Source organism: Zootoca vivipara, chromosome 2 (genome assembly GCF_963506605.1).
Source record: "Zootoca vivipara chromosome 2, rZooViv1.1, whole genome shotgun sequence".
NCBI lineage: Eukaryota > Metazoa > Chordata > Lepidosauria > Squamata > Lacertidae > Zootoca > Zootoca vivipara.
Genome location: NC_083277.1, coordinates 87,033,988 through 87,178,166, shown reverse-complemented (window position 1 = coordinate 87,178,166; position 144,179 = coordinate 87,033,988). Strand labels below are relative to the sequence as shown.

Here is a 144,179-nt window from a genome sequence, read left to right as displayed (position 1 = left end):
TTACTTTCAACAATATTGTTGCACCTTCCAGCCAGTGCTCCAGCAGATAAAGTGAGCTGTTAGTGTTTCAACTGCTTTTGAGTTGTTGTTGTTTTTAAAAGGTATTATTGTGTTGTTTTGTTGTTTGCCACCCTAACTTCCTTTGGGTGGGATAGAAATTGAATAAATAATCATCAACATCATCATCATTATCATTATTATAAATCTGACTATACCTAGGCTGTGGACCACATAGGTAGGAAGGCACCTGTGCATTTAGGGGTTTGGAAAGTAGTTTCAGAACAATATGAGATGAATTAATTTCAGAAGTTCCTATGCCTTCCTAAAGGATTGGAAGCTACTCCCTGCATGTCCAAAGAAGTCCACACAATTGTTTATTATAGCTCTTCTGTGTATAAGACATGTGAGTTCAGGATGTTCAGGTAGTCCCACAACACCTGGAGTTATCCAGGTTCCTTGCTCCAGATCGAAAGGGAAGTACATTACTTGTTTGCATTCTCTCACCGCCTTCCCAGGTATGAAACTTGGTGCTTCCCTCCATTCCTCTGCCAGGTCCTATTGAGCCCTCCTGCTCCTCAAAGCAGTATGAGTCAATTTCTACTTGCTCCCAGCAGAACAGAGCTGCAGCCAAGCTCCTATGACTAATGTTCTGCTCTTCACAGCATTCTTATCTATAATGAAGTATTGTACACATTTGGACAAGATTTGGACCAGCGGTGCCTTTTGATATTCTGAATGCAACACTCTTAGTCTTTCCTTTGTGTGTGCACCTGCTTGCTCAGAGGACTGTGAATCGAGCCAGTTCTTACAATGTAAAATATATTTGGTTTTTGCAGTGGTGAAAAATGGTCTGTCCAAAAAATCTTGGACATTTGTTTAGAGAAAGAAAATCCATAGATGAACCACGGACCTCAATCTTGGGGCTATATTTGATAGTCTGCTTTAAGTGCCAAACCCTACCAGTGTTTCTCTCAGTGAAGCCCAGTTCTTCATTTGCATTCTGCAGGAATACATAGCGGAGAGTATTTTCAGTAATCAAGACCTCCCTTTGGAATGGTTTGCAAATGAAACCCAGTTGTTCCCCTTTGGGGGCTTTCTATTATTTGAGCAGTATTTTGCTGTTAATCCCCTTCCCCGTGGGACATGGGTGGCGCTGTGGGTTAAACCACAGAGCCTAGGGCTTGCCGATCAGAAGGTCGGCGGTTCGAATCCCCGCAATGGGATGAGCTCCCGTTGCTCGGTCCCTGCTCCTGCCAACCGAGCAGTTCGAAAGCACATCAAAGTGCAAGTAGATAAATAGGCACCACTCCGGCGGGAAGGTAAATGGCGTTTCCGTGTGCTGCTTAGTCATGCTGGCCACATGACCTGGAAGCTGTACGCCGGCTCCCTTGGCCAATAACACGAGATGAGCGCCGCAACCCCAGAGTCTGTCATGACTGGACCTAATGGTCAGGGATCCCTTCCCCTTTACCCCTTCCCTGCTATTCGAATGACTTCAGATTAGTCCACACTCACATGTACTTGAATTGGTATATGAGGAGCAAGTTTGGTCTCCCCCCCCCCACTTTTGTACCAGAAATAGATATGAGCATGGCTGGAAACGAAATGAAAGCAATTGTGTTTTAATTGATCTCTCTATTGTAAGCTGCTTGGTTTTGGGGCTTCTCCAGATAACCTGTTTATTCTGCATTCATCCTGATTTTGCTTGCATAAAGCTTACAGGGTAGTGCATTTCCCCATCACTTTCCAAATTGCAAAAAAGTAGATTTGTTGAGGTAGGGTGACAGCACATTAACCAGAGCACTTAAAATGCACAAACCTAAATTTACAATCCACACTTGCATCCTTCCCGGAAAATATTCACAGTCTGGAAGTACCCTAAATCTGATGGTGGTTTTTGTTTTTATTTTTAAAAAATATATAAATTCTTTATTATTTTGATATTTTAAAATACAAACTTGATAGCGAAAAAGAAAAATGCATACAAAAATTACAAAAAATACAAAAAATACACAAAATATAAGAAAATGCACAAAATATTAGAACTCCCACAGAAATTGCCGAGCAAAAAAAGAAAACTCTGATGTTAGAATATTTACAGTTGGCAAAAACAACAGCAAGGATAAGAGGACAAACAAGACAAAAAGGATAGGAGGAATGGAGGATGTTCAAAGAATATTTATTAAAAAATGGAATATCTGAAACCATAATAGCAGAGTTAGGCTGAACATATTATAAATAGCAAGAAATGATACGATAAGCAGATATAGTATTCACAAATGTGCGATAAAACAAGAAAAACATAAATTACAGAGAGAATAATTGGAAGAGCTGTTTTTAAGGCTTTTTTGTTTTTGTGTTTATATATACGGTATATATCATTTTCCTTTCTTTTCTGATGGTGGTTTTTAAATGCTTGTGTTTTTGTGAACCCTGAAATGCTCATGCTCTTTGGTGATTTTTATGTTGATATTTTTGTGGACTTTCCTTCTGCTTTTAAAATGCTTCTTCGTTTAAGTTTGCGTTTGCTCTTAGCTTTGAATTGTGCACATTCCATGTGCTTGGAAATGATAGTTCATAAATGTTCTAAATAAAAGAAGTCTGTAAAATATTGTTGACTTCCACTGTTGTTTTGTTACATGCACAAATGTGGGATCAGAACAGTAAGTCAGGAGGCTGCTTTTGAAACCAGAACTTTCTGACATGTTCTTTTTCTAACACCACACAACACCTGACAGCTTGACACAGGAGAGACTACTGAAGCTGTGTCAGATTCTGGCAGGTGTTAGGAAAAGAGCTGCAGACTGAACAGGCAGAATGTTTTTGGGTAGAGTGGGTATACGTGTGTGCATGTGCTTGCCTATTGCTGCTTTCTAAAACTTGCGACTGCATTTATTTCACACAGCTGCAATTGTAATATTTGAACACTGAACACTAATCGATTTAGGAATTTATTCTTGCTGTGGTACCAGTTCTGGTCTCTAGTTGCAAGTACACAGAAAGTACCAGGGCACCTTAGAGTGCTTCCAGGCTGCCTTATCCTCCCTGCAAACTAATCAGAATGAATATTCAATAAATAGCTTGCATCGTCTAACCCCTCCCAACAAACTTTGTGCCCACAAATCAGGATGAACGTTCAATGAACACAGAGAGTTTAAATTGTGTGTGTTTTTACACATTCAAGTAACTCTTGAGCTTCTCTCGGATACCTTTTCTGTCCTGTGTTGCTTTAAAAAGTACGTAGAGAAAAATGGAAGAGAACAATTTTTTAAATAAAATATACATTCCAAGTGATGTATGTTTCACATTGTAAACTATTTTATTTTATTTTAAAAAAGTTTCACTTGTGGGGAAAAATAAGAAGCCCTTATTTAGTTATGGTTAATAACATTTATGTTCATCAATGAGTTCTAAGGAATAAAAAGGAAAATATGGAAAGCTATTGTCTTTCTTCTTCCTCATGCCTATTGGAGCATAGTGTAAGGAAAGCAGCACATCCTTCTACAACAGTACTTATCTTTTGGTGTGTGTGTTTGTGTGTGTGTGTGTGAGAGAGAGGGGGGGGGGTATTGCCTAGCTCCTTGGTCCTTCTGCTCCATCCAATGTCAGCCCCTGACTTGCATGGAAATAGGGTCTGCTTGTCTAAATTGCTGTGCAGTGTTAGCCCAATTGAAAAATGACACCAGGCACATGCAAAACCAAACTTACCGATCTGGCATTCCGCACAGCTGGTGCCTTGTTCAGACCAAATCAGCTCACCAGGGTCCTGCATCCTGGACAAGTGCCACACTGACATGCTCATGCTGCATGCATAAGCAGCTGAGAGTCTGGTTTAAAAGTCAAGCTGACCACATGATATAATACACGGGCAAATTGTTCTCACATGTTAGGCTTCTTTGTTGGCAGCCTCTTACCTGGATACACCAGCTGAACGAAGGGTTGTACCAGAATCATAAGACAGGGCAGACTCATATCTGGGTCATGCATATGGTTCTCATTGCAGTTGCGCTTCCCCTCTGTTCCTGTGCGAGGACCTGGAAGAAGCATGATGTCACATCTAGCACAAGCAGCCACAACACTACTGAAGTCGTGACCCATTGTGTCAGCATTGTATTATGTTCTAAACTCTAAAACATCACACAATCATAAAGTTGGAGTATTGTGTTTTAGAGTCCATGTTATATGTCAGGTGCTCATTTGTAAAGCCCTATACAGTGGAACCTCGGTTTATGAACACCTCGGTTTATGAATTTTCGGTTTATGAACGCCGCGGACCCATCTGGAACGGATTAATTCATTTTCCATTACTTTCAATGGGAAAGTTTGCTTCAGTTTATGAACGCTTCAGTTTATGAACAGACTTCCGGAACCAATTACACCCATGCTTCAGTTTATGAACGCTTCAGTTTAAGTACTCTGCGGACCCGTCTGGAACGGATTAATCCACTTTCCATTACTTTCAATGGGAAAGTTTGCTTCAGTTTATGAACGCTTACTCCGCGGACCGTCTGGAACGGATTAATTCACTTTCCATTACTTTCAATGGGAAAGTTCGCTTCAGTTTATGAACGCTTCAGTTTATGAACAGACTTCCGGAACCAATTGTGTTCATAAACCGAGGTACCACTGTACAGTAAAGGCAAACTGTGCAAGATTCTAGAGAGGTGGTTCAGGAGATAGACCAGAGAGGATCTGAAATGACGACAAATCCTGTTTTCAGGGGCATGGCCTGATCTAGGTCTAGACCAGGCATGGCCAAACTTGGCCCTCCAGCTGTTTTGGGACTACAACCAGGGCCGTCTCAAGCCGGTCAGGCGCCCTGGCGCCCTGGCACGGAGATCGCTCCGGCGCAGGGCAGTCTTGAGCAGGTCGGGCGCCCTGGCGCTGAGGGGCGGAGATCACTCCGGTGCCCCCGCCCTCGCAGGGCGCAGCATGGTTTCCGTGTGGCTTCGCCGCACAGTGCTCCGCCTACCGGCCCGGTGCCCTGCCGCAACACGCCACCCAGAGTCTACCTAGAGCTGGCCCTGCTCTGGCGCACCCTCCCGCTGGCCCCATGCCACCGAGACTACCCCTAGAGCCGGGCCTGACTACAACTCCCATCATCCCTAGCTAACAGGACGGGTGGTCAGGGATGATGGGAATTGTAGTCCCAAAACAGCTGGAGGGCAAGTTTGGCCACGCCTGGTCTAGTCAATCCATGAAGGGCAGAGGACCAAATGCCTGCATATCCTATGGGTTCGGCTCTATAGCTGCTCGCTACTAGACAGTACTCAAGACAAGGGTGACCCTCAACATCACTGTTTAGTTGGAACTTTTATATCACTTAGAATATTGGCAGGCAAGGATATTTTTTAAATGGCTGAAAGGATTTAAGAGGAACCTGGCTACCTCCCTATATACTCAAGGACTCTCCTCTTGAATTGAAGCAAAGTTTGGTGGTTCAGTTTTGAAACCAAGTCCACAATTTATTCACCTCTGTTCCTCAACATTAAAGAGAAAGTGAGAGCTTGTTGAGGACCCTCCCCCCCCCCCACTTTCTGGAGAAGAACATATATTGTATAGATTTGGCTTTACAATTACTTTAGTAATTTGGCTAGCTTCAAGAAGCATGCAGCAGTTAAGTGGTCATGGCTAGTGGAGTGGGTCAATACTGCAGAGCTGCTCTCTCAAGTATCAGCATCACTGCAGCTTACCTGGATGGTGTTGGGACAGCTTAGCATCTCATAAGCAGAATCATGTGAAGTTGCCTTATACCAAGAACCATGATGGATCACCATTGATGCAATTGTGCATGGCTTTTCAAGAGTAAATTGCAGGCAGGAGGGTCCCCATTCTGGTCTGGGACTGCACTGGAAGCCAAAAGTTTAAAGCTCCCACAAGCTCCTCTCCACCATGCCTGAAATTCATTTTTTTTTAAAAAAAACCATTCGTGCAATTGGGTTTGTTTTTTTTAATCATTAACGTTATACTGAGTGTTTCATATTAACAACAAAGCAACAATAGCCCACCCGCAAATAATTACTCCCAGTGCAACAACATATTAAAAGGTGAAACAAAATTATGAAAATTTCTTCCGGTAGCACCTTAGAGACCAACTAGGTTTTGTTATTTGTTTGTTATATTAAAAGGTAGAATGGCTGATATTTAAGAAAATATACTTTTACTCCAGAATTAAGGTGTTCTGCCCCAAAAGACTCTGTTACACTGCATTAGCTTTGCTACCAGCACTATGTACCACACCTTGGGCCACCATCCCTGCCATGTCAAAGGTGCCGCGATTGCTAATGGTGTGTATGGTGCTGCATTCACTTTGGCCTTGAGTCAGACCAATAGCCATTGCATCCAGGATTGTTCACTCGGATTGATAGCCCCTCTCCGCATCTCAGACAGAGTACCTCTGCTTATATGAGATCCTTTTAACTGGAAAGCGTCTAGCCCCTTGCCCATGCTTTGCAAAGCATGTGCTCTACCACAAACCATAAGCTTTCTTCACCTTTATTTATTACACCATCCTTTTGCCTCTCTCTATTTTTTCCCTATATAGTTTTGAGGCCCGTCTTCTTTTGTTAAAACAATCCTCTTATATAAACTCCCGTAGATAGGCTGATTATGAGACAAGCACAGCATTGAGGGAAAGGGAGGGCAGTACACCAAATTAATTACGGCACTGCAAATGTGAAGAATAAATCCCCAGAAAAGATACATTTTTCAGGAGATCCAGTGATCGACGTACTCTTGAGGTTGAGTTAGGGCTTCCCAGTACCTCATTTAATTAACTCAATCTGACTTTTATAGAGCTTTACGTTATGTGTTTCCTTGTTCGGTAAACAAACAGCAGAAAATTAAAACAGGGCAGCTGCCAGCAAATGGTAAATTTAATTGAAAAATAATGAATTGCCATGGGGTGCCACCAGGGGTTTTGTCAAGATAAAGTTATTTATCCTGGAAAGCTTCCACTTGCAATTGTCAGAACTTGATGTATAAAGAAAGAAAGGGAGAGAAACAAGCTGCGAGATACAAACCAGGGCTGGAAGCTGAGGGCAAGTCTTGCAGGCTCTGCTACTGTGCCTGCACAACAGGAGCGGGGAGCCTGTAGATCAGGCTTCCTCAAACTCGGCCCTCCATATGTTCTTGGCCTACAACTCCCATCATCCCTAGCTAGCAGGACCAGTGGTCAGGGATGATGGGAACTGTAGTCTCAAAACATCTGGAGGGCCGAGGTTGAGGAAGCCTGCTGTAGATTGATTCCAACTCTCATCATCCCTGACCACTGGTCAGCCTGGCTGGGGCTAATAGGAATTGGATTCCAACGACATCTGGAAGGCCAGGAAGTCCCCATCCTTGGTATGCAAACTCCATTCATTTCCATGGAAGCCTGCATGGAAACCTTGTGCAAACCAGAAATCGAAAGTTGCATGTCGCGAAGTGATGCAACAGCACCCACTGGATTGCACCTTCCTTCTTAGAAGCTCTTTGGGGCTATGAGAAGAAAAGGAAGCCACTTAGGAAGCTGCTCCATATAGCCATTGTTATGGGCTGAAGTGGCTCTGCCCTAACTTTTGTGAGTGGTATTGATTAGTCTTTTGAATGCTTTAACATTGTGGTAACGTTGAGGTTCTCTGTATTTTGGCATCCATCAAAATCTGAACTGCTGCAGGAGGTAAAGAGACACTGATCAGGGGCACACTGCATTATACGGCCTAGGACCCTCGTACCTACAGAACCGCCTCTCCTGGTATGCCCCACAGAGGACCTTACAGTCTGCAAACAACAACACTCTGATGATCCCGGGCCCCGGGGAAATTAGACTGGCCTCGACCAGAGCCAGGGCCTTTTCGGCCGTGGCCCCAGCCTGGTGGTGGAACGCTCTCGCACAAGAGACTAGGGCCCTGCGATATTTGACATCTTTCCTCAGGGCCTGCAAGACGGAGCTGTTCTGCCAGGCCTTTGGCCAGGGGGCAGTCTGACCTATTTTCCTTTGTATAAGAACAAGCATGAAGGAGGCCTCCCAGCCTGTTCACAGGTCCTTATATGATCAGTGAAAACAGTTGGTCCTGGCAAGTATTAACCTTTCTCAGTCTAAATCTGATAACTGCCATTTGTCCAGATTTTAATTTGTCTGAATTAATTTTATTTAATTGATGCCTGTTTTTTTATGTATACTGTGTTATTTATATGATGTTAGCCCGGCTCCGGGCGGGGAGGGTGGGGTACAAATAAAATTTATTATTATTTATTTATTTTTATAAGGCAAACGTGGGCTGACCAGGCTTTGCTCCTCCCCGTGTTGCTCAGCTAAGCCAATATTTTGTTTAGAGTGTCATCCAGTCCTGGATTCATTGTAAACCTCTTTCCTCACTAACAGCAAGGGGCAGCAAAGATGCAGGAAACATAGTTTGGCTTACTATGTTGTGCAAACCAGGCCAATGTGCTGCAGCATGATCAGTAAGGAGGGGTTGAAGAATTAAATCTTTGTGAATTCTCACAAAGATGCTTGATCTGCATCTCATCGACTAATGTGTGAAGAGAATTTAGCTATTACATTTTGCACTTTTTAAATGTTCCAACATAGTTCTTGACTAATCGTTATAATAACATCTCAAAATAGGTTTAAAATGTGCATTTTGGGAGAAAACGTGTGTAAGGGTGACTCCCTACAGAGAGCCAGCCCCCACCATCCTAACGTCCACCTCGCCAAGCACAGGGAGCAGCAGTGGGTCTGAAACAGCCAGGGGGGAGGGGAGAGACTTGGAGGGAGAGAGAAGCCAGCGTGCGGAACCATGGGAAAGCTCAGGGGAGGAGAGATGTAGGCAAGGGCTCAAGGATGCTGGAGAGCCCTTCCACCGCCTTGACAGGGAGGAGATTGAGAAGGCATCACTCCTTCCGGCACAAGAGTTAAGGAGAGCACCGTGACACAGGTCAAGGGGGAGGCGTTTTGGGGTGCCCCGACTACTTTGCTGGTGAAAGAACAGACGTACGCCATTGCCGGATTCTGATTCGGAATGAGAGGTCATGTTTTAAGCTGTCTCTGCACTGTAAATACATTGCACAATAAAAGTCTTTAAAGACAAACTGGACTCAAGTGGAGTTACTCTAGAGTAGCCACGATGACCCTCTGACAACGTGTTTAGAAATGTTTAAATGTATATCTAATTTATTTATTTTCTTTAAAAAAGCAATTCATGGATTAATGTGGAAACATAATGGAATGGATTTAAGGATGAGCACATGGATAAATGATGCAGGCCAAGTGAAAGTGATTCGTACATCCGTAAAGAATGGTCCCTGTGTCCCACAACTGAACTCATCCCAGCACCAAACTTTTTGTATGAATTAGACCTTAAGTTTCAGTCTAATCCAGTTTCCCTTTCACACATTGAATTCTCACCCTTCATTATTTTTGCTGCAAAGACTTTGCAGCAATATGCTAAAAGTAAGGCAGGAATTTGCTCCTTTTCAATATGCTGGAGAATCAGCCAGGCTTCCTGTACAGAAAGTTGGATGTTTCTTTCCACAGTGGCACTGGCATGAACAGTGTGTCTGTTTTCCATTCCAATTCATTTTTTTTGGTTTATTTTTAGCAGTTATAAAATGACACATATTTCTCATACAGTTGGAAACAACGGGCCTGCTACTTAATTCAATCACTTGTTAATATGATCTGCTCTATAATTGAATTCAAAAATTGGAAGAACAATCTTTATTTTTTAAAGGTTTTTTTCTCTCTCTTTTCTTAAAAAAGAAGAGCAGGAGACTTAGTGAAAAGGAGCTTTTTCCTGTTTATCATTTCTGAATGTGTGCACTAAAAGGGAATTGTAACTCACAGTGAAATCCCAGTGCTTATTTTCTCAGAAGTTCTATTGAGTTCAATGAGGCATATTTCCAAGTGAGTGCATGTAGGATTGCAACCTTGGTTCCTGTTGGTGGAGCTGAGTATCACCATAGTTGCCTACTGAAGTAATAGAAGAGTGATTTCAAATAAGCAAAGGAGCATTGTAGCTGCTCTCTGGAATGGCAAATAGGGTACAGGCATTTGTAGGTGAAAATGAAGGATGTAAGAAGAACAAATAATACTGGAGGCCATGTGCCAGGACCTGGAAACCTCATCCAGACCTAATCCAGAGTCCAGATAATTTTTTGGCAGATTTGAAAATTGACCTGTTTATTCCAAATTGTTTCCAGAGTGATATTGGATGAGGAAATCCTTCTGTCCCAGGTTGCTTTGAGGAGCTGCAGACAGAAAAAAAAAGTCAAGGAAGCACACAGAATTCAAGACGTGGGAATGAGCACTTGTAAAGGGGAGGGGTTATAGAGAACCCTTCCCCCTCATCAGAAGCAGCCTGTCTCCAAGCAGTCATGAGAGCGAGGGGTCTGAAGGGTTGAGTCAGGAAACGGAGAGGGAGTGCCAGGGCTCTGGCAACATCAAAGAGCCCCTGCTCCATAGACAGGAAGAGAGGGAGGCGGAAAGAGTGGACAGGAATAGGTCGGACAGAAGACCCGTCCCTCCGGCGCCGGAATTGAGAAGGAGGAGGAAAGGGAGGCGCTTCTCAGTTCCGAGGCTTTTATGCTGGTCCCGAACGTGGAAGGAATTAGTGCAGGAATCTGACTCGAGCAGGTAGACATAAAATGAGCAATCCGTTACACTGTAAATAATGTGCACCAATAAAAATGTCTGAAAGACAAGCATGTGGAAGGCCGTTACACAAGAGTAGTCGCATCAAACCCTGACAGCACTGTTGTTGTTTTTAAAAAAGTGAACATGTCACTATGTTAACTGTTACAAGCAACTGTCATTTTAATTCCACTTCAAACTGACTGCAGAAAAACAGTGCTCCAGCCGTGCCGAAGGACCTCAGTATAGAAGCAACCTAAGATAGAGGCCTTAATAAAATACTTCTCTTTTGCTTAAACACAGACCTTCTTCCCTTTCTTCTGGATGCGACACTTCTTTAAAACAATTCTCCAAAAGGAATGTGTGCAGCCCCCCCACCCCATCATTCTGTTGCAGAGTTTACATGTACAGCCACATTTCCACTTCCAGTGGCTGCTTTTTATTTGCTCTGAAGAGTTCCATTCAAGCTAAATTCCTGGAACAAACAATGTTTGATCTTTACGATAATTGATAATAGCATGGTTTTTTATCTCTTCCGCAGTGGGTGTAAAACTCCATTAAAGGTACACTCAGGAAGCAGTGCAGAGAAATGGGAAACAAATATGAAAAGTTCAGTCACTTGTGTAGCATTAATCTAGAGCCCTTATAAATTTGGAACCTGGAAATGTAGGACTCCCACTCAGATCACAGCTAAAAACATTATTTTTCAGGTAAGGCAAGGCGGCTCCATCAGAGCTTGTAAAGATCCTAGCCTATGAACCGAGCTTATTCAGCACTGAGCGTCCCACCAGCACACTGAACACAGCCCAGGAAAGTGTTGTATGTGACAAAACGAATGGATTATCCAATTACCAATCTGATTGTCCACTGTCAGGAAATGAATTTCTCAAGGGGATTGTTCAACAGTCACTGTTGAGCAGATCCTATTCATTATGTTAATTAAAAATGCAGGCTATCTACAGAGCTGCCAAAGAGAGTAATAACTGACCATGGTGCCTGTTTGAAGCTAAATATGACGTGTCAGCTCTCAGCTACATATGTCAGAGCTAGGAGAACATGCCGAGGCTCGGTGTGTGTAAGGGACACTGAGCTGTATAATAAGGAGTCTGATAATGAGTTGTTCACTCCCTCCCTGGTTCTGTTTGACAAATCAATTTATTCACACGTTTGCATGACTTCTTCTGTAGTAAGTCACAGCAGTGCATGGCAGCCTCTAGTGGCGCTCAATGGCATGCAGCATGCCCTGTCAGACTGGGAAAGAGCTATACAGCACTTAAAAAGGCTTGTTGGAAGAGGAAGGTTTTCAGAAGGTACCACAAAGACAACAGCGGGTGGGAATTCCAAAGGGTAGGTGCTGCAACAACATAGGCCTGGTTCTTACATTATGCAAAACCAACCTGTGGGTAAGATGGTATTTGCTCTCTCCTTGAATATATAAAAGGTGAAATGATCTTTCAGGTATTATTATACTGTATAGCAGTTTAATACTCTTTAGGCTCTTTAGACATTTTTTTTCCTAATTGGGCTGAATTAAAAAGCAGAGACATCACCTTGCCGACAAAGATCCGCATAGTTAAAGCTATGGTTTTCCCAGTAATGATGAGCTGGACCATAAAGAAGGCTGATCGCCGAAGAATTGATGCTTTTGAATTATGGTGCTGGTGGAGACTCTTCTGAAGGAAATCAGCCCTGAGTGCTCACTGGAAGGACAGATCGTGAAGCTGAGGCTCCAATACTTTGGCCACCTCATGAGAAGAGAAGACTCCCTGGAAAAGACCCTGATGTTGGGAAACATTGAGGGCACAAGGAGAAGGGGACGACAGAGGATGAGATGGTTGGACAGTGTTCTCGAAGCTACAAACATGAGTTTGACCAAACTGTGGGAGGCAGTGGAAGACAGGAGTGCCTGGCGTGCTATGGTCCATGGGGTCATGAAGAGTCGGACACAACTAAACGAGTAAACAACAACACCCACTTTTATATTACAGATCAGAATGTAATTTCTGCTTTGTCTTCTTGTAAAATTTTGTGTAATATCTCTTTCTGGTGAATGTGCAGGTTTTCTGTGCAGGAATCATCTCCTTTTTTTCTTCCATCACACAAATATATGTGATGCTCTTCGTACAAGATGAGGTTCTGGCACACAGGACTTGTGCATTGTTGTTTTCTTCATCTATGGGTGGTGCATGTGTGGAGGATTTTCCATGGACTCGTTCTTTTTGCCTATAGTTAAATCTTCCATCTTTGCTTGGCGCTGATGATGATATTTTCAAAAAACAAGGTATGCCTCTGAAACCTAGTTCTGTTGTATAACATTCAATGGCGCTTGTGTTCTATGAGTTTGTGACATTCTGGAATAATGGACAGGCCTTCAAAACTGAGACATCTGGCAACCCTGCTTGCAGCTGCTGACACTAATGTAATCTGGCTGCTTTGCAATGGCCTCTAATTAATTGTCAGTTTCAACACAACTTTCATTCTCACTACAGTTTTGATTGTGGTTAAGTATTAACAAGCAGAGCTTTCAATGGGGTAGTTGTCAAAGTTCCCTCCCCTCTCAGCATTTCAGATTAGACTTATTTTGTGGTATGTAGGTCAAAAAAATACATTGGAACCCAAGAGGGTACTGTTGCACTCATGTCCTGCTAGCAAGCTTCTCATGGGCACCTGATTGGCCATTGCGAGAACAGAGTGCTGGACTAGTTGGGCCTTTGACCTGATCCAGCAGAACTTTTCTGATGTTCTTATTTTCTTAGATGCTTGGAGCATTTAGTTCCAGAAAAAGTCATTGACCAAAGTATGTGTATATCAGTGGTTGCCACTGAAGTGCTCATGGGTGCAGCAGTTCCTTTGAGGTCTACCCTGGTGCCCACTAAGTCTCTCTTGGTCAGGAGGTGTCGAGAGTGGTTGCCTTTTCTTCCTTGAAGAGTCCATAGAGCTGAAGGAGAAAGTTAGAAGAGTGTTGTGTTGCTCTTTCCCACTTCCTCCTTTAGCTCTTTGTGCTTTTCAAAACTCCTTTCCAGCTTTTTGTTGGCATCAAGTCTGAAGCTCATCCATCAACCGTTTGAAAGCGATGTTCCATCCACCACCTCTTTTCAGTCCTTCAGGCTTCATCACGTACATGGCACAAGTTGCATAAGGGAGTGATATGGCTAGGGCATGTTTGATTTCTTTAGCCACATAGATTAAGCCACATTTTATAGTTGGCTAACGTGGTGACAGCCATTTCAGTTGGCGAACGTGGTGAGAGCCTTTCAGCTGTGAGTCTCCAGTTTGCAACACTCAGTGATATACTCTAGTGCCCTAAGCCTCTGCACAAAGCTCTATTCAGTGTGTATTTTCATACTTATTAATATGATTTACTTATCCATCAAGGATTATGTGGACACTCAATGGGGTTTAACGACCCACTTGAAGATATGTAGATATTGTGCAGAGCTATAAACCCTCAATAAATATGGATTAGGCATGTGCTGATCAGGCTTTTTGAATCCTGTAAGTGATATGCATCTTATGGCACTGTTAAGCCTCAATAAATGTGTTTTTAATAATCGCTATTTACTGGGGTTTAGCAGCTATGCGAGAGGTAGGCATGTATAACTCTGTGGTCCAACCTCAGTAAATGTGCTTTTAATAATCAGTTGGTACTTCAATAATATAAAGTAATTCCCTTATTAAATATGATTTCAGACATGGCCCACATATTCAGATGCACTGTGAGTTCCATCTGCTTCCAGGACTGTGCAGGAGGGAGAAAAAGACTTATTGGCCACCTTAATGAAACATGATCTATATCCTGCAAAGTTCCAAATTAAGCTTGGTTTTTATTCTTGCTTCCCATGTGTCATATCCTCCTCTTCCTTTAGCTGGGGTTTTTTTTATACATATTCTCAATGCATACTTTTTATTAACAAAAAAGGAACAATCCCCAGAATAACCAGCCTAACAATTATGATCCACCTGTGACATTCTTCTCACAGGCTCTGAATTTCAGATCTTAAGCCCCTTGCTGTTTAAAGAGACATACACTGGCAGACAGACATAGTGGATCTGCAGCTCTTAGAGGTATCATTCATATCCTTTCTCAACATGATATATGCACAGCAGAGGAATATAATAAGGGCAGTGTTAATTGATTTGTTTCATTCCCTTTGAAGAGGCAAGAGAATCAGAGAAAATATGGTTGCCTTTGAAAAGTGGGGAAGCCGATTGTATTTCTTCCAGATGCCCGTATGTGTCATGTCAGTGTTTTATTTCCCTTCCCTAGTGTTAAGGATGGTGCCCGGTTCCATTCCAGTTGGCATCCATATTGGGACCTTGGGTGGTGTTTTTGCCTCCCCCCCCAATGCATCCATAGCCCTCAGAAATACAAGGTGAGGGCCAACTCCTTTTTCACATGCCTAAAGTGGATAGCGAACTTCCTTCACCTCAAAAGAACCAGCACTCCTCTGTCAATCTCTCTGTTGTCTGATCTTTGGTAGAACATCCAGAGGATTCAATCCCACGTAAGTGTGGATCTAGGTTTGCATTCTGAGAAGTTTTTGAGCCTCTGAATCAGGCATCCCCAAACTTCGGCCCTCCAGATGTTTTGAATTACAATTCCCATCATCCCTGACCACTGGTCCTCTTAGCTAGGGATCATGGGAGTTGTAGGCCAAAACGTCTGGAGGGCCACAGTTTGGGGATGCCTGCTCTGAATAGAGTGCACATTACACATAATGTTGCCTGCGGATAACAGAGTAGTAGAAAAAGGTGTGTGTGTGTGTGTGTGTGTGTGTGTGTGTGTGTGTGTGTAAGAGCGCACAAAGCTACTCAGTTACTTGGGTATCCTGGATGTCACAATATATTATGAAACTACAAGGAATAACTATTACAGAGTTCAGTGCTTTTAACTAATCCACACTCATTGGCAGGCAGTTCCCCTCTTCAGGGCAAGTTTGTTTAGGGAGCTGAGGTGATTAGCAGCCCCTGCTTGGTCTATTAGGTTTAAAGTTTTCCATTCTGGTTTCACTGAGTGACATATTGCAGATGTAAGGCTCAGGGCAGCATGGTACCATTTCCATTGGAGAGGTGTAAAGGTCAAACCGTTGTGGTAAATGTCAGCATTTGGCGGTCAGATACCCTCCCTTGAACTTCCTGTGGGGTAATATACAGCTTGACCTTGTGAGCCTTACAGAAATATCATGCCAAGCATCATAAAAGAATGTGCTGTGTACATGCTTCCATTCATTTGGAACAAGGTAGGTGTCATATATGCTTTTACCATCACCAAGCAACTAAAATATTCAAATCAGCAGTGGCCTCCCAGCCTATGACATGGCGCTCAGTGTTAAAACACTAAGGCCAGACCTAGTCACAGTATGTCCTACAATAAAATGAGGTGTCTTCTGTGCATGAGAAACAACTCCATCATGGAGTAAACCATCTTTTATGATTGGGAACCTGGTTAATGTAGCAAACTGCTCGTTCTTCAATTCTGGAACTAACCCTAGGTATTCAACTGGAATTCAAGAGGAGTGACAGACAGACAGGACGGAACAAAGCAACGGAACGATAAAGGAACAGAACTGAGAAAATCAGCTCATGCCTTTAACAAAAAAGCTTGTTAGCAAAATAAAGCAATCCCTGAGAAGGTGGGGCCAGAAATCTAGTCTGTTTGTGAGTCCTAGAATTTGCCTCCATGGGCATTGTGGAATGAAAGAAAAAAAGATTGGCTCATTAGAAGGGGTGATAAAGTGACTGAATTCCAAGCAATTTTGCTTAGTAAACTGGACTATTTGGAAATGTCTGTGTTGTTTTTAGAAATCCTGGCCTTAACTCTCTTGTAGGCGTAAGATTTTCATATGATGAACTCACTTCCTTTTGCTCCATTTCCTAATGGCTTTGCCCACTATGTAGATCTTTGTCCAAGTCAAATTCTGTTGTTTCTACAGCTGAAGCAAATATTTGGAACAACATTTGAATGTACTCCAAATTCACTGGTGCACATTTGAATTTCAAATTACCTTAACATTTAGGAACTCCTCTTTCAAAGTTCACAAAGGGGTCTTGCCGCTGTGCGATTTGTGAATTCATATTCTGTTTTTCAGCATTTGTGAATCTGGGATTATGTTACTTGTGGTTGAGCCATAGTTTCTATATCTGTGGTCCATGTGATACCCTAAACATCTGCTTTGATTTATGTTGATGTCACTGTAGTGAATTAAACAAAGATGAGGTGAAGAAGAGATTTATAGCATCCTTTTATCTGAGAGCCTTACGGAACATGAAATATGTCTGCAACAGAGGTGTCCTGAATACAGCGGAATATATACTCATATGTCAAGTTTGGGGGAGGGGGGCTGTGATAATATGGCTGATATGCAGTGGAATCTGAGTATTGGATAGGCTGGATGATATACATAAGAGGCCAAAGGTTCATTTGTACAATCAGGCCAAAGGTTCATTTCATCCAACATGTTACTTCTGGTAGCGGCTAGTCAACTGCCTCTGGAAATCTTACAGGTAAGGCCTAAAAGCAACAGCCTCCACAACGATAGATGAATGGCAGAAGAAGATGATAGAATTTATGGAGCTGGCAGAGCTAACCGGGAGACTCCGAGACCAGAGGGAAGAAGCGGTGGAAGAAGATTGGAAAAAATTCAAAGTGTATTTAAGAAATAAACATATTATTGGAAAGAATTAATAGAGGTTTAGGAGGTACATGGAGGCTGTAGAAATAAAAAAATGTTTAGATAAATATTGATATTGAGGTGTAGTTATAAATAAGCAGAATGTGTGAGATTTTGTGTTATGATATAAAATAAGATTAGAAAAAGAATAGTTATATGGTAAACAAGGTATAAGAATAAGATTTAGAAATTACTACAGAGGATTTACAATGTAACGCAGTTGGAAGGGACATGAGGAAGTCACCGATATTAGAATAGATACAAGTTGAAGTTTCGAAATTTTTGTTTTTCTTCTTTTTGTCTTTTGTATTTTTTCGTATTTTGTCTATTTTTGTGTCTTTGTTTGTTATAAAATAATAAATATATTTGGGAGGAAAAAAAGCAATAGCCTCCTAATGTTTTTTGTCCTCAACACCTGATATTCAGAACACAGAGTCTACATTTATCTATAATGCCTAGATCAGGCATCCCCAAACTTCGGCCCTCCCGATGTTTTGGACTACAATTCCCATCTTCCCTGACAACTGGTCCTGCTAGCTAGGGATCATGGGAGTTGTAGGCCAAAACATCTGGAGGGCCGCAGTTTGGGGATGCCTGGCCTAGATAAATGGGTTAGAGTGTCAGACTAGGCCCTAGGAGACCAAGGTTTGAACCCCCCTCTCAACCATGAAGCTCACTTGGCCCAGCCATGTTTTCTCAGTCTACCTTAAAGAATAGTTGTGAAGGGAAAATATGGGGGGTGGGGAGGGGATTGAGAACCATGAATGCCCCCCCTTGAGCTCTTTGGAGTAGAGGTGTCACCTGAAGGTAATAAACAAATACATAATCTTCAAAGCTGTTAAAAAACCATTTTGAAACCATAGAACCAAGTGTCATTGAGCCAAAAACCTCATCTTGTAGTACTGAACTCCAGAAGTTAATTGTAAGTTGCCTTTGTCCACCCTGGTCATACTATCAATGACATTTGATGGAAATCATAACTCAACCCTAATGAGTTTCTTCAGGGGCATTGGAAAATGGGGGCGTTGGGAGCATACCGCCTCCCTGCAGCGCGATCCCGGTAGGGTGCCATCACGGCTGTCCCCGCCCCCAGAATGCATGCCATGCCCCTGCGGGTGGTCCACCACGCCCCCAGAATGTGCACCACGCCATGCGGGCAATGAGCTCCGCTCCCAGGATGCACACCAGCCCCGCCCCGCCTGCTCTCCACCCCCTATACTGGAGCACGAAGCTCCGCCACTGAGTTTCTTTAGCACCAGGTAAAAACACATCCATTTGCTTAGGCCTTTGACTAAATGGTTTATTGCTGGTGGAAATGGGTTGTCTGCTCTCTTGCTGGGTTTGTGACTTGGTTTTTGTAAAAATAGTATTTGCCTAACAAATTGCTTTGTGGGGTGAACATGGAAATGCCCTGATTTATGAGAAAAGCATTGCAATACAGAGCATTGCAAGGGTACTCAGACAGCAGTTACAGGCTGTTTCCCATCCTCAGCTTTGCTTGTGCTCCATGTACCGTGTTTCCCCTTTTTTAAGACACCGTCTTATAACATTTTTTTCTCAAAAAAACACAGGGTGGCTTACTTTTGGTGGGATGTCTTATTTTTTTTTATTACCGATACAGTTTTTACGGTACACACACATCCCCATGCGTGGGGAGGGAGGGAGGAAGGAGAAAGCCAGCCATCTGCCACCGACAAGAGATGGCAAACAAGCTGCCATCTGTGGGCAAACACTCCCCCATATCGGACCCCAGTGGCTGTCAAGGAAAGGGGGCTTTCCTCTCCCTCACCCCTGGAGATGGCGAGGAAGGAGCAACACCACGCTTCTCCCAGGATGCAGCGACTGGTGGCTCCTTTCGAGGGTGCTTGTGCAGGGGAACTTCACAGGAGTTTTTGCTTCCCGCGCCTCATAGCGCCCATCTCTCAACATGTCGCCTTTAACGGCACCCAAAATCAGTGCCGCTTTCCCTCGCAGCCAAGCCAGAAATTAAGGAGAGGGTTTTTGCAGTTGCCTTTGCAGCTGCAGGCATCTTCTCTAATGTGTCTTAGACCTCGGGAAACTTTGTTGCCAAGGGAGCGCCCCAACCAAACTCCATGCAACCTTTCCCCTCCCCGCCCCCTGACGCCCCTTTCTCTCCAGATCCGTGATCTGAGCACCCCTGACCCCTTCCCCCTCCCCAGGGGAGCGCGCGCCGGGGGTAGGGAGGGAGAAGGGGAAGCGCGAGCCCTTCCTTAGTGCTTCAGCCTTGAGGACTCTCGCTGGGCGCCTCCGTCAGCAGCGGGCTGTGCTCGGGTCTGCCGGGAGATGGCCCGCCAGGCCGGGACTCATCGAGGCCGCCCTCCGGTGTCGCCCCTTCGCTCCGTGCCTGGCCCCTCCCGCAGGGCTGGAGCTCGCCCTGGGCTCGCCGGGCGGCGCGTTCGCAGTGCCTCTGCAGCAGCGGCAGTAGCGGCTCTTCCTCGTGCTCTTTCCCCAAGGCTCCCGCAGGCAGGATGGTTGCCATAGCCCGGCAGCCCTCGGCGGGCCGCGGGGCAGGTCCGTAGCTGGTGCGGGGTGGTGCCCTTTGCTGCGATCGGGAGCTGGAGGCGCCGGGCGCTGCGCTGCGCCGCGCCATGTGCCCACGCGCCCCTCTTCCTCTCACTCTCTATGGACGGGGGAGCGGGGGGGCGGCCCCGGGGTGCCCGGCTCGGAGAGCCCCAACCGGGCCGTGGAGAGCTCAAGAACATAGAGAACAAGCAGAAAATGCTGGAGACGCAGCGGCGCCGAAACGAGGAGCTGGGCTCACTGCTTCTTCCAGGGAGACTTTACAGTGTCTTCCTGCGGCAGAGGGGCTGCCCGCCACCGGGACCGCTGCCCTCAGGGAGACAAGAAACAGGGTCCTCTTAAATGGCGTTTTAAAACGCCATTTTCTTCCCCGTGCTTGCCGCCTCCGCTGCGTCGGAGTGCTGCAGAACAGCTGACTGGAGCATGGCTTCACAACTGAGCGCGCTCCTGCAGTGCCGGCTGCAAGGAGTGACTCTGTGAGTGGAGGTGCCTGTGGGGGTTGGTTTCCGCGGTGTGGAAGTATGTCTTATTTTCGGGGTATGTCTTATATTTCTCAAATGCTTTAAAACCCTGCCATGGCTTACTTTATGACTACGTCTTAAAAAGGGGGAAACACGGTACTTGGAGACGATTCCTCTGTGTTTCATAGACTTGGAAATAAGGATAAACAATGGACATTTTTTTGGGTAGAGTCATCCATCCATGGATGATGTTTCCTTATTGTTTAATCAGGTGGAAGTCATCTCTGTGCACATAAAGCCAATGTTATCCTACCTTAAATAAAACTTTATTGGTGCATGTCAGAAAAGGGGGGCAGACAATCTTCACCTCACACATGTTGGAGCGGAAGTTTACATAAGTAATTACCAGTGAGCTATTGGGCACTTCCTGAGGATTAATGTTTGACTAAGAGGAGGAAGCCTAAAGGGTCAGCTGCTTGCTAGTGATCCTGAGCAAACAACTTGGGCTTACCTTTGCTGCAAGAATGTAAGAATCATACTTGCACATACATGTCCACGAGTCTAATGCTGTGTGTGCTGTAAATGCAATGCACTTCCAGAAAAATCAGGAAAAGTGTTTCAGAAAGGTCTACGGTTAAGCACTCTAATCCTACTTGATTTCCAAAATTCTGTTTCTTTAAATCTGTATCTTATTCATTCTATTCCATTGACACAAGGTAGGAAGCTATTGGAAAAGCAGATTTATTTAAAACACAAACTAAAGCTAAATAATCAAGGCTGCAACCCATTTACCTGGGGGTAAGTCATGCTGAACTAAATGGGACTTGCTTCTGAGCAGATATGTAGAGTAGCTGCTGCTAGTGTTTCTGGAAAAGGAACACCTTTCTGAGTGAACACAGAAATACAGTATGCTTAACCCGCTGTCGCCCCTGGAAAAAATGTTCAGATGCTTCCTTTGTTTGGTAGAATTAGGGCATTCAGTAAGATGCTCTGCAAATCCACACTCCTATAGTGATTGCCATTGTTAGGTGGAGTCAACTTGCACATTTCAGTGCAATGGTCCTAATCCAATGATACTTGCGCATCAGTAACATTAGTAACAGTGCTCATTCCAGTTTTCTGGAAGGTCTGGTTCTGGCCCTGCTGTTAGAGCCTCCTCTGAAGACCAGGGAGTAAGGCAAGACTAGGTATGGACCCCTTATAAATGCCATCTCCAACTCCTTGAAAGATTCCATCAACGGTGTCTCTGAAAATTTTTACACATCACTTGGGAAGACAGGTGAACTAATACCAGGTATCAGTGTACTGGAAGAAGCAAAGTTCACCAGCGTTAACGCAATGATTCTTCAACATCAACTTCGTTGGACTGGTCATGTTGTGCGGATGCCTGATGATCGTCTTCCTAAGCAACGACTCTATTCCGAACTTTAAAATGGAAAGCGTAATGCTGGTGGTCAACAAGAGAGGTTTAAAAACTGTCTCAAGGCAAATCTTTAAAAATGTAGCATAAACACTGACAACTGGGAAACACTGGCCTGCGAGTGCTCCAGTTGGAGAACAGCCTTTACCAAAGGTGTTGTGGGCTTTGAAGAAACTTGATCTCAGGATGCAAGAGAGAAACGTGCTAAGAGGAAGGCATGCTTGGCAAATCCACACAGTGACCAACTCCCGCCTGGAAACCAAGGTCCCCACTGTGGAAGGACGTGTGGATCCAGAATTGGCCTCCACAGTCACTTACGGGCCCATTGTTAAAACCGTGTTTATGGAAGACAATCTTACTCGGCTACGAGTGATCACCAAAGAGGAAGAAGAAGAAGAAGAAGAAGAAGAAGAAGAAGAAGAAGAAGAAGAAGAAGAAGAAGAAGAAGAAGAAGAAGAAGAAGAAGAAGAAAGCATGAGGAGGAGGCAGAAGCAGGAGAGGAGAGCAAGACTCACATTCTTCTTGCCCTGACACCAAAGTCTGACCTGGATATTTATATGAGTGTGCCCACATGCATATAAGCCCTTGCTGTGCATTATGCGCTTGAGAGATCTTTTTAAAAGGGCATCCTATGAGCATAACCGCCTTGACTGGTATCTAAACAATTCCAACGCAAGTACCTCTGCAGTTTGTCACAAATAGGGTACCACTACTGAAAAGGCTGCCTTTCCAGTTGCTACCCACCTAATCTCTGGACTGATCGTAGCACCTCAATGTGAGCACTCCTCTTTCCCTGCTTATTTGAAAATGGCAGCAAACCCCATGGACTGCTTATGGTGAGTGGTGAAATGGGGCCTCAGCGAGGTCTAAGGCAATGCTGTGAGCATGTTCAGTAATGTGCCCAGTGTTGCTGCACTAGTGTGCTGCTTGGGATTGATGGGAGCCATAGTCCAAGATATATGGAAGGCAAATTTGGAGAAAGGCTCCATAAGACACTGCTGTAAGTTCTGCATGGTGCTATAGCATCCAGGAGAAGTGGGTGACGAAAAGAGCCCACCATTCCAGTGACTGAACAGGACATGGGTGTGGAAATTAAAATCCACCATAGCTAAAAGGAGGCTGTCAATCAACAGAAGGAACGAGGGAGAGAAAGCACATTGGCAACTGCCGTGTATGAGTGATGACTTGGCCAGAGACACCTAGAGCACCACAGTTAAACTTTTAACTACCTTGTTGCTCCAAGGCATAGGTATTCCAGTCATTCCATCAATATACTTTTTAAAACTCTCTATAAAAGTGCCCTTGGTTTCCTACAGAGGAAGCGACAAGTTATGCTGAGCATTTGGTGCCATCGAAAAACTCATCCACTTGAACATGTGGAAACATTTTATATTTGTGTCCGAATGGTTCAGTATTACTGAATCGTTCAAATAAAAACTAATGCTCTGGCTCTAAACAAGAACAATGAATTTCCCCAGAACATTTCCCATGGATGGAATCGGCAGTGTCATAATGTTCCAGAACTGCTCAGCTAAGAATTCATGAGGCCTTGGAAGAAAGAAAAAGGCGTGCTGAAAGAAAGGTACATTTTTTAAAAAATCACCGGGTCATATGTGCACTATTGATGTTGTTTTAAACAATTTTATTTCACTCAGACTTGGCTACCCAGTTCTTCCGTGGTGCCAATAGCTTTGAACGCGGTTTAGACCGGGCTTTCTTAGTAGGCTAAAGTGACCTGCATGCCAAAACCTAATGCTAATGAAGGCTCTCTTGCCTCTCTCCACACATAGCATGCAGGCTTCCTTGCTTGCCTTAAGGCAGTCAGCAGGATAAATTGGTTTGGCCTCTTTAAAAAGACCTTTTAAAAGCTTTCGAAATGGTTTCTGGCTTGTTCCATAGTTATAAAATCACAGAACCCCAAGAAGGATAAAGCTACAGTTAAGTCAAAAGCTAGTAAGAAGGTACTTGGGGCATTTTGGGATGGAGATACATGCTGATTTTTGTTTTAAAAAAAGATCACTGACAAAAATCCTGTTTGCTCTTATGTGACTTATAATTCAGAAAGATTTTGGGAAATGTTCGGTCCCTTCCAGCCAATGAATTGAAGGAGGAGAAAGAAACTGCACTAAGCTGAAACTGCTTACAAGTTTCCACAAACATTTTCATAGCTTTTTTTTTTAGTTTAAACATTGACAATTTTTTTTTTTGCATTCTCTGGGACACTATTTTCACTCGCATTTTCCTCTCTTTCTCTCTGTAGATGATTTCGCTTACACTCGCTGATGCCATCATATAAACAAATATGATTTGCTACACTGAGCCACGATATCATCCTCTTCAGTATGTGATCACTGATTGTTTGAATACACCCACATGACTAATCCATCATAACGGAAGAAATTAGAAGCAACTAAAGGAAGCAACAAAAAGGGACGTGGGTGGCGCTGTGGTCTGAACCACTGAACCTTGGGTTTGCAGATCAAAAGGTCAGTGGTTTGAATCCCTGTGACGGGGTGAACTCCTGTTGCTCAGTCCTTGCTCCTGCCAACCTATCAGTTTGAAAGCACGCTAGTGCAAGTAGATAAATCGGTACCGCTCCGGCGGGAAGATAAACACCGTTTCTGTGAGCTGCTCTGGTTTCTGTGTTCCGTTGTGCCAGAAGTGGCTTAGTCATGCTGGCCACATGACCTGGAAAAACTGTCTGTGGACAAATGCCGGCTCCCTCAGCCTGTAAAGCGAGATGAGCACCGCAACCCCAGAGTTGTTCGCGACTGGACTTAACTGTCAGGGGTCCCTTTACCTTTACTTTTAAAGGAAGCAACAATGGAGTGGTGGTGAGGACCTCACAAGGTATTTTTTGGTATTATTCAACTTCAACATTGGAGAATATTTGGTGCTGCCTTCTGAAAGCCCTGTATTCTTAGCAGGATATTTATGGAAGCACACTTTTAAGCTCCAGCAGCACTGATATCTCATCCCTACAAGGGGTACAAGAGGAAGCCTTGTTTCAAGGGATAGCTGTGCTGCGGTTTGCTACTTCTCTTTAAGTCAAGGATGACGTTTGCTACAGTGTTGGAAGGGGGGTCGGAGTGCAGCATGTTCTAAATATTAAAGTGGAATATCTCGGGATGCTCAGACATTATTGCTGGAGGAGTCTTGGAGGAGGTAACCACTATATTATTTATATGACTTGAATATATACTCCCCGTTAAAGCACACCTGCCCCTTCAAGGTGATGTACAACATATCATAAGGCACGACAGTAATAATACAGTGGTACCTTGACTTACGAATGACTCGACAACCGAATTTTTCGACTTACAAATGGGGCAAATGGCCGCATGCTTACGATTTTCTCGACATTCGAACGGAAACCGCGGTGGTTTTAGATAGGGTTTTTTTTCAACTTACGAATTTTTAGATGGGGTTGCTTCGACTTACGGCTTTTTCTGTTTCCAATGCATTCCTATGGGAAATCGCGTTTCCAACGGCACTTTTTGACTTACCATTTTTTCGACCTACGAAGGTGCCTTCGGAACGGATTAAATTAGTAAGTCGAGGCACCACTGTAACATTATAAATAGCAACAACAAAGTTAATGATAAAACATAAATAAATAATAAAAATGAAATCACTCCCCCTTCAAACTGAGCAACAGAAGGTAAAACATAGAATCAAAGAATTGTACAGTTGGAAGGCATCCCTGGGGTCACCCAGTCCGACCCCCTGTAATGCAAGAATCTCAACTAAAGCATCCAAGACAAATGGCCATCCAACCTCTGCTTAAAAATTTCCAGGGAAGGAGAGTCCACCACCACATGTGGGAAATTGAAAAAGAGTATTATTGGCTTTGAGAATGGGTTGGTTCCCCCCCCCCATCTACTCTGCTACAAACTATAGCACACCAGCATCAGAGATACTGTAGTTTTTCCAATTTGCTATTGGGTCAGGTTAATACACAACTTGGACCTTAAAGTACCTTAAAGGCTGTGTGACCTCTTATGCCTCAATTCAATTGCTAAGATCCTCTGATGGGTCTCCATGGAACTCCTCATGGTTCCCCATACCCATGAGGCTCAGATGTCCTTTACTAGGGACAAAGCCTTTAGTGTGGCATGCCATGCCCCGAGGAACTCCCTACCAGCACAGAGAAATCTCTGGTTTTTGCATGGTGGAAATATAAGCCACTGGACAAAAGAGAGAGTCACAGTGAGCCTTGCCCCCATTGGTACGTTGCTCCCAGGAGGTGACCTCTCAGGGGGCGCTACCCTTGGAATGGAATGAAAGCAGCTCAAGTTTTAAAAATAAATCCAGAAATGAAATGGCAAAATGCTTAATTAGATAGGACGAGAGATCATAAGGAGAAAGAAATGTTCATCACCACATGGGTTTAGGGGGCTTGTGAGGGTCAAAGGGTGCACCCTCTGCTTGGTCGAGGTATCTTGCTATAATGTTGGCTTGCTTCCCATCACCTTTTTACATTGCTTGTCTTTGGGTTAGGAGTTGGAAGGCTGCGTTGCTAATATGGTCCCAGCAGCAACATAATTTCCAAGGAGTGTTTGCTTTAGGAGGTTAAAAGCCTTATAAACAGATTTACATTCTCTAATAATGGAATGCAGATGCAGAAGGGGAGAATTTGATGGTTAGTTAGCACAGCAAAATAGGCTGCTCACTCACTTTGAAATCTGACACTTGATTAAAACAAAACTGAATGTTTAAGGAAAGACGCCCAAGTGTTAGATGCAGCCTGCAGCACGTTGCCGGAGTGCCTACAAGCTGTTCCTCATCAAGCTCTTGGATCTGATCGACCCAGGGCCTTTGCAAACAGACCTCGGGAGCCAACAGGGAAGCAGTTTGCCCTGGCCAAGGCTTGAGAAAGCTGGTTTTGAAAGTCGGGGAGGGTGAGGGTAGGGAAACATGGCAGCTCTCATGACTGCTCCTGATGACAAATATTTCATTGCATATCAGTTTCATTACCCCTGGGATTTTCACCGATCTGAAATTGCCACTCACACAATAGCATCAGTTGAGGTATTGCCCTCTATTGGGAAGTTTTTTTTAATGTTTGATGTTTTATTATGTGTTCATATATGGTGGAAGATGCTAGGGCAACTCAGCCAGATGGGAGGGTTATAAATTATTACTATTACTATTGAATTGTTGTTGTTGTTGTTTAGTCGTTTAGTCGTGTCCGACTCTTCATGACCCCATGGACCAGAGCACGCCAGGCACTCCTGTCTTGCACTGCCTCCCGCAGTTTGGTCAAACTCATGTTCGTAGCTTCGAGAGCACTGTCCAACCATCTCGTCCTCTGTCGTCCCCTTCTCCTAGTGCCCTCAATCTTTCCCAACATCAGGGTCTTCTCCAGGGAGTCTTCTCTTCTCATGAGGTGGCCAAAGTAATATTTACCAGTTCTTTAGATGACTATTGAATAGGATGTCCCTATTTTCATCGGAGAAATGTTGGAGGGTATGTATTATTGGACAGCACCACATTGCAATGAAATGCTGATGCCTAGTTGCAATCCTGTGTGGTGAAGGGTTTTGCTTTGTTTTAAATGGTTTCTGCAGTGGAGCATGTATTTTGGGCTTGCTCAAGATCACTGGGAGAATTCTGAGCATGCAGCAAGGCATTTGAAGGTTAGCTCAAATTTTGTTCCCCTGACTTGCCTTGGACTTTCTCCCTTTGCCATGGCAGGGAATTCACGACATGAAACCACTCATGGAAGTGGAACACATTGAGGGTTGGCTCCTCTGTGCAACACACAGGCCCTGTGTGTCTATATTTTCCTTGGTTCTGCCGGTCTGTTGTTTGGCAACTGGTATTTTTCCACAAGCAGGGGAAATATTAAATGTATTTACTTATGATCAGACAGGCTGTTCCTCTTGGTTTACCACCTCCAAAGTAAACCCAAATAAAACAGGTTGGACCCTAATCTGAATCTGCACCTCCTTTATTTAGCTGGCACTTCACTTATCTAGAGTAGAGGCAAAAGATGTCATCTAACGAACTGGTAAATATTAGTCCAACCCTTCCATCTGGAAAAGACCAGTGCTGAAATATGCTGAAGGGGTATATTTATGGACTGGCTGCATAGTTCTTTGGGTTTCTTTTTGTAATCTGTAAATTGCTTTCCAAGCCTTCACAGTTGGTCACCAAAACCCAAGGATGAACAAGCCAACAAACCCTGTTTGTACCAACCTAGCAGGGAAAACAACTTCTTGCCAGCTGCTGGAAATGAATTCCAGGCTTTCTTTGGAGGGGGAAGGCACAGAATAATGTGCATTAAATCATTCTGGGTAGGCACATTTTGGGCCATTTCACAAGGCAAGCAAAAATGCATTTTTTTTTCCAGGGAGGAAGGGTTTATTTGAACCTGTGGAAATGATTGAAGCATTATGTAATGCGGAAAACTGACATTTTTAATCTGAATGATATTCCATGGTATCAATCTAATTAAAGTATTTAATTAGAGCGGTGTGGTGGAGGTAAATTTTTCTGCTCTTGGAAGCAGGTTATGGTATAAAACAGACATTATTATTCTTTATTTTATTTTGCTGAGATCTCCTTTGTTGATCTCCAAAGCCTTTGGAGACGGGTGGAGGGGGAGAGGTTGCATGAAAATGTTAAAAGTGTTTTTATCCTGGGCTGTGTGTGTGTGAGAGAGAGAGAGACCGAGACCGAGACCTCAATGGAACGGAGTACAAGCCCCCCTTTGTTTGCTGTCCATGGTAGCCATTTTGTGCTGGTGCCCACAGCACTATATGAATACTGGCACCTCATTACCCCCTGCCAAAAAAACCTCTCAGTATTATCATCTAAACATGTGTGTGTGCAAGTGTGATGAATGGAGACACAAGAAACTTTTAAAAAAAGTTTAAGCATCTCCTGTGGATGTTCTCATTGAAGCTGTTTTTGTTAAGGTTGTTTGTCTTTTGACAAACAACATTTTGCTGGAGATGTAATCATGATCATGCCTCTTTGAAGCACATGCCCATGCAATGTCTGATACTTACAAAATTTTGGAGGAAAGTATTTGGTATAAATACTACTGGGGGGGGGGAATTCAACATTCTCGGTTGATAATATTACTGATATCATTGTATTTTTCCGCGTACTGTATAAGACGACCCCATGTATAAGACGACCCCTATTGTTTTGAACCCAAAATTAAGAATTTGCCGTATCTCTAGAAGTGAAAATCCAGATGATTGGTGGCGGCGGAAACTTTTGGGGCAGTCGTCCTCAAAGTTGTCGAGCTTTGCTCCTCCCACTTTTCCCTCTGGCCTCATTCACTTACCCACCATGATGCCCTTGGGCTGAAAAACACCCTCTGGGCCAATAGGATGTTAGGTGCTGTAGCCTAAAATCTCTAAAACTGTACTGGTTGCATCTCTATTTTATTTGAAAACACTCTATCCATGAGAATAGGGGGACTATAGACTCAGCAGTAAGCCAGTGAAACTGAAGACACAGTGTACTAAGAGGAGGCACACAGGCTAGAAGTTACTATTACATCCTCCCTGAAGCTTTCAGTTTGGGGAAATGTTAATATTCATTAGATGTCATTAACTGGTAGCCATGGGCCAAGCCCAGCTCTTTGGGTGATGCCATCCGGCCTCTTAATCACCAGCTCACAGCGAAGGGCACAGAGGAGGAGCAGCATCTGTGAGAGTGGAAACTGTGAGGTTGCCATTTTGGGGGTTTGGAAAGGGGGCCACCTTTCTCACGTACTTGTCAAAGTGGCCCTCTGGCAAAATTAGCTGCCAGAACGGATGGTAGCCAACACATTTCTGGGTTGGCTTCACCTTTTGGCTCCAAAGCCAGCAACTCATTAGCGGTTAAACACTTGCACATGCCTGCACTTTTGGCGCTTGCTCTTTCCGGACATGGCACACCAGCCAAATGTCCCATTATCTATGCTAGGCATTTTGTGTTTGGAAAAAAAAACACCACGAATTAACAAGTGGAGCTCTTGGGCAAAAGTGTCCATTGTTTATTTGGCTTGTTTTATGGATTCTGCAATTTTTGTATATTATCTTTTTGTGCATATTTGTAATATTTATTTCATTGTTCCCCCCCCCCCCCACTATGGAACTGAAATATTAAATGCAGAGAAGGTTATACATGCTTATTACTAATCAGTGCTATCTTAATTTGCTCATTAAAAAGTATGTGCTACTTTTCCGTATATGTCTCAAAGTGGCTTGCAAAAAAGAGAAAAAAGAATAAACATACAATATACAAAGTTGATGCAGCCTAGAATTGCATTAGGGTTTGTTTGTTTGTTTGTTTGTTTTTGCTGTTGCTGCATCACACTGTTGACTCATGTTAAGCTTGTGGTCAACTAAGACCCCTGGATTCTTTTCACATGCTATCAAGTTAGGTATCCCCCCCCCATCCTATATAATGCATCTGATTATTCCTGTCTGAGTGTAGAACCTTACATTTCTCCCTATTGAAATTCATTTTGTTAGTTTTGGCCCAGTTCTCCAATCTGTTGAGGTCATCTGATTCTATCTTCTATATTAGCTACTCCTCCCTGTTTAGCATCATCTGCAAAATCTATACCTTTGTCCAAGTCATTTATAAAAATGTTGAACAGAACCAGGCCCAGGACAGAACCCTGTGGCACCCCACTTGTCACTTTTTTCCAGGAACACAAGGAACCATTGGTGAGCACTCTTGGGGTTTAGCCAGTGGACAGCTCAATGAAGATGTCACCCCAATGTGTAAGCTGCTGCAAAAAAGGAAAATTCACTGCTTGGAATTATTAAGGTACAGTATTGAAAATAAAACTCCCATTATAATAATGCCATTATTCAAATCCATGCTATTACCACATTTGGAATCCAATAAGCAGTTCAGGCCGCCTTGCCTCAAAAAGGAAATAGCGGGTTGGAAAAGGTTTAGACAAACAAGTGATTTACGACAAACAAGTGATCAAGGGGATGGAGCAATTCTCTCATGAGGAAAGGTTGCAGCCTTTGGGACTCTTTAGCTGAAAAGAAAAGGCAAGCGAGAGCAGAATGTGTATAAGATTATACACGAGATGGAGAGTAGACGGAGAAGGGTTTCCCTCTCTCCCTAAAACTCAGGAACATCCAATGCAGCTGAATGCTGGAGGATTCTGAACAGAGAAAATAAAGTACTTAATACAGTGCTTAGTGAAACTATATTTTCTCCCATAGGAGGCAGTGATGGCTTTAAAAGTGGCTTAGATATATCCATGCAGGTCAAGGTAATCAAAGAGGTAAAGCCTACCAGTCACAATGGCTCTGCTCTATCTTGATGGGCACTAGGCTTCTGCATACCAGCCGCTGGAAACCTCAGGAGGAAAGAGGGCTCTTGTTCTAGGGCCCTGATGACAAGCTTCCCCTAGGCATTTGGCAAGAACATGATGCTAAACTAAATGGGCCGCTGGCTCTTCTTATGAGCTGGCCCAATTCCTTATGTTGTGTAATAAGCTCTAATGCTATAAAATAGAATTGGTGATGAAATCAATGATGGATTTCTCATTGACTCCAAATGCCCAAGGCTGCGAGTAAATGAAGACACAGTGTCTACCTTTACTACCACTTTTCCTCCAGAATCATGGTACCTGAATCATTGCTTTGTGAAACACTGCCGAATTACCGCCGGTCAGAATAGTGCTATATAAAACTCAATTCCATTTTGTTCATCTCTTGTAGCTATTCTCATTCAGAAAGGCCAAAAGCAATGCAAGAATATATATATATATTGTTTCTGGGATGATGATAATAGGTAGCTTGTACCATTTTTTGACATGTAACTTGAAAAAGCACATTCTAAAATCCTCTTGGTTTATTAAGCATATCATCTGTCTCAACTGCTCCATAAACGTATCACATGCAAAGATGTAATGAATATAATAATAACCTTTATCAACATTTCGTTTTGAAGCTCCATTTACCTGAAATGGGCTGCTTCCAATAAATATTTCACAACATATTTCTCCTTCCCAATTGCATTTATGACTCACGAGGCAAACAGGACCATTTTAATTCTGACAAAATGGGTGTCTTTCATGAACCGGCTTTTATACTGTGCCTCATTTTGTGACTAAATGGCTTTCTGATTATCATGTCCCGGGGTATCACTTCCAGTGCCATGCTATGAAATGTCGTTAAGAAGTAATGTTCCTCTGCTTTGACAATCATATTAGTAAACACTGGAGACTTGGTCTGTTCTATGGCACACGTCTTGGTGCTAATGGCTTTATTAACATATACAATAGCACTTTGTTGACACTTCTCATTAATTTAAATTTTCAGATATCAGAGCAGAAAAAGAAACCTATTGGTTCGCCAGGGAACAAAGTGGAAGCAGCCAAGAAATGGAGACCATAACCCTTGTAATGGGCAAGACAAATGGTCTGCCTCTCTAGCCCAGTTTCTTGCCCTGTGTGAACATGACACTAGATGTGCTGGAAAGTGGGCTGTGAAAAGCAAAATTGCATTTGTGAAAAGGATCAATCACCTGTCACTTATTCTTGTCTCTTGGCAATCAGAGATATGAGCACTCCTGCTTCCTGAGCATGAGGCTTTATGCCCCAACCACTCTGGACGATCCGTGTGTGTGTGTGTGTGTGTGTGTGTGTGTGTGTGTGTGTGTGTGTGTGTGTGTTTAGGCTGTCGTTCATGTTATAAAGTTATAAAGTACACAGCTAACAATTCACTTCTCTTTCCACCCCTACCTGCAACCTATAATCATTCCAAGCCTTCAGTTATTCAACCCAGCTATTAAGATCTTTGTCTCTAAAATCACCACCCAAATGCACTACGGGGCTGAAATATGGGGGACTGGTGTTAAATCTGAAATAGAGGTCCTGCAAAATAAATTTATGAGGCAGATTTTGGGGCTTCCCTGCAGGACACCGGCTGCCTAACTTGGAGCTGAGTTGGGCCTCCCCTCGCTAGCAGCCAGAATTGATCTAGCCTATCTGGGATACTGGCGCAGGCCAAATACCCCCAAGGAGCATAGTCTGTACCCACAAATATGCTTAAAAATTAAAACAAAGAAAGGATCAGGCCTGGCCCAAGACATTTTGCACTTGGCACAAAACAGAAAATGTCACCCGCTGCCATCGCCCTGCCACATGTACTCTCAGTGGGCTAGGCATATAATCATAAAACAGTATTAAAACATGAAAAGCGGCAATTAAAAACTGCAAAAATAAAATAAACTAATCTGAGAAAGCTTGGAAGAAAAATATCCAGCAAATGTTGAAAACAACAGTGTTGGAGCATGCTTCACCTCCAGAGGCTGTGTGCACACCAAACACTGAAAGCACATGACTTCCCCCCCCAAAAAAATCCCTGGAGCTGTAGCTTGCTCATCAGAGAGCTGTGATTTTCAGCACCCTTGGACAAACTACTTGTCCTCTGGGAAGTCATGTGCTTCCAGTGAGCTTTAAATGATGTGTCTGAAGCCAAAGATAATTCCAAGGGCTGGTGGCACAAGGCTAAGAGCACGTGCATGAGTCATAGCATGCTTTGCCGCAGGGACGTGTGGCGCTGATGTCTCCAGCAGCAGCTCCTTCTAGTCTGGATAGAGAAAAGCTGATTCCAGTCTGGCTCTCTTCTTTTGCTTCTTGGTTCTTCATTAAGCAATTCTCAAACAGGATAATACAAAGCAGCCATGAAGCAGTTCTAACCACTGAAGTTTGGTTCAAGAATAGATTTGGGCTCACGGTCTTTTGGAACAGAAGTTCCATATACTGCTGGTCCTGAGGTTTCCTTAGATCTCCTCTGCCCATTCCTACCCTGCAAAGAGCCATGCAGCCCAGGACATTCACCACCTGGCTATGCACTGGAAACCGCCGTCTGTCGATCTCATTACATCTCCTGCTCTGAGAGAGAATTACAGTATGGCAAGAGGATAGATTGCCTGTCTTTTTTGCATGAAATCCAAGAGCTTAGACAGTAATATAATGGAAGCTTTGTGTGTCAGGTATTAGGGTAAATTAAGCACATCTATACTTGGAGAAGGAACAATCGCAGCAGCTCATTGGAGCGGGGGTGCTTTCAAAGGAATGGATGGGGGGGCGGACTAAGACACTGGAAAAAGTCGGTGCTGCAGATTCTTTGCTGCATTTGGAAGTAAATCAAGCCTAAATAACTGAGAAGTAGCTCACATGACATGGCTGGGGATTATTTTATACTTTCTGTCAATTCATAATTCCCAGGCTCTGTTTAGAATTTAGCTTCCTGTTGAACCATTATGCTAACTTTGGAGGGATGGTATGTGATCGCTCTTGCTGTGATACATAGGAGAGAGAGGAGGGAATTTCGCAAAACAGATTAGGAGCTGCTTCTGTCAGGGCTATCAATATTTTCTTGGTTCCTCCATCCCATTTATGACTGTTCCAAGAGATGAGATATCCCCATCTCATCACTGTGTAGTGTGCATGTGTGTGTGATCAGTTGACTCTCCTTTATTATTAGCCTTTATTATTTTCCTCCAAATTTAACATGATCACCTTTTCTCAACTCTAGATTATAACACACCTAGCTCCAGATCCCGATTTAGGCTTGAACCTATTGGTATTCATCATGAAGATGAAGCTAAAGGTGGAATCTACTTACAGCCCAGCTCTTGAGATTAGGGAATTGGGGGTTGCTTAATGCCTGTTCCATAATCTATTTTTCCAAATTTAGTCTTGGGCATCCCCTTAAAGGACACTGAGGCTCCTGTCCTAAGGAACATAAGATCATAAGAAAAGCCCTGCTGGACCAAAGGCCTCTCTAGTCCTCATCCTGTTTCACACAGTGATAAACCAGATCCCTATGAAAAAACCACAAGTAGGAAACAGAAGGCAATAACGCTTCTGAATACCAGTTGTTGGAAACCACAGTGAGGGACTGCTCCTTTTCTTGGGTCCTGTTTGCAGGTTTCCTACAGGCATCCATCTTGCCAGGATTCAGAGTCCGTTTATTGGCCCTCATCCAACCCTGGTCCAGGAGTTTCATGACCCCTCCTGATTCAGATGTTACAGAGAAATTGAGCTGGGTATCATCAGAATACTAAGGACACCTCACCCAAACTCTCCTAATGACCACTCCCAATGGCTTTGGATCCTAATGAATTTGAATCCTCACCTATGACTTTCATGGTAGGTAGTGTTTCTCTCTCTCTATTTTTATATATTAAAAAAAACTTAAAAGGCTCTTAGTTACTGCAGTCTCTCCTTACCCACCTCCCCTGAATGCTAAAACCCACAACACATACATTAAAAAATTCTTTAATTGTGAAAAGCATGAGCCTGGGAATACCTTGTGTGTGATATGGCACTTCTACAAGTGGTAAAACTATCTCACACATGATTTCTCTTTCGTGTATATCTTTTTATTACTTTGTACTCACAACTGGAAATGCTATGTGTAAGCATTGATTTCACTGGTTAAAAGAGGTGGGTGGGGACTGGGTGGGGCAAGGCTGCTCTAATAGCTCCTCTTTAATTTTCACATGTCAATATTTGATTCAGTGTTATGATTCAGGCCTGTATCCATGGCAGATACATGTGTGTGAATAAATATGTACATCCCATGGTACATCTATTTATGATAAATGGTCCTGTGACTGCTGGCAACACTGTCCTTTCAAAGACCAGAGAAGGGCTGTATCTCAATGGCAAAACACATGCAGAAGGTCCAATATTTGATCCCTGGCACCTCCAGATAGGACTGAGGAAGATTCCTGTCTGAAACACTGGAGAATCTATGCCAGTTAGCAGAGACAACCCTGAACTAGGTAGACTAAAAGTCTGACTCAGTTTGCGTGTCCAGACCTTTAAACCTCCCCCTTAAATAAATTCACACAAGACTCAAATTTTGGTTTGGTTTTTGGCAGAATTTAGGCCACAACTTTATTGATTACAGCAAGTGAGTGGTTGCATAGGCTCTGGTTCGACTAGCTCCCTGCACCGTTGCAGGTAGCGCTGACCCAGAGCTCTATCGTAGGTCAGCCAAGGGTGAACACCTGGAATGGCAGAAAGCCGGGGACATGCTATGTCCACCACCCAGATGTCCCCCTGGACTCAGGCACGGACACAACCCCTCACAGAGTTGACCAAACCATTGAGTCCCTGAATTCCTTTAACGGAATACCCCTTCACATAGGGATGGCGAGAGCGTTCCCCCATCCCTATTACCTGAACCAGAGCCTATCAGCAACCTTACAAGTTGTGACGATTTGCTACGCAGCAGGCGAAACCCAAATGGCACCAGCCAATCAGCCAAGTGGGGAAAATTCCTGCCGTGCCCCTGCAACAATGGCAGACGACACACGACGGCATAGCAAGGTCAAGCGCGCAAGCCCTAAATATAGGGAGAGGTGGGCGGGTGTTCTGATGCACTGACCAAGAGAGAAAGCTCAGGGTCACTTGCATTGGCATATATAGGTCCCTTGATCCATTTGGCTAGCCTCCCATTGGTCAGATTAAACCCAGCAACAAAGGACCTACCAATCGGGTGTTGTGGCTATCTAATCGTACCCACCCACAACACAAGGGTTTGGTTGCCAGGTCTCACCACAACACGTGCCCTCTTTGAGGGAGGACACGATATAAGGCAGCTTGCAGTGTACCATGGAGCACATGCCCTCCATCATTTCTCCAATGAAAATAGGGACATCCTAAGGAAAAGCGGAACGTTCCAGGATCAAATCAAATTGGGACAGCTTCTGCAAGTTGAGGACTGTCCCTGGAAAATAGGGACACTTGGAGGATCTGGGAGCAAGTTCTGGATACATATACAACTCTTACAGCACTTTTGGAATGTGCTTGGATAGAACAATAAAGTCATAAAAAGATGAGACTGTTATGGTATTGCATAGTTTTCCAAAAAGCAAATCTAGTTGCAAATCTAGTCCCATCAAACAGAATACTGTTCCATTTGACAAAGTGTAATTTCCAATGATATCTGTGCTACTGACTTGCCTAAAAGCATTTTAAAGATTGTAGATCAGTTTTCTGATGGCAATCCAGAATCACCATACTTCAGCTATGTATTGAAAGAAGTGATTGTGGATATGCCACCTATTTTGATACTAAGGGCACAATTCCCTTAGACAGCAAGGCATATTTGCTATAAATAACAGACCCAGCTTCTCCTAGCTTGTAACAATGGGCAAGGATAACATGAGCAGGGGTGTCTGTATGTTGACACCCATAGGTGAAATCAACACTCACTGATCCAATGTAACAGGACATGCAACAGCTCCACACACAAGATCTGTTCTAACAGCAGCATTTCAGTGAGGTCAGACGTGGATGAGTTTCACTGCAAAGTATGTTGCAAGTTGGTCATGGTAGGCTCCTAAGGGGTCACCATGCTCATTGGGGAGACCACATTGCAAGATGCTTGTCACCAAATGAAACAGCTCTATTGGGCAGGCACAACAGTGATGGCAAGGAACAATAGCCTTGCTGTAGTCAATGCCAAAGCATAGGCTTTCAAATGCACTCTAAGCTGTGCTCAGCTGATGTGAGTTTTCCTGCCTCTAGTCACCCTCTCTGCAGCTTCACTACCCACAGTTCCTCATTAAAGTGAGCAGAAACTGGGCTCTGTTACCTGCTGGGAGGAGGGCCTTTAGGATCAGTTGCCACATGGGAAATACATTGACTGCACAGATCAACCAGATGAAAGGCAGGAGAGTCAGCCAAGCCAGTCAATATCTTGGAAGCCAACTGGGTACATTAGTCTATAGGAGCAGGATATCTGATTCTTCATGGAGGCTTCATCCAGCTCAACAGAATTCCTGTGCTACTGAGATCTGCACATGTTTGGCATGTCCCCTGATACAGTCAAGGATGGAATGCTGGCAATAAGCAGTTTTTGTTCCATAAGCTTTCTTTTCATTGGAACCAACTAATTTCTGTTATTCTAGCCCGTGATCCCTTTAGGGGGAAACATGCATTCTTACAAATTTCACTTATGTCTGCCTTTCCATCTCTCCCTCAGTAAGTGCTGTAGGGCAAATAATTTGTTTATCGCTTGACCAAGGACAAATCAGTGCTATGTGCTTTTATCCAGATATTCTGTCTTGCGAATTGCTGGTATATGCTGTAATGACTTTACGAAAGAGGATATACAAAATGGTTTAATCCAAGTTGACTATAACTTGGGCATGTCACCAGCCCGTGAAGAATTTATAGCTCTGTAGGCCCGTCTGGATTCTATTAAGCTGCATCTTTTCTTAGTTCTCAGATAATTGAACATTAAGGGAAAATAGGAAGGAAACTGTCCTTGAATATGGAATCCAAGTAATGATCTTTTAAAGAAAGAGATTGATTGACTATAGGGACTTCTGTTCTATTTCCTTCTTCCTTCTATTTCCTTCTTCCCAAAGTAGCCTATTGCAGAATTTAGGAAACCGTCCTAAATTTAGTCCTAAATCTAAAGTTGGGGTGCTTGGGGTTTTTTCTTTGAGCAATAAAGGAGGAGGAGGTGAACAACCACTCCAGCCTTACCTGGTGATGAACCGGGGACCATCTGCATGTAGATGCCCTACTACTGAGCTATGGCCCTTCTTCAACTTTACCATGAATCTTCTTTTATTGAAATCTTTGCCTCCTGATAGAGTGAGGAGAGAGAGAGAGAGAGAGAGAGAGAGAGAGAGAGGAGAGGCCCCCTGCACTTTTAACAGTTGTGTCAGCAGGCATATCTTGTACCAGAAGGTAAACCTGCTGAAATCCTCTCTTCACAACTATCAAAGATGCAGGAGTCCAATCCTCTATACCAGGCATCCCAAAACTGGGCCCTGCAGATGTTTTGGGACTACAACTCCCATCATCCCTAGTTAACAGGACCAGGGGTCAGGGATGATGGGAATTGTACAGTGGTCCCAAAACATCTGGACATGTACGTGACTCACTCAGGGTTCTAGGTTTGCATACAGCCATGGTCTGATGAGAAACTGAAGTAACTAATGAGCCATTTGAAGCGCTTAGTGCCTTCCTCGGTTTCACCCTCACATTTGCTTAACAAATAGGCCATCACCTGTGAAATCCAAAGGAAAAAGTTCAACCAGGCACAATCATTAGCTTATTTCCCTCAGGATGCAATTATTACACAGGCTTCTCCAGCAGCCTGCGTATAGCAGGACCATAGCTGTCAAGTTCTCCCTTTTTTTTAAAGGGAAATTCCATTTTTCTGAATAGGCTTCCTCACGAGAAAAGGGAAAACCTGGCAGCTATGAGCAGGACAATGATGGCCTGAACCAAGATTCTGGCTCTCATATCTACTCCATTTGCAAGCACAATGTTTCAGAGCAATTGGTGTACAAGGTGTGTAGATGGCTCTCCTCATCCCCCATTTTATCCTCACAACACTCCTGTAATGTAGGCTAGGCTGAGAGGCCGCCGAAAACAGTGTCCTGGTGGAAATTGCTTTAACCTCTGTGAAAATCTGGATGTATAGCAACACATGCAGGCAGTGTCAGAAATTTCATTATTATTATTATTATTATTATTAGATTTTGCAAAAATAGATCAACAACCTTTCTGTCAGGATTTTCACTTTTTGAAATATGGCAACCCTAATTTGAATCCTGGTCCTCCAGGTCTTAGCTTGGACTGGCACTCTGCCCCAGCCAATGGTCAAAGAGGATGGGAGTTGGTCATACTGGCTGGGGCTGATGGGAGTTGGAGTCCAATAACACCTAGAGGCCATCAATTTCTCACCCTGGTTCCCTGGCTAGATGGACCAATGGTCTGACTCAATATGAGGCAACTTCATGTGTTCATTCATAAAATCCAGTTCTTTTTCTTAAACCATCATAGGTATTGAACTACTTCTGAGAAGGCGGAAGCTATCTTAGCTACTGTACAAATGAGTGTAATATGAATGGTGCCCAGGGACACATTTGGTCTTCATTAACAAGAGCTCAGTAGCTATTTTGTCATTTTTCTTGTTTGTCATAAAAATAAATACACTTTAATAGATGATCCAAACTGAGCAGGCTTTGGCAACAAAATGGACTACGTCCCATTATAAATGTGATGTGTATAATTTAAAGCAAGGCAGAATATTAAACCATTTCCATCTCGTTCATGGGAGAGAACGACAAAGATTTAGCTTCTGATTGCAAAGGAATGAAAAACAGGACATTCGAGGAGAGTGCCTTAAATCATGCATTCCATTTTATGGAGTTCATGCTATAAATGGCCTATTTCAGGATAATTAATCATGTTGGGATTTTTCCCCCAGTTCCAAAGTTTGCATTTGACTAAAAAAATGTTTTATGAGTAAAAGAGCAGCTTAAGCACCTTAATAGATTGTACAAGGGCCAAAAAGGAATTTGGAGGGCACTTCCTGTTCTCCCGCAGGTCAAAATTGCCATCAGTTAGAAAGATTTAAGCAAGGCATGGAAGAGCCCTAGGGAAATCCTATGGTTGATGGGAAAGGGCTTGATTTCAAACCAAGGGCATGTGGGGGAACTGGAGTTGAGGCCGAGATGGTAAGTTGAAGGAGCAGCTGAGTCGTCATATGATAAACGTCTCCAGTCCCACAAACTAACATTAGGAACTTATTAGCTGGGATGCAATGAGTTTTCAGGGAAGTTCATTCCTAGGATGTCCACTTTCACCAGCACTTGGTAGCAACCTAACGGAAAGATCATATTTCCACCTGAATGGTGAGTGCTCTGATTGCTTTTCACTGGGGATTGTGTGTTTGGTTTTACGTGTTATTAAAATAAACTGCCGTATACCACTCTGTGGTTGCTCTATAACCCAACAGAGACGCAGTCAGGATAGGCTAAAACAACACAGAGATGCTGACATTGGTTCTGAACAAATGTTCTTTTACATTAACCATCTGTTACCAAAGTAGCCTGTGCCAGATGCTACAATAGGAATTGCACAATAAAAACAAAACGGAACAGAATGGTTCTGGCACCCAAGCCCTATAATGTACTTTCGCCTTTTGGTGCAGAGATACCTTGAAGATCAGACTGCATCCTTCCCCCCCAACCTGGTGCCCTGTGTAGTTGTTGTATGACTCTAGCTCCAATCAGTCCAAGGCATCATGGCCAATGGTAAGGGTGATGAAAGTTGTAGGCACCAATTTGGGGAAGGTTAAACCACAGAGCCTAGGGCTTGCCGATCAGAAGGTCGGCAGTTCGAATCCCCATGATGGGGTGAGCTCCCATTGTTCGGTCCCTACTCCTTCCAACCTAGCAGTTCAAAAGCATGTTAAAGTGCAAGTAGATAAATAAGTACTGCTGCGGTGGGAAACTAAACAGCGTTTCTGTGTGCTGCTCTGGTTCTCCAGAAGCAGCTTAGTCATGCTGGCCACATGACCTGGAAGCTGTACGCCGGCTCCCTTGGACAGTAAAGTGAGATGGGCGTTGCAACCCCAGAGTCGCCCACGACTGGACCTAACGGTCAGGGGTCCCTTTACCTTTACTCTAATCTTTATACCGTGCTGGCTTTGGCAACAGTAATGGCATTTCAAAGCAGTGCAGCAAAGGCTGTGGTGTCATATAGGTTCCTGCAGAATTAGGATACACTTTGTAGCTACAGTGGTACCTCGCAAGACGAATGCCCTGCAAGACGAATTTTTCACAAGACGAATGCGTCTCGCAGTTTCCCATAGGAATACATTGAAATTTAATGAATGCGTTCCTATGGGCAAAAAAAGAAAAAAGAAATTTCAATGCGTTCCTATGGGAAACCGCAATTCACAAGACGAATTTTTCACAAAACGAATTGACTCGCGGAATGAATTAAATTCGTCTTGCGAGGCACCACTGTATTCCATTTCCTTTCCTTCCTCCCTCCCTCCAAAACTCCTTACTTTAAGGAGCTTAAACACCCCCTTAAATCAAATATGGCACATGAAATTCAGGATCAGAATCTCCTGTAAATTTAAAAAGTTGTTTTAAAAGGTAATTAGCAAGCCCATATGGTTGTTTTAGGTTTGTGTTAAACACCCCTTTTCCTCTGCTTTGCAAAACAGCCATGTTAGGCAGCTATATTTACTTAAACAAAGGCCAATCTGGGAGATCGTGATCATAGAGTGATTGTGTGCATTATGGCTTGCTTGACCTTGTGGAAAGCACTTCAGAGCTCTGATAGTAAGCCACGTGATCTAAAATAACTTTAGGTGCATGATGTTTTCAAAGCTTACACAATGTCTAATGTCAGCACATGGTACTGAGAAGTGATTCTCTGTGAGCTGGTTCCATTACCACTTTTGTCTCCATGTGTTGGACCCCAATAAGATTTTCCCTGCATGAGCCTTATTGAAACATACACTATTTTCATAATAACATCCCCCGAACAAATGTCCTATGTAAACCAGGATCTCCATGCATTCAGCCTCTGCTCCTTGGAAGTGGCTTGTGTGGTCACAGTGGTGGAGAAATGTGTCTGTTGTGGAAATCACTCCCTGCCAGCCACCCAAAAGATGACCCTACCTCGCCTACCCTCAGTGAGGTCAGTCCTTCAGGATACTAGGAGAGCACCGCATGAATTTAGAATGGATTGTGTGGACTGATCCTGTTATTAGGCAACGTCAGGTATTCTGAGCATCCTATTTGAATACAGTGGTACCTCGGTTTATGAACACAATTGGTTCCGGAAGTCTGTTCATAAACTGAAGCGTTCATAAACTGAAGCGAACTTTCCCATTGAAAGTAATGGAAAGTGGATTAATCCGTTCCAGACGGGTCCGCGGAGTACTTAAACTGAAATGTTCATAAACTGAAGCATGGGTGTAATTGGTTCCGGAAGTCTGTTCATAAACTGAAGCGTTCATAAACTGAAGCGAACTTTCCCATTGAAAGTAATGGAAAACGAATTAATCCGTTCCAGATGGGTCCGCGGCGTTCATAAACCGAAAATTCATAAACCGAGGTGTTCATAAACCGAGGTTCCACTGTATAAGGTGCTTCATGTGACGTACAATCTATTAAACCCTGGACCATATCAACCTTCCCCCTTTTTTCCTTATCAGTAGAGTATGCTTCTGAGTGAAGACTTTCCATGACTGAACATTCAGTACGTCTGAAAAGACATCATTCACAGGTGACTGATCATCTAACACCAGACAAGATGCCCCAGTGGCACAGTCTACCATTCATCATATTCAAGCAAGTGTTATGCAAATGATGGTACCCATGCGAAAATCAAATATGCAAATTCATGCAATTTCTCTGACCCATGTTATTTTCAATTTAGACCTCAGTACTGGGGAGGCGGGGGGCGGGAAGAGCCCTGAGAGAAAGTTGTAAAAGATGTTATATGTAATTCTTCTTCCTGTTCTAAACTGCGAAAAGGAGCATTTCTCACATGGTTATGTTTAATGGTTTTTCTCATTTATATTTGTCACCTGCTAATTAGCACCCTACCTCCCCCTATAAGTGTAAGTGGTTTTCTAATGTGTTAAATATTTTCCACTTTAAAAAAACAACCCCCCCCCAATCAATTGAATAAAATGGTTAATTTAAACTGACGGAGGGAATGATGTCTGGAGTGTTTTCATACGATAGGACTCAATTAATAGAGATTGCCCTTCCAATAAATAAGCATCTTGCATGATCTGGGCCTTTACAAACACCTGAGGAATTTCAGTAGGGCTGGCTAGGAGCTCCTGAACCCCACACTGAGGCCACAAATATCCATGTCTGCTGTAAGGACTGCTATCCTATGGAACATTTTCAGATCATCATCACCATCATCACCACCACCATCATCATCGAGTTAAAGAGTTGGAAGGGACCATGAGGCAAAAAGTTGCATTCAAATGTATCCAAACAATTTCTTTGCTGTTGAGAGCTAAAATAGCCATGGCATTACATTTTACACATCTAGTTTCAGCCTCTTTAAATAACAGCTGCAGGAGAAAGGGAGGACAATGGAACCTTCCCTCCTGGGCTAATAGGAGCTTCAAGAGGCAATTTCCATTGTGACCAGGGATGGAGAAGGAACTTAAGCCCCCTTGCCATATTCTATAGTCCTGACACCAATCCATTCCTCCTCCAGTGCATTAAATACATTCAACATTTACATTAAATACATTCACCATTTAATACCACACCTAGCTTGGACCTGGTGGGAAAGTAGTTTTAATACTGTGGAAAAGGCAAAGGTTGTGCAAGCATGGGAGACACTGTCTGGATTCTGTACAATACCTCAGTAGGAATGGTGGTAATGGGGGGATTGCATTTACATTTTAATAATAAACCACCTAATTCACAATTTTCAAATCAATACATAAACTCAAACCCAATTATCCTCCGAAATGCACACTTCTCTTAATTTTGTGACACGGTTCTGCAACCAAATAGTACATACAAAAATGCATGTATTAGGGGGCCTTTTCCCAGGCCTTTCGAATTATTGTTTGAATGGGTTTTCTCTGCAGCTGCTGTTATGCATTAATGCTTTTATTGGCTCCACTGTTTCAATGTTTTATCTGTTGTTTTGCCTTTTTTAAAAAACCATCTCTTTATTATGATGTATCCACTACCCTGGAAACAGAAACATTGCAGAGCAGATGATTTTTATTTTTTAAACAGCTCAATAAATAAAATTTATTTAGGCTCCAATCCTAAATCCTGGGAGTAAGCACCACTGAACTCAATGGGACTTACTTTTAGAGAGACAAGCGTAGGATTACACTGCTAATTTTCATCCAAGGAAAATGTTGCATTATAATGAATATATGGTGACATCCAACATTAGCCATTCTCAGAGTAGATCCATTTAAATCAATGGACTTAATGACTTTAAGCACATTGATTTCAATGGGTCCACCCAGATTATGATTTAGTTGGGTAACACTCGATACGTAGAATTCATTTTTGATAAAATATGATAATGCTATTCAACACTTGTGTTACAATATATCTAAGCTTAGTTAATATCTCTTCATAATTCATAATTCTTGTTACTGCATGGCAAAGGAAGAACTTGACATCTCCTGAAGTATAGGCCTTGATATTCCAGTCATCAAAAGACATATATGTTGTCCCCCACTGTTGTCCCCCACCTTCTTTCTCACTTACATAACTCATGAGATTTGGTATTACTGCATTATTCGTTTTTATTTTTTAATACCCTGGGGACTTCCTATTCTTTCCCTTTTCACCCTACGCATCTCGGCATTTTCTCTTTCAAAAGGATGGAAAAGGATGAGAAAACATGGGCCTCAAAAAGAGAAAAAGACAACCCCCAATGGCCATTTCAATCAAAAAGAGAGTTCTTAGGGGCATCTATTTCAAATAGAATTGATTGACCAGCCCTCCTTTGAGCGCCAAGCAATGACTTTGTCATGTTCTCTTTCATCAGTGTTCGGTATCTGCTGTTATAACTTCAAGATAACATCGGGCAAGCCCCATTTCTGACTTTGTAATCATGACTTTATGTGTAAATAGAGATGAAAGCATTAGGCAGAGGTGAGCCCTGAGTGAAATCCATGGCAGCATCTTGCTAGGTAAACAGAGGCAGACATATTGGCCAGGAAGCACACCGAAATAAGAGACTGTGTGTATAAACAACTGAATCAAAGCTAGGCTGCCTCTAAATGAACCTTTTGACAAACAGCATCTGCAAAGGAGCTTGCGAAATGCAAGAGCCCAACAGAGCAAGGGATTGTGCCTGAAGGCAAAATGAAGCAGAGAGGACCGAGCGGGAGCCTGTGGCGGGCAGTTGTTTTGCATCCTCCTCAGACTGCTTAGCAACACAGCGGGGGAAGGTCTGAATAAAGACAAGGGGGCAGAATCAGGTCCACCAGTGAACTAGAATTAAGTCCAGCTGAGCAAAGGAAATGTAGACTGACTGAGAGCATGGAAAAGAGTTTGTGCCCCCCCCCCACTGCTAACAAAAGCATGTGGAACCTGTGGAACTGTTAGGGGTACTCAAAGGGATGTAAGCAGAATGCTGTGTAGAAAGGAAAGCAGTCTGGAGGTTAGAAAATTATTTGTTTGAAGCCAGATTTGCCAGCCCAGGACAAACAACAAATCCCCTCCTCCGATTTAAAGTCAAACGAGACCTTTGATCCAGTTTGAGTGGGGTAGAATATGGCATTGTCTCATTCAAATACCACAGCTTTGGGCTTATCTGAGGCCTTATTCTGGTGATAGATTGAGAGTGTGCTCCATATCCTATTCTAGTTTTGACCTTTGAAGGTGAGGTTTGCAAATCTTGATGCAAAAGCAGTAGTAATATGACCTGAACAGTATATGTAACAGGAAGCAGGAGGGTAGCTTTCCTTACAGCAGTGACAGCGAACGTATGTGGTCCTACAGATGTTGTTAGAGGACAAATTCCATCAGCCTCAGCCAGCAGGACCAATGGTCATCAACATCTGGAGGACCACAGGTCCCCCCACCCCGCCTTAAAGGGGAGAGAAGACTGTGCTGTGCAACCCATTGCACACATATATCAGGTTGCCTGATATATGCAGACTATTTTCATTGTAAAATCTGAAGTAAATTCTTGTCATTTTCAACTCAGCATAAAGCTCAGCTAAACAGCCGCTACTGAGACCCTTAAACTTCTATGTAGGAAATTCTTTTTATGAATAAATCTCCTATAGGTGGGATAATATTTAAATGGCCTAACCATGTGAGCCAGGGCTGTTTGGATTCAGGTGGGTCTTTCTCAAAGGATGGCACACACCTTCCCAGCAGGTCATTTAAACACCATAACCTAGCAAGAGTCACAGCTTCCATTCCACAAGGGTAAACCTTTCAAGAATCTCAGACTTGAAGACATAAAGGCAGCTGAATGGACACAGTCACTTCTGTCTCAGACTGGCTACTGTTCTTTCAGTGTTAAAGGGGTGCTTCAAAAGGGTAATTGGTCCAGGCAGTAAGTATATGTGGTCTGCATATTTGCCCCAAGTCAGCTTCTCTTTTAGATGTGAGCAAGGAATGATACCAGCTGAATGTGGCAGTGACTGCACTTCAGATAAAATTTTAAAGTTGATCACTGTCTACGTTAAAAGATGTTGTGTTTATGTGTGTGTGTGTGTGTGTGTGTGTGTGTGTGTGTGTGTGTGTGTGTGTGAGAGAGAGAGAGAGAGAGAGAGAGAGAGAGAGAGAGAGAGAGAGAAATTGCCAATGGCATTACACACACTTTTTGTTTAGCCTAGTCAATTTCCCTTTCTTTGCATGTTCTGTACAAGGATCACAGAATGGCACGATGGACCTAGGGAATGTGGTGAAGTTACATTCATCATCAGGAATGCCATAGATGGTATTCACTAAGGGCCTCTGAGACAGAACTATAGATAACATCAGGGACTGGAAACTTGTGGCCTTCAATATGTTATTGGACTCCGAATCTTATCAGCTCCAGCCAGGATAGTCAATGATCAGGGATTATGGGAGTCATCCAATGACATCTGTAGAGACACAGATTCTTCATCCCTGCACTAAATTGTATTGGGTTTGTTTGGGGGGATGGAGTACCATGGTTCCCATTTGCCAGACAGAATACCCTATGGCTTTAGACTTAGAAAAACATGGTATTCCTGAAACAAAAGCACTTATTTTTCTCACACAAGAAATGAGTGACCTGTATGTTTCCATGCAACAAATGAGAAGCAGTCACCCATGAGTTGCACGAGAATGGATTGTCTGGAAAGCCCCTGCATCCTTCCTGCTGGTCTCTGGTCTTGCAAAAGACAACAGCAAACCTCCAGGGAGGAAAGAGTATGAGATGCTGATCTTCCAATTATTTAAAGGAGAGTTCTGGCAGAGCACTCCATTGATTGTCCAGCTGCTACAGGGGAACAGCCAATTTGGCTCATTGGTTGCCAAGTTTGCAAACTATTGAAAAGAGAGGGCCTCGAGAAAACCTACTCTTCAGAATTATTTGGGTTCCACCCCTGCTGAATTCTACATACCACATCCAACCCAGCAATTCTGGCAAGTCACAAAACTCTTTCAAGAGGGAACATGTGTGTAACATTCTAGATCTGATGCATCAGGCTTACATCTTGTTCTTGCGAGTGTCTTCAGTGGAATGGGGAATTGAAATTAGGCAACATAAACTCCTGCAGAGTTCAGTGTTCACCACTTTATGCAACTATAGCAGGATTTATCCAAGATCATTCTGCAGTAGTTATCCATAGGACTTGTCCAGATAAATAGTTTTGCAGAGTAACCAAAACAAATTTCCCCTTAGCATGCTGGTGTTGCTAACTTGATAGCCCTCTTGAGAGATAGAAAGGTTTTGGATCTTCAAAGGTTCTTCCTGAAGCGCTACGAAAACCCCAGAATTCCTGTCATTCAGAAACAGGAAAAAAGCAATGTTGGTCACCTCATGCAACAAATGGAGGACAAGAACTTTTCCACATCTCTGATACCCATCTGCACAGAGATGATTGGTTTACATATTTGAGGTTTTTATTTGCAAGAACAAAAGAGTAGCTACAGAGAAGCAGCTGGTATGTTATAGATAATAGAGAGAGATCTGGCTCATTCTGAACTTATGAAGATAAAGACTGCAGACCTCAATCTTTTGCAACCTTCATAAGTATCTGGGATCATCCCGTTGTAAGAAGCCCATCCATGTGTACTTTTAGCCTTTGATCAATGGGCAGCTGATCATAATAATGTGTGCTCATGGCTTATCATGACACTTCTATGGAATACTATCCTTTGAAACAGATCATACAAGGAGCCATCCAAGTCTGCAAAGGCAATGGCTGTGGTGTATGTTGGATGTGGTGTATTTTGGCTTATGGGCTGTGTGTATGTGTGCAAATTTGTCTGTCTCTCTCAGCAGTCCTGAAAGCAAAATGGCTAATTTTCAGCAGAGCCAAATTACTGTATGCACATGGGGAGTTTAACAAACTTAAGGGTCTGGCCAAATTCTGACAAGCTGTCTCTCCTCCATATACCGTACACAGATATAGGTCCCCATATATCTTCCCAATTTATTTGGGAAGAAGAAGAAGTAGTAATAGTAGAAGAAGAAAAGTGGATGACTTCACATATTACTTATCCACTTATTTATAAAGCAGTGTATAAAGCCGGAACCCCTGATTGGCTAGGACATGAGTATATTGTCCACTCTTTTTGTGTTTGCTGTGGGAAACTCTGTCATAACACTGATGTACATGCAACAATGGTGTTTGTTGCATAGAATGTGGATACACCTTTTCATTTTCATTACCCCATTGCTGTTGCCTTGTGTTTTGCTTTGCCTAACGCCAGTTTGTTTACTGTTACCTGTTCTTATTTATTCACCCACAACCCATGTACTTCCAGAGCAGCAGCTTTTGATCCAAGAGGATACAGATGTCTAAGAATACTATTCCCCGGGGGGGGGGCAACAAGAACAACAACAAGAACAACAACTCCGTTTTCATTTGATTGTTTGCAGTGATGCTGGTTTACTACTACAAACATAGGCATTTGTTCAAAGAAGGATTATCCTCTGATTATTTTAGCAAGTGATCTAAGCACCCAGAGCCCACCACAAATATACAAGACAGAAGCATTTGGATCCCCCAGGAGAGGCTTGTGAACTTTGGAGCTGAACACTTACAGCCAACATGGTTTATTCCCTTTCTTCTTTTCTCAACCTCATTAGTGAGGTGCATTTTGCTGCGGAGGGATCCACTGAGGCAAGTGGTGAAGCCCTTGGCTGTTGTGTTCTGAGGAGCTGCTCATTGTTTGCTCTTGGAAGAGCAGAATGAGAACGCAAAAGGTGTCTCTTTCATTTATGATGCAAAATAGCAATGTAGCATCCAGATTTCAAATCTCTTGTGGGTTAGAAACACCTGTCTCACAGACACAGGCTCCCTCTTGGTGTATATTCATGATGCAGTTGCCTAATATATTTTCCATAAATAACCTTGCAATTCAATTGTTATACCTTTTAAAGACCTGTAATGAGGATGAAACCTTTTCGTTAGAAAATGAGACCTCCCATGATGACCTTTTTTGCTTAAAGATTCTTGAGAGTCCCATGGACTGCAAGAAGATAAAACCTATCCATTCTGAAGGAAATCAGCTCTGAGTGCTCACTGGAAGGACAGATCCTGAAGCTGAGTCTTTGGCCACCTCATGAGAAGAGAAGACTCCCTGGAAAAGACCCTGATGTTGGGAAAGATTGAGGGCACAAGGAGAAGGAGATGACAGAGCACAAGATGGTTGGACAGTGTTCTCGAAGCTACTAACATGAGTCTGACCAAACTGCAGGAATGATCACAACTTATGGAAACTTGGTTGCCAATTGTCACACCTAGAAACTCAAGGTGCTCCATGAAGCTCTTTGCCTGCATCCCTCTTATTTGACTATATCATATATATTCAGTTCCACAGATGTAACTATGTTTGTAACTCTGGTTCTGCAGGGACAGCTCACATTTTGGAATGATTAGGATGTTGTTCTCGAGGTCCTCCAAACTGTGAGTTGATTACTTATACTGTATTGTGGGACAGGTGGTTGTGAATTCACAGTATTTAGTTATTTATTTCACTCCTAAAAATGCACTGGTGTTTCTCCTCCACTCCTTTGATATATGTTATGCATATGCAGCTTAATTATAATGAATTTGTACAGAATAGAAAAGCTGCCCTTGAAAAATGGAGAAACGATGTGCATGAATGATGTATATAGTACATAAAGCAAATCTCATTGTACTTGTATTTTTGTTGTTGAATTGATTCCATTTTTTTAAAAAAGAAACCCTTAAAACTATTTTATTTGTGGAGAGTTTTTGTTTTTTTTAAGTAAGAAACCAAGGCATTTGAAGCAGGGCAGAAAAATAAAATAAAACGTAGCCAACCATGTAATGTACACTCTGAAACTTCCAAACTCCATAAAGCCGTAAAGAAGAGAGCTTTTAGTGGGTTTGTGCTGGCATCCAGGTGGACAGCTGGTATGCTGGGAAAAAATAGAGCAGAGCGCTCTTGGGATAAAGGGTCAAACTACTACTCTGACAGCAAGTACCAGGGGATTTTTCTTGCTCATTCCAAGCAAACTGGACCTTAGCTCTTGGTATCACTTCTGGAAGCTCTTTTTGCAAAAGCTTACAAAGCTCAGCCAAGGAGGCTGTATGGAGCCTACAGGGATTGGAATCTGTAGGTATACTCCAGAAACGACTGCTTGAGGTTTGTGAATGCCTCCACCCGTCTCTTCAGAAAAACCCTCTGTGCAGCAGGACAGAGGAAGGAGGCCGCGTTAGCTCAAGTCAGAAAGCTTGACTTCCCATGAGCCAAGATGATTGGTGAAAATTCGAAAGGATCAATGGAGCAAAAGGAAAAATGAAAGCCAATTACTTTGTTTCTTGGTAGGCAATGGAAAAGTCCCCTTTGCAAGGCCCTGACAGAATTCCCAAACCACCAAGGCCACTGCGAGTGCATTTCCATGTCATGCCTGCTGTAATGGGAAGTGACAGCCGATGAAAGCTTTTATTCATGGCCTCCTGACATTGCTGTTCCATGTCGGCACATTTCAGGGTGAAGTGAGTCTAAACACAGAGACCAAAGAGCCTGGAGAATGTCTCTCCATGTCACCAGAGGGAGTTGGGGAGTGGCAGATACCATAACCCATTTTTTTTCCTGAGGGGGTTTCCTGATTGTGCATCAAAGTGGCTTGAAAGGGACAATGGAGGTCTTTATCCTCCCTCCTACAGCTTGGTATGCTCTGCATGCACATGCGTTGCTCAGTTGTGGGACGGCGACTCCACCTTCTTGTCCTCGCTACTGTGATATTGTGTTTGAACCATGCTTGAGGTCAGACGCAGCAAATTAGTTAGCAATGGAGCTTTTTAAGTGGCGACCATTTCCCACATGAGTTTGGATCCTGTTTCCTTCCCTCAACACCTTACCTTGCCAGTGGCTTGAAACTGTAACGTAATACATATTTTAAAAGAGCAAGTATGGGGGAGGTTGAAGGATCAACTCTTTCGTACTCTGCTGGATGTTTCACAGACATTTACATGTGTTGCACAGCCTTGATATTCACCTGTTTTTATTATTCATTGTTTTAATATTCAGTGCCAATGCTATGCTTAAGTGCTGATGGAATAATCATCTCTGGACTGTATGTTCTAGCCTGCTTTTTCCACTTAACACAAGGACTATTGTTTTAGTATTTTGAACGTCATCTCAGCCCCACCCTCTTTCCTTCCCATGTTCACAACTGTAATAAACTATTTCACATCTTCTCATGCTCTGCTCATTTTGCAGTCTATGGGACTTGCGCCATAATGGTTTCCCGCATCCAGTTGTGATGCAGGTCAAGCTGATTCACGCTGCTGACAGGGACAAAAGAGTACAGAGCTCCATCGAGGGCATTGTCAAAGCCAACCCAAATTAGGTCTGCAAAACTGATGCTTCATCAGCCCAAATGCAGCCCATCAGCCTTGTAAAGTGGGACTGCCACGTGTCTGAGAAGTCCCAGGGAGCTATTCGAAACAGGTTTATTGGGTCCCTTGCCTGGTGGTCGATGTTCAGCTTGGCAAGTTGCAAGTTGTGCGAGCCAGACCTACACGGCGAAAGCCACATGATTCATACGTCCTGGTATGTGAGCAACTCCCTTGGCTCCGCTGTGCCCTGTTCCTCTCACGATCACTTCAGTATGCTGTGGCCATAGAGGGAAAAAAAATATCTTGCCTAGGTTGGCTCCAGCTGCTTCAGTCTTTGGCTTGTCACTCGTGCACATCTGCTGGCATGCATTGGATTTGGCTGTTGGCACACTACAAAGGTGATCCCTCCCCCAGTGGTATGCCAAGAAACCAAACTCTGCAGACGTTGGCAGCTGAACATGACAGGAGAAGGAAGTACTTTCTCACTCAGTGCATAGTTAAAACTATAAAATTCTCTACCACAAGATAGGGTGATGCCCTACAAACTTAGATGGCAGTACAAGCAGATTAGAAAATGACTGGAGGATATGGCCATCAGTGGTTATTATTAGTCGTGATGCTGCCTCTAGAATAAAATACTCCATACTAGTCTTTGGGGAAGAACAGCCTTCATCTCCTGCTTGTGGGCTTCCCATAGGCCTCTGATTGGCCACTGTGGGGAAAAGGATACTGGACTAGGCAGGCCTTTGGTCTGATCCAACAGTGCTTATATATTCTTATCGCTGGCTTGCCACAGGCTAAAATAATTGGTAGCCAACATGTAGTTCTGTTTCCCATGGCTATAATTCACTAGAGGAAATGGCAGTATTGGAAGAATACAGAGAGGCAAAACTAAACAGGGTGCTGTTTAATTTATGGTTATGTGTGTTTTCAAAGGCCTGAATCATCCTTTTACCAACTGTTTGATAACACAACATTCGGCAGAAGCAGATATTAGAGATTGGTTTATCCCTCACTCATGGGCTGACTACTTTGTCCCTTCTTCTTTTCCCTAATCCTGGACCTTCTTGATAATGCACTATGAAGTCTTCAAAAGGAATACAACTTAAGGGCCAAACTGAATGTGATGTTATTCATGCAACTGGTAATTTTGTGTTTTTAACAAAGAAAGAAACAGAGACCACGGGGGGACTGTAGCAGGAGAAAGAGGGCTTTAACCCATAGCTCCTGCCATGGTCCCAAACTGGATTGATCCACACCCTGCAGTTAGCAATTCACATAACTAGGAATGGTCAGGGATGATGTGAATTGTAGTCCAACAACATTCATAAGGTCATAAGATGTCCACTCCTGAAACAAAGTACAGTCTTCTATAAATTGTTGTTGTTTAGTCGTGTCCGACTCTTCATGACCCCATGGACCAGAGCACGCTAGGCACTCCTGTCTTCCACTGCCTCCCGCAGTTTGGTCAAACTCATGTTAGTAGGTTTGAGATTAGAAATTAGGACCACCCTAATTTAATGTAATATGAGCCATCAAGGCATATGTGCCATAGCATAAAGTGACTCCAACTGGTGCCTCATCAATCTGTGCCACAAAAAAGCATTCCCTTCCTAAGCTCAAATGTTTGGGTCTGAAGCCCTGCGGTTTGCTGACAGATAATCCTTAAGAGTGCTGCAAAGCACATAGAGAGGAACTCTTTGTACTGGGTAGATCCTCCAACTAATTTTACCTACCTCATCAAACATAGTTTCCAGTCTTTTTTCTCAGAAAGAGAATCTTTAATGTGCTCCCATCATCTTTCTTCTCCCTTATGATCCTGGCTTTGGATCCATAAGCCACAGGCATCATCGCAGTGCTGCATTTTTCTGTGGCGAGGGAGCTGCCAAGGGAAACAGATGGGGTTTATGATAGCAAATTGGAAGCAAATAAAAAAGGTAGGTTGGTAATTCAAAGATTATAAGGCTCGGGATCTTTGTGAGGCAGTTTGGGGGTTCCTGCCTATCTTCCCCTCGTTTAACAAGAGAGGCAAGGGAGTCACTACATTTCATCTCTAAAACATAACATTGCAGAATGATGCTGAAAAATGTGAATCGCTCAGAGGGTTTCATTACAAGAAACCACAGCCTGAAGGTTTCCTGATGCTTTGGCCACGTCAAAGAGATGCACTATTGTGAGCTGCACCCAGAACTTCAAGGAGGAACAAAGTGGGGATGCTTATTGTAATACTTCAGGGCAAGGGAGGCATGAGATCTGGGCAGTGGTGTATGGCCAGGACCCATATAATACTTGCACACAGGGTGCCTCCATCTGTACCACCCTAGTTGATAATTTCAAAGGCTCTGCTGTTCTACTTGGTGGTTGGGAGGTAGGGAGTATGTGGTATGGGGTAGGCTGGGTGGCGCGGGGCACCGGGTCGGCAGGGGGGCGCTGCACGGCGAAGCCGCGCGGAAACCACGCTGCGCCTGCCCACCAGCCGCGGGAAGGAGCGGGGCGGAGCGGGGGCGCTGGAGCGATCTGCGCACCACGGCCCCCGGGCGCCCGACCCGCTTAAGACGGCCCTGTATGTGGTTGTTGTATTTCTTGGTCTGCTGCTCCTGTAATCTGTTCTTCTCTTTCTGCTGGATAAAAATTGCCTCTAGAACGTCTCCTATTGGGGGGAGGGGCAATGTAGGGTGATAAACAACACACTCTTTGATATAGTATCTCAGAGAAAACACCCCCTCCCTCCCTCTCTCTCTCTCTCTCTCTCTCACACACACACACTCTGAAGGGAAGCTCAGAAGGAAAGATCAGAAGCAATCTCGGCCAGGAGGAAGGAAAACTATAAATCATATTGGTATACTCTTGTTCTCAATTTGCCATAAGGAACTTATGCTGAGAAACAATGATTTGCTTAAGTCCAAGGAAGAACTTGAGTTCACAAACACTGGTGGCATAATAACTTTAAGAATGGCATTGCTAAAGTCTAAGAAAGCCATCATTTTTGTATTAATATAACCATATATAAAATGGCCAGGGATGGACCTACCATTAGACAGAGTGACCACCTCAGACAGATGACTTTGAGTGTCATCAGAGGGCAGCAAATGGTTACATTTCCTGTTGTTTTGTTGTTATTTTTTTCCCAGGGAGAGGCACTCGTGGGATTTTTCTTTCTCCGGTATCAAAAAAACCCAGGTCTTTCTTGGATATGATGATTCATGTTTTAGGAGAAGGGGTGCTATTTGCCTCAGGCAGCAAAATATCTGGGGCCAGTTCTGAAAATGGAGGATGTTGAAAAAGAGAGAAGAGAGAGAGAAATATTCCTTACTAAAACTCCCCCCCCCCAGGTTGTACTATATCCAGTCAAGTCCCTTCCTCCCCAAAGCCTTAATGAGGATTTCTTATGTTTGCATTATAAGCTCAAGTCCTTCAGTCCAAATCTAGATAAATATTACCTGGGAGGAATGCTGAGCCTACGTTATGAACTCTGGATAGCAATAATTAAAAGACAAAATGCAGAAGCTCGGGAAAAGTAATAGGATGTTTTTCTGTCCAAGGATAAAGATTTATATGAAACGGCAGGAATTTAATAGAATGTTCTGAGGTACAGGAGTGTATTTTCTTGGGATTTAATCTGTGCAAGTAAAAATGAATAAATAGAGATCTCGTTTTACCACACCACACTGAAAATTTTATATTTGATTGCCAAACCACTGAATATGCTTTTTGCTGAAACATTTCCGAAGTGAAGTGTGACCACCTGCTTCCTTGGGGCAGTCGCAGAGCACATACTTTGCATGCAGATGTTCCCCCGTCCAATCCCCAGCATCTCTAGGTAGACCTAGGGAAATCCCTACCTTGCAAAGCTGCTGCCAGTCAGTGCAGAGAGTTTGGGGTGGCTAACCTGTGACTCTCCAGATGTTCTTGGACTTCAAATTCCATTAGCCTCAGCCACCATGGCCAAAGGATGATGGGAGTTGGTAATCCAACCACAGCTGGAGAGCCACAAGTTCCCCATACCTGGAGGAGACAGTATTAATTGAAACCGACCACTAGGCAGACGAGATTTATTTAAGGCAACTTCCTCTGTTCCACTAGATTCCTGCTTCATTAACCACTTGATTTGTGGACATGCCAGCATCAACACTTCGCCCTTTGAAGAACTGAGCAGCCCTTGAAAATGCACAACTTCACTAACACTATTCATAAGGTCCACCTCTTTCTGACTTTGTGTAGCAAATTTTCTCCTTTGCCCCAGAAGATTGGTCTGTATAACCTACTTATTGGTTGTATTTTTGTTGGTTGTATTTTAATTGACTTTGGGGGTGTTTTGCTCATGGTGTACACAGCTTAGAGATTTTTAAACAATGAAGTGGTCTAGAAATGCTTTGTGAAGAAATGAATGAATGCGTAAATAATGCAGAAGAATGAAGTGATAGGTATCACAACAATGTTTATTCTCTTTTCTCTTGCCTGGGCATTTCTTGTACTACTTTTAAATGGAGTGAAATAGTTATTAATTATTATGTATGTTTCATATGATTTTGTTTTTTTTGTTTTTGATGCATCCTTTTATGGAAAGTATACATCAATATGCATGATTTTAAATGGTATATAATAATTCTAAACAAACAGACGGGGTGGAAGTGGAGCCAATGTGTTTAACAGGATCTGGTCAGGCATGGGTGAAGCCTGGTGGCACCTGGAAACAAGATGCTACTTACATTTTGCAATATATTTTTGCTGGTTGGACTGTTAAAAGCTGGTTGTTTGGTACCTCTTTCTTCTATGGCTTTGGCTAAGCCAAGCTTCCCTAACCCGGTGCCCTCACGATGTGGCTGGATTGCAGCTCCGATCAGTCCTGAAAATATGGCCATGTTGGCTGAGATTGATGGGAGTTGGAAGTCAAACATCTGGAGAGCATTAGGTTGGGCAAGGCAGGGCTAACCCCTCACTGGCATCTGCTTTTTTCGGTATCAACACCATGGTTCTGCTCATCACACAAGTAAAGTGATGCCAGTTTGCAGCTTTCTGAAGCTCCCTCTATTTAAATGGGTCTTCATATTTACTGTGTATATAAAAATCAGACATCAGAGAATTTTTATTAATACTGTGATGACTATGAAATAGCCCAGGTTCACATCATCTCTCTCCCCCACGCTTTGTGTCAAAGCCAAAAAAGACAGCACAGTGCCTCTCAATACCCGTAAGGTTTATTAAAACATGTGCTTTTTCAGCCTTAAATTAAATTAAAAAGTATTTCGGCTCATACAGAAATAGCATCAAAGTGAGGAAATGAGAGGATTACAATGCAAAGAAATAACATAAAATAGTATGTACAAAGGAAAGAAGAATTCTTTTCTGTTAATAAAAAAGACATGGGTATCTTTCTTGGCAGGCCTTATATGGTATACCTTATATACTGGATAGAAAAGGAGAGATAAAGCAATAACTATTTAAAATAAATAACTTCAGAAAGTATGCTCTTGAGTAGGAGTCATAGAATCCACAAAATATAAATTAATGCCATATCCATTTGCATTTATTACACCAGGTGTGCTACGAGGTAAAAGACTCGCTCAGCAGGCTCCTTTGCAATCTGGCTTTTAATTTAGTTTTGTACATAGGTTTTTAGTTCATTGTATATATGCCGGCAAGAAACAACCCTTTGGAGAAATATTGACAAGCTGCATCCTTCAGATTGTCTGCATAGAAGTGTTATAGTTTGCGCTTCTCAATACAAAACTGATTGAGGTTAGTTATTATGAAACATCACTCCACAGGGACACAGTAAAGACCATATGCACCAAGGCCCTAATTCAGGCTTGTATTAACAGAGAAAACAGCCACAAAGTGATCTGCAAACTACAAGCTGGTACATGGCTGCAAGCTGTCTGGAAATGAATGGAAGCTGCAATTGTTTTAGACAAAGATGACCCCATACATAAACAAACAGGAGAGTTCCCCTTTGGACAACCTCTCTGGTCCTTTTGCTGCTCACCTATTTGTATATCACAATTCTGTAAAATGGCAATGTGATCATCTCTCACTTGAGAACATATTATCTCCATGTCATGTGTAGAGATTGCTGTTCCAAGGTGTCCCAATTGAAAGAGGTCATGTTTTAATCAGGAAACCCTAACTGGAGCCCAAGAGAATCCTACAGGAAACCAACTCGGCCATCCCCAGTTATTAGGTCTTTATGAAACTGATCTAACCCAGCATCTAAAAAGAAACAGTGTCTTACTTCCTGTTTGAGAGAGATTTCGAATCCTTCAACCCTCTTTAGGCATCAGTAAACCTGCGGCAAGAGCAAACACAATGAGCACATCAGATCTGCCCTGCTTTGTCACCAATTTTGTTGCCTTCCAACTGTCTGAAGCATAGAGACTTTTGTATTCATTGAGGCTCCAAACATGTTTTAGAATCCTGACTTTGCAGAGTTCTAAAATGTTTGGATTGAAGAAATGGTGCGTGAAACTACTCATCCACATATCCTCTGGTCATGTGTTCACTGCTGTCATTGAAGAGAGCTTTCATTTAGCTACAAAACCCAATTCTTTTGCTAGGCTATAGCATGCAAAAGAGGTGCATAATGTGTATGACATGCTCTATATCAGTTTGATTTTTTTTTGGGGGGGGGGTTGCTTTAAAAAAAATCTGACAAGGACAACTAGATGTGATGGGACATTTAAGTGATCACCCTGTTCACACATGAGATGGGTGTGCTGAGTAAAAGGAGTATGATGCCCTGTAGCTGGCTGCTCTAGTGGATAGGAGATGGGAGTGGATAACACTGATTGGAGCAATGGACGGAGGGGAAAGAAGGTATTGGGGGGGGGGTGGGAGGGCTGGCTGTTCTTTTCCCATGTGTCCTTTTACTGTTAAAAGAAGACTTTCATCCTTCACTTCATATTTAAACAGGGCAGACACATTAAAAGAAATGTGTCAGCCAAATTCAATTCTAGTTTGGTCCATAGAACTTGAAATGTAACAGAAACACCAAGGTATGATAGCTGAGGGGCGGCAGTTTGAGACCTGCAGTGTTAACAAATTTTAACAGAGACAAAAGTATAATTACCCCAAGTCTCCAGTTCTAATTGCAGCCTAGTCCTCATACTGTTCTACCAGGTCCCCGTGAGCATCGGTTGTGCCGGGCCAATTACAAACCATGACACTGGGATATAGTTAGAATATAGAGATGTTTCTCATACATTGCAAAGCTGTGCAACCTGATTAAGATCAAGTTGTCACCCTTCCAGATTCATGGACAGCTGAAAATACTTATCAGGAACAATGGGCCTAAATTGTCACCAATATCTGTTAGCTAGTTAAAAGGTGACAGAGACTTTCAAGTTTATTAAATTATCTCTATGTTGTTGTTGTTTTCCAATAATGGGAAATGATCCACTGCTGTAGTTTTGGATGTGGGAGATGAACCAGGTCAAAAGAGGGCCATAATATTACTTGGTACCCAGTGTGGCCTCTTATTGTAAACCAGTCTCCATTTCAGGGCCCATGGCAGTATAACAACACAGCTAGTGCTGACGGTCCCCCTCCCTTTTAGAGTCCCCAGACAAAGTACTTTCCCCCAATGGCTGATCACTGTATTTGGGATGAATCAAGCTCTCAGAAGGCTCTCAGACAGAAGAACTGCTGTGAGCTGGAGCAAGCCAGCATTGTCGTATGTTACATTCTCAAGTGACCAATTAACTACTTTCCCTTCTTTGTTTGGGTGATTATTAAATGTTTACCCAGATGTTTTGCGGCACAAGACACTGCCAGGAAAGGGCTTAAGGCTAGAGATGAGCCATTCTGAGGAGAGACAGGAGGCCGAGTAGGTTGGCTGAAGGTAGTAAGTGGTAACCTCATGACCCCTTGTGCTTAAGTGGGGGAGATGACAGAGAAAATGACTTTGTTTTCTCTCTTCCTACTGTTGACTCTTCCACTCAGCCCAGCTGTCACTGGGCTCTGGGTAGAGAAATCTGAGCTAATACAAGGTTTTACGGAGACAACAGGTGGGTTCGTTGGGGGTAGAGGGATAAGGCTTTGAAAAGCCCTTCAAACTATAATGAAGATACTTTATCTTAATTAGTTTGGATATTGGATCTTCTCTGAGAAAACATCTAGGTTTGGAGTCATATGTTTGGACAAGGCCTCACACCACTCTTCAGTAAATGCCTAATGACCCATTCCCAAGGGTGTGCTTTAGCTTCGGTACATGAATCAGAGAACCGTTGTTACATCTTGGGAAATGATAGTGCTATATTTGGGCTAGAGAGAACCCTTCTCTTCCTGGTTGTGCTGGGCACTATCAGGGTACATGCCAGGAGTGGATGCTGTAGTGTCTTTATGAAGTCAGGTGGGGAAGAGAGGAGTGAAGAATTTTGTAAATTGAACAGCCCCCTCTCAAGCTGTTTACTGAATTCACATCATGAAACTCTCTCAAATTAAAGAATGAAATAAAACGAAATAAAAATGGATCCCATCTGAGTCTCATACCGCATGTCATGCCAGAGCAGTAGAACTAGGAAAATATCTTCCAAACCTGATTATTTTGGTCACCAACGTGACCAACTAATGCCATTTTGTTAAAAATCTGGGCACAGAACCCAGAATTAATAGACAAATAGTGCCAAATTACTTCATAAAAACCTCAAAGATGTCAAATGGAAAATTGGAAAGAGGCATACTGGACGCAGTGGCAAGATCTCAACGGACAGCCTTGTGGAAGTGGATACTATAAATCCTGACTAACAAAACAAGAAAAATAGAAAACCATGATATGTGCATCAAAACGAAAATATTAATTGGAACCACCAGACATTAGCACAAATATTAATTTCCCCTCTCTATTGATATGTACAAAAATATATTTTTCCTTTTTATTTGTTTAAATTATTATTTTTCCCAGCCTCAATCCCAGCCAAAGTCATGTCCAGTCATCTGGTAGAACTTCATGTTGAAGGGCCTGTAGAATTCCCGCAGCCTCTGAACCACTTCCTGGTCTATGTTGGGGTGGGTCCGCCCCTTGGTTTTGCCCAAGCAGTGGGGCTTGCTGCTGCCTTCAGCCTTTTTCAGGCATGGGAAACCCTTGGTTTTGTTGAAGTAGAAGTGTTTGTCCGTGATGATCCTCTTGAGGCCCAGAAAGTCCTGGACTCGGCCTAACTCACCAGCTGGATCACTGATAAGCCTCTCCCCACTGACAAAGAGGATCTGCCCAATGGGGAAGTACAGGAGCCAGTTTTCCAGGTGCTTGGCGTAAATGCCAATCTGGATGGCACTCCAGGAAGTATCAATGAGGCCCGTAGTCCTGTTTTTGAAGGTCAGGCTCTCAAAGGTGGGGATGTCAGGCTTCTTGGACAGAGTTTGTGTGTAGTCAGAAATGGCTCTGGTGACCGGATCTCTCACCACCACAATGAGCTTGGTGCCCTTCGACATGGCAGAGATGCGAGCCGGGGCTTCCTTGGTGACAAAGTAGCTGGGAGTTTTCTCCATGGTGATCTGCCCATCAAGAGTTCTTGGCATCAAATCCCTAATGCAGAAAAGAGGAGAGATCAAAATTACTTTTGGAGGATTGGGCTTCAACAGCAAAAGTTTCGTTAAGGTCTCTTGCAATGATGGCCAGCTTGCACAAACAAAATAGATGCATGTAGATTGCACTTACTCATAGCACTCATAACACATTTTTCATTTGTTTGAATGCTTTACTATCTACACCAAGGCTCACCAAGGAACCACCCCATCCATTTTCATAAGCTAAATCTGACACAATAAGTAAATCTCCAGTTATGTGCACAGCGTAGCTATTACATGTGCATTACACCACAAACATATCAGTAAGTAGTGTATCCTATCCAAACAGTGTAATTTAGCTATGATATAATTCCCACAGATGCAAATAGGAATGGTTTCCTTTATTACAAATTGCTATGGAAGTGGTAGCTATTTTTCTTACACACAAAATTATTACTTAGGAATTTTTCAGTTAAAATTGCCAGGCAGCAGATTCAGTATAGAAAAAAAGATGTACAACTTCAGACACTGCATAATCATTATGCCTGCTGACGCTGATGGGAGCTGGAATCCAACAATGTCTGAAGGGTCACAGGTTCCCCATTCCTGGCCTGGGAACTAGTTTAGATGACTTTTTTGTGTGTGGTCACACGCAGCCCCCTGGATCCCAGTGCGACTCCTGGTAGTTCAGACTGGCCTCATCCTCCCCAGGCTGGATACCTGGAGGTCTTTGCCTACCTCAGCCAATCGTCCAATCCCGCCTGGGGAGGCGTTGCCAGGGGATTGGCCAGGTAAGGGGGGGATCGTCCTGCCCACACAAGAGAAGGTGAATCTTCCCTGTGAAGCAGCAGTCAGCTCCAGAGCTTCTCCCACCCTGCCCTCCCTCAGTTAAGTCTTCTTTTGCAGGTTAACCTCTTCTCCTCAGGTATGCAGGCGCTGCTACGTCAAGGTCGCTGTTGAAGGGCCAGAAAGGAATTTCCCTGCATTGGCACGTTTTGCCTTTCCCATAGCAAAACGTCACAACTTTGGCAGTTTCAGGCCTTGGGCGGAATCCTTTAGTCTATCTTCCAAAAGGGGGGGCATGAAGCGGTGACCCATGCCCCCCTTGCGGTGGTGATACCAGGGTTCTCCGTTAAAGGGGTCTCCCTACATCTGAAACTTAATAAAGTTGTGGCCAATTTTAATCCCTTGGCACGTTGTCTTGAGTCATTATTCCGCTCAGGGGTTGCCTGGGGTTGGGGGGGGGGACTCTGCCTGTCCACACAATGGTACTTGTTTCTAGTTTGTGTAATGGCATGTTTATACATTCCACTCATCCTTGCATGTTGTGTTGTACTCTCTTGGGGAGGGGGAGGGGGGAAGGAAGATTCTTTTCTGTATGTTGTATCTGAAAAAAACATTAGGAGGTTTTGTTTTTGTTTTTGTTTTTAGTCACCTCTCACCCTACCCCAAAGCAGTCCTTTTCATCCTACCATTTTATTCTCATGTGTGGTTAGTTAGAGTCAAGTGACGTTCAAAGCTGAATGGGCATCTGAATATGGGTTTCTCACTCCAAACTTAACACTATGAGTATCCAATGCTACATGAGTGATCTTCCACTTATGGAATGGGGCTTCCGATTCCTCTCCCTTCCCTGAGCTCACCCCTCCCAGAATATCCCCCAGCCATCTGGAAGAGAATTTGAGGGTGCACAGAGGGTTGCAGGGGAGAGAAGGAGGAAGTTTCATTGTGGAAGTAGTACAGAAACACTGGACGCAACCCTATATATTTCACCAAACTGATTATAATGTGGGTTTTGGGTGGGGGTGGGGGTGGGAGAATGTTTTGAGTTTTCAAACATTCAAAATGATGTCATCAAGGGAACAACTGGTGCTTTAAGCTGAATGTGAGTGGGAAGATGGGAATCCTAGCAACAAAAGCAATTCAGCAAGGAATCATCTGCCTGAAGAAAACTAGGGTTGCTTGAGGAATTTGTTCTTTGTGATTTCTGATAGGAACTGATCTGTTCTGCATCTCCCAGACTAATGCGGAGATCACAACACAGTTATCCTTGGGATTTTGTACTTCTGTGGGTTTTGCATTGCAGTTTTTGGCTTTTAGAATGTTCCAATGTAGTATAAAGATGAATATTTATGATAAGCTTTTTAAAAAGAGGAGAGAGAGAGAGAGGGAAGAAATGCATACTTTGAGAGAAATTTAGAAAGGCATATTTTGAGAAAAAAATACTTCCAGAAATACATATTTATGTCCTCAATGTGCATTTTTAAGAAACAGCAGATTAATGTGGAAGCAGGATGGAATGGACTTATAAATAAACACACGTGAAACTGATATGAACCAAAAAGAGAGACTAATCCGTAAATCCTAAAGGGAAACTGCTGTGAGGGTTTGGGTAAGAATAATTACAACATTAATTCAAAAGTCTAACGTTGTGATGCTCAGTTCGAGAATATAATCAAGATGACATGCAAAATTGAGATAACACGGGGTCAAAATAAATGAGAGAGAACATCAGGGGATGTTTCTATCATGTGACTCCCATCTCCCTTTAAAAAGATAACCCAACTTGATGCAAGAGCAACATCTGCTAGATTGTATCCCACTACTAAATAAGACTCTTGAGACTCTTGAGAGTCCCATGGACTGCAAGATGATCAAACCTATCCATTCTGAAGGAAATCAGCCCTGAGTGCTCACTGGAAGGATAGATCGTGAAGCTGAGGCTCCAATACTTTGGCCACCTCATGAGAAGAGAAGACTCCCTGGAAAAGACCCTGATGTTGGGAAACATTGAGGGCACAAGGAGAAGGGGACGACAGAGGATGAGATGGTTGGACAGTGTTCTCGAAGCTACAAACATGAGTCTGACCAAACTGCGGGAGGCAGTGGAAGACAGGAGTGCCTGGCGTGCTCTGGTCCATGGGGTCATGAAGAGTCGGACACGACTAAACGACTAAACAACAACAACACTAAATAAGTATCCAGGAAGCAAGAATAGGTAGTCTGACTCTGAGTGTTTCATTATAAAAGGTATAGTTGTGAAAATAATTCTTATTTTGATACATTTAGATTACATCAATGTGGCAACTCATCACACTGCTCCCTCTGACTGAGTAATTGTCACATTTTAAAACCACATTTAGGAATGGGGGAGGAATGCATCTGGTCTGCTTTCTGCAGCACACTGACCTAGTATGACACTTCTGTATTTGCTTACAGATCACAACCACATTCCCAGTTGGATTATGCACTTATCTGAATTTTGCAGTGCAGTTTTGGTGTGAAACCTTATTTAAAAAATAGGTGTTTTATGCACAAAAAGTGCATGCAAAATACAATTTATTCATGCATTGTTTTAAAAATATCCAAACAAAATGGGACTGGATGAATTTATGATTGTGGTCCAGCAAAATTGAAATTAAGCTGCTCAGTCCACTCATAACCACATCAGGCCCATGCAGACAAAGCCTGCACTGGAGTCTTCCTAGGTACTGCATCTGAATATGACCCAGAAGCCACAGTTCTTTACTGTTTTCAAACACCTGAAAAAGCTTAATAACTGTTAGAAGGCAACAGAGCATTGTAGGATCATCTAACTTTAAAGACAGACTTTTGTGAGCTTCCTCTTTTAAAAAGGATGCTTACAGAAAGGGTCAGCCAAAACCCAGTCCCATAAAAGCAAACAAAGATTTCCCCAGATCATTCACAATAGGGCCAGATATTGCCAAGTCCAACATTAATTACCCATTCTTAAGAATGAGAGGAGCCACCGAAATGCTACCTTAACAAAGCAAACACAGAAGGTTGATTGCTCATATCTTGATTTACTAGAGAACTCAAACTTTAAGGTGGCATCTTTGTAGCACATTAGTCTTCTTCCGAACTGGGAGATGAATGCTATCTTTGTCTGCTTGTGTCAACACTTGGCAAGCTGAAGCCACGGATTGCATGTTGTTGGGAGCATAGCTGCCAAGTTATCCCTTTTTTACAGGGATTTTCCCTTATGCTGAATAGGCTTCCTCGCAAGAAAAGTGAAAACTTGGCAGCTATGGTTGGGAGCCACTAGGCATGTCCTGCCACAGCTTTGGAGAGATCAATGAATGACAAAGGCATCTTTCATGGACATAAACAGCAGCCTGTAGGGCCTTATGGATGGGTGGCATCTGGATTTTATTGAGAAGCAGCCACTTGAAAAAGATCAGAGCCACAGAAATATTTTGGCAAACATAATTTCCAAATGAGTTTTTGCCAGAATAAATGGGCTGTGTTATTTTAAATTTAGTAGGATTTGGGGTGTGTGTGTGTCTATTTAATTATTTAATGGAAGAGGATGCCTTCTCTGAAACAGAGTACTTTTTATATGTGTAGTCTAAATTCACAGTCCAGCACCGACTCAGTTCTACCCGTGCAGTAGATAGGTCAGCCATGCTTCAAGTATGCTACTGAAGGCCTAAAGATAGTGCCTCAATGGAAGCTTGGGAACAATAGAACCAAGAATTTGAGAACGAAGCACCATGTCTATTAAATATCCCTCAATTCAGGCATTGAGTCCAGTATACCTGAAGGAGCGTCTCCACCTCCATCGTTCTGCCCGGACACTGAGGTCCAGCGCCGAGGGCCTTCTGGCGGTTCCCTCGCTGTGAGAAGCCAAGTTACAGGGAACCAGGCAGAGGGCCTTCTCATTAGTGGCACCTGCCCTGTGGAACGCCCTCCCACCAGATGTCAAAGAGAAAAACAACTACCAGACTTTTTGAGGACATCTGAAGGCAGCCCTGTTTAGGGAAGCTTTTAATGTTTAATAAATTATTGTATGTATTTTAATACTTCTGTTGGAAGCCGCCCAGGGTGGCTGGGGAAACCCAGCCAGATGGGTGGGGTATAAATAAATTATTATTATTATTATTATTATTATTATTATTATTATTATTATTCCATTTGACCACCAGCAAGTTGCCATAGGAGCAATAGTATTTGACAAATGCTGACTAACCAAAACCTTGACTATTCTCAAATTATTTAGGCAGTGTGGAAAGATAAGTGACCCTAATCATTTCAGCTCCAGCATCATCTGATTTACATTGTCCTGTTTAACTGGTTTGCTGAATAAGTAAGTTTATTACATGCCTACTGAGTTTTCATTGAGAATACTACCAATCTGGTTCCAAATGTTTGATGTGCTCATTAATGTTTTGATGTTGGACTGGAGCAAACAGAAGCATCTCTGTGCAGGACCAACCTGCAGGGTTGGGCGGTGTCCTGGCAGAGGTGCTGCTGCCACTTAGTGGGATGGTGTGGAAGTGGAACAGGATGGTAGCAAAGTTGGTCCTGTGTGGACGCACCAGTGGAGCCAATCCCATGTTCCTGCCAGTGTGGACACAGCCTTAGGCACCTTTATCCAAAGCATGTTGTACTTAACAGACAAATAACAGGATGTATCAGTGATTATTTTCATTCCACGGTTATGGGTTTCAGGTAAGAAGAGAAGTTGCACCTTTCCCCTTTGGAACATGCATGTGTTCCTGATGTGTTCACAGTTCTGCTATGCATCTCAGAGAGACTATGCCTGAGGGTGTACCTCTATGAAAACTAATTCTATGCCTTTTAAGTGTCAGGCTGAATGGAGCTTAAATGCTTGCCATGCAATTCCCTTCCATTTCCTCCCCACCACTGGCAAGCTTGAGAGTTTGTGCCTGCGAACTGCTCTCTGCTGCTACTATTCAGAGACAGAATGCATTTCTGTTCTTCAGCCCCAACCTCTTTGAGAGTGAAGTGAATCTGTGCGAGGTGGGGCAGTGCTTCTATGCTAGCTTCCCAGCAGGTGTGTCACTGTTGCTTGCCAGGAGAGAGAGAGACATAGCGGTGGGGAAGTTAAATGCACCAGCCCAAGTATCGGATTGGCTCCACCAATGTGTTTGCTCCCCATCAATTTTCCCATTACTAGTAAGCAACAGTGACTGATCTGCTGGGAAGCTGGATTAATGGCACCACACCATCCGGAAAGCCACTTCTGGAAGCAACACCATCTCTACCATCCATTCAGGATTGCCCTGCAGACCTCAAGAGTTCTCTACTCACTATGTATGTCCCTGGCTAGATCCACTCCTGTCCTCTCCCCCAAGCAGTTTTGGCTATCAACATGCCCATATATGCAATTTACTAACAGAGGAGCAAATGGGGCCAGATGATTGTTGCTCTGATTATCTTTCTTCTGGGGTGTGATGGGGGAGAAAAATGACCACCGAACAGGTTTTGCTGTGCACCGTGTGATAGTTCCTCTCTACAAAGCCTCCTTCATTCCCCTCCAGCATTCTGTTTCTCGCTTTGCAATGCTTGGTGGCGATTGCTGAATGGACAATTGTGTCTTGAATTATATAGGCTCAGGATGCCAAGTGAAGAAGAAAAGAGCAGCGGCAGGCAAGCTTGTAAGCAGTACGGATACAGTTTCCATGCAGATGCCCTTGGGTGCAATGAACAAAGAGTGGCACAGGGCCTTACGGCAGAGCCACCCCTGAGTGCTCTCACACACTGACACAATCATTTATCCTTATCTTTGCCATTGTTACCATTGACCTGACCATGCCCCCCAAAGGCTGCATTAAATAACTGCTGGAGAAACAATGCAAAAGAAAGAGATGCCAGAACTGCAGGAGGGGGGGGGGGAAATATTTGTACAAAAGCAAGCCTGGTACAAGGTCCAGCCCCATTGAGCGACTTATTCACACACCTCCCCAAAATGAGCCTCCAAGTCCCAGAGGCTGTGCAAAGCCTTATCGCAGGAGCAAAACATGGTCCACAGGCACGATGTAGTGTGAGCTCAGACATGCATTTCCATTGTCCTGTTGTCTGAAGGAGGCAATGTTTGTGTGGCTATATGCCCTCCTTCCCCAGAATAAAGACTCATGACACCAGGTTTAAGATTTAATTAATTGGGTGGTTAAGGCCACAACTTTATTAAATATGCATGTAGAGCGGAATTGGCTTAGGCGTTGGAACCTAATCCGACTATATCCGACTCCAACCCGTGTGTTGGAGTCTGTGAGAAGTTAACCACCAGAAAGGAGCCCCGCGACGTAGATCTACTAGAGCTCCTCCTGTGGCCACCGAAGGGGCGTGCCTTACGGCCCAGGCAACTCCAGGCTCAGGACCAAGCCTCGCCCCCGGAATCCTTTAACGGAATTACTTCTCCAAATTAGGGCAGCTGATGACGTACTTGCCCCTCCTCCATCTGATTGTTATGCAAATTTCCAACGCCTAACCGCCTAACCTAAGTTGTGACGACATGCTACGAGGTAGGCGAAAAACCCATCATGGCTAACCCAGGAAGTGGCTTTATGGATTTGTACAGATGGGCTTTCGCCAACACCAGTCGGCATGCTCCACTGCAAAAGCAGTTTCATGATGAAAGGCACAGGCACAGAGGGCACTTCTAGAAAACCTGTTTAACTGAGCATTCATATGGATTTGTTTGCAGGGAGATTAGACAATGTTGGCTATTTGATGAGCATTCATCCTCATTTGTTTGCCAGGAGGCGAGATGACGTTGCATCAAAGCAAGTATCACCCCATATTTTCCAGGGCGTTTCCTCATCACTTTATCCATCACAAAAAAGTCCAGCATTTTGGAGAAGTGGGTTTCTTATGCCAAACCACCCAAACAACTATAATTGCCCGACCTGAATGTGCCGGTTCACACTGCTCCCACTATGTGAAAATACACTTATCTGAAAATAAAGAATTATGCGCAAACATCGCTACGCATGCCACAAATTCAGATATCCGAACAGCTGGAATTTGCCCACTTCCTAATTTATTTGTATCTTGCTGGTCAGTGGCAAATATTTAGGACAGAAAGTGCAAAGAAAGGGAAGGGGGAGAGATTGGACAATTATGAGATATTGGACAAATCTGTTTTCCCTTTGAGTCTCTTTTGCTGGTCGGAAGAAACTATGGTGGGAGTGGGGAGAGAGATCGTGGATAAGACATGTTCACATAGGAAATAACGGAAATCCTCAGCGCATAATGCGAACACTAGCCTAATGAATGATTTCCTGGGAACACACTGTTTTTCAGTAAGTGAGACCTGCATGGATATGACTGAATCCCAACTGAAAATAGCAGCAGTCTGGAAGTGCCCATATTCAACTTAGGAATTGCTTGCAGCTTAGATGTTTCTCACTGTCATTTCCCTCCCACCATCACCTTTATCTAATTTGCTATTCAAGCCCATTCTGCTATATCATTCTTTGGAACCCTACAGGGGTGGCTGGTTTGGGGGAGAATTGCAATAGGGTGGTCCAAAGTACAACCTTCCTGGATGACTTGCCCTTCAGAGGCCATTGGAGTTTTGACAGACAACATGTATCTCACCATTAAGAAATGTTTTCAATAATTCTAAGGACTTTTAAAGTTCAAGGACTCTAGGCCTTAATATCAAAGTGTGAGCCATGTGCTCATGACAGTGCTATTTTTTATATGATTTCATTTTTTTTTCTTATGTGCTCTACTTTCTCATTGCTTTACCTCTGGTTTACTCAGAAACTTTAAACACGCACACTGGCCTGATTCACATGAAACACTGAGCCAAATGATAGCTTACAGTGAATAAGCAATGTGCTGGTGCTCTGCTCCTTCCCTGGTCCTGCTGCCACTATACTATGGAGGTTTGGCTTAGCTGTATATACAAACCTATACAATACAAGCAGCACGCAAGGGCACAAGATTCAATCTACTAACCTAGCCTCATGGTTTGTCTCATTCCAAACAAACTACAAGGAACTACCTTTACCACAGCCACATTGCTACTGCTTTCTGATAATGGCACATTTATTTCTCAGTAGGTAGGCTGGTCTATTTTGAAGGGTGGGTGGATGACCATCCACTTGAAATGAATGTCAAAACTACATGCCCAAGCTCAGCAGTGGCAGCATGGGTTTTTGTTGCATGCCTGCCTGAACAGAAGAAGGCAGGTCTATGGTCTTGGCTATTCATACCTCTCCCTTATCTCAGATCAAAATACACGCATTTGTCTCATGCAACAATGTTTCCATTCTGCTGCAGTTCATCTTCCACCAAAAAACTACCGTATGTTATTTGTTTCACTGTCATAATTACAGAATTTAATTGTGAACATCGTATTCTCATTACATTATTCTGCCCCGTTCATTTTGGCATGACGGAAACGCAACGCAAATAACGGGGAAACATCAATTACTTATCATTTGTGGACTGAAAGCAACAATTGCAAATACCGGTAATATTCACAGGATCAATTTCCATTCTTGACATGGGATGAATACATGAACACTGGCCATTTCCGCTCTTGTGGCTGTTTTCATGGGAAATTCCCTGATGTTCCTACTTGTAGCACATTGGTCATGATGCTGGTTGCCACCGGACTAGAAGCTCATTGACCTCCCCATCCCACACTCCTTCAACTCTACTCTCCCTTGTAGCAGTGGGGAATTGTGCAACATAAATCTCACATATCAATGAGTTCATCTCTGGAAAAAGACAGGGGCCATCCAACATGATTTAGTTGTGTGTTGCTTCTCAGGAGATGCTTTGCTGCTCAGATGACAGTGCCGGTTAAAAATGAAAGCTGCTTGTTAATGCAGAGTTATCAGGGTTTTGCATATGTGGGCAGGAGGAGATAAAACAAAACACCTCCCCACTGGCACTGTGAGTCAACAACATGTACCGTAATGCTTTGAAAGAAAGAAAGAAATCGGGGGGAGGGAGGGAGGGACAGAGAGAGAGGGAGAGGGAGAAGAAAATTCTGATAAAAGCATCAATCCACCATGGGATCATGGCATCTTGACACCTTTTTCTGCTACTTCACAGCGTTTTCTGCCTCTGGCATTTGTTCACTTGGTGTTTTGTTTACATTTCGAGCAACATGCAGAAGTGCCAAGACGCTATTGCTGTACTTGGAGGTATGATTCAAGGCAAGGATGGGGGAGGGGGGAAAGACAGGAGCTTTACAATGTTAAACAGACAGACCATTGCCTGTGAGCAACGTTAGAAACTCGGATATATTTAACTAGGCACCAAATGGCTCCTTAAATCAGGGTTACAGGCACCAAAGCAGAATTGTCTACTTGCCATTTGGGGGCCAAAAGGCTCGAAAGTTGTATCTTTCAATGCAACTTTTTTTCCATTCTGATTGCGAAGTTAAAATATCACAGATAGAATTCTGCAGGATGTTTTGCTAGTGTGTGGAAACAGGCAAGACCCAAGGACCCACAGATGGTGGAAACATCAGACACCATCCTGGCACCTTGGCAGCTTCCCTTGGTTGCAAGTGGCCAATAGCCAGGTGCAAAATGTGCCTGGAAAATTTCCAACGCTGCCTGTGAGAATATTCGAAGACTGGGTGCATGTGTGCAAGCTTGAGCACCAGGAAAATGCATAATATTACTACTACGACTACGACTACGACTACGACTACGACTACTACTACTACTACTACTTGTTGTTGTTGTTTAGTCGTTTAGTCGTGTCCGACTCTTTGTGACCCCATGGACCATAGCACGCCAGGCACTCCTGTCTTGCACCGCCTCCCACAGTTTGGTCAGACTCATGTTGGTAGCTTCAAGAACACTGTCCAACCATCTCGTCCTCTGTCGTCCCCTTCTCCTAGTGCCCTCCATCTTTCCCAACATCAGGGTCTTTTCCAGGGAGTCTTCTCTTCTCATGAGGTGGCCAAAGTATTGGAGCCTCAGCTTCACGATCTGTCCTTCCAGTGAGCACTCAGGGCTGATTTCCTTCAGAATTGATAGGTTTGATCTTCTTGCAGTCCATGGGACTCTCAAGAGTCTCCTCCAGCACCACAATTCAAAAGCATCAATTCTTCGGTGATCAGCCTTCTTTATGGTCCAGCTCTCACTTCCATACATCACTACCGGGACAACCATAGCTTTAACTAGACGGACCTTTGTAGGCAAGGTGATGTCTCTGTTTTTTAAGATGCTGTCTAGGTTTGTCATTGCTTTTCTCCCAAGAAGCAGGCGTCTTTTAATTTCGGGACTGCTGTCACCATCTGCAATGATCTACTATCTCATACTATTACTGTGTAGCTCTAGCCTGCTAAGTTGCCTTATAGACATGATGATAGTTTCATCTCCCTCTGATGGAACAATACAGTGAGTCACTGTGCTGAACTCACACATCTCACTGGAAAGTGGAGTGCCAACCCAGCATGGATGGATCAGAACCATCCCTTGTGAGGCCACACTACCACACACTGGAAATGAATGTTCCTACCAGCCATTATGTACTTGCAAGGAACACTTTCTCCTCAATAGAACCTGGAAGCCAATCACAGTTCCACTCAAGACACGTAAACAGCAGAAGGAAAGCACAGCACAGACATGGCTGTACTATACACATAGTACAGCGTATGACCCATAACTATAAGATTGCAGATGCAGCATGACTGGGAATGGGAAACCTGAGAACTTTCAGATGTTGTTGGGATACAGCTCTCATCATCCCTGGCTATTGAGCATGTTGGCTGGGGCTGATGAGAGTGGGACCCCCAACAACATCTAGAAGGCCCACAGGTCACCCCTCATTGCTGGACCAAAGGATCTCAGGTGACAGGATATGGGAAAATCTCCCAATTACCGATCGGATTGCAAAAGGGAAAATGGACCAATAGTCTGACACAGGAGGAAGTCTTTGGAACTGAAAACCTCCTTAGTTTACTGACTCAGCATAAAACCATTTCTTATAGCTGCTTTGTCTTATGACAGTAGCACTGAGAGGAAAGTGCAGTATGCACTATGGGGGTTATTCCGAGCCTAGAAAAATAAGCCAATATTCTCTTTTTGAAGGGCATGGTCTTATTTCCAGCATAAACTTGAATCCGATCCACCTCCCCACTCAAACAAACAAACTGTGGACCAAAAAAATGGTTTTGGCTGCGTAAGGTTTGGGATTAATCTGAAGGGATGTGAAAATCTTCTGTTGAATAAGTTAGGCAGCCTTTTCACCTTCAATATTAAATTACATAGTGGCTTACTGTTTGAAAACTCTATGGGGACAGTGGACTATGCACAGCAGGGATAATTGCATTGCATAAAACAAATAGCATAAGCTTGGGCAGTTGCTGGCTGGCCAAGGGCAAAAGGGGCATTTACTATGACTCCGAATACCAGTTGCTAGGGCTCAGAAGGAGGGAGAGCCCTGTGGCACTCAAGTCCTGCTTGTAGGCTTCCCATCAGCATCTGGCTGGCTATATGGGAGAGAGCAGAATGTTGACCAGATAGGCCAGGCATCCCCAAACTGCGGCCCTCCAGATGTTTTGGCCTACAACTCCCATGATCCCTAGCTAACAGGACCAGTGGTCAGAGATGATGGGAATTGTAGTCCAAAACATCTGGAGGGCCGAAGTTTGGGGATGCCTGAGATAGGTCTTTGGTCTGATCCAGCAGAGCTTTTGTGATGTTCTTACGCTATGATGAATTCCAAAATGCACAGTGTGTGCCTGACCCAACAGACAGTTGAGAAAGCCAGAAGTACCCCAAGCAGGACATCTGACCCATGTAGTAAGATTCTTTGTGTTTTTATATTCTTGCTTTGAAGTCCCACCGAAGCTAGTCTGGTATCCTGACGGAAGTGACCACAACCATTAATGATGGAAACAGTCCATTGGGAAATTCTCCTGTGCAAGTCCACTGAAATGAATGGGAGCTGCTAAAGAACCTCTTGGGGAGCAGACACTTGAGAACACCCCAGTGGGCTGTGCCCTCTTATGAAGCCTACAGTATATGAAGCATTATTGAACCCTAATACACAACCCTGCAGAAATAGGGACAAATCTGGATGAATGTTTGAGATGGTGAGCTTTTGCGGTTAAGCTTCCATCAGAAGGTCAGTTTGGTGTGTTGACTGGTTGTATGAATGAACTATAGTTTCCTGGAAATGTTTGAAAAAGATCATTTGCAAATTAGGATCATTTGCATAAGTTTTTTTAATGGCACACTTGCCTAATGTCCTCTTTGCAGTGGGCATCCATTCATTGTTCCTAAGGAAACAGAAAATTTTCTGTGGGAAAATAAAACACTTGGAAAATTTTCCGCTTCGGATTATTTTTTTGACCCACGTCACTGGTTAATACACACATCAAGCATGACTGCATCTCACTCATTGCACCATGGGAAATCTATAATAACTTGGTGGGCCTAAAAGAAGGGCAAGCTTGATCTTGCAACGGGGGGTATGAGGTGAAAGTGCTTTCATCCATAGTTGCCCAACTTTCACCAGAAAGGAGATGACCTAAAATGGTTTGTTCTGAGTCTGTGGCAGACTCCCTTTCAAGCTCTGTGGAGACTTCTTTGCTGGTGCACACAGACACTACGGCGTTTTTCCATTTCATGAAATAAGCTGCTGGTGATGAATGCTGCTGTTTCTTTAGGCTTGCCCACAACTGTGTGGGATGCCTGTGGTTTTTCAGTAGGGGAGGTTGCACATGTTGTGTGACGTTGTAATGGATCCAGATCTCTCACTTGCTGGTAGTTCTTAATAGGACTTCTTTAACAGCATTATTCTCCGCCCCGGGTAAAGTGCAAACAGGATTTGAATTTACATTTCAGCTTGCAAACAAGTCCTGGTGTTTGCATACAGAATGCGGCTCCAGTAACTGACATACACTAGTATTGTATCCAAGCTCGGTTCTTCAATGAATGGAGAGAGGCACTGATTGACTACAACACGCATGTGGAAAATTTTATGGGGTTAGGGAGGGCTCAAACTATTCAAAGTACTCACTCAAAGTGCATGTTGACTTAACAACCCTTGTTAGACTTCACACAGCACTTTAGAGATGTGCCACGTACATTTTCTCAGTAATCCTTACAATAGGAAAAGTCAACCTACACTGCTCCAGGTGTTGTTGAACTCCGATGCCCTGGTCAATGTGGCCAATGATCAGTGATTATGTGAGCAGTGGTCCAAGAACACCTGCAGAGCCAAAGGTTCCCCACCCTTGTTCTACAGCAACCCTGTACATTAGATAAATATTGTAAGCAAAATACCTAGCAGAATGATGTGTGTGTTTATTTATTTAATTAATTAATTTATATGTCATAGTGTAGGTGCGGATGTGTGGGGAGAGGGGCATGAAGACTGTAGTTTGCAAGGATCCAAGAAGGGTGCAATTTTGTCTCTATGTGCATTTCCACCTGCTATGTGGGATCCCTGACAGTCAAGAATCTATAAGCCACCCAGTGACCAAGGACTTCCTGGTTTATAGTTAAGTCCTTTAGGTATCCATGGGCTCTGTGCCTTACAGTGCAATTCTATACATGCCTATTACATGCTTGTACAGGATTACAGTATTAATAGGGCAGAAACTAAGAATACGGAGTTTAGGAGGAAGCTAGTTCAAGGCAAAAAGTTCTCCCTTTTTTAAAGGGAAATTCCCTTATGCTGAATAGGCTTCCTCACAGGAAAAGGGAAAACTTGACAGCTATGGAGGTTTTCTCCCACCTCTGCTAATATTGGTGTGTATGTGTGTGCATGCATGCATATTGTAAGAGAGGGAGGGAAAAAACAACTATGTAACACCAGCAGAAACTTCCATTTGAAGAGTCAGGAGTCAGGACATGGCAAATATCAACGTTTTGAAAGAACAAATTTCAAGACAGAGGAATGCACAATTGTTTGTGTTGAAAGAAAAATTAGAGAATTTCAGCAAAGAATCAAATTCATTCCTGACACATCAGAAAGCAATGTGTTTTTCCAAAATGAGAAGACATCTTTCTAACAGGGTTATGCTCAGCTGAGTCAAGATCAAGCCCTCACTTCACATTCACAATGCTTGCTGTCAGAAAACATTGTTGGACTGGATGGCCCTTGTGGTCTCTTCCAACTCTATGATTCTATGAAATAGAAATTACATGATTAACATGAATTGACTGCTCATTGGGTTTACAAAAAAGAAAGAAATGTTGCTGTGGGTAACCAACCTTGATTGTATTGTGAATCACAATCCTTTTAGTAGCCAGCTCAGTATTTAGTTCTGCACTTATGACATGACAAATCACCCCTTGCTATGTGTTAAATATAGAATACATCTTACAGAATACATCTCTTAAATACTAGTTTGTTCAAGCAAGAAAATTAAGCTTTTGGGGGACTTTTCCAGTTTTTAGTCTGATGAGAGGAATCAAATATCTGAATGGTCTCTTGGAAATGAAACTCACTGTCCATTGAAAACTACCACACTGTGGATAATGGTTCTGCCTATTTAACATGCTGTTTTCCTCTGAGGTCTCCATTGCATGGAGGAATGTTCATAAAATTTGCTTGCCTGCCTCCCACATACCCCTCTGAACTGACATGATGCTATACCATTTAATTCCACTTAATGTCCAAATAGTACGGTAAGACATTTAATTATTTAATAACATTTACAAACCACTTAAGACTTTTTAAAATGCCAAGGTGTGTGCAGTATTCTAAAATAAAAAAAGCTCAGTATTATTTAAAAATGCAGCTTAAAACCAATAAAGCAGCAATATAAAATCATTGAAAACAGAAGTTAGGGGATCTAAACACATAAAACAGGGTCTGATCTTATTTGCCATGGAAAGGGAGGGCATTCTGTAACACAGGGGACATAGCAGAAAATGCCCATTTTATAACCAGCGATGATAGAAGATGCACTATGACCCATGCTTATGTCAAAATATTTTAACCTACTGTAAACGGATGCCGGTGGCGCTGTGGGTTAAACCACAGAGCCTAGGGCTTGCCGATCAGAAGGTCGGCGGTTCAAATCCCTGTGACGGGGTGAGCTCCTGTTGCTCGGTCCCAGCTCCTCCCAACCTAGCAGTTCGAAAGCATGTCAAAGTGCAAGTAGATAAATAGATACTGCTACAAGCGGGAAGGTAAACGACGTTTCCGTGCGCTGCTCTGGTTCGCCAGAAGTGGCTTTGTCATGCTGGCCACATGACCTGGAAGCTGTACGCCGGCTCCCTCGGCCAATAACACAAGATGAGCGCCGCAACCCCAGAGTTGGTCACGACTGGACCTAAAGGTCAGGGGTCCCTTTACCTTTACCTTTAAACGGACTTGATTTGGCATGTTGTCTGGAAGAGTGGGATGTGAATTTCAATACAAGTCTGAAAAAAATATGAGCTGAGGGTGACCAACAATACAGAAAGGCTATATGACAGTAAGGGTGTGTCTGCTCAGGTTTTTATTTGAGTTTCAGGTGTGCTCATTTCAAACACCTGATCCCAACGATTTGCAGGGCACACATGCAGAAGAACCTGCACTTATTCCTTCCTGATTGTTAGCCTCCCAGGGTGCAGCTGAGATGGGCAGCCTGCTTTGGGAAGATGGGTGGGAAGAGAAATGATACGGTTTTGCAATTCTCATACTAAACTTACTTTTCAAAGCTGCTATTGGTATGCTGACAATGCATGAAACAAGAACCTCAAGAAATGTTCATGCGCAGATATACGTACAGTAGAGGGAAGTGTTTACAACTTATGGCAATCATATTAGCTAAACAGTAGCCAAAGACACTACAAAGTTAGAACTACAGTCCTATCCCCACTCAGTGGTGTAGCGTAGGTTGCCAGTGCCCCGTGTCGCATGGAGGGGCATACATATTTAACTGCCTAATGGCATCCATGTTACCCAGGAGATGGCAGCCACAGAGATGAGAAAAAAGAGGCCTTGTCCAAAGAGGTCACTCCCTGGTTTGCCTGAAGAGGCCATTTTCAACGCAGCCCAGCAATGGAGCTGTATTGAAGCAGCATTGGGTGTTGAAATTTTGCACCCCTAACAATTTTGTGTCTGGGACAACTGCCCCTGTGTGACCCCAATACGCCATGATGACTACTTACCTGAGAGCAAGCCGCACCAAACTCAATGATACTTGTTTCTGAGTAAACATTGTGCTTTAAGAATTTGGAAAGTGCATCTGTCCTGCCCTGCATTGCTTATTGGCAGGAAGCCTGACTCTTCATCAACCCCAACTGGTACCTCCAACCCACTTCACAGTATCTTTGAAAGTGCCCTTAGCAAAACTGGAATGAGAATGGTGAGCTGTCAGTTCCAGTCCTAGTACCCATCACCAGGAGCACAGCTATTTGGTTACAGAGCATTCTTTTATTAAGGAAATGATGAGGATAGAATAATGCTTTTGTCTTCCTGGGCCTGCTAGACCAAATTCTCACTTAAGCTGGAGTGAACACAAGCATTTAGCAAGGTGTTGTACAGGCAGAAACCCTGCAAACTTTAGCTTCGTTGTGCAACATAGTTGTTCAGTTACAGAGACACTGTTGTTTCTTGGCATCTCCGAAAGCTTGTTAAAAGGTGAGATGCCACTCTGTGTGCTGGAAAATAAAACCTGCTGATCAAAATCCCCAAGTAAAACATATTTTTTTCTGCTTCTGAAATCAAACCAATCTGACTTCTGGTGCTGAAATACACAGGTAGAGATGTCTGGGAGCGCCAGCAGACATCTTTATGGAAGATGATGCCTCCATTTATTCAAGTAGGCCTCGGTATTTATGTATCTCATTACATCTGCAGCCTGTGGCATCTGTTTCCATGCTATATCTGTCAAGCTACATCTTATCAGAGAAGCTCTCTTTCTGTCCTGCATTCCTGCCTCTCCTTTTACCTCGCTGATAAGTAACCCGATGCTTATTCTAAGCTCTTTTTTAAATAACAGAGTAGGATGCAGACAAAGCTAAGCAGACAGCCTGAAAAGGAACTAAAAAGGCGCCGTGAGCTGCCACACATCTCTGATCAGCAGCGCTCGATGTGGCAGAGTCAGGCTTGCAAAATAATTACATAATGCCTGCGTTTATTGGAGATGGCTGCCTCTCTGCTGAGATGCGAGGGCTCCTAACAAGCCGAGCTGATGCACAAAACGCACTTGTGTGATAGATGGTTTGCACATCAATTGGGCCAGATTTCCCCCCCCCCAAAAAAACATTGCCAAACTGAATTCACAAGCTTGCTGATGCTCACTGAGTAGATGTGCCCAGTATTGCACTGTTATACACAAGTGGTAATTGGTTTAATTGCAGGTATCTCCAGAAAAACCCCTTTAGGAAGGAACCAGCACGTGGGAGGTCAAAGAATTCTGCTCTCCTATGAAAGCAACTTGCGAACCTTTCTTTCACGTATGTAATTACCAGGTGTGGAAACAGAACCTAGCACTCCCATATATCAGGCTTATGATGTGACTGCTTCTCAGACACCCTTATTTCAAGGCAGAATGACATGTTGCTAGCAAACACACATAGGAAAAAAGAAAAACAAAACCCTGATGCCCTCTTGATTTACAGCTTTGGGAGAAGGTGCTTTGGAAAGCCAAGTCACAGGGAAAGAGGAAACTTATCCCTTCCCCTCTAGCTCTCCCTGGCTGCTTAACCCTCCCTGCATGGCTCTCACATGGTTCTAAACACTAATGCAAATATCTACCTGGAACTCTGAGTGTGGGGAAGGAGCTGGGAGAGGAGTTCCAGCTGAACAGTGGCAGGCAGAAATTTGACTGCGATCCTATGCACACTTACTTGGACTAAGCCACACTGAACACAACAATACTTACTTGGAAGTACGTGTGCATAGGATTGTGTTATTGCTCTGTTTGCACTGACAAACCATTGTTACGCCTCTGACTCTGACATTCAGTCTTAGAAAAGAGGGAGGGTGGCTGCTATTTTTCATCAAGCCAGGGAGCAGTGTTATAATTGCAGGGCTGCTCTTGAGGATTTCAAGTAAGAGGCGAAACAAATCTACCCTGGGCCCTCTGTTAGGGCCTGAGATGATGTGCATACAGTTGAAGAACAGCAATGGGAATGATGGGGGGAGAATGACTGACTACATCCCATGAGCAAAGTTTTAAGAGCCTGAATAGAACCAGAGACCTCAGGGGTCCATTGATTCCTTTCTTTGAAACACTCTATTCCGAGAGCTAGAATGTTCACTTGTACACTAAGTGCAATGGTATTTCCCCTTCAGGCAATGAGGATATTAGGAAATCCAACACTTTTTAAAATTAAGATGGAGAAATTCAAAGTCCAAGATTTTTTTCATTTGCTTTGATAAGTGCCCATTTGTTCTTGAGGTGTTTGAGTTTATCTGTGTTACTGTAACCCCCCAACCAGCTGCTATCAATCCAAGAGGTGACCTCTCTAATGAATAAATGCAGAAGAAGCAGGATTTTCACAGCAGATAAAGAACTGTAAGGTGCAAACAAAGTCCAGTGCCTCTCCAATAGGGTCCATGAGCTTAGCCAACCTCATGCCTTCTAGATGTTGAGGACCACCAGCTTCCATCATCCTGGTCCATTCCCATGCTTCCTGGGGCTGATGGGAGCTGATGCCCAACTACATTTAGAGGGCACCATGTTGGCTACCACTGGCTTTCATTTTGGAGTGGAAGTCAAATTGTCCAGTGCACCAATTGGGGACACTGAGATTCTTGAGGTGCTGATATATTTTTAGCTGATGTAGGAATATGAAAACTGCAAGATCCAGGGCTGTCACAATGTCTTCCATGTAAAGGCATCCACACTGTGGGATGAGTTGCAACCTTCATATCAGACAGGTAGCTCCCCATGAGGTCAATCCACCTATCATTATCTCTGTATTCCTAATGAAACACCCACTACAAGCATTGCTCTTTCTGCCTACGCTCAGAGGCATATACTCAGCATGAAAGAATATTAGTTCACACCAAAGTATGGGTCTCCTCTAAGGATCATTTCCCTCCTTCTCAGAATGACACTTTCCTTCCCCAAGACCCTCAACTCTGTGACAGCAGAGGAGCTACTGGTCCAGGCCTGGGGTGTCCCTATCATGTTTCTGACAGTCTCATCTACATACCTTCCTGCCTCCCCCAGCACATCCAGGTCAGCCACCTTAGCCTCAAGGGAGCTAACTTGTTTCCTGAGAACCAGGAGCTCATTGCACTGAGCACACCTCCACGGCTTATGCCCGACAGGCAGATAGCTGAACAACTGCAGCCCACCGGGGAGAGCTGCCACAGCAGTGGATTTCCTGTAATTCAATCACAGGAAAACTTTATTTAGAATTGAAAAGGCTATAAGAGAGTCGTCACCCAAGGGCAGAACTGGAAGCCCAATTGCTTTGGTCTGTTAATAGCATATTGTTTAGCTTCTTGCAATAGCCAGCATCCTCTGGTCTAACAAGGTTTCAAAATTAGCTTCCAATCATGCCTTGAATTATCAGGAAAATGAATCTTACCCCAACCACCCTGACACCAATGATTATACATCTTGCTGTTACTATATTATGCACAGGCAAGCTGCAGTGACTCCCTTTATGGGTCTGTTAACCCCTTAACCCTATCCGCACAGTACACCCTTCACTGCAGCAGTACTGGGGCCAGTTTTTCATTAGGTGCATATTCCTGCACTTTCAGTTCTGCCCTAAATTACATTGGACACATTCTCCCCCCCCCCCATGAAAAGCATTTCCTCCTCCTCGCTGTCAGCCGTGCCCAAACTGCCACTGTCAACTCCGTGGTCCTACAATGAACCCTGATGAGTGCACAATGGAGCATCACTGATTAAGGTTTGCATGGAGTACAACAACTAATGTGCATGAAAGAGAATTTGCATATATATATGAAATCATCAGTGTTTGGTTGATGGGCCCTTCACTTCCATGGTTGCAACTTTCTGTCTTTAAAAGTTGCTTTCTGAAGTATTGTCTGTGACACTGACCTATGATAGTGCTGGAGTTGAAATAGTTAAACAGGTTACCCAATAAGAACCCGGGGGTGGAGTCAGAGGGACTAGAAAACCAGCTCTGGGGGGAGGTTCAGTTAGTTCAGTGGGTTCAGTTGGGATTGGAGTGGGAGTTGAATTGCGGGGGAGTCTGTGGGTAGGTTGAGTTAGTGTAGCGCAGGCATCCCCAAACTGGGGCCCTCCAGATGTTTTGGCCTACAACTCCCATGATCCCTAGCTAACAGGACCAGTGGTCAGGGAAGATGGGAATTGTAGTCCAAAACATCTGGAGGGCCAAAGTTTGGGGGTGCCTGGTGTAGTGGAATATAAGCTGAGTCAGTAACAGTTAGTTGCTAGGAAGTTCAGTAGATAACTGAAGGGTGGAACTGGAGGAGGTTGGTTTAGGGAGTGTTAGCAGGTATAGGAAGGTATAGGCACCAAGTGTTTATAATTGACTGAAGACCATTTATGAAACCACATGCTTGTTAAACTGCAATAAATAAACAGAAGTTTTATGTTCCAATTTAACCCTGACTGGACTCAGTATTTTACCAGGTTAGAGCCTGGTTGGTGGCAGCGGGAAATAAAGTGGTGGCACAGGGATCAAATAGACCGTGAAACGCCCGAGGACCCTGTGTGATCACCACATTGTCCAAAATGGATCTGCTGTGGGCATATTTCCAAACTACAGCCCCCAAACCTCCCTACTGCTGAGGCTGCCAGTCATTGCACTATTTTAAAGTCACCTTGTCAAAAGGGTCAATAACATCAAGTGCCCATCCACAGAACTGCAGGTCTTAGACATTAAAGACTGGTCTTATATGTGTTATTATATCTTATCACACATCAAATCGAGGAGAGCTTCATCTCATCTTAAAAGTATAGGATTTAGTGACACATAAGCAGAAGTAGTCAACATGTCCACAATTTGCTCTAAAAGCTGATGGAAGAAGTCAAATGAAATTATATGCCACATCTTTCTGGCAGGCTGTCAAGGCTGCTACATCCGAGGATATAGGTTACACCATTAGTGATTCTTCCTACAAGACTTTGGTTTGGGGGTACAGAAAACATTGTGGCTACAGATAACTCCGTGAATGGTACATGCATGCTTAAATTGCCACCTTTCTTATAAAATAAGGCAGAATCTCACACCAGAGAACTTCTGTGGGGAAATGATGCTCACTTTGTAACCAAACATCAAGAGTAAAGCAAACCTGCCAGTCATAGCTGTCAAATTCTCCCTTTATTTAAGGGAAATTCCCTTATGCTGAATAGGCTTTCTCGCGAGAAAAGGGAAAACTTGACAGCTATGCTGCCAGTGTGGCGTAGTAGTTCCAGTGTCAGGCTATGATCTGGGAGACCAGGGTTCAAATCCCCACTCAGCCATGAAGCTTGCTGGGTGGCCCTGAGCCAGCCAGTCGCTCAGCCCAACCTACCTCAACAGGTTGTTGTGAGGATAAAAAGTGGAGGAGAACTATGTGTGCCATCTTGAGCTCCTTGGAGGAAAGGTGGGATACTAGTGTAGTTAATTAATGAGCAATCTGTACCCGCTACCATGAATCCAGAACATTTCCCCCCACCCAGTGGGGTTAACACTAACAATGCCAACTTCCACGTATTTCAGCACAGATGGCAAAGATCAAAAGCACACAGTCTATGCATGCTGAGGGCTACTGACGCTGGGTGAGCTTTACAGGGAAGAACAAGAGGGTTATGTTCCCTTGCTATTCCCTGCTTCTTATCAGACCTGACAGTTCTCAGCTCCTGAATTGTTGCCAATTGGCATTTTTGAGGCACTGAGCTTGAACTCCAGGGGACCAGCTGGCCTTCAGGGCAAAAGTGGGGAATCAACACTGATCACAGCTAATTGTAGACTACAATCCCTCTCCTAATTGCTCTGATTAACTATTGATGCAAAAAGAGAGAGGACTGGTTGGGTTTTTATTTTATTTTATGTTAGGTAATACAAGAGCTCCAGGCCTAAGAAAGTTCACCATAATCTCTCTCTTCTTTGGCCTTATAATTAGGGAATTAACACTGCCTGCAGGAGGAGGAGGATGCAGTTTCCTGCTGTGTTCATGGACTCCTGCCTTTGAGCATCCCGGATGGAGGTTATTCCGAGAAGCTCATCTCCAAACCTCCTGCGGACAGTCAGTTCCTTAAGTGTTATCGACAAGAAGGAACCCTTTGATGCCATTAGCTGTGCACCTCATTGATTTTTTTCCTTTGTTTTAACAAGGAAATCATTACAGTTTATACAACCTGAATGCACGGCTCATCAGCTCCTTAGTCCCCCCCCCCCACACACACACATCTTCTGCATTTCTGCAGTTGCCACCATGCATTTAGGCTGGCAGAAACTCACATTCCTTTGGCTTGCTGGAAGTCTTGGTATATCCGCCCCTTGGAGATGACCCCTTGGTCTGACCTACAATCCTGGCACTGCAGAATCTGGCTTCTCCCTCAGTTCCCTGCAAGAATTTCACACAAGCCTTAGACTCAAAAAGTAAAGGGGGTTGTGCCACCTCCCTTGCCCATGCTAGCCTATGCTGTGGCAGTCCCTCCCCATAGAGGTGGCATGGCAACTTCATTATACAATTTTTGGCAAATGCAAAAGCCACACCTCTTCACCTGGGCCTTTCACACCTGAGATGTATATTTTTTTAGGATCCACCCTGTTTGTTTGTTTTTGCAATTGTGTTTTTTAATTGTAACCTTTTAAGTTGGGTTTTTTTATTTTTTAAAAACCTATATTTTAAATGGCTGTAACCTGCCTTGGGGACTTAGGTGAACGGTGGGGAATATCTTAAGATCCTCCTCCTCTGTTGGGCTTAGTATCATCACAACCGCAGAGTTGAAGCTGCACAAAATGTGAGCACACCTCCATACATTCCTTTATCCACACAACTGAAGTGCAGAAGAGCACAATCACCCCACCTGCTCTTTTGCCATCAAGGCGGTGAAGGTCCTGTGTGAGTGCCTGGAGGCAGTTGGAGGATGGATGGCGGCTAACAGATTGAGGTTGAATCCTGACAAGACAGAAGTACTGTTTGTGGGGGACAGGAGATGGGCAGGTGTGGAGGACTCCCTGGTTCTGAATGGGGTAACTGTGCCCCTGAAGGACCAGGTGTGCAGCCTGGGAGTCATTTTGGACTCACAGCTGTCCATGGAGGCGCAGGTCAATTCTGTGTCCAGGGCAGCTGTTTATCAGCTCCATATGGTACGCGGGCTGAGACCCTACCTGCCCGCGGACTGTCTTGCCAGAGTGGTGCATGCTCTAGTTATCTCTCGCTTGGACTACTACAATGCGCTCTATGTGGGGCTACCTTTGAAGGTGACCCGGAAACTACAACTAACCCAGAATGTGGCAGCTAGACTGGTGACTGGGAACGGCCGCCGAGACCACATAACACCGGTCCTGAAAGACCTACATTGGCTCCAGTACGTTTCTGAGCACAATTCAAAGTGTTAGTGCTGACCTTTAAAGCCCTAAACAGCCGCGGTCCAGTATACCTGAAGGAGCATCTCTGCCCCCATCGTTCAGCCCAGACACTGAGGTCCGGCGCCGAGGGCCTTCTGGCGGTTCCCTCGCTACGAGAAGCCAAGTTACAGGGAACCAGGCAGAGGGCCTTCTCGGTAGTGGCACCCGCCCTGTGGAATGCCCTCCCACCAGAGGTCAAAGAGAACAACAATTACCAGACCTTTAGAAGGCATCTCAAGGCAGCCCTGTTTAGGGAAGCTTTTAATGTTTGATGGATTTCTGTATTTTAATATTGTGCTGGAAGCCGCCCAGAGTGGCTGGGGGAACCCGGCCAGATGGGCGGGGTATAAATAATATATTATTATTATTATTATTATTATTATTATTATTATTATTATTATTAATCAGGCCTCAATTATGCATTCTGCCTACCAGGCCTGGTCTCCAAAGGACAAGGTGGCCGGCCAGGTTCGCACGAGCTTTTTCTTTTGTCTTGCGAACTTTCTAAGTGAATTTTGGTGTGCTGAACAGGCCTTAGGAATGGCATCTGGTGTGTTCAAGCTATGATGATTCACTGTGGTCAGAGATTACAAAGTGAAACAGAATGAGGGCAGTCAGGACATGGGTCCAGGAGAGCACTCACCTGAGCCTAGTTCAATGAGCATGTAAGCATCCTCTGAAAAATTCAACTTCGGTTGACTTCAACACTTAAGCCACAGTTGCCTGACTCAAGGGCAGGATGAGAAATTTTGCTAGTGTTTAACAGCATTGCCAATTCTAGACAATCAAGCAAGCAAGCCACTCTGGGTTTGCCTAGCATCATGGCTGCAACTCTCAAATTAGAAGAGATTTCCCACTCCCTGATGGACCTGTTTAGATTAATCCAAGTTGTGCTCATTTCCCTTTAACTCTGGCACTTCTTAATTTGAACTGACGCATGGCAATGTTCTTTTCCCCAAACATATCTGGAAACTGTCTATGCAGTTGCTTCTATTTTGGGGTGGGTGAGTGAGGACTGATGCAAAAACAGAGAGCTTTCTGCTGCCTCCTGTGCTTATAGATCAGCTTAGATGATTCTTGGTAAACTGAGGGTTGAGGAAGAACATAAAAAGTCACTGTATGAGCATAGCTTCCCACCACTTGCATTGTTAGCAGGTGGCCCAGCATATGTGTGTGAGTGAGAGGGGGGTGCAATTGATGTAACTCTCATACAGTATTTGGAATTTCAAAACATTGGGAATCTCTGGATTTAGGAAGGAGAAAGTGTGGGGCAGTAGAAGTTGGAGGAGAACATTCCATGGACAAAGAGCATTTAAAGGAGGCGCAAGAGGCCCTTGCATGCATGAGCAGTATCAATCCCATAATAAACACCCATTTGGAAGTTTCATTCAACCTCAGTGTTATTTGGTTTCTAAACTACTTCTAAAGGGCAACAGGAGGCAGCAATAATGGAATTAAATGCTCTAAAGCATAATTGCCTCTCTTTGATTCTCGAGCAGATGGACCAAAACTAGAAAGATATATACTTTAAAAAAAAACCACACAACTTCCTGGAGATTAAAAACGAACAAACAAAGAACATCATTGTTTATTTGCCTCTGTAATAAAAAAAAATGGTGTGTCTTACTACAGACTAAGCAAATTACCTTTAAAAAGGAAGGTTAAAACAGTGTTTATTATTTGAAATGCCTTCCTCTCAGCTCAATTTCTGATGAATTACCCCCAGCTTCATTACTTCATAATATATCTCCCTTGACATTTAATTATACTTACCCCAAACACATTAAGCCAATCAGTCTGAACAGCCTCTTATTAATATGCAAATTTCTACTTTTGAAAAACCATGAATCTGTTTGTTTGGGGGGCGGCGGGAGAGAGAAATCTCCTTAGGCTTCAATTATGTCCAGTCAGGAAGTTGCCTTCCTCAATCAGACACTTCCCTGTTCACCAGCTCCGTGAGTCAGCATTTGACTAACTGTTTAGGTTAACTGTTCTGGCAGCAGCATTCGCCATTCAGGGTTGATGAGGGAAGGAGAAGGAAGAAAGGACCAAATGAAATTAGACTTGGAACAGTTTGCAAAGATTAATGATAATACACAAACCTGCCATCTCTTATCGCTTTGGGTGGTAGGCTATCAATATTAAGCCAGGCTCTCTGCCTCCTCCCTCCGACTGTGTGTTTTGTTTTGTTTTAAAATTTTCTGTTGCCATGTAGCTTGCTGTTTTCCCCCCCCCAACAGTTTCATCTAAAATCATGAATTGTGGCCCATCAGGTCAAGGTATTGTGGGAAGATGTGCACATTTTATAATCCCAGTGTGCACATTTTATAATCTACTATCACATTTGCTCTAAAACGTAAATATCAAATTTATTACTTTATTATTTTTTTAAGTACAGCTTTTTCTGCTTTTGAAAAACCATTACTCTTGGGGGGGGGAATCTCATTAGGTTTCAATTATGTCCATCTGCTTTTTTCATCTGTTCATCTGTTTCCTTTTCCCAAGAAGAAACTCGAAGCGGCTTATAACAGTAAAACGCACATACAATATGCATTTATACTTCACAAAATGCATTAAATATGCCTGAGAAAATGGCAATAAAATAAAGACACAAAACCCCCAAATCAACAAAATATGAAGCTCATAAATGTGCACCCCATCATTTTATTTTATTTTTTACATTTAGTTAGAATGTAAATTTGATAGACCTTCTGCAGTCGACTACACTAACAACATCCGCACATAGCTTAAAAATAGCATACAGTACTAGAATTCTTCATGGCTAATGTCACACGTGAAAATGATCATGCAGCAAGTCCCATGTCCTAAAGTGGGATTCAGCCTTATGCAACTGAGCCTACACACACTATGCGCTATGCACACTTTTCCATAAGTTCGCTCTGCTTTCCTCAAGTTCTCCCCATCACATGAACTTGCCAAGGTCTCTTAGACTTATTGTAATTCTCGCTGGAGGGAAACTGCCCATTTGTTTATCTGCAAAGTTAATGTGATTATTTTAGCATGGCTATTTAAATATGTTTACTAGCTAAACTAATTAGCAATCATTAAATTTAATGTGCTGCTGCATTAATTTTTCAATAGTTAAAATCAAATGAATGGAACAAGTCAAATTCAGCAAGTCTGTGGCTGCTGGCGTTGTCGTGGCTTTTTCTATAAATCGATAGCGCTGCTGCATTTGGAATGCTTGCAGACAGGTCTGGTTCTGCTCCCCCGCCCTTTGCTTTTCCCAAAAAAGGATTCTGCAAAGCTAGAAGAGGACAAGCAAAGGGACTAAGGAGTTAGAGTCCTTTTGAGAGTGGCAGCTTCTCAATTTAGAGAAAGCCAATATATTGGTGGTGAGGAGGGGAAAAGAGTTATAAAGTTATGCATGGCATAAAAAAAGATTTTACCCCTCTCTCATAATACTAGAACTCAGGGTCAGTCATGAAATTAACAGGCTGTTAATTTTGTGGGCAAAGTTGTTGAGCCGTTGAGGGAAAACAACGCTTCTGACATGTCCAGATTTTCCCAGACATTTGTTCGATTTCTGCCGGATGTACGGCAACCTTACTAGATTCAGGACAGACAAACGGGATATAGTGATGGGCACCAGCTAGGGCACCTTGAAAAGGGGAATGGACAAATGCTTGGACGATTGATCTATTAACAACTAGAGGATAGGAAAATTGTGTTCCTGGTGATGACTTGGTGCCTCCCTGCTTGTGGGCTTCCTGGTGGCATCTTCTTGGCCACTATGGGACTACATGAACCTTTGGTCGCATCCAGCAGGAATCTATTCACTCCAGGAGTAGGGAAATGTTTAGCCAGAGAGGCCACATTCCACAGAAGTAAAGGATGGGCGATGCAACACATGTGTCTATTTGCACATAGGAAACATTCCAGCCACGCAAAAGTCAGAGGTTTCCATACACACCTCTTTCCATCCAGACAAGCAAGGGGCATTACCACAACTCAATCCCATGTTCCAGCCAGACAAAAGTGCCGAAGGAAGGCATGGAGGACCCGCGAGGGGTATGGATTAGGGAGGGGCATGATAGAGTTAGAAACATAGAATTGTAGAGTTGGAAGGGACCTTGAGGATCATCTCGCCCAACCTCCTGCAGTGGAGGAATAGGCAGCTGTCCCATACAGAGATCGAACCTGCAACCTTGGCATTATCAGAACCACGCTCTAACCAACTGAGCTATCCAGGTGTTGACAGAGGGATCTCCATTGGAGGTGAGTGTACTCATCCCACTCTCGCCATTGGAAGCATGTTTTGCAGGGTTTGGGTGTTGGTTCAATAAAACCTTGGTAAATCTGCTTTACCAGAAGCCCCAGTGGACCAAAGCGTGTGTATACATGTGTCTTCTTCTGAAAACATGTGTGCAGGCTGTGGGAAGCAAAGGATCTCTCAGCACCCCTTAGCACATTCTTTTTCACGGCAGATGTTAACAAGAAAATCTCCCCCCCCAACTGGATCAGCTGTAGATCACCCCCAAGTTGGAGAATTGACCATTCAGAGTGCTTCTAACGCCATCCCTGCGGCAAGGGTAACATGCCGTTCACCCACAAGTGCATTCATATATTTTACACACACATGTATGTATGTATGTATATATATATATATATATATATATATATATATATATATATATATATATATATATCCTTCAAATCAGTCGGCAATACAATGCTATTTGGGCTCTTGGGGCTTTTCATGCTTTGTATTTGCTCCCCCCCAGCCAACCGGTGGTATGCTGGCTGTCCCAGTCCGCATTATTTTTCACAAAGGCATATAAATCACCACAGAAACTCTTATTATCTTATTTTCCCTCTGCTTCCCTCTTGTCTGTTTTGAGAAAAATTAATGCATTTGTCTCTGGAAGGAAGGAGGGGGGAAATGGAACCGTCTCTATAATTCAGTTTTAAAAACAAGCACCACTGGCTGGTGGAAGGGCCCCCTCTTAGGCAACTCATTTTTCATACTAGTAATTGAAGCCTTCCCTTCGATTTTTCCTCTGGGTGCTAAAGACAATTGGGGCCTTCCTGGAACTTGAAGATATCTTATGCAGAGGAAAATTCAAGGCTGATCTCGAGCAGCAGCAGGCTTCAAGAGAACTTTTCAGTCTCTCACAGAAGGATCTAAGCATGGATTTTGAATAGTGATTTGGGGGAGAATACGATACAACGCTGTTCAAAGAGTACTGTGTTTTGGAGGGAGGGTCCCAGGCACTCAAAAAAAAAAGTGGTCCTTTTTTCTTCGGGCATCTCAAGTTGCCTTTGGACTCTTGTTTTCCATATTTTGAATAACTGATTTTAAGGGAAAAAATCAGTAGTAAAAGCATCCATTGGTGGACACAAAGCAAATCCTTATCTACACACAAACCAACTGTACTTTGTAATATTGCTTCAGTGGTTGAATGCTGATTGTGTTAGTACTTTCAAGAAATTAAAAGCAGAGTGTTGCAGTACACTTTGCTCTTACATATTGCTCTTACATACAACTTGGCTGGGTAGGTTTAAGCTCGCTATGCTGTTCTCATAGTATGGAATGGAAATCAACAGTCCCATCCCACATAGTCCCATTGCACACAGTACTTTGCTTATCCTCCCTATAACTCTCTCAAGTCAAGCTTACTCAGACCACCCAAAACAAATGTACCATTTTCAGCTAAGGAAACACACATATACACACCATGGTTTTCTGGCAGATCTTTTGTCATCTCTATCCTTGGTCTCATCAAAAGACAGTTTTACAGCATATGAGGGATCCCCTCAGAGAATAAACATTTCTTAAATTATTCTGAGGTATGGCTTCTTTATAGATTGCTGTATATCTCCTAACCCTGCAAGGCCAAACAAAAATCTTTATCTGTATTAGAGCTGCTGACCTAGGGCTGCAATCGGAAATATATGGAGCACAACGCTCACTTCAGAATCCATTCTTCAATAGCTCTCTCCTCCTCTATTTGTTAAATATAATTTTTATGGGAAGCAAAGGGCTCCCTTGAGTCAAAGAAGGCAAAGGCATCCCAAAAAATAAAAGAGGGAGTCAGAAGACACTCCAGCGACAGCTCACAAATATGATTCAAGGAAATGAAAAAGTGGAGGCGAAAAGGAGTAATTTTTGCTTAGGTCTCATCAGATCCCAACTCATTTAATGGATTACAACCACCTATTAAAAGGTCAAAGGTCCAGAGTTTCTTTGCCTCACCAAATAATCTTTTCTCTGAATGTTCCATTTTCATATCAATAAATGCTCCTCTGTCTAACCTTGTGCTGGGGGTAAGGATGGACAGGCACAAATCTTTTTTCTGGAATGTTTTAGATATTGAGAGTGAATCCTGTGGGCTAAGATTAGCATAAGGCAGGCATGTCCAACAGGTCGATCGCGATCTACCAGTAGATCGCGAGGAAGTTTCTGGTAGCTCGCAGGTAGATTGTGGGTTCCTTAGTGCTTGCCAGCCTAAAAGAAAAAAAGAGCTCTCCCCCTAAAAACAAAAACAAAAAAACCTCAACAACTCTTGTCCCCCCCCCCCAAAAAGCTCAATAGCCACGGGCAATTGCAGAATTGTAGGGAGAGCTCCTTCCCTCTTGCCGATATAGAACTCACCAGTATGTGTGTGTGTGTGAGTGCGTGGCGCATAATGGCTTGCTCCTCCTCCCACATGCCAGCGGAGAGATCCCCGGCTCCCTTAAAAAAACCCAAGTCTACTTTCCCACTCCTCTTCTCTTTACATTCAAATGGATAAGCATGTAATGAATCAATCAAAACTCATAATTTGGAGGTTTTTAACAAGAAGCAACAGCAAGTGAGCCAGGAAGGGGCAGACAGGAGCCACGGGAGGGAGGCTTCTCTGAGCCGGGAGGGAGGGGGCGGACGGGAGCCACGGCTCCTGAGAGGATGACCTGCGCAGCTTTGCCAGTGCCCCTGCGAGGGCTCTGGGTACTTGGGAGTCGGGGGTGGGGGGCACCGGTGCTCCTTGCTGGAGGAGGCAAGCAAGCAAACAAACAAGGGAGGGAAGCCGGCAGGAAAGGCTGAGGCGGGAGGAGGTGACAGGAGCAGCAACAGACTCACTACTCAGTCTTCATTATATGTCCTCCCCTCAGGACTTCCCACACCCGCTAGAATATTTTTGTACTTCTGCAAACTTTGGGGGCAAATAACCTTCTCCTTGGGCATGAATGGGGTACACTCTGTTGGCACAGGTGATCACCCTACAGCCCCTTGAATGCACTGCTTTTAAAGCCAGCAAGTTCTGGGGAAGCAGTTGCATTAGCCCAGTCTTCTCCAACCTGCTGTCTTTCAGGGGGTTCTGGACTACGAAGCCCCAGGGGCCAATTGCGGATACAGGGGACTTTGCGGATACATAGGAGTTTAATAGGGACAGTTTTATGATCTGAAGGTGGTCTGCCTGGAAAACAACACTGCAACAATTGTCTTTATGTGTGTGTATTTGCTTCCCACCTTTAGAACTCATGTTTTGGTTCTACTGGTACTTATTTGTGTGAATCTGCATTTCCATATTTTAAAATGACAAAGAGTAAGCAACGTTCAAACATGACAGATTCTCTGAAGCTGGCCCTGACACAGTACTCGCCTGATATCAAACAGTTGGTTACTGAAATGGTGACACAGATGTCACACTAACAATGGATGAAGGCATGTATTTTTAAAGAAATCTTGATAGGTAGGTTAATGGAGTGGGTAAAGGAGTTTGTGCTGCGTACAGTTTTGTGAGTGCTTTTATGCAACTCTCTCCCAAGAAGTCTCTAAAAGTTTCTGTTGTCCTCTGTAAGAAAAGTATTTGGGCAGTGCTGCCCCCCAAAAGGTTACCAAATCTGGTCACCCCCCTTTCCTTCTCCCTAAAAAAGCTCAACAACTTTGAGCTGAACCCCCAAAAATGGGGGTAGATCACCACCAGATTTTAATTCTGAAAGTAGATCACAGTCTCTTGGGAGTTGGCCACCCCTGGCATAAGGTATTCAGATATTCTTTTTTTTAAAAAAAGGGGGGGGCACCAAGCATGTCAATGGCTAATGAGAAACAGTAAATAATGGAGACAGATCTTGTCCAAGGTCACCATTTGGCATTCTGGCAACTTCATATATGACAAAAATCAGTGCTGAATTTATTACCACCTGTGTGATTAGTCTTATGTATGGCTCAGTCAGCCCAAGGTAAAAGGTTAAAGTTCATGACATTCCCCCTTTCCTCAATAGCAGGATACCACACCCGGCATTCTGGGATATCACTGGAAAGGAAGCCAAGTGCAGGCTGGGATGGAATACCATCCTTCCATTACCCACAGGGAAATTCAGGGAAATTGGGAACCCTATATTTATGGATAGCATGGCAAAGGTCTGAATGCAGTTTTCTCTGCATTTATGGATAAACAGCCTCCTGGAAAAGATGAAGGTTTCAAGAACAGTAGGTGGCTGAGGATAAGCAAACTATCACTACTCATGCAGAATTCTCCCAGAAAATAAAATGGGGAGGATGCAGGAAAGTGCATGCCCCTAAAGGCAAGTAAGGGGAATCTGTGGCCACTGTTGGAATCCTCATCCTTGGCCACGTTGGCCACTGTGGCCACTGAGACTTGGAGTCCAACAACATCTGGATGTCACAGGTTCCCCATTGCTGGCCCAAAGGAAATGCTTTTAGGAGGTTACTATTGAGATTCCCCTGTTTTTTCCACATGTCAACAAGCTGCAAACAGGCCCGTATTGCAGCCAAGCCACCAGCAGAGCACAATAAAACCTGGTCTAGTATTGTTTTGGAACATTAAGCACATGCAATGCACTATTGGCCCTAATTTGATTAATGAAGTGATCGTGTCAACAGGGTATTCTATGCTCAGCACTTCACTGCTGACCCAAACCAGGAAAACCCCATCTGGGAATTCTCCTTCCCTGCCCCTCCTGTCCCAACCTTGTCAGGTAATTGTTTACGGAAAGATGAATGTACACAATAATCCATGGCGAAGAGAGCTGATGTATGTGGTGTTAATGAATGAATGAAATAATCAGCTGGATAATAACCAGTATGTGTGTGTTTGTCAAGCAGGATCCAGCAGGACATTAGCATTCTTCAGCTCCTCTGCCTTTATCTCCTGGGCCCCATGTCTGACAACCACCCTGTGTTAGCCCATGAATAAAATACGGACTGATACTCAGACATAATTAAACTGCCAATGTGGATGTACCTAAATGAACTTGATATCTTAATGACATGAGATAGCAGGGAAGTAATGAAGGCCATAAGAAAGGGACGCGCATAACAAACACAGACACCAAGCTGTCATGGGAGGAGTTGCCCTTAAGGGACCGCTTCTCACAATAGATGCTCTCCCAGCACCTTCTTGTTATCCGAGCAGGGTTCATCATTGGACGACTCTTGTCTGCTCCTTCACCATTTACAGACTGGGAATCTATCCTCCTTTTAGGATTGTTGAGTTTCAAAGGGTGCAATCTAGGGGGTATTAACTCTTGCATTCTGACTGATACTATCACCTATTCGTTTTGGGCATAGGGGCCTGGACTTCACACACAACCGTTTTCCTCATTCAATAAATGCACGGTTGTTACAGTAGTTGGTTTCCCAGCTCTCGCTCTGTAACATTTTGACACGGTAGATCGGTGGTTTTGAACCAGTGTGCCATGGCACCCTGCGGTGCCTTGAATGATAGTCAGGTGCCGTGGGCAACACCAGCTTCTGTTCCTTCCCTTCCCTCCCTCCTCTGATGCCCTCTTGCATCTCTGCCTCCCAAAGTCTTGCACAGCTGTTTATTGCAGCCGCCCTGGCTACAAGCTCCACATGTGAGTGGTGCCTTTGGGGCTGGTCAGGGGGAAACTGGTTGCCAGGAGTGGAGGCGACCTTGGAGTAAGCAAGCAAGCGGGCAAGGGAGCCTAGCCTTCCAGTATGCCAGCCCTTGCTGTTGGGAATGGACAGACAAGTAGCAGGCCCCTGTGGAGCGATGAGAGGAGGCACCTCTCTTTGGGGTGAGGTGGGGGGCAGCTCAGAGATCAGGGGCAGCAGCAGCGGCTGCCTGGAGGACTCCCAAAGAGAGGAGAGAGGAGGCTAAGGGAACACTCCACAAGGGAGGGTTTTCAAAAGAAGGATGAGGGGCTGCCAGCTCTGCAGGCAAAGGGTGACATAACTGAGCTCCTGAGCCCCACAGGGGTGCCGCCGAAAGAAGGTAGTTGGTCAAGGGAGCTGTTGACTCAAAAAGGCTGAAAACCTCTGCCGTAGATGTTTCTAGACTGTTCCCTGTTTCGAATGAGATTCAATCACATCCCAGCAAATTCAGGAGGCACAATTAAAGTTTACTTGGTGCTCTTGTGCTCTCTCTCTCTTTTTTTGCAGTAAGGAAAGTGACATGGAAATGAACTCAAAATGGTTGATGCAACTCCATCTAACCTCCCTAACATCTAACCTGCCTAATAGCTGGCCAACATCAATTCTCTCCTCAACAAGTAGAGATGGATAGAAGGGCAAATTAGACAACCGTTGCAATTCACAGTGTGCGTCATAACAGCTGTGGCCTACTCTGAGAGGAGAACTGTTGGAACTAAATGGCTGATCACTATCGGAATGAAATGAGAAAACCAAGTGGACTTGTCTGAATTTTAAATAAATAAAATAAAGTAAAATAAAATAAAATAATGCATTAAGTCTTCCTGTCACCATGCACATTAAACCATTCCTGACTCTTCTTGATGCATATTAAATTATTTCAAGCACCTTGAGATCAGCCCCTGTAAGGCAACCTCACTTTTCCTATCACTGCATGACTCTAGATACCATCAGGCCCAGTGTTCATTTTCTCCCCCACAGGACCAATGAAACAACAACCACTGAAAATCCAGTGGAAAGTATTCAAAAAATGCTCACACAATTGGAAGAATATGGCAGGGTCTCTGGGTTCAAGTTGAATAAAGGAAAATCCAAACTATTAACGAAAAATGTATGCAAGCTAGAACAAGAGGAATTAGAAAAAATTTTTTACAGGTTTAAAGGTTGCTAATAAGGTAAATTATTTGGGGGTTTGGATTACCAATAAGAATATAAATTTGTATAAGGATAATTACGAGAAGAAGTGGAAGAAGAAGAAAAAGAACTAGAGGAACTGGGGGAAATTGAATTTGTCCCTGTTGGGGAGAATATCTGTGCCGTAGTTAAAACGATGTATTGCCAAAGATGGTTTTTATGTTCCAAACAATACCTATAATTAGAGGCGTAAAGTGCTTTAAGGAATGACAAAAAGACCTTGCCAAATTTATTTGGCAAGGGAAAAAACCACACATAAAATTTAAGTTATTAACAGAGTTGAAGGAAATAGATGGTTTTGCGGTCCCTGACCTTAAACTGTACTTTGAAGCGGTGAGCTGGACATGGATTAAGGATTGGCTATTAATTAAAAATACGGAAGTCCTAGACCTGGAGGGATGGGATATTGTGTACGGGTGGCATGGCTACATAGGCCATGACAAGGTTAAATCAAGGTTAAATCCCATAAAGGGTTTTTTAATCATATTGTGAGAAGGGCGCTATATGAAGTATGGGAGAGAAATAAAAAATCAGTAGTAACCAAAACACCATGGTGGCTGTCACCGATGGAATCTATGACGGTTCACAGGAAGAATATGATCAGCGACTGGTTAACATACCAGGACTTAGTAGAGGAAATAAGTAGTGACCCAAAATTAAAGGACCTAGGAGAATTGAAACAGAAGGGAATAACCTGGTTGGAGTATTTTCAGTTAAAAGCCGCCCTTGAAAAGGACAAAATAATTAAAGGATTTGACAATAAGATATCCTATCTGGAGAAGGATATATTATATAATAATCAAAATGTACTTTCAAAAATGTATAAACTATTGTTGAATTGGCAAAGAAAAGAGGAAGATATTAAAGAAATTACAGTAAAATGGGACAGGGACCTGGGACACACGATTGAGCCCAATAGTTGGAATGAATTATGGACTATAAATATAAAATTTATGGCTTGCTATCTTATAAGGGAAAATCTTATGAAAATGTACTATAGATGGTACTTGACCCCTGTAAAATTAGCAAAAATAAATAAATCATATAACAATAAGTGTTGGAGATGTAAGGAATAGATAGGAACATACTACCACATGTGGTGGTCCTGTCTAGAGATACAAAACTTTTGGAATATGATTTATGAAGAGATAAAGAGATAGACAAAAACTACATTTAGTGAGAAATCAGAAGAATTTTTATTAGGAAGTGTTTCGATTATTATTGCCAAAAACAAAATCAGGTTGTTTATGTATGCGACGTCAGCAGCAAGGGTTATAGTGGGGAAATACTGGAAAGATAAAAATGCACCCACCAAAGATGAATGGGTAGTTAAATTGTGCGAGTACTTGGGGCTTGCGAAGCTGACAGATGCAATAAGAGATAAACCTAAAATGTTGGTGAAAGAAGAATGGGAATGTTTAAATAATTATTTGAGGGGCAAGGTTCATCAACAAAGTCCTGGTTATGTTTAGAATGATACCACATAGGGAAATGTTCCCTGATACCAAGATGAGGGATTCCATGGAATAAAGACAGAGGGAATTGATAAGAATAATGATCTGTTGTGACCTTGACAGAAGCATACAACAGTCAGGCCTTCTCGTGTTTTGGCTCGTGGTTTTTCTTTCTTTTCTTTTTTTCTTATTTCCCCTTCCCCTCCCCTTTCCCCTCTTTTTTCTTTTTACTATGGCATATGATTTTTCGTAGTTTTGTATTCCTTTTTATTGTTATGGATTCCTTTTTTTGTCATTTTGGTTGTTCATATTTACCTGTATTTGTCTAAAACGAAAGAAAAAAAGAAAACAGAAACAGAAACAACAGAGCTCCTTTTTCTGACTACCCTCTGCTTTTGTTCAAACAGCGAGCAGTCACTGGAATTAAGAGGCTTACTTACCATCTTGGGGTCTATTTAACTAAGCCACACTAACTTATTTAGGGCAGTGGATCTACAAATAGAGTAGGATTTACTCACCCCAGCAGGTGTGCACTATTTCAATAGAACAATCTAATGACTCAGTGTGCGGCGGCTGTGAAAAAGCCAACTTCCATGTTAGGGATCATTAGGAAAGGAATTGAAATTGAAGGCTTCCAATTTCATAATGCCATTATACAAACCTATGGTATGGCCATGTATGGAACACTCTGTACAGTTCTGGTCACCTCATATAAAAAGGGATATTGTAGAGTTGGAAAAGGTTAAGAAAAGGACAACCGAAATGATCAAGGGGATGTACAGTGGTACCTCTACTTACAAATTTAATGTGTTCCGAATGCACATTTGTAAGTCAAAAAAAATTGTAAGTCAAATCCCATAGGAATGCATTGGGTGAAAAAATCCGTAAGTTGAAACAACCCTATCTAAAAATTCGTAAGTAGAAAAAATCCTATCTAAACCGCATCCAAGATGGCGGACGGAGCTCCATTCGTAAGTCGAAACATTCGTAAGTAGAGTTATTCGTAAGTAGAGGTACCACTGTAATGACTCTCCTATGAAGAAAAGTTGCAGTGTTTGGGACATTTTAGTTTAGTGGATATATGCATATTCCTATGCTAGCCTCTCCTCCCAAAAATCCATGGGGAAAGCAGGGTCCTTGCTGGGGTATAACATTTCTCCCATCCCATTTTCCCCTGGGGATCCATGCTCTTTTTACCAGTTCCATCCACTATGGTTCCTATTGTACCTATCCAGCCCCAAATAGGAAAGTCTACCCCTACAAGAGAACCACTACAACAATCATTCTGAATGTTGGCAGGCTTCATTCCCTTAGGAAGGGTGTTCATGCCTGTGACAATTCTGCGAGAAAACCAGGGGTAAAGACTTGTCCTTTGTTTTCTAAAAAGAAAAACACCCAAAATTTAAAGGTGCCCAGCATTAAAACTTCTGAATATAGCTACAACTTGGAAGGCTCAATTTAGTAACTGCTATGCCTGCAAATTTCATCCATTTGTGTGAAAAGGGGGGGGTGTCTTATAGTTGTCTTTCGATTTCCCCATTATAGTGAAAGGGGGGGGGGAACTGAAGTTCTTTTTAAACCAATCTAATTATGTCTTGAATAATGAATTGAATTCAGAGCGGCTGCAAAACAGTCGAATCTTGTCTCGGAGACCTGGCCATATGTTAGCCTGAAAGTGCCAACATGTGGCTTGAATGCAAGAGGACAGGTGGGTTACTTGTAGGCCAATATTGCTGCTGTAAAGTTATGCATCTATTTTTGCTATGCTATGAATGTGACTACCCCCACTCCTCAGATGGCAGTCATCAGTGCAAAGGCTGGAAAAGTTGTCCACCCCTGCTGTACTTTTCTATTATTGTCCATGTGCAGCATTGATCCATGCCTTTGCTTCAGAGAGACTAATGGAAGTATTTGCATGCTGTACTGCTCAGGAGGTAATTGGCAGTTACTGCTCTAATGGTTCCAGTTTTAGTTGCAAATGAGCAACATACAGTAAGTATTGGTCTTATTAAAGCAATAATAATGAGAAATTAAAGCTTGCACCGCAGGGGTGAAGAATTTACTCAGTTTGGAAAGATAGAGTCATAGCAAGGCTGACATTTGACAGCAAAGTGTCCCTGGCTCCTGCTGATATCTCTGTAATATATTTAAATGAAAAAGTTCAGTGTATGTAACTAACCAGCTCAATATGGATCAGCTTTCTGTGTAATGAGTGAATTGCCTGGGTAACCCAGAAATAGCAATGAAACCAGCAAGGGGAATCCACATGGGTGCACAAGCTTTCGCCCATCAAAATGAAGAAGAGACGTTTTTAATGCAAAATTTTAAAAGCTAGTCTTATCTCCTTTTGCCTATGGGTTTTCCGGGGGGCAGGGTGCATTATCCTCAGTACCTTGAGGGAATATCAACCAGGGACGTAGCTCACAGACATTAACAGTGCACGATGCATAGAGAAATGGGGTCTGGGGATGGGTTATAAAAACAGAACTAATGCCTGGGCCAGAATAGGGAAATTGGCGCACTAATCTAAAAAACACATACGAAGGAATCAAGATGGATATTGCTGACTCAGGTAATTATCTACAAGGTATAAGAGAGAACACAGAACAGTAACAATTATCCACACATACCTTTCCTTTGCTCTTTCCAGGGCATGGCCCATGATTTAAAGCTCTGTGTCTGAGTGCCCTTTTCATTGCTCAAGAGCAGGCATCCCCAAACTGCGGCCCTCCAGATGTTTTGGCCTACAACTCCCATGATCCCTAGGTAACAGGACCAGTGGTCAGGGATGATGGGAATTGTAGTCCAAAACATCTGGAGGGCCGAAGTTTGGGGATGCCTGCTCAAGAGCTTTCCCCATGAAAATCTGCTCTTTAAAGCTCAATTGGAGCAAATGTCAATCTGTGGGAAACCCAAACTGATGTTTATTCCAATTTAGCTTTAAAGAGTCAGTTTTCGTGGTGAAAGTTTGGGGCAAAGAAAACCACACTCCGACAAAGAGTGTAGATCGCCTGAAACTGAAGCCAGGTAAATCTCCTTTCCACAGGTATGAGACAAGTTGACAGAGGTTGCTTGTGAGGCACTGGAAATATGTTCTAGATCAGCCAAGCAGAAATGCTATTGTGAGGCATCATCTTGATGAAGAGCCAGTGTGGTATAATGGTTAGGGTGTTGAACCTGGGAGACCAGAGTTCAAATCCCTACTTGGCCATGAAGCTCACTTGGTGACCTTGGGCTAGGCTCTCACTCTCAGCCTAACCTACCTCACAGGGTAGTTGTGACGGTGAAGTGGGGAGGAAGAGAACCATGTACACCACCTTGAGTTACTTGGAAGAAAAGGTGTATACACATGCAATAAATGAAATAAAAGATAACCACCTGTAGGCTTTAGTTAAAGATGCTTAAGTAAAGGGCACCAATAGCTAAGCATTCTGCTTGCACAATGGCCTTGATGGCTGGTTGCTACTACCTAGCTGTCACCAAATTTGCTTGGATAGATGCATACAGTTTGGCAATGCAAAGCAGCCAGCAAAGGAAACAGAACTTTGAGTCTTTGCAGCTGGCTATGGGAATTCAAGGGCATGTGCTTCTCTTTGAGGAGAACTGATGCTCCTTTGAAGATGAGACTTTTCTCCCTGGATAGTTTTTCCGGTTCCTCGTGTGCAGCCTATTTGTAAATAAACAGATGTTGCAAAAAAAGGGGGGGTATTGTCTCTAGTATACTCTCATCACAAGGAAACTTTGAAGGCTGCCTCCTGATGTTGGAAGAGCAGCATATTTGGTGGTCATGCTCAAAGGTAATCCAATACCAGGCAAGGATCCTTAGATAAAGTCTGATAAAAGGCATACAATCCCCTTGAATCCACTTATGGTTTTGTTGGGTTACTTATAAATAGAGGATATTCCAAGCTCATGATAAGAATTAATAGGCCTTTTGTTAACAGCAGCCAAATTTCAACTGGCTGCAGGATGGAAAGGCCACCCAGCTACTACCTATTAAGCAGAAGTTTGGCAAAGCATGGGAAATACTTCTAATGGACAAATTATATATGCAAATAAGGGCTATTTTGCAACCTAATTTTAAAGGATGACTTCTAGGGGAAATGGTTCACATTTCTGGTATATGTTGTCTATAACAGGGGTGTGTGTTAAAGGCCTACTAGATTCAATCCTACGTCCATTTCTATTGGGGTATTGACATATGGTAGGAGTCAACTCCTAGGGGTCGTGGGGGCTTTGGCCCCCACAATAAAATATTTGAGGGGCCTCCTCAAAGTTAATGAGCATTCCCATTTAAATGGTGTGCATACGCTGTGTCATTTGATTGATTACTGTATGCATTGTGGGGGCTTACCTGGACCCCCACAATATTTTATTCAAATTGGCACCCCTGGGTGTTGACACTGAAAGACTTTAAAAACTATATGTAAATCAAAATGTCAAAGAAAGTGACTCACACTTTTAGTATGTTGTGTGCTATACTTTCAGTGAATCTGAGCTCTAGTTAACTGAGAAAGAACATGTGAATGGAACATAGCTGCCAAGTTTTCCCTTTTCTCACGAGGAAGCCTATTCAGCATAAGGAAAAATCCCTTAAAAAAAGGGATAACTTGGCAGCTATGGAATGGAAACTAGTGGTTGCATATGAAGCATGTGGAATGTTGCTTAATGTAAAGTTCATTTGCCTTTAAATGCAAATTGAAATGAATTTCTCCCCCCCCCCTTAGCCAGGGGGCATGTAGAAGCTGTGAAAGTTTTTTCTGTATTTTGGAGCTGGTGAGATTGGGTTTCATTGTGTGATCCCTGAATTGGAAGAGTGGAATAAAACATGAATACGTGGAATTGTTGTTAGCTCAAATTGATGTGACATTTAGCTCTCTTCTCCTCACTTCTGGGCTCTCATTTTCCCCTTTATAGCTGCCAAAATGACAATATAGAAACCACAATCAACAGAAGTCTGTTTCTTTAAAAAGGTACGAGGCCTTTCCACACTTACCATTTACAGTGGTTCATTGGCTGTTTGATACGTCGTTTTCAAGAGTGAATTTGGAGCTGATTGTCTGTACCTTTGGTCACCTGTTGCTGTTTTTAGAGTGTGAGTGTGAGGTTTTCCTATCTGCACCAATGTCAGGTTGTGCCTGAATTGAGTTCTCTGGCTATAGCCACTCCAGGTACACTCCTCATGTACCTCCAATTAGCAAATGTTAGGGTTACAAGCATGTTTACAGGGATAGGCATTTCACTGCCTTTTGGTCCATGTATTTAACACCTAAAGGTAAAGGGACCCCTGACCATTAGGTCCAGTTGTGACCGACTCTGGGGTTGCAGCGCTCATCTCGCGTTATTAGCCGAGAGAGCCAGCGTACAGCTTCCGGGTCATGTGGCCAGCATGACAAAGCCGCTTCTGGTGAACCAGAGCAGCACACGGAAACGCCGTTTTGCTTCCCACCAGAGTGGTACCTATTTATCTACTTGCACTTTGACGTGCTTTCGAACTGCTTGGTTGGCAGGAGCTGGGACTGAGCAACGGGAGCTCACCCCGTTGCGGGGATTCGAACCACCAACCTTCTGATCAGCAAGCCCTAGGCTCTGTGGTTTAACCCACAGCGCTACTCCATCCCTATTTAACACCTAGCATACTGCAAAATGAGAAGTGGAACTATGTGTCTGTCTGAGCCATGGCAAACCTGGCTGTTGTGATGAAAGCTTGTCTGTAGCTAATGACTACTGTCATGGGTAGTACTCTGCCTCAACACTGTGGTCTGTATCTGCCATTATTTCTCCTCGGCACTGAGCTCACAAATGGACAGCTCACACCAGGCAGAGGGAAGTGCAGTGGTGTCTCGCTAGACGAAATTAATTCGTTCCATGGGTCTTTTCTTATAGCGAAAAATTCGTCTAGCGAATCCCATAGGAATGCATTGAATTTTTTTTTTGCCCATAGGAACGCATTAATTGAATTTCAATGCATTCCTATGGGAAACCGCGATTCGCTAGACGAATTTTTCGTAAAACGCATTCGTCTAGCGATGCAACCTCCGCTCGAAAAAACCTTTCGTTAAGCGGAAATTTCGTTAAGCAGGGCATTCATTAAGCGAGACACCACTGTGGGTGCAAAACGGATCCCTCCCAAATCATGCCCACCAACCCCACCTCCTGACCCCAAGGTGATGCTTGGACACTTGCCACACGAGTGGAAATATTGAGGACCCATTCCAGATCTTTCACAAAAGTCAAGGGGGTTGTGGTGGCAGGAAAAAAAGAGGTGTTTTGAGTATGTTACACCAGAATACTATCTGAATAAAAACAACAACATGTGGAAACATGCAAAAATAAATCTGAAAAAAACCCCAGCAACTCTACAGCTATGAACGGTGTAAGTGCTGAAAAGCCCACTGACTTCAGGCAAGAATTTCTGGTTGGCTCTCTGGACCACAGTTCTCAACCCTCCAATCCTTCCTGCCAAAAAATACACAGCTGCTGGCACCCTGGATTCTGAGTGAGGTCCTGCTTTCTCCTTGACTCTTCTTCTTTAACTCCTGTATGTAGCATTGGTTGTTTGTTCGACTCTGCCTCCATTATCCTGTCTCTCTAACAGATTCCCTAGCATGCACACCTGCTTCGATTCATACTGCACTTCTTGCCCATAAGCACTATAAAATATTTTATTGTTTATTTGATTGATTGAATTTATATACCACCCTATACCTAGAGGTCTCGGGGCAGTCCACAGAATAAAATCAAAATATAAAACCACAAAATACATAATCAAAAGAAAAACAACAACCCAATAACCCCCCCCCAAAAAAACCCCACACACATTTTAAAAGGGCATAGCATGTCATCCCAGACCCTCTCTAACCTATTATCATCTCAATCTCTTTCCCTCAAACCTCCTTCCCCAGCCCCTCCTTCCAGATCCTGCTTTCCAGTCCCTTTCTATTTCTACCTACCCTCCTTCCTCCCCAAACTTTTCCATCTCCCATACACTTTTTTTAGTTGTCTACATTATTTGGCATGCTGCCAGCTCAGCAAACTGTGGTAAAATGCTTGGCATTTTTAAGTTTCCTAAATACCCCCCTCCCCACATTTTCTCAGTAATCCTTACAACAACCTTGTATGGCAGGCCACTGTTTTTCTCTAAGGTTGAGGCTGAGAGAGAGGCTGAAGGCAAGGCTGTGTGTGTGTGTGTGTGTGTGTGTGTGTGTGTGTGTGTTGCCTACAGCTACCAATGGAATTCATGTCTGAGCTGGGATTGAGTGGGCAAGCTTTTGACAGGATGGGAGGGATTACAACAACAACAAAACTGTTTATTGTGAGGACCATGCCTGTACACAAATATCAACACAACAATAATTAAAAATGTTAAAATTCATTACATACTATCCCAACAAAACCTTCATCCCACAAAACAGAAAGAGAAGGAAAACAAGCAACGAGTTAAACAGACGATGAAGGGGTCTTTACTTTATCATCCATAAATCTTTCCCTGGCTTTCATGGCCTTCATCACAAAGACCGCTACCACATGGGTAATTCGTGGGTTAGCATCAACTAACAATTTTTTTTACTCTATCTTCAGGATTGATTATAGAGTTGGGTATAGTTTGCAGCATCGCGTCTCTAAAGCCCGAGTAAATGGGGCAATAGAGGAGGTAATGTATAAGATCCTCTTTAATTTTCATGAAGCAAGGGCATAAACGGTGTTCTGCTGGGATTTTTGTAAATCTACCGGTCAGGTATGCAGTTGGCAATTTTTGAAACCGGGCCATTGTGAAAGCTCTCCGAAGGGTGGGATCAGTGATATCCACCAGGTAGTTGGCACAGATTTTGACTGCCTTTACTTGGGGGAATCAGTAGGAAAACCCAGAATTTTTTTATCTTCGTGGTGTCTAAAAAGGTGTCTTTTTCAAAGATCCATTCCCGAACTTTATCAGGGCTCCACAGTTTGAGAGTATTAAACTCGGGTAGATTGTATCTGGATACAATATCTAATAGGTTTTGACGCCAAATAGTATTATGTTGTAACGATACAAAGGCTTGTTTAGCCAATAAGGTGTTTGAGGCATGTGCGAGGTTGATGAAAAAATGCAGAAATCTTAAGTGGGCCATGGCAGACACAGAAGGTAATCCTACTTCCACTCTTAAGAAGGCTGCCGGAGTACCCTGAGGGAGGCCTAGAATTCTTCTGAGATAAAATTTTTGGAAGATTTCAAGCCGCTTCTAGCAGCTTCTGATTCCATCCCCAGAGTTCTACCCCATATAGCATCTGGGGAATCACTTTTCCAACAAAAGATGGGAGGGATTAAGTAGGCATGAAGTTCATTTAATGTGCTCTGGCTAATATAAAATCATTTTTCTTCTAACTCAAGGCTGAGTGTCAAGACCAAGAAGCCTGCAACTGTGTCTGAGCAAATGTGCTCCAAGAACGTATTGAAGTAGCAGATGGAGGCTGCAATTCCCTCCCACCATTTCTTTAGATTCTTTTCTAAAATTATCTGCACATCCAAGATTAAAACTGTGTTTACTTTCAACACTAATTGACATTCTACACTGATTTGTGTAGAATCCGTAGTTAATGTAATTCAAAGACAAGGTGGCTTCAATATCTGATTTTTCATTGGTCTATAGCATTGAAGAAGATTCCAGACAGGGTCTTAATTTGCAACCAGGTCACCAAAATATTGTAAATGGGACATTGGCAATAGAGTGGCGTGTGGTTTTTATTTTTTTATTTTTTATTTACTAATCAGATTTTCTCTGGAAAGGGTATATCTGGGGGTAAGGAAATACAGGCTAGTATTTTTATGCCAACAACATCATGCAGAAACATGGATGCATAAGGAGCACTAAATGCACATGCACCTTCTCTAGAAGCACCTTGACCAATTTTCCTGGCTTAGAATCTTTCTGTTATCTAAATTTTGTTGATTTAAATAATGTCCACGAATCCCCATTGGGCAAAAATGGCACTTCTATTTGATTGAATAATAATAAAAAAGAACAAATACCCATCTCTTTATCTTCTCAGCATTTCAGTTATAGGGGAGAAATATAAGTCTGATTTTGATTAATGTACTGTATGTGTTCGCGGAGGGATCAGCTTTCCTTTTTTATTCTGCTTAGGAGATTTTTGACTCTCTCCTCAAGCACCGCAAGAAAAATATTTGCTGCAGATGGTGCTATTTTCTAATTTTAACAAGGCAAATTTTTGCTCATTTACTGTGTGAGCCCAACCAATCAGTTATCACATGCCAAATTTGATAACAGCATAGACAGAGCCAAAAAGATTTGGCCCATTAGTGGCATAAGTGAGGGCAAACAAAGCTATGACCCAGCTGTAGTCACACCAAGATGCACATCAGAATGTGCATTCCAAATCATATCACACTGAGAACAATATTTTATGGACGGGCAATATCCACATGCAAGTTTTCAATCCAGTGCTTACCCAGGACAACTTTCTACATTTTGCTGAGCTTCAGAGGTTTCACTGCAACATTTAAACATGGCTAATACAAACCACGTTTTCTAATCCCCCTTTGACTGTAAAGTTCACATTTGAGTTTTTGGCTAATGCTTATACATGTACATTGTTAAGGCATTCAAGCCTAATGCTTAAGCACGGTCAAGAAAAACAAGCCATTCCTAAGGAAAATAAACCATGGTTAAGCCAATGGGTGTACAATACTCTGTAGAAGATGAAATGCCGTACATTTTAGCATAGTGCAATAGAGATAGATATAGCTGTCTCATGGTCTTGTCCAAACTGTTTAAAACAGAGTTTAGGAATGCACAAATACTCAAGGGAGAGAAATAGCTAGATTTCAAGTGTCAAGATTCAGCAACTTCTTTTTAGGAGCTGTCCTGTGGTTCACACAGCAGCAATCACACTCAAAAGCCTGTGTGTGTGTGTGTGTGTGTGTGTACTGGAGAAATGAAATAATTAATAAATTTATTATTTATACCCCGCCTATCTGGCTGGGTTTCCCCAGCCACTCTGGGCGGTTTCAAACAGAAAAATGAAATAAAATATTAAACATTAAAAGCCTCCCTAAACAGGGCTGACTTCAGATGTCTTCTAAAAATCTGGTAGCTGTTTTTTCTCTTTGACATCTGATGGGAGGGCGTTCCACAGGGCGAGCGCCACCACCGAGAAGGCCCTCTGCCTGGTTCTCTGCAATTTGGCTTCTCGCAATGAGGGAACTGCCAGAAGGCCCTCAGCGCTGGACCTCAGTGTCCAGGCAGAACGATGGGGTGGAGATGCTCCTTCAGGTATATTGGACCGCAGCCATTTAGGGCTTTAAAGGTCAGCACCAACACTTTGAACTGTGCTCGGAAACGTACTGGGAGCCAATGTAGATCTTTCAAGGCCAATGTAGATCTTTCAAATAGGATTGAATGTAAGCAGGCTGCAGCATCAGACCTAGCACCAGCTCACAGTAAACATACTGGAGGGAAGGGAAAGGAGGAGATCCAGAAATTGTTTTGGGAGCAGTGACATAACAAAGGAAAAGCATGAATCTATCTCCCTCCAATGAGCATGACCTAAAATAGGGTATAAAATGTCACGGCATTAGCCATGGCGGAAGCCACAGGGCATCTACCCCAGAAAGCACAGCAGGATTTAAACAGCTTAGTCCATTAAGGCCAGCTGAATGTATTCTGTTAGACACAGTGTATCCTGTCACCAAGTCCAGTGGCCCAGGAGGACTCAGGAGGAGGGAAAGAGAGAAACTTGACCCGATTCCAGATATTACAGCCCCTCCATGCCTCCTGTCATCTCTCTTACATCCTGGGATTAAATGGCCCTATAAAAATGGCCAGTGTGAAAGGCAGATTCAAAAGATGGAGAAACACAATCCTGATCAGAGACCTTTAAGGTACTCAGAGCTCTCTGTCTTTTGACTTCTACTTCCTCCACCACCCCCTTCCCCACAACTCCCTGATGGCTAAGATCTTGGATTTATGGGCTGGGAGTTTAAATATTTTGCACTGATGGAAAAACACTAGAAAAAAAAAACCAATGAGCCAAAAAAAAAGGCCTATGCTTAGCTCACAGCTTCTACAAATTTGTCTTAGGTTCATAGTTACTTTAGCCTCTTCATTTTTAATGAAACTCTTTTTTCATTTCTATTAAAATTAAGAGGAAGATAGATTATCAGCAAACTTTAGAGTTATTCAGCTGCTTGGGGGCTGATTTATTTTATTCATCTCCCCCTTAAATTTCTATTCCTCCCTTCTTCCCAAGTAGTTCAAAATATCTGAAGGGCACGCTGATGGAGAAGATAAGGGCTTTTTTTTTTAAGCCTGAACTCACCAGAACTCAGGTGGGCGCCATAAGAGAGCAAGGGAGGTGTTCATGGTGAGTTCCGGCACCTCTTTTTCTAGAAATATAGCCCTGGGGAAGGCTGATCTATTCCAACAGTTGAGGCCAATTTGCACAGCCGAACTGATGCAATGGGTACACAGCTCGAATTGAAACAAAAGAACCACTGAATCATTGTTGCAACTCTAGTCATGCATTTCAACACTGCTGAAATTGGGTTAAGAACACCAGAGCTGTGACTGCGAGTCAGCCATCACATGGGAATGCTATTGTGTACCAGCTCACTCACTTCATCACTACGCCATGTGAATTGGCCCATAGGTTTCATTGATAGTCCATGAATAAACTTGAATAAAATATTGTGGGGGCCCAGGTAAGCCCCGCCCCACATAATTGATCACATGATGCGGTGCACATACCCCATTTGAATGTGAGTGCCCATCAACTTTGTGGGGGCCCACTCCCCTCAATTATTTTATTGTGGGGGCCGAAGCCCCCACGGCCCCTAGAAATTGACTCCTATGATGATTGTGGTGGAGAATTTAATAGATGCCAGATCAGCTGAAAGTTCAGAAAATGTGTTCAGGGAGATGCTAAGCATAAGCATAATTACCAGCAGCTCAGAGAGATAGATTTGGTGCCCTAGGCTCTTATTTTGTTGTTGTTCTTCAACCCTGCCTTCCACTCCACAACTTTCTCTACTCTACTCTCCTTTGCCTGGAATGCAGACCTAGGTGCTGATAAAGTTTGACACCTCATGTCCAGGGAGTAAGAGACTTATTGGAGCTGAGGGGACAACAGGCAGGAAGTGTAGAGGAATAGCCCAGTGCAGGAGTGGGGAATCTTTTTCAACTTGAGGACCACATTCCCTGGGAGCTACCTACAAGAAGTGGGTGGGGGCAGATGTGAGTGGAGCAACGTGTGTGATCATGGGCGTACCCAGCGAGTATTTTACAGACCATAACCCACACTTTTTCCCTCCGAAAACTGAAGGGGAAAAGTCGCTGCGGGTTATGGAAATCGGGCTGTTTTCGCCCCCTCCGTGGCTGCAGCCAGCAACAGGAACGTGGGGGGGGGGGGAGCAGCCTGAGCCAGGGTGGTGGTGGACAGGAGCTCCATCTTTCCTTCCTTCCATCCTTCCTTCCCCCCTCTTTCTTCCTTCCTTTTTCTCCCTCCCTCCCTACCTCCCTCCCTCCCTTCCCTCTCTCTCTCACCCCTTCCTTCCTTCCTTCCTTCCTTCCTTCCTTCTCTCTCTCCCCTCCATCTCTCCTTCCTTCCCTCTCTTTTCCCCTCTCTTGCACCCCCCTCTAGTTTTGATCCTGGGTACGCCCCTGTGTGTGATCCTTGCTTTGCATAGGAGGCCGCACAAAGACACCTATCAGCTAGGCAAAAGCACTCCAGCTGAGGGTCATGGCTTGGGGAGAGTCCCAATTGGGGGGGGGGCTGGGTTCCTCTAGTGGCATCTCTCAGCCAAGTTACACACCACTGGCTCTTCAGGAACACCCAGTTCCCAACACCAGGAGCATTTGGGGTAGTCTGTTTGTTAGAATATCCTTCCTCCAGCCAGTGACAAAGGAAAGAAGGCATCAGTACACGGCTGATATCTATTGCTGGGAGTTCTGTGGCGGCAGACCCCCCCCCCCCTGCAGTTCTTGGCAAAATACTTCACGGCTCTACTAGTAATTAGGCTGCATGGGGGAAACGACAAAATTACACCAATCTCATAATGTATTCTTATCACAGGAGGCAATATTATATTTATTGGGCGGTAGTGGGGAAGCTGGACAAAGAACTGACAGGCTCAAGAGAGCAAGAATTTCTGTTGTCTCTCTTGCAAACAGCTCACAACAAGGACATAATTTAATTACCAGGAGCTTCTTTTTCCTGTATAATGAGGCAATGTTTTGTTTTTTGAATTTCAAAGACTGTTTATATTTGTTTATTATTGCTGCTGCTATTATTATTATTATTATTATTATTATTCCAAATTACATTACACATTCTTACATCTTTAGCAAGAGACTGGGCACAAATTTTCAAAGCATTCTGAGCAGCCCTGAGGGCTATAAACTTGTGTTCTTTAGAAGTACAGAGATTTTAACAAAGCCATCTCATAAAATATTAGAGAAAAAAATAGTCTCCATTTCATGAAATAATGGTAGCTGTGGCTACCTAGAACTTTTTCTAAGGCTGTGACCTTTCTCCTCTCCCCACCTGTATTCAAAATCAGAGAAATTAAACGTACCACTATATATAAGAAACAAAAAACACACACTGTATAATCAGAAAATGAGTATTCATGGAAAAACTTTGAGGGCAAATGGGAAAGCTGATGTCTTTCCTCTGCTTCAAGAGTGTTGGCAGGCTAAATCTGTTAAAATTAGGCCAAAAAGCTTTCACTTTCAACACCAGCAGGAAGCCATCTGCTAGTGATCTTGCTGCCATACACAGACATTCCAAAGCTGGTGATTTTTTTTAAAAAAAAAATTAGTCACACTTCCACTTCCCAATTTCTCCTTGAGCTGGATGTGGAAACCTGTGTGTATGTGTGTGTTTAAATATACATAACCATCTCGGACTAAAGGCGCTTCAATGTCAGCATTGCACAGATGGGTGAGTCAAGGCCAGGAAGGCCATCAGAGTAAGGAGGTGGAAGTTCAGTTGTCAGCCTGCCAAACGACTCCTAATCATCTGCAATTAGGACACCACGAACGGATGACTGCAGAAAGCTCACAGAAAGGGAGACACCCCAAAGCTCCGCGCATCACCTCGGCCAAAGGACACACAGCTTTGTCCCAGGTCTTGCAGTGCAACAGTTAAGCCTGCCCCTTTAAGCCACTCTGTGATCCTGAAATGAAAATGTTCAGGGCCCTTTAATAGTGCAAGCCTATTAACTTGGTGTGGGGGGAGGGGGTGTGCGGAGTGCATGCTCAGGGATGAGTGAGCCCATCCAGTTCATTCAACAAAACTCGCTCGGAGTCGCTCTGGCAAATGGCAAGGCTGTGTCTGACTAGGGGCATTCAAGCCTATCAGACTCAATTAAACGCTTGCACCATGTATTTAGGTCAGAGTGTGAGATGTTTTCCCAGGTTTGGCCCCTTGAGAAGCTCCCCAGCCAGCTGCTGAAGTTTTCCAGCTATTCTTTCTGCTCAGAATACATGAGCATGTGTGACACCGGTGCCTGACTGTCCTACTAACATACTCTGAATGCTGAACACAAACCTCCATATCCCTATCCGACTTGTTTGGCTGCATATTGGGTTGTTGGTATGGTATGGTAAGGGGAGAAAATAAATGCATTGGTAAAACCTTGCCAAAAAAAAAAAGTGTATGCAAGACATAGCACATTAGGAACCATAAAAATCCAACTGGGAGGTAGGACACAGAAGCCAAATGAGGCTTTCGGGCTCCTGATAATAGGCCAAGTAGTCAGCATACACATTCAGGAAATCCTAGAATCCCTTTCGCAGTCAGCCACCAGAGGAACCATTTCAAAAGCACATGGCTGTATTCTCAAACATTGCTCTGAGGACTCTGCAGGGAAGCTGGCATTATCACATAGCCGGACCTAGGAGGGGCGTACCCAGCAGGGCCGGCTCTACGTAGACCCCCGGTGGTGCAGGGCACCATGGCGCCGGCCCGCTGCGTAGTTGCGCAGCTACGCGCGGCGCCCACCTGCCCACCATGCTGGGAAACGGGGCGGGAGGGCGCCGGAGAGATCGTGCTGTGCCTGCCCGCCCGCCCGCCACGCAGCAGCGCCGCGCCCACCCCGCCCACCGCGCTGGGAAAAGGGGCGGAAGGGCACTGGAGAGATCCGGCGCACCATGGCGCCAGGGACGCTTAAGACGGCCCTGGTACCCAGGATCAAAACGGGGGGGAGAGGGGAAGAGAGAGGGAAGGAACGGAGGGAGGGAGGGAGGGGTGGGAGAGAGAGAGAAGGAAGGAAGGAAGGAAGGAAGGAAGGAAGGAAGGAAGGAAGGAAGGAAGGAAGGAAGGAAGGAAAGAAAGAAAGAAAGAAAGAAAGAAAGAAAGAAAGAAAGAAAGAAAGAAAGAAAGAAAGAAAGAAAGAAAGGAAGGAAGGAAGGAAGAGGGGGGGAAGGAAGGATGGAAAGAAGGATGGAGCTCCCATCCCCCCCCAGCTCAGGCTGCTCCTCCCCCCTCCCACGTTCCTGTCGCTGGCTGCAGCCGTGGAGGGGGCGGAAACAGCCCGATTTCGGGCTGCTCCCTCCCCACATTCCTGTTGCTGGCTGCAGCCGCTGAGGGGGCAGAAACAGCAAAAAAAATTCCATAACCCGCAGCGAGTTTTCCCCTTCAATTTTCGGAGGTAAAAAGTGCAGGTTATGGCCCATAAAATACAGTATTTTTCATTTTTTTTGCTTCTGGGGGGGCAGCTGCCCCCCGCCCCTCGCTGGGTACGCCCATGGGACCTAGCCAAAGCTAGTCTCAGGGAGTGCTCAGATCCTCCTGCACAAGTCTGGAGAGCAACCCTGAAGCTTGACTCTATGCTGCAGGAGGCATAGCCAACATGGTGCCGTTCAAAAGCTGGAGGACTCCAGCTCCCGTTGTTTCTATCCACCGGCCTTGCTGGCTGGGACTGATGGGAGCTGGAGACAAATAAAAACTGAACGGTACCATGTTGGGACTGCACCGCTCCCTTTGTTTACTGGATCTATGGAGAATCTCAGTGAGATTCCACTGTACTTCAACCACATGTTCCAAATGAACAACCAATGTGATCAGATGTAAGAGATGCAGAACAAGGAAACAGCATATCCTCTCATGCTGGGAATATTTCTTGCCCTGCTATGGCAGCTGATTTCTGGACCAGTGCTTTATGATGTAACTTAAGTAATTAATATCTTGCTATTCATGATTATTACGGTGTTTCCCCGAAAATAAGACACTGTACCAGTGTGCTGAGGATTTCTATTCCACTAGCCATTTCCCTTGCAGTAAGGAAGAGTCCAGAGAGGCCGGGGTTAGGCAGGCCTCAGGCATGACTCCAACTGCTGACTTTTCAGCACAACAATAAAAATCTCACAAGCAGATACTAGAGGTAAAAACAGTATTAATCTGCAGAGGATGGATGAGAGAGGGGGGGCAGAGTATCTGCCGTTTTAGCACCACAAACCAGGGAACCAATCCTTAACCCATGTAACCATCTAAATCTATTCCAGCATGTGCAGAGCTCCAAAGTTATTCTTTTAATCTGCAGCCGTGTTGTGTCCTTAATTTGCCTAATTCCTCACTCCGGCACAGCTTGTACCTCTCACTTTCTCTGGGCTTTCGAAACATTCCAGTCCAATATTGTTTCCCACACCAACCCCCACTCCTCTGAATGGCCTGTGCAAGAGAGACCCCTTGACATCCTGACTCTGTTATTGTAAGGATTAAAGGGGGATAATGGGCAGTTACTCAAGTGCCCAGGAGAGCAAGGGAGACATCTAGTGACAAACGTCATTGGAGGTTGTCAAGGGGCACACTGGTGTTTTTCCTGGTCCCAGATTGCTTAGTCATCACCCCCTTTCCCAAAGGTACCACTGTATGATCTCTCTCTGTGTGTGTGTGTGTTGTGGGGAGGTCATTATGCCTGCAACCTAAGCGGCCAAAGGTTCAGCTTTCTGCGTTCAGTATTGGTTAAGGGGAATGGCAGCAAAGACACAGGCTCTCAGAAGGAGGAGGGGAACCCCCTGTTTCCCTAGTTTCTCTGGGCTCATGGTGGGTGCATTATGTTGTGGGTTTTATTGCCAGGTCTCAGACAACAGAAGTCAGCCAGTCTTACATTCCTTCAGAAAAAAGCTCGGGTTTTAGTGAACTCTGCAGAGAGAAGATTTTTCCCACTTGTGAAGAAAACCACTATTACAGAATGCCTCTCTATATTTCCAAATTCCTCAGAAGTCATACTTGTCATGATGCAAGGCTATTACTTTATGTATTCATTTGATTTATTTATTGCATTTATATCCCACCATTTTCTCCAAGGAGCTCAAGGTGGCACACACACACACACACACACACACACACACACACAGAGAGAGAGAGAGAGAGAGAGAGAGAGAGAGAAAGAGAAAGAGAAAGAGAAAGAGAGAGAGAGTACTACCAGCCCAATCCAGACTGTAGCCACAGTGGGACAAATGATTAAAGCCCCTCTTACCCCCCACCCCAATTATCCTGATCCAGATTAGTGGCCCCACACTGGCAATTAATGAAAAGGGAACTTGCAGTCAAGGGCAAACTCTGTGATGAACATGTAGTTTGACATATATATATATATATATATATATATATATATATATATATATATGTCAAACTACATGTTCATCACAGAGTATATCAGTGCTAATGCAATCTTCATGGTTTTCCCAGGTGTCAGTACTGCTGGTTGTGGCTGCCCTGAACTTCAGCCCTATAGCACCCCTTCTGTTAGGCTCCTGAAGAGGGTTCATATCTCCCCTTACAGAAGTGTTTCTTTAACTATTAACCTCAACTCCTCCTTCTAAACCTATTCTACCTTCTAGTCTACCATCAGCTCTGCTGAAAAGCCAGGCTCCTCTTTCCACCATCACTTGGCAGCAACCATGACATCAGATTGCAGGAGAGAAGGGATGCGGAACCACCCCATTCATGTTGCTGACAGATCAGCACTTCCTGGCTCTTTCTCTTCTGGCCATTAAAATACGTTAACTTGTACTTGAATCTGCTTATTTTCTTCTCCTTCCCAATCAATTCTCCTTTAGTGCTGTGTTTTTTTCAGATTGTAAACCTGAGGGCAAAACCTGTCCCTTTTTTGGCTATTTGAAACCCACTCTAGGAGCCTTTTTGGGGGGCTAAAGAGCAGGATAAAAAAATACTTGGGATATCTATTCTATAGGTAAACATGAAGACATCTTTGCATCTTGTGCAAGCGTAGCTTGGTGCTTCATGCAAGCAATTATGAGCCAAGGCATTAATTCAACACATCTGTTGCAGAAGAGCAACAGAACTGGAAATCTATCACACCTCCTAAATTCAGCCACAGAGGAGCAAAGCACCAGATATTCTCCAGATCAGAGCTACATGATGAAGCCCATGGCAGAAGAGTTACCTTCACAAAATCAGCCTGGATCAATGACAGAGAAGGATCCTGCTTGTTTATAGGACTGTTCAAACAAATGTTGTTGTGCATTGATGGAGGGAGAAGATCACACCCATAATACACACCTCTTTGATGCCAACATCCCCACTAACCATACATTTGGTGCAAGAGGATCTACTTGCATGGGTCTATTCCATGTGAGAGGGATCCCTGATTGGCCAGATTTCTTACTTCTGTTGAAAAGTCCTACTCTCCGAAAATAAGCCAACCCCGAAAATAAGCCATAGTGATAGGCAGTTTAACCTTGTAGGTTAAACTGTACCATACTTAATTAAAAAAAAATAAGACATCCCCTGAAAATAAGCCACCATGTTTGTTTTTTTTTGAGGAAAAATAAATAGAAGATGGTGTCTTATTTTTGGAGAAACACGGTATACTCATCCATCCATAGGACCCCTCTCATACCAACACCAAATGCATGGACAGGGAGCACATTCTGGCTACCCCCTCACACGTTCATTGGAAGCATGTGGTAATAATAATAATAATAATAATAATAATAATAATAATAATAATAATAATAATAATTTATTATTTATACGCCACCCATCTGGCTGGGTCTCCCCAGCCACTCTGGGTGGCTTCCAACAGAAAATGAAATAAAATAATCTATTAAACATTAAAAGCCTCCCTAAACAGGGCTGCATTCAGGTGTCTTCTTAAAATCTGGTAGCTGTTTTTCTCTTTGACATCTGATGGGAGGGCGTTCCGCAGGGCGGGCACCACTACCAAGAAGGCCCTCTGCCTGGTTCCCTGCAACTTAGCTTCTCATAATGAGGGAGCCGCCAGAAGGCCCTCGGTACTGGACCTCAGTGTCCAGACAGAACAATGGGGGTGGAGACGCTCCTTCAGGTAGTTCATCTGGACAAGCTCAATACTATTTAGTGGTGATAGGAAGGCTAGGAACCTATCCACCCACCAAATGTTGTACCCTCCTTCCTCTATGCCCCTTGAGGGAGAGCCACATCACTGTTTCAAAGCTATCACCTTGCAGTCACCATGCACACCGATTCCCTTTCATACCTTTTTCCTCTCCAAGAACTTTGCTGATTATAGGCAAAAGTTCAGCACTGAAATTCAACCACTCCTGGGCTAGATCCCAGAACTCCACCCCCCCCCCCCGCACTCCACACCTTGCATAGAACAATGTTAAACAGCAGGCAAAGGTATAGTGGCGGGAGGTGGAGAATGCTAATGGAAACTGCAGGGTCAGTTTCACAGGGAAAAGTGTAATATTACCTGAGCTAGGATACTGGGACTAATGCTTATGCTCCTTGAAGAAAACAGGCCAAAGACCTCTTCATGACCTCCACCAGCAAGGCCTTTTCTGCTACCCATAGCTTCTTGCCAAGGGGCTGAGAAAGGAGCCCTCTCAATTGGATCTCTCTCTGTCTAGGTTACTTAAAAAAAAAATCCCCAGACAGACTCCACCTCCGCAGTACTGTCTGTTTGACAAGGAAAGAACACTCACACATATCGGGATAGAAGGCATAAATTCCTATAATCATTTGTTATCCTTGTTTCCAGTCAAAATGGTAGTTCTATGCATGCCCCACAATTCTCAGCTGGGTGGGGGAGAGTATTCAACTAAGTTTTGCTCAGATGCATTGAAATTAAAGAACATGACTTAGTTAGGTCCACTAATTTCAACAGGTCTGCTCTGAGTAAAACTTAATAGCATATCACCCTACGTCTCCCTCCCGTTTACCCTAAAAAATAACTTGCTTAGAGAACTTGCTTAGAACTACATTGATAGCAAAAGCCCCACATATCCCTTAGAGATAATAAAGTAAGGTTATGCCTTAAATATACTGGTGCCTGCGTGAAGAATTCTGCAAATGATATTCCACTATTTGAAATTTTGTAGTTAATTACCACCTTTTTTAACCTAGTGGTTTAGGTTGTTTTAATGGTGTTTGTTTGCAGATTGGAGATGAGAAGTTTGAGCCCTGAAGCGCACATAGCCTGGCGAAAGGATTGATGGTGAGATTAGATGCCAAGGGAAAGGCTCAGCCCTGGCCCTACATATTTCCATGCCTGAAGCAAACCAGTCAAAACAACATCGCTCCTCAGCTCATTTTCGAAAGCAAACATGTCAGCACTGAGATGCAGGCTGGAGGCAATAAAATAGCACGCACACAGTATATACTCTCTAGAATCTGCTGCCTGGAGGCAGAGCAGTAACTTGCTCCAAGGTGAGGTAGCCCTTGAGAGTACTCAAATTCTTCGTCCTACTTTCATCCCATGAGCTTTTATCCCAGCCTTCAAAAGCAGGCAACTTTGGAAGAATTTTATTAGTGTGTAGGAGTGGGGCAAGAGAGAGATCTAGCTTGGCCAAACCCAGGAACTTCACCTTCAGAAGGGCTGGAGGAAATGAAAGATTCTTGATTGCCAGAAGGGGCAGCTGAAGACTTTCTCTGCTGCCTAGAGCAGTGTTTCCCAACCAGTGTGCCTCCAGATGTTTTGGGACTACAACTCCCATCATCCCTAGCTAGCAAGACCAATGGTCAGGAATGATGGGAATTGTAGTCCGAAAACAGCTGGAGGCACAAGGTTGGGAAACACTGGCCTAGAGGATGAAAATGATTGTGGATGGGATGTAAATTGAAGTGATAGATAATGAACAAACTGACAGTAGTACCTGCTTTTTCCATCGGGTTAGGGTGATGAAGAAAGGGGGGAAATAGAAAACGGAATCTATGGAACATTTGGATTGTGCATTTATGCACAGAGAATAATGCCACTTTTACTGAAATATTTTAAATATTTTTAAAGTGTCCAGAGAAGTCATATGAATGGGGATTTTATGATGTGGGGAGAAAGATAAGGATAGTTTTGATTATTCTAGAAGGTTTGATGATTCCAACATTCTTACCCACTTGAGCGTTTGGGAAAGGATGGGCTATAATTCAAGAAAGAGGTCGGGAGAAATCAATAGACATATTAAATTAGAGAAGTTGAACCTCATAAATTCCAATGATTTAACTTTTCTATTTTATACAAGTACAGAGCATAGGAAAAACACAGGCTGGAACGGATCGATTCCTTTTCACTACACCTGAACACACTGTGAACAGACATTTTCTCTTTGCACTGTTTTCCTAGGCTAAGTTTGGATACTTTCTAGGAAAGGTTAAGTCATGGTGTATTACTAACACTGCAACCCCTATGCATACTTACTGTGGAGTAAGTTCCACTGAACTCTGAGGTGACAGATTTACCACTATGGTTATACTGTAAGACAGGCATCCCCAAACTGCGTCCCTCCAGATGTTTTGGCCTACAACTCCCATAATCCCTCGCTAACATGACCAGTGGTTGGGGAAGATAGGAACTGTAGTCCAAAACATCTGGAGGGCCGAAGTTTGGGGATGCCTGCTGTAAGACAGTCATGTACAATAAGAAGGATGGAAGTGAGAGAGTATTTAGAGAGAAGTTAACTTTTGCTTGCATGCCAATTCTGCTTAATGGTCTTTTAAAAATTAAAATTAAAAACCACACGCGGGTGCAGTCATGGACTGGCTGGATGCAGAAGAGTGGTAGGAGCCACCAGCTAGGGAATCCCATGGGAAGAAGAATCAGAGTCAGGGGATTGGTGGTGGGACAATGATGAGCAGTCAGAAGGAGGACTCCGAGGAGGAGGTGTCAGGAGCAGATGTGGCAATAGGGTTTAGTGAGTAGGAAGAGGCTATGGCGAGATGACAAAGTCCCAAAACCCATACAAGCTCTTCCTGACAAGAAAACAAACAGTGGAATATGGATTGTTGTGGTGTCCACAGTCAATGGGGTAATATCAAGCACATTGTGAACACAACTTTGCAGTCAAACTTAGGGAATGAAAAGAGAATGGTGGGTTTGCCTTCATTTTTAATTCATTTGCATTTGTGTGAAGAAGTCATCTCCAGACACCCTCAGGGCCAATGAGGGAGAGAGGGGCAGGAGGGCAAATTGACCTGGGCCTCAAGCTCAAAGAGAGCTCCAAATGTAGACACAAGTCTCTCAGTTTAGAGCTGTAAATTCCAGCAAATAAGAGATGTGATTTGATAAAAGGCATACTGTTATGATAACCAACATAGATTTTGTCATGTTGGGGATTTATAAGTGTTCATAAACATTAATAAATATACCATATATTCTGGTGTACAAGACGACTGGGCGTATAAGACGACCCCCAACTTTTCCAGTTAAAATATAGAGTTTGGGATATACTCACTGTATAAGAAATACGACCCAGCGTATAAGACGACCCCTGACTTTTGAGAAGATTTTCCTGGGTTAAAAAGTAGTCTTATACGCAGGAATATACTGTATATATAAGTTCTCTCAGGACAGTTGATTATATAAACAAACCACTTATTTTTAGTTTGTTTTCATGAATCATCAGGTTTTTATTTGTTTTTTTATTATGGCTACCGGCCTCAAAAGCTGGCCCAGACATCTCTGAACGTCTGAGAGGTCCTGTACACACTCCAACTCACAGAGGACAATGGAAAGGTGTGTGTTTGAGAGATAGATGTTTGAATGTGTAGGTAAAGGAATTCTCGCCAGAGGTCTATATGCATGAGCACTTGGAATGAAACCCAAAGGTAAAGAAACACCCAACAACTGAATACAACAAGTTTTGTAAAGGGAAAGGGAAAGGGACCCATGACCATTAGGTCCAGTCATGACCGCCTCTGGGGTTGCGGCGCTCATCTCGCATTATTATATAACAAACAGCTTCCAGGTCATGTGGCCAGCATGACTAAGCCGCTTCTAGGGAACCAGAGCAGCACTTGGAAATGCCGTTTATCTTCCCGCTTGGAGCAGTACCTATTTATCTACTTGCACTTTGACATGCTTTCGAACTGCTAGGTGGGCAGGAGCTGGGACCGAGCAACGGGAGCTCACCCCGTCACAGGGATTTGAACCGCCGGCCTTCTGACTGGCAAGCCCTAGGCTCAGTGGTTTAACCCACAGCGCCACCCGTGTCAAGTTTTGCACGCCCTACCAATTTCAGTGTACCTTCTTCACTTTACACACCCCACACACCCAGATGTCACAGTCAGCTGGTCTGGGGCTCTCTTTCTTTCTTGCCATAAACTAATTAAAGATGTATGAGGCTGCCATCATGGAATTATTTCCTGGTAATCACCTTGTGGCTTCAGACGCAGGGTACAGTGTGATTCAAGATACACTGCCTTTCCAACAGCCAGCCTGTGAAAACCCCGACCCTCCGAATGACAGGTCAGAGTTCAAAAGCTCATTACGGAGCCGACAGCTGCTTTTATAGCATTCTGTGCCTGAAGCCAGACTATAGGCACAGGGATTGCCATCTGTCTGAAGAATAACATCTTACAAACACACCCTGAAACAATAATCTATGATGCCCTTTCGAGGAGAGAACTGGTACATAAAACCAAGTCTACTGATACCAGTTCAGGGATGCTTGTGTGTAAACACACATCTGCATAAAGGACACATCTGCTTATGAGAAGGGGAGCCTGGAAGAAGGGGGGAAACGATACAATAGTGGAATCCTTGACACTATTCCAGAGGAGTCCAAATATTTAGAATGTTTGTTAGTTGAGTTTACAGTGCAGTCCTAGGCATGTCTACTCAGAGATAAGTTCCATTAAATTCATTGGACTTAATGAAGCAAACATATCAGTACAAGCCTATTTGGAAGTGCACCTCATTGAGTATGCCCAGGTGAGAGAGCTTAGGATTGCAGCCTAACAGAACAACGTTAATGAAGGGCAAAGAGGTGCAGATCTTCTGCCACATTTGAAGGTTTCCACATTTTGGTTTACTGCTCCATCTGTCTCAACCAACATGACCAATGGTCAGGAATGGTGGGAATGGTAGTCCACAACATCTAGAGGCACCACATTGGCTACCCCTGGCACAGAGAGTACTGAATTAGATGGACCAATTACAGCTTCCGATGTTTCTAACAAATTTTATCTCTCCCCGTTCTTTTCTCCCCTCCCAGCAGGGAGAAGAAAATATCTGAAAATGAACTCCTAGATACATGTATTCAGTGAGTCCTATTTTCTTCATAGAACTGCAGAGTTGGAAGACACCACCTTCTAGGAAATGAAATCGTCAGCAAGGCAACTGAGTAATTTATTGGATCTTACATTCTTGGCATTCTATTACATATAATGCTCCTGCTGGCCCCTTCCTGTTTGCTCTATTCCTTTCGAATGGCTTACACCCCTCACTTTCTACATTCCAGTCATGAGTCGCATCCCACCAGGGTTTCAGTAATGCCTATTAGGTCATATTTGCCATGCTTTATTAAAGACTCAACTTCATCTTGCTTGTTTTCTATACCCTGTGCATTAGTATTAAGACAAGCGAAACCATGATTCATTCTCTTTAGCTACTTCCTTCTTGTCATGGTAGAGAAGCTGCTTTGCATGTACTAGGTCCCAAGTCCGATAACTGGCATCTCCAGATATGGTTGAAAAGACTACTGACGGAAATCCGAGAGAGCTGCTACAAGTTAGTATATACAATACCGAGCTAGATGGGTCAACAATCTAACTCTGTATCAGGCAGCTTCCTGATACAGTGGAAGATTCTACAGTTGTCTGAATGCTGAATTTCACCTCCAACTGGGAAATTACCCCCCCCTTTGGTAAGAGGAGATCAAGAACAGAAGCCCAATTCCTGCTCCTGATTTCTACCAAGAAGACTGAGTGTGATGGGGGGGGGTGTACAGAGATGTAACAGACAAATCCCTTCAAAGCTTAAATGTGCTTACTGTCACCTTAAATGTAACCTGCATACAGTACATATTAATCAACCCAACCCTTCTCCAAATGATGGATGGCATGCCAAGCACTACGGCTTCTTTCAGAGCTGTGATGCACCCCATTCTGGCCCTTTGGACCCTGTATTTTGCTAAGCCATCTCACGCACAGACAGGCCACAACAGCAGCCAAGTGCTCAGTCCCCAAGGCTCAGATTCCATTGTAACTTTTTCATGTGAAGAAGAGCTTGAGGCACTGAGGACAGGAAGCTGTACAGGAAGCAGGGGCTCCACAGCTGCCTCCAGCTGCTGGAACAGGCTTCTCTCCAAGCCCTTTTCAAGGAAGTGCAAACTTTGGCCTTTGCTTTGATTCCCACCATTCGTAGCTGCCTTTTGAGGGAGGGGGAAGGTGTGTGTGTGTGTAAGCAAAGAAACAGTATTAATTAGAAGACACAGAACTTCCCAGATCTGAAGCATCGAAGAGTGCCAGTACTTAACCCCCCACACATACACACAGAGATCCTTGAAAGAAAAGTATACTGAATCATCTTTCATCTCCTTGCAGAACGCTGCCTAAGATAGTGGCATTCTTTTCCTCTTGCAAATCCAGTGGCAGCTTTACAAAGGCAGGCAAGATTAAAACATACTAAATAGACGATCTTGGAGTGACTGACGGGATAATGGCATTCCAGTGGGCAACTGAATCTGTGGCAGGCTAAACAAAGGATCAGAGGGCAAAAATAGCACCTCTCAAAAACAACCCTTCACCCTAACATCCTTAGTAATGAATTCTTTTCTCCCCTTCCCCCTCACCCCATCCTTTGTAACTTACTCCCCTACTTTTTTAACACAACCTACATAAGGTTTCCTTCACCCTCAGGCTTTATAAAGTCACATTACACTGAAGGAAGGGGGTGGGCGGGGGAAGCTTCACCTGCTATTGAACTCTGCCTGCTCAATAGACTTGTTCAACGATTCCTCAATTTTTTAAATCAATGAGGCCATTGTGGCTGGCTTCCCTCCCCACCCCCCTCAACTCACTCCTTCCCCAATTTCTCCCTTGTGAACCTAGGAACTTGCAGACGTGAAAGGAGAGAAAGCTGCTGCAGGCACTTGGCTTCCCCCGAAATATCCACCCCACATGGATCTATCCATTGAGTTGTCACAGCTTTCAAATTTAAAGCCCCGCTATTGTGTTTAAATAAGGATCTCTGCAGCGGGTGATCTGCCTTTCCAATAGAAGAGATGTGCTCTTAAGGGAAGGTATGGGTGGGAGCAGGGAAGAGACTTTGTTCCCCTTGAATCAACATGCAGCACTGCAGACATGTTTCATTTCCGATTCTGATCCATAAGCAAGCAGAAAGAATTTAACTGGCTAACAGGAGGATTAGCTAGAAGACCACGCTCTGCTTTCCTATAGTCTTCAAAATCACTGTCTTGTTGGTTGTTGTTTTTAAAGAAATAAAAGAGCTTAATCAGATTGACCTACTCAGCGTCTGGCCACAATATTACAAAACTTTTAATTTCTCATTAGAAAAGCGACATGAAACTCTGTTTCTATGCATCTTTTTTTAAAAATGTATGCTCCGTTATTAAATATTTCTGTTCCAGTAGGTCCATTAATGTTTTATTTTCAACTGTAGAGGTCACTGTTGTCCTCTTATGTAAGTAAAAAAATAGAAACTAACCCAAGAGAACAACTTGAGAGACTGATGTTAAAGCCACTGTGCTCTTCTAATTGCATGTTCCAAACACCGTGTTCCACTACGATATTTTAACATAAACATCCGTATGTTGTACTTGTTAGTTTTAATGGCTTGGAGCTTAATTAGGGATGGGATTTCTATACTGGCCAATTGTTTTATCAGGAAAATGCTCGTCCCTCCCCAAAACAGCTTTGGGTAGCCTGCAATCCTAAACACTCACACTAGAGAGTAAGCCTCGTGAATACAGTGAAACTTACTCCTGAGTAAACATGCATAGGATTGCACTGTTTATCTTCAGCTTTGTAGGAGACATGGAATAGATGCTCTAACAATGATCCTCAAATCTTACTCCCAAGATGTCCTGATGTATCTACTTCAGATAAAATTGGTTGCAAATTGCTTTGGTCTATAAAAATAAGAACAAGAATCAAACAAGTGCTTTGTTGGCTTTGAATTTTTCGTGTAAGAATAGTCATCAGCTATATTGAGTACTTACTGAACTTATCTGAAGAAGTGTGCATGCACATGAAAGCTCATACCAATGACAAACTTAGTTGGTCTCTAAGGTGTTACTGGGAGGGGGGAATTTTTTTAAAAAAATTGTTTCGACTACGCCAAACCAACACAGCTACCTACGTGTAACTTACCCATCAACAGTTCATCCTCCATATATTTCCATGCAAGGTTGATCTAACACTATTTTCAAATTACTCTAAGGAGCAAGATGGAAAAGAGTGAATGGTGTTTTTTTTAAGTTATTCAAAAAAGAATGGCACCATGAACTGGTGGGTGTCTCCTCTTACTTCCTAAATCCCAAAGGCAAGTATGGGATCCTTTTACTGATCTCACTCTGACATCTTATTCCTGAAGACATTAGTTCCTAATGTATAAATGCATGGGGAGGAATTCAGGGTAGTGTTAAGTAGCTTGTTGCATTTCAGCTTGCCGGATAGATAGTCCCTCCTCTCCTCATGCACTGCTCTGGGGTTCCCTAACCACTCAAAAACCAATGTGGGGAGCACACATGAGTGAAAAGTCCCACTGCGCTAGCAGAAGACCTTCCACAGGCTTCTGTTATCAGGACTCATTAGCTGAATCCAGCTCTATGAGTGTGCCTCTGTTTTCTGTGTACCTTGAGTAATGAGGCAAATCAGGGCAATTTAGGGCAGACTCACATGTACTTGAATTGGACTACAACTTTTCAAAAGCTGTCTCAGTGCAGATCAGCGATCTGTTAAAGTGTCAAAAAGCCCTGTGGCCTCAGTTTCAATTTGATGAATTGGTTTAGCTTTTAATTGCGGACAGTGTATTGTTTTCTGAAGCCACTCCAATCACCACAATATGGTGAAAGGTGGTTGTGGTGATGAATTATAGGATAGATGAAATAAAACCATGTTGTACCCATGTGAAAATTATTATGGCCACTTAAAAAAAAATTCATTGCACTGCAATGTTTGAAGCTAGTGGCAGATCTTGGGCTCTCATATCTCTGTGGTGCCCTCCCCCCACCTCTTGTCTTCCATTCTACATCACAGTTGTGGCACCTCCAAGGCTCCATACCCAGTGTGACTCCCTTAAATCGACCTCTGATGAGGCAGCTCCTTTATCCAATCCTGCATTCTTTACTCAGACAAAGTTTCTGAAACTATATGCAAAGAATTTCCTCCCAAAGCTATTTCCTTGATTGCACTGGAATTTATGTTCAAGTCTCCTTAGGATCACAACTAAGTATAAAACAGTTTTCTTGAGTATCAGCCAGGCTTTGTGACCACACACTGTCCCCAAAGTCAGGTGTTTATTTTCAAAGTCAAGAAAAATGTGCTTAAAAATAAATGTGAAAAACCTCAGAAGTTTTAATGTTTCCTTTCTGATTCTCTTTCAAGGCACGCAAAATTGGATAACTGCACAGTTAAGAAAATACCATTCCTCAGACAGCTTTGGGTTTCAAGAATAGAAAGTCTTTATTATCAGGGGGGAAATGCATCTGGTCGGTATACCACAGAATTCATGGGGTTAAAGGGGCATAAATTGGCATTTAAATATGTGACTCCTGTTTCAAGAACAATGCTTCAGTTACAACAGGGATGAAGAACCTGTGGCCCTCCAGAATTGTTGGACACCAGATCCCATCAGCCCCAGCGAGCACAACCAATGGTAAGGAGTGCTGGTAAAAAGGTAAAGGGACCCCTTGACTGTAAGGTCCAGTCATGGACGACTCTGGGGTTGCGTGCTCATCTCGCTCTATAGGCCGAGGAGCCGGCGTTTGTCCACAGACAGCTTCCGGGTCATGTGGCCAGGTCATGTGGTGAACCAGAGCAGCACACAGAAATGCTGTTTACCTCCGCGCCAGAGCGGTACCTATTTATCTACTTGCACTTTGACATGCTTTCGAACTGCTAGGTTGACAGGAGCAGGGACCAAGCAACGGGAGCTCACCCCGCCGCAGGGATTCAAACCGCGGACCTTCTGGTCGGCAAGCCCTAGGCTCTGTGGTTTAGACCACAGCACCACAGTTCAAGTCAATTAGGTTCCCATTCCTGACCTACAACCAGAATGTCTAAGCCTGTAATTCTATAGACAAGTGGTTCTCTGTGGGCCACACTTTCAAAACAAATCTTTGCTCAGACCACACCAATTTTTTTATTGATAAGAAATCACTGGAGAACAAAAATAAGCAACTCCTAGCAGTGCTTGATTTATAACATAAAACACAACTACTTTATAATATGATCACGGGACACCCAGAAATGCAACTGCATAAGAACATGAATCATTCCCAAAATATATTGATTTTCCTTGAATCTTCCCACTACACATGCCATCCTCTCCTGCCACATCATTGTGTTGCACCACACCCTTTGAGAACCACTGCTATAGACACTCCCAGGTAGGTGTCTATGGGATTGCTGGCTTAGACATTCTGGCTGTAGCTCAAGACTTGCTCCGAGCCCTATTGAATGCAGTAGGATGTATTATTGAGCAGACATACATCAGACGGCATTGCACATAACTTGTTCTGCTTCTCCCTTTATCATTACTCTTTCAAACCAAACAAACAACAGGTTCAACCACAGGAATAATTAGAGTTGAGGTCAGATCAGAACAAGAGGTGATATTCAACACAATTTTACCCAGAGTAGACCCACTGACATCAGTGGACCTAACTTAGTCATGTTAATTCATCTCAGTGGGTGTACTCTGAATAAAATTTAGCTGAATAGGTATTATCCGAGGAGTACAGTGCCCTCATTAGCATGTATACTCAGAGTAAGTTCCATTACATTCATTTCTCTAGCAAGTGAGCCTTTGACTGAAGTCTTACCCGATCCTAGACTTTACAGGGAGGACCTACTGATGATCATTTGGAAGGATGTTTCATTGCTAAGTGTGCACCAATCCCAGCCTTAAAGCCCTTTGTTCCACTCCTGCGTACTTGACGGGAAACAAAGCATTTCTGCCGTGCAACAAAGACAAATTGCTTGCTGAGCCAACAAGCTATTTTCATATTAACTTGCCAGAGGACACAACTTTATTAACTTTAAATGACAGGAGCACGTGGGAGAGCCATCTAAACAATGCAAATTGCAAATAAGACAATTGCCCTTTGGCTTTCATGTTTATTTTCACATTGTGGTCTCTTTTTTGTCCCCTTTCCCAATGAATGATGAATGCATTCTATTAAAAAAAATATTTGATTGGATTTGATTAAAGCTGTCTTTGCAGGCACCTCCTGTAACCGGCGTTTATTAGATTTCTCGAAATTCTACCATTGTGAAAAGTGGATTATATAAGGAAATGAAGCGGAGTGGGGGAGGGGCAGGTCTGAACTGCAGACATTCCTGCAGGGTGTTGCACAGCCCTCAGCTACAGGATGGAAGAAACTTAGGACACAATCATACACTAAACATCCACTGACTGAGAACCCTATATACACAAGCGGAACACCAAGTATGCTGAAGGAAAGGCTGAAATGGGGCACAGTCATGGCAGGGCAGTGGAGGCGCACACTTGTGTTGTATCCTACACCCCTACAATCCACAGTTAGACCTCCATCTGTGGCACAGTTTTTAATGTCACCTCAAATCCAGTGTGGGAAATTGTCCTTCCATTGACTTCCATTGAGTCCACACTGGCATGGTGCACCTCAGCACCCAATCACAGCACATCACCCACTGGTATATAAACCCAAGAGGAGGAGACAGCAACGTACACGATAAGGCAAATGGCATGGGATGATACTTCTCTGGCCTCATTTCATACCTAGACTTCCCAAGGGGTAGCTCTGAGCATCTTGCCACAAAAGGGAGACCTGCACAAGCAGCCTGACATTGCAACACGCATGGGGACTTAACACACTGCTAGCACTTCCTTTCTAAGAACCTTAACATGCACCTCGACCTGGGACCCCCAGCCACAAACTGGAGAGTCCAAACACCAGGCTCCACACCAACAATTGGGGATGCAGGGGCAGAGCTGGTGAGCAAAGGAAGAGAAAGCATTGGGGCCAAGTATGATTTGCCATGACTGTCTCCCATACCTCTCTCACACATACTGTACTATAGGTGAATACGTTCAGGTTATGTGCCCTGTTGAAGGCCAGGCACTCTCCTCCAGCTGCCACTACTGCTGTCGAAACAGTCAAAAGCACATTTACCTTAGAAGATCACAGCCCAAATGAACATCAACACAGCAATGCAAAACTATGAGAATTCAGTCACTGAAACCCCGCCCCCCATGATGATTGGTGGTGAGGAGTGGTTGAGACCTGAGCACTGACTGAGTACTTAGGTGGCCACTACTCCCTCCTCCCTCTCACTCCTCACAAGCACAGCTGCCGGTGCATCTGGGTTCAGGGGCTTCAGATGTGCTCCAGCTGCTGCCTAACGCTTGGCAAATATTCTGTGCCTCCCCTTTCCCTCCTCAGTGATAGCATCCTGGTGACCTAACTTGTTCCAGGAAGGGCCCAAGACAGGCATGTGACAGGTGAAGGTGGTCCCAGCACGGAGCTGGAGCCACACGTTCTCCTACTCTGGTTTCTGTCAAGCTGTCCATCTAAGGCACAGAGCCCTGGTGAGGTGATTGTTCGGCAATCTCAAAAAAAAAAAATCTTCCTCTTTCAGGATCTCCCCTATCCCAGTTGCCATGCAAAGCAGTTTAGAAATAGAGTGGATAAAAGGCTGTGACTTTGCCCTATGCGTTTTTATTTCTTGCTAGGGATATTAAGATAGGGATGCTTTCTCTTACCCTACTATGATCTGGCTTCATCTTGTTTCAGGATGGGATCCTGGAAGGGGAGATAGAGAATGGTATGGTCTCAAGGGCTGTGATCTCCCTTCTCTCTGCCCACTCAGGTTTCATGAAACAAGCCCATGGGTAGGCAAACTAAGGCCCGGGGATCGGATCTGGCCCAATCGCATTTTAAATCTAGCCTGTGGACGGTCCGGAAATCAGTGTGTTTTTACATGAGTAGAATGTGTCCTTTTATTTAAAATGCATCTCTGGGTTATTTGTGGGGCATATGAATTCATTCCCCCAATATATATATATATAATCCAGCCCCCCCCCACAAGGTTTGAGGGACAGTGGACCGGCCCCCTGCTGAAAAAGTATGCTGGCCCATGAACAAGCCCATCAGGAGGCACAAGTGGGGTAGCTGCTGGGTCAAAGTAGTCAGTTTGGGGGTGTGGGGTGCAAGAGGGGCAGTGAATCCTGCTGAATGCTACTTGGCAGGGTCAAGCCATCAGGCAGAATAGCACAAAGTGCATGGATTGGTAACATTCATTCATTTCTTTCTTTATTGATAGTGCTTTTATACTGTCCAATAACTAATAATCTCTGGGCAGTCAACAATAAAACGTAACACACAGGCATATATAGCTGAGACAGGATGGGCTGGGGAGGGGAAAAGAGAGCGCTGAGTGGCGGGATTTGGAGAGTGTTTTCTTTTTCCTTCTTTCCTTCCTACTGTACATGCCAAATCCTGTTTATATCCTGAAGGGCCAGTTTCATTATTAATACAGCTGCTTTGCACAATAGCAATTTCACACAAAACAGCTGTGTGTGTGTGCGTGTGTGTGCGTGCGTGTCTGTGTCTGTGTCTGTGTGTACCACAACCACATCCTCAGCAGCAAATGGTAGAAACAAGCACTGCATCTTTTCCTTTGGACTGATGGAAACAAAAAAAAAGGCTAGGTGGTGCTCAGGGAAGGAGCAAACTGAGGGAGTAGCAATAGACAACACCCAATGAGATATCTGCATGTGTAAAAAAAGAGCCCTTCCACATTGTGACCTCACAGTGCACATCAAGGAACAAGCAATTTCATGCTGGAGGTTTTTCCCCTTTATCAGATTTATAAATGGGGGATAAATTGGGGGGGGGGGGAGTATGGGCTTCAGAGGATGTTTTATGGATAGTGGCAACCCCCCCCCCGACAACAACAACAACAAAAATCAGCGTGCAAGTAGCTTCAACCCCACATCAAGCTCCTGTGTGGATGAGCCCATGATGATGCATAAACAATCAGATTTGGCTACATGACGATGACACTGAAAGAAAACAAAGGAAATTCTACTCACACCCTGAAAGGGGTCAAAACAAAAGCTGGAAGGATAAAGTCCCTAATGCCATTTACAAAAAGTGTTTGTCAATCACACTCCCTCTGCTTGCATATGCCTGATTCACACAATCATTCCCCTTCCAAAAAAGGGGGGGTGATGGTGGAAGAAGTGTACCCCTTTCCAGCACAAGTCCAGCAGTCTGTCTAGTATACCAGGTGCAGGAATCCTGTGGTTCTGCAGGTGTTGCTGCACTACAGCTCCCATCATCCCTTGCCATTGGCCATGCAGGATGCAGTTTATGGGTGCTGTAGTTCAGCAACTTTTTCTACAGATCACAACAAGGCACAAGAAGGATGGAGACAGTGTTGCTCCTCACTAGCACCGTCACAGCATTTCCCAATAGCGGCCTGTGACACATGCGATAATTCTACAGGTGCAAGCCCTGCCAACTCCAGGAAAAGCTGGGGAGAGCTCCTGCCTCATACCTGGGAGAGTTGCTGCCAGTCAGTGTAGACAGCACTGAGCTATACAAAACAATTGCCTGACTTGGAATAAAACTTCACCATTTGAATAGGCAGCTTCCTTTGTTCTCCTACACCAAAAATGTACAGTATTAAACCCTGCTGGTTTCAGTGAGAGAGGATGCAAGCCTATGCCCCGGGGGTGGCTAAGTCCTGGTCTGATGCAGCCTTCCAATCCATTTTATTTTGGCCCCCTAAACCCTCTAATTTTGGCAGCAGCAAAAACAAAAAAAGGAGACACTGTACAGGGGCCCTGATGGGGATGCAAGTTGTCCCCTCTGTGATGGCCATCAGTTTAGGAGCTGAAAGGGGACAATACCCCCAGCTCATCTGCACAGAATAGCTGAGGAGAGACAGGCTGTGTGTCTATGCATGCAAGAATGTGCCACAGCCACACCAACTTTTGGCCTCACACAGGTTGGGGAAGGGTGAATATAGCTCTAATATTAAAAACACCCACTTACCAAGGAATAAACCTCAGTTAACGCAGGTGGCGCTGTGCTCTAAACCACAGAGCCTAGGGCTCACCGATCAGAAGGTCGGCGGTTCGAATCCCTGCAACGGGGTGAGCTCCTGTTGTTCGGTCCCAGCTCCTGCCAACCTAGCAGTTTGAAAGCACGTCAAAGTGCAAGTAGATAAATAGGTACCACTCCGGTGGGAAGGTAAACGGCGTTTCCGTGCGCTGCTCTGGTTCACCAGAAGCTGGAAACTGTACGCTGGCTCCCTCGGTCTATAGAGTGAGATGAACTCCGCAACCCCAGAGTCGTTTGCGACTGGACCTATCAGTCAGGGGTACCTTTACCTTTACCTAACAGCAGAGGTGGTGGACTCTCCTTCCTTGGAGGTTTTCAAGTAGAGGTTGGATCACCAACTATCATGTATGATCTAGTTGAGATTCCTGCAATGCAGAAGGTTGGGCTAGATACATACAATACTGTAGTGTCAAGCACACCTAACTTTGCCTCTGGATTGGGCCCACGTTTTTTAGAAGGACCTTTCGCACAGCATCAAAAATTCTTCATCAAAGGCTCCAGTTGCACAAATCCCTCATGACTGCATAAATGTGTCAATGGCAGAAGAAATAAAACGATAAAAGTATTTACAGGAACAGAGAGGCGGTTAATTGCACTAATTTCCCACAATCCACTGGCAAGAATGTTGTTAAGAGCTTTAAAACAGACAATCAGTGAGCACACACAACTAATTTCTTAACTCTGCCTTCTAAAAAAAAACACCCCTCTTTCTTTTTAATATTGCCAGATACAAGTCTGTAAAAATGACAGCCTACCCATGTTTTGCAATGCACATCCCTTTTAATGGAAGTTGATGGGCTGTTATTCTTACAGTTTGTTTTAATTTAACAACTAGTAGTAAGAGAAATCCTGAGGAAGGAACTAGAGACGGAACCGCCTGTCCTTTTGCAGAAATCATCGCCTTTCAGACTGTTTGAACAAGTGGCAAATTGGGAACTTTACATTCCTAGCATCCGAAATTCAAACCTGAAGACCTCTGTTGGCTGAAACACACATTCAATTCCAAATAGTCTGTTCCACTATTTATTCTGCATTATAAGTGGTGCATTCCAAATTTAAAGCACTCATGGCATCAATCCTGCAAATCAGAGTTTTGCCAAGGGCTGCCTTTCTTCTACCTCCTCACCCCACCCTCAAATCCCAAACGAGCCCTTGATTAATTGAGTTTTGCCAATCATGTTTGCACACCTCCTCTTTGACCCTGTAGATAAGGTTGAAGGGGGTCCAAGACAGATACAGAGTGAGGTCACTTTCAAGGCTGGGGCTGGAAAGGTCAGATATAACAAATAGAGTTGATTGCTCGGAGGGGGGAGAAAGTGGGTTCAGGGAAGGTAGAAGGATTAATTAAGGATTTCTCTACAGAAAGTTTGATGCATTCACAATATTTATCAGGAAGGACTGGACCTGGCTGCAACAATGTACTGAAGATGACTTTTGAGCTTTTTAATGCTGCAAATCTGAACACCCTTGACTTGGTAAAACTTTATTGGAATCAAGAGAGTTTGCTTCACTTCCAGATACATGCACTGCATATCAAGTTGTGAAGATAGGAAGTAGTTCCTAATACAGTAATACCTTGGGTTATGAACGCGATCCGTTCCGGATCGCAGTTCGTAACCCGAATAGTTCGTAACCCGAACGCGATGGGCGCCGGCATTTTGCGCATGCGCAAAGCGCGATCGCGCACGCGCCGCATCTGCGCACGCAAGCGCGGCGAAAACACTTCCGGGGTTGCAGCAGTTCGTAACCCGAACTGTTCGCAAACCGAGGTGGTCGTAACCCGAGGTACGACTGTATAACATGAGAAGGAGATGGGGCTGTGTGTAGGCAGAGCAAATGGAGTTATAGGGAGTGGGCTCCTCTCTTAGGAATGCAGATTTGTGGGATGTCTGAGGTTCAAAGCTAGCTGATGCAAAAAGTCTTGCAAAACGTCTTGCACAAGGAGTCACCATACTGAGTACAGTACAATTGGTTGTGCTCAGAGTGATGGTTAAAGGTGGGCTTGTGGGACAGGTGTGAAGATAAAGTGTAGGGCTGGAGACCAAGCTTTAAGCTTTAATTAAAAGGCCAACTAGCCCATACCTTGTTGTGAAAACACTGTGGTTACCCTTGTGAAAAAGTCAGGGCTGTAAGTAACTTTGACAGTTGAGGTAGAACAACTCAAGTCAGACAATTAAAGATGCAGGGCTGAGATACCTTCATAGGTTTGGTACCAGAGAAGATAAATACAGGTCAATGGGGAGACTTGATTGTAATAAAACCTCAAAGTGGTTTACAAAAAGATTATGCCAAGGCCTTTGACTTTTTTTAAAAAAAACAAGAGGCTCCAGGAAGATTTGGGCATCAAATTTGCCTTTTGTGAAGGAGATATTGGAGCTCTGAAGTGGGTTTTCAACACAAGGCTTTAATCTTGGTGGGAGAATCTCAGGGCAAAGGCCAATAGATTTCTGTGGTTGTGGAAAGGAATGTTCACAGATTTTATGGACCCAGGACAGTAGCAAGGTCTCAGAGAGAGTTTGCAAAGCATGATGGGGGGACGGACGGACTCAGGACTGGTCTGGGCAAAGCATCACACACATTTCCTTAAGAGTGTGCCCCACTGAACCCAAGCAAGTGTAGGAATACTCTTGCCATTGTTCAAAGGCCCAAAAGTAATTCTGCCCTCTATGACCTGTCCTGTTCTGGAATATGCAAATCCATCAGTGTTTCTCAACATGTACAAATGATATTTCCCTCAGCATTCAATAACCACAGCAAGTCCCATACACTTCAAATTAAAAAGGAGTGCTTCCAAGGCAGAAATAATAGTTTTAAGACCCTCAGCATTACCACAAATAATAATCAAAACCTATACATGTTTAGGCAGGAGAAAGTATTAGTGTTCATAGGGGTTAGGAATTCCCAAAGCATAGCTTTCTGCTGCACATAGTTGGATGCATGGCACTGAGTGACAGGAACCCTAAGTTCAGATCTCTGTACTGGATTCCCCTTAATTGCCCACACTATATTTCTCGAGAGTAGCAGTCTGGCCAGGACTGAATCCGGATTCACACAGGAGTAAGGAAGGGGAGGAGAAGGGGCGCCCAGTCCCTCTCCTGAGCCAAGCCAACGTTCAAGAGCAGCGCATCCTCATCCATACCTGTACCAGGCGAGTCCCCGGCCATAGTTCCGATCGAAGAAGTGCGGCTCGGCCCCCGCCGCCCTCACGTCCGGGTGGACCCGCAAGAACTCGAGCAGCGCCCTCGTGCCGCCCTTCTTCACGCCGATGATCACCGCCTGCGGCAGCCGCTTGGTGCCCTCTCCCGCCGCCTGGGGCTGCGGCGAAGGATCGCGGGGCGTGGCGGCGCCCTCTTCGCCTGGCGCGAGCGGGATCCGGGCCGGCTCCCTGGTGAGGACGCGCGCAGACCCGGCCAGGCAGTAACTGGCATAGAGAGACATGAGGAGCGAGCCGAGGACCAGCAGCAGCTTCCGCAAGGCGCGCCGGGGCAGGGGCTCTGTGCCAGGCGCTGAGGCGGGGGGCACCCCTCCCCGGGCCATGCTAGGCGGCCCCCCGCGCCGGGGCCATCGCCCCCTACGCTCAGCCCCTTAGCCCTGCCTGGCGGGGAGCGGGCGGCCCCATCACGGAAGGCTCGGAGTCCGCTGACGGGTTTGGGTGGAGGGGGTGGGGAGCAAGGACAGAGGGCGCTACTGGTTTTCCCCCGTGCGCGGAGCTTCACGGGCGCATCATCATCCCAGCGGTCAGGCGTTGGAGTCGGGCGGGGGTTGGGGTCTGGACACTTGGGCTTAAGCCAGGCCTTCGAGGGAGCCTCGCAGCAGCCCAGCCGCTGCGAAAGGGGCGGGTAGCATCAACTCCAGCTGGGAGACGAGTTTGGCGCATCTCCGGTCAAAGCGCAGCCAAGGAGCAGCGCGCCTGAGCGCTGGGAAAACACTGCCAGGCGCCTCTCGGAGGGAGCGCGGCGCATCCAGGCGGAGATCGGAAGCGCGGCCAGATCCGGGAGGCAGCCGCTAGAGGAGGATGCGCTCAAGGTTTCAAGGAGAGGATCTGCTGGAGCCCTGTCGCGGAGAGGGCTCTCCTCTCTCTGCCACAGCGTCTGTCGACCGCCCAGGCTGAGATCCCGGGTAATCGTTGCTGCTGATGGAGTAAAGAAGGGAAACCAGTCCCACCCCGGTCTGCTGGAGCTTTGTGCGCAGAAGAAGAAGAAACAAGCCAGTCCTGAGCCGGCAACTCTTCCCAAACCACCTCGGGTCGCAGATGTTGCCGTGCGCGGTGTTGTTTTCCCGTTGCTCCTCGCTCGGATTTTGCGCGCTCCTTAGCTGTCCAGCAGCAGCGCCCACCTCGCGCGGACGGGTAGGCGAAAATCCTCCCAATCGCCTGTCACTTTTCTTTCCTGCGGGGCTCCCTTTTCCCGGCTGCTCCAGCGGCTACCACACGTGGAGCTCTTGATTGTAGCAAAAACTTCTCCGAAAGGCACCTCCGAAGCTTGAGCGACGGGCCCAGGAGCCAACGGAACGTTGGATACGCAGAGGGGGCGGAGATGCCTTTAGGAAAGGACTCTGAGTGGAGGCGGTGAAAGAAGTAGTGGGGACACACCCCGCGCAGTCACTTGGGTTAGGGAGGGAGTTACTTTTGGGAGATGCTTCTCCAACGACCACCTTCGAAATTCAGAGCTGCAGAGGTATAACTATTGCCAACTTCAGAAGCACTTCTGAAGCCTGATCCTGCGCGTGTTATTTACCCGAATGTGAATTCCACTCATTTCTCTAGGTTTATGAAATCTAGTGGTGTAACGGTAAATTCTCAAGTGCAGACACCTTTCATGACAGATCCGCAAAACCACACAAAGCTATACAGCAAAAAATAATTTTTGACCACTGCAGATATTCTGACTTCAGTACTAAGCCTTCCCTTCTCTCGCCCTACCTCCCGCTGTACTTTACAGAAGAGCTCTGGTGGACTCAAAAGCTTACCCCCTATTTTGTAACATTTTAGTTGGTCATAATAAAAGGATTTGGGAATATTTCAAAAAGAAAGTGGCAGTGTAACCCTTAGCCGTGCATGCTAATGTAGCCTTAGATTAGATGGCGAGTTTCTCCCTGAGAAAAGCTTATTTGCCATGCAGAGGATTTGAAAATAGCCCTTCAGGAGATGATATTATTGGTCCTGCTGTGAAATAAGTGGTAATGGACTACATAACACTTACTCGGGCTATGTGTGCTATTTTCTCCGAGAAAACTCACTGAAATTAATGAACATGACAAATTTAAGTGAGTCTCTCTGAGTAAAACTTTATCACCATGCATATAAAAAGTCTATACACCCTCGCATCCTTGCAACATCTCTAAATAGCAGCTTTATCCCAGTTTTACAGACGGGGAAGACTGAACCTATTGCAGCAAGTGTTTTGTGTAGAACCATTCAGTGATTGCATGGCAAAGCAAGAAATGTAAACCTAGGACTCAGTCTGGTGCTCTACGCCAGTGTGGTGTAGTGGTTAAGAGCAGTAGACTCGTAATCTGGGGAACCGGGTTCACGTCTCCGCTCCTCCACATGCAGCTGCTGGGTGACCTTGGGCTAGTCACACTTCTTTGAAGTTTCTCAGCCCCACTCACCTCACATGGTGTTTGTTGTGGGGGAGGAGGGGAAAGGAGATTGTTAGCCGCTTTGAGACTCCTTAGGATAGTGATAAAGCGGGATATCAAATCCAAACTCCTCCTCCTCTTCCTCCTCCTCCTCCTCCTCCTCCTCCTCCTCCTCCTCCTCTTCTTCTTCTTCTTCTTCTTCTTCTTCTTCTTCTTCTTCTTCTTCTTCTTCTTCTTCTTCTTCTCCTTCTCCTCCTCCTCCTCCTCCTCCTCCTCCTCCTCCTCCTCCTCCTCCCTTGGTCATACTGCCAATACAGTAATCTCTGGCCAAGTGTAGGCAAAAGGTGTTGGAGAATTGGGCTCTAATATTTTAACATTAACCATTTTAACATTCTAGCTTTGTTTTACAGCAACCAGATACAAAGACAGGGAGAGATTATTTACTATCAACAGTTGTTTGGAAGAGGGGATTTTTCTGCACTCTCCAATAACCCTGCCAGTAGCACCATAGAGAACAACTAAGTTTGTCATAGGTATGAGCTTTCGTGTGCATGCACACTTCTTCAGATACACCGAAACAGAAGCCACCAGACCCTTATGAATAGTCAGAGGGTGGGGGTATTACTCAGAAGGGTGGTGGGAATGGGTGATTGGCTGATAGGAGTGGTAAACCTGTTGATGACTGTTTACCACTCCTATCAGCCAATCACTGATAGGGTGGATTTTGATTGACATGTTCTGAAAAACACATTAAGGGTAAGAGCCATTTGAAAATAGTATCAATTACTTTGGAGGTGGTGGGATCTCCCATCTTGGAGAACTCTAGACAGAGGCTGGACTACCATCTTTGGGGAATGTTCTAGCTCTGGAATTACTGCATCAAGCAAGGAGCTAGACCAGGTGGCCTTGAAGATTCAGAGAACGGCATTCTAGGATTTTTTGATCTTGCTTCCTGGCAGCAATCCTGTGCCTTTAAACGGTTGTGCAGCAGGTACATGAAAGTTAACTGGGAAATTGGCACAGTTGTTAAAGTCACAGGAACCACACTGGAAACGATGCAAGGTGAAAAGCAAAATGAGTGCAAAAAGTCACCTTTATAGTGATAAAAGTCCCAAGGTGATACTGCACTTACTCATAGATTTCACTTGTTCCAGCACAACACCCACATTCCCAGAATATTCTAACAGACTGTGTGGCACACACCTTCCTCCTAACCTTCGCAACTGTTGCTCAATGCTTATCAGGGTGGACATCCCCTATTAATCTGTCCCCCAGCAAAATTATACATCTGAGGGCACCTATTTCCACATATAGATCACCGTGGCTATACTAGGAATATTATTATTATTATTTTGTTCTTTTTACATTCCTCTCATCACTTAAACTGTTCTGCTTGAAGAGTGAATAACATATAGCAATTTCTTTGCATTTCAGCCGAAAACGCCCGATAGTGAGGGCATCATTATTTCATAGCCTGCAGGGAAGTCCTTTTCACTTGAAATGGCTTCCATAGATTTTAAGAATTGAAGACAAACGAAACACTTGACTCAGATCTCCTCGTGTTTATTTGCTGTTTGAATTTAGCTCTGATGCTGAACTTCAGTGGCTTAGAAAAATGTATCCAGTAATGAAATATTTTCTACTGCTGTGAACCAGCTGATTTCAGTGGGAGACCTGAACTTGCACAAACCTTCAATTGTACCCTTTGAATTATAATTCACAATTTGAATTATGGTGCTGGAGGAGACTCTTGAGAGTCCCATGGACTGCAAGAAGATCAAACCTATCCATTCTGAAGGAAATCAGCCCTGAGTGCTCACTGGAAGGACAGATCGTGAAGCTGAGGCTCCAATACTTTGGCCACCTCGTGAGAAGAGAAGAATCCTTGGAAAAGACCCTGATGTTGGGAAAGATTGAGGGCACAAGGAGAAGGGGACGACAGAGGATGAGATGGTTGGGCAGTGTTCTCGAAGGTACAAACATGAGTTTGCCCAAACTGCAGGAGGCAGTGCAAGACAGGAGTGCCTGGCGTGCTATGGTCCATGGGGTCACGAAGAGTCGGACACGACTAAACAACAACAACAATGAGGCAGTGAGGCTGCAACACAAATGCCCTTACTTGGGTGTAAGCACCATCAGGGGCATAGCAAGGGGGGTGTATGGGTCAGGGTGCCCCGGGTTCCACTCGGGGGGGGTGACACTCGGCACCCCCCTACAAGCGAGCAGCCAGCCCCTGCCCGGTAAAGCCTCGCTCAGTGGCTGGCTGCTCACTCACTTGCTCAGCTGGCGAGCTTTGCTTCTTCCTGCTGGGGCGGAGGTGAGGGGCAGGCCAGGGAGGGGCGTCAGTGGCGGCAGGTGACGCCCCTCCCTGGCCCACCCCTCGTCTCCGTCTGTTAAAAACCTTGCTCCACGGCTTGCTTGCGGTTTGCCGGTGCCACCGCTCTAGCATCAGGATCCTCAAGGATCCCAGCGCTGGAGCAGCGCCCCGGGCAACTCACTCCATAGTGCGCATGTGCAGCATCACTACGGAGCGACGCATGTGTCGTTACGTAGCATCGTTATGTAGCGACGTTGCACATGCGCACTACAGAGCAGGTTGCCGCCCCGGGTGACCAAGAGGCTCCGTACGCCGCTGAGCACCATTAAAATCAGTTCCAGCTTCCAAGCTGGATCCAGAAGCAGCCCCAGACTATGAGCCTCTGTTTTCAAGGGGAAATGGCAGTTCATTCAAACCAGTCTGAATTTCATCCCTATGCTAGCAGTTCTATAGAGCAGAAGAGCCTCAGTCCTGTATACCTGAAGGAGCGTCTCCGTCCCCATCATTCAGCCTGGACTCTGAGGTTCAGCTCCAAGGGCCTTCTGGCGGTTCCCTCATTGCAAGAAGTGAGGTTACAGGGAACCAGGCAGAGGGCCTTCTTGGTAATATCGCCCACCCTATGGAACACTTTCCCAGCAGATGTCAAGGCAATAAGCAACTATCTTACTTTTAAAAGACATCTGAAGGCAACCCTGTTAAGGGAAGTTTTTAATGTTTAATGCTGTATTGTGTTTTTAATATTCGTTTGGGAGCTACCCAGAGTGGCTGGGGAAACCCAGTCAGATAGGCGGGGTATAAATAAATAAATAAATAAATAAATATTATCAACAGCAACAACAACTAGGGGTTTGTTCCGTACCAGTTTGGCATCTAAAATTTTTCCTTGCAGATCAAGGAATGTTTTGCAATATCCAGGGAAAAGACACAGTCAAGATGCTATCAGGACCTCCAGCACCTTGCTGAAAAATAAAACGTTGGAGATATATCTGGGCATTACTCAACACATGGAGGGCTTTTCTTTTAAAAAGAAAAAAGAAAAAAAATAGAGGTCTTACCACAACCCATTGGAATGATGCCCTCCTGTAAGGAGTTATTTATTTACTACTTTATCCACTTTGTCCATCTCAGGCAGCTTCCATCAGCCAATAAGGGCAAGACTCAAACACAAAGTTGGGTAGCTTCACCCCACCAAACACTATATACCAGGCACCCCCAAACTGCGGCCCTCCAGATGTTTTGGCCTACAACTCCCATGATTCCTAGCTAACAGGAACAGTGGTCGGGGATGATGGGAATTGTAGTCCAAAACATCAGGAGGGCCGAAGTTTGGGGATGCCTGCTATATACTCTCCCTCCCCATTTGATTGCCTCACATATACTTTGGTTGGAAACATGTGTTCTAATAAGCAAATGGGGATGGGGAGTACATTGAGAATTTGGGATTTCCCCATGCAGAATTCACATGCCCTGTTCTTGAACTCCTGGCTGTTTGATCCACTACCAAATGCATGCCTACAAGATGATTTATAGTGTGAGTATGTGGGGTTCCCCCCCCACTGGTGTTTGGCACCTAACATGGGCACTGATATTCACAAAAGGCCAAGTCCCCTGTCATCATCAAAACAGGGATGTAAAATGAGACAAAATTGAGGTATCTTGAATTATTATTTGGTTTGGGGCTGTGTACTGCTGCACATTTTAAAAAATTATCACAATCTTTATTTCTCTACCATGATCTGCATGGGGTTAGGTTGGGTGTTCCCATGCAATTTAAGCCAGTGAGCGGTTTCCTTAGGCAAATGGACTGGTCATTTATATACATTCCTCTGGAAACTGGAAGGCTCTTTGGTTTTGCATTTCGGAGTCTCCCATCACTTAGACAGGTCTAGAGGTTAAATGGGGAGTTTGGGAGAGAGGGCACGGAGGCTAACACATCCTTACAACTGATTACAAGGTCAAAAGCCAAAGGCAACAACTCCCCCTCTGAAAACCGCACCAGAAGAAAACATGGCATTGTTTGCATCTGGGGAGAGGGGTAAGCTGAGGTTATGGAGAGAAGAGAGAGGCAGATTGATAAGCAAGGGGTGATCTGACCCCATATGGGTTTGAGCAACAAAAGCCCCTTCATCATTTAGAATGAATAGGAACAATGGCAGCAAATGGGGAGGAGCCAGTGCAGTGCGAGTATCTGAGAGCCCAGAGGAAAGGAGTCAATGGAGGCTCCTGTTTTAGCCAAATCCATTATTGAACCGGGTAATCTCCTGGGCATTCTCTCCTTGAAATCAACCAGAAAGTTCAAGGATTTTCCTTTCCTTTCTGGGGAGGAGGGTCTTTCCATTGTGTGTGGACAAATGTTGTTGGGTCGGCTGGGAATTGTGCTGAAATGGTATCTAACTCGTGTCATTCTGGGTGATCTAGCTGAAGCAGCTTCAGGAAACTTCGGCCTCAGGAGCTGAAAGCTGTGCAAATCAGGATTCAACTACTTGACTCTCCCTCTTTTGAGATTCCTCCAGCCTCTTATGGTTTCTTCTCCAACCCCTAGTCCAAATTTGCAAAAAAAAAAAGAGGTCCCATTTCCCAGGATATGTTTCACTCCAATTCATTTATTCAACAGTAAGGATACATCCAAGTTGCTTGTACACTATTCTGAGCACAGGTGAGAAGGTCATTCAGATGAAACAAAAAGTTGCACAGAGATGTTTGTAAATTGTAGCCCAGGGGTATGGAGGGGTTTTGTCTCCTTGGTCTATCCAGTCCAACATCCTTTTCCACAAAGGCTAACCAGACAACTAAGAAAAGCCTGCAAGGGGGATGTGACATTAATCCTCCCCTGCTACTCCCAAGAATCAGAGTCATATTGCCCCTGATACCCAATGTCACAAGTGAGAGACTTATCCTCCCTGAATTCCTCGAAGTAGTCCATACAACAACTCTGTAAACTAGGCAGGAGCAACTGACACAATGGGACACTGCTGTTTACAAAAATGGGGTGGTGCTTAGCAATTGGGATGATTTGAGGGTCTTTTCTCCTTCAGTTTAAGCACAATGTCAATTCTGTAGAATCCTGGAATATTATTATGATTATTTGTTAAAGCATAACAGCAGAGGATTTTTTAAAGCTTCTTGTAAGTTTTTTTTTAAAAAAAGAAAATCCTATATTGTTTCGTTTTAACAAAAAAAATAAATCCAGCTGATAGACAGACCTTCAGAAGACCCTTTCAAAGTACTGCACAAAATAGCACTTTGAAAGGGGCTACTGAAAAGCAGAGATCAGCTGGTTGTCAGGTCCTCAGAAGCTCCTTTCAAAGTGCTGTGCAAAAGAGTATTTTGAAAGAGGCTTCTGAAGACTCTTGAGGGCATTGAGGTGTCAGGTGATTGATGGGTGGAGAAGATAGAAATCTGGTCTGCTGGGCTAAAAGGGTTTTCCACTTCTGCTCCAGGTTTATCCTTCCTGGTGCTTAATAAAACCCACTAGCTCCCCCTCTCGCCCCCCCCAATTTAGCCAAATCAGGCCTCCCCAAAGACTTTAAAAAATGGTATCTTA

At 43.9% G+C, this 144,179-nt stretch overlaps 1 protein-coding gene across 1 annotated transcript; it reads right to left on the bottom strand.

The window, feature by feature from the left end:
- Positions 1-58,898: 58,898 nt before the first annotated feature.
- Positions 58,899-136,275, bottom strand: LOC118076419 (heparan sulfate glucosamine 3-O-sulfotransferase 3B1-like). The gene is made up of 2 exons (XM_035099179.2): positions 135,878-136,275; positions 58,899-61,524 (listed from the first exon to the last, which is right to left on the bottom strand). Exons 1-2 carry the CDS (start codon positions 136,273-136,275, stop codon positions 60,906-60,908), a joined length of 1,017 nt encoding a protein of 338 aa, XP_034955070.1. The 3' UTR covers positions 58,899-60,905.
- Between the last annotated feature and the right edge of the window lie 7,904 nt (positions 136,276-144,179).

Bases quoted from the DNA above. Each gene is read 5' to 3' on its own strand.
- LOC118076419 (XM_035099179.2), bottom strand. From the start codon at position 136,275: ATGGCCCGGGGAGGGGTGCCCCCCGCCTCAGCGCCTGGCACAGAGCCC. The intron at 61,525-135,877 runs GTATGGATGAGG...TTTCTGCATTAG, and splicing joins CGGGGACTCGCCTGGTACAG to GGATTTGATGCCAAGAACTC.